The sequence below is a fragment of the Cherax quadricarinatus genome, chromosome 9 (genome assembly GCF_038502225.1).
Source record: "Cherax quadricarinatus isolate ZL_2023a chromosome 9, ASM3850222v1, whole genome shotgun sequence".
Classification (NCBI taxonomy): Eukaryota; Metazoa; Arthropoda; class Malacostraca; order Decapoda; family Parastacidae; genus Cherax; species Cherax quadricarinatus.
The window spans coordinates 1,158,512-1,302,690 of NC_091300.1; positions in this window are offsets into that span (position 1 = coordinate 1,158,512).

A 144,179-nucleotide genomic window follows, 5' to 3' on the forward strand; every position below is an offset into this window, starting at 1 on the left:
ACTTTCACCGCTAGTATACACTCAATCATCCACCTGAACTACTGGGAACTAATCATCCACCTGAACTACTGGGAACTAATCATCCACCTGAACTACTGGGAACTAATCATCCACCTGAACTACTGGGAACTAAGTACCTTTAACTGTATTCCTTGGAATGTGGGCGAGAAATGTACATGATAAGTTACACCTGGAAAATCCTAGAGAGACTGGTACCAAACCTGCACATCGAAATCATTCCGCATGAAAACAAGATACCTGTCAAACGGTGCAATGTGTCTCCAAAAAGATGCAGGGACGCGACGAGTACACTAAGAGAGAACTCGTTTAGTTTCTGAGGTCCCAGATTCTTTAATGCCCTCCCTCTGTGCATAGGGGAAATTACCAAAAAACCTCTGGCTCTCTTCTAAAGAGAACTAAACAAGTTCTTCGAATCAGTGCCTGACCAGCTAAGCGGCGATTCGTACGTTGGTCTCCGTGCGGCCAGCAATAACAGCATGAACATTAAAATGGTATAAAATACCGACAGATTGTTAGGTAAGACACATATGCAACAGTTAGGTATCTTTATTTCGAAACGTTTCGCCTACACAGTAGGCTTCTTCAGTCGAGTACAGAAAAGTTGATAGAAGCAGAAGATACTTGAAGACGATGTAATCAGTCCATCACCCTTAAAGTTTTGAGGTGGTCAGTCCCTCAGTCTGGAGAAGAGCATTGTTCCATGGTATGAAACAATATGGAGATGAAGCGACAGGATGGAGCCTTATATATAGCGCCAAGAGTTGAGACGTAGGTCACTAGGAGAGGTAAGAACTCAGATGTTGGGAGGACAGGTCCCTCTCAAATCCAGCCGTGAGAACGGCTGGACTTAAGGGTGATGGACTGATTACATCGTCTTCAAGTATCTTCTGCTTCTATCAACTTTTCTGTACTCGACTGAAGAAGCCTACTGTGTAGGCGAAACGTTTCGAAATAAAGATACCTAACTGTTGCATATGTGTCTTACCTAACAATAACAGCATGGTTAGTCATACTTTAATCTACTAAAAGGACTGGTGTAGGACCAGTCAGTGGGAGAGTTGATCCCCGGAAGCATCCTTCAGGTATGTTTGTATGTACATCTCACCCTGCGTCCCGACCTGTAGTCAGAGTTGCGTTTATGAAAGTTGAAACGTATACTATACTTTCAGATTATACAATTCCTTATGATATACCAGTCTCTAGTTTGTATCTTTGACACCTTGTCCCTGGTTACTTCCTCTAGACCTCTGCATATATGTCTACCCTGTCGGTGCCTCTCAGGATAGGTCGTGATTATGTCACCCCTTTCTTCTCCATTCACCCCTTTCTTCTCCAGATCATCAAATTTAGTTAAGAGTTTCGCATATCGCATTTTCTCGGTTACGAATCAATTGTTGTTGCAAACCTTTAAACCTTCTTTAAGTCTTGAACGCGCTTTTAAAGGTGGGATTTTCACACTGGGACAACATATTCTAATAGGCATTACATATGCCCTGTACTCGCCTAAATGATTCTTTGAATAGGATCTAGAATACTCTTCTATAATTTGCTGTCCTGCGCATTCTGCCCATGTTTTTGGTGTTATTTACTTATCTGGTGATGTTTTGTCTTGATACTGGCCCAACGCTCCTTTTCTTCCACCGATACACACTGTTTCCTTACCTTTCCCCCCCAACCCTAGATTGTACCCCATTTTAGGTTTACGCTCTCCTCACTCGATCCTCATCTGCTTGCATTTACTCGGATTAAATTCCAAGAGCAGCTTTTCATCCTGTGGCATTCATAACGTTCAGAAAGAAGAACAGATGGGTGTTGAATTTACTGTTATTTAACTAAGGGATGTATGTACCCTCATTATGTTATTTGTGAAGCTGGCTGACACCCGCCCACCTTCACCAGCGCCTCCTCTCACCTCTTCCCTTCCCCATCTTATTTCACACCCTCCAGTGCTTCACTGTCTTCTCGAGCCCTTCTCCATTCACCAATGATAAATTTCGAATTTTAATACTCTACGTCCCGCACGAAGTAATCATACAGAATGTAGCAGCACACTACGGGTGTTTCTACTTCCCACAATATAACTACTATATCATGCAAAGTTCGGTAGCAGCACACTGCGGGTGCCCCACTATGGCAATTATCACTTAAAACATGGCAACAACACAATGGTGATGTCATTAATTTTATTAAATAAGAAACGGGTCAGAGGGTTCACCTCTCGCTTCATACGGCGAGTGTCCGGGTTCGATTCCCGGCGAGGGTGGAAACATTGGTCGTGTTTCCTTACACTGGTTGTCTTTGTTCACCCATCAGTAAAATGGGTACCTGGGTGTTAGGCGACTGGTGTGGGTCGCATCCTGGGACAAAACTTACTTAATTTGCCCGAAATGCTCTGCATGATGACACTCTTCAGGTCACTTGTTCTATCTAGGCTGGAATATTGCTGCACACTATCAGCACCTTTCAAGGCAGGTGAAATTGCTGACCTAGAAAATGTACAGAGAACCTTCACGGTGCGCATAACGGAGATAAAACACCTCAATTACTGGGAGCGCTTGAGGTTCCTGAACCTGTATTCCCTGGAACGCAGGAGGGAGAGATACATGATTATATACACCTGGAAAATCCTAGAGGGACTAGTACCGAACTTGCACACGAAAATCACTCACTACGAAAGCAAAACACTTGGCAGACGATGCAACATCCCCCCAATGAAAAGCAGGGGTGTCACTAGCACGTTAAGAGACCATACAATAAGTGTCAGGGGCCCGAGACTGTTCAACTGCCTCCCAGCATATATAAGGGGGATTACCAACAGACCCCTGGCAGTCTTCAAGCTGGCGCTGGACAAGCACCTAAAGTCGGTTCCTGACCAGCCGGGCTGTGGCTCGTACGTTGTTTTGCGTGCAGCCAGCAGTAACAGCCTGGTTGATCAGGCTCTGATCCACCAGGAGGCCTGGTCACAGACCGGGCCGCGGGGGCGTTGACCCCCGGAACTCTCTCCAGGTAAACTCCAGGTAATACCAAGTTGCTTTCTATATAGTAGTATGTCAGCTAGACCTGTATACCTTGTACATGTACTTGTAGAAATAAAGATATTATTATTATTATTATTATTATTATCATCATTGTTATTATAGGGTTCGGTTCCTAGGTCCAGCGAAAATGCCTGTTTTAGTTTTCCTGTCAGCATAGTTGCTGATCCCTGTATTATATAGCATAGCATATTAGTATCGTCCATGTGCTTTAGATAGGAGATCCCTTGTAGGCCTGTGACTGTGTGACGTCACGGGATGCGCATGTGTAGGCTCGTACCTCTGCCTCCCTCTCACTCGGCGGCAGACCATCCAGACAAGAACACGGCAAGGCTGGGCTCCATTCCTCATCACCTCAGTCTGACAATATATGTTACCATCCAACAAGTGTGTCTACCTTCAACCCTCGATATCTCCATTGAAGAACCCCTACGATATTCCTGCCTTCAAGAGAGAGCTGGACAGGTACCTAAAGTCAGTGCCGGATCAGCCGGGCTGTGGCTCGTACGTTGGACTGCGTGCGACCAGCAGTAACAGCCTAGTTGATCAGGCCCTGATCCATCGTGAGGCCTGGTCATGCACCAGGCCGCGGGGGCGTTGATCCCCGGAATAACCTCCAGGTAACAGCAGCCCGTTGATTGCCTAGTCTACGAGGCTGTTGCTGCTGGCGGTCTGCCTGCCCACATATCCATCACAACCTGGCTGATCTAGTACATGATCATGCTATATTACAATAATAATTAAACAATAAAAAAAGTTATGATTATGTGGTTCTCGCTTTTAAGTTACCTAACCCAACCTACTTCTCAGGTGGTTAATGGTACCCACGTGGGACTGCGTGCAGCAAGCATCAACAGTACTGACAAGTGGATGAGTAAGCCACGTGCAATAGTTTGGCATCTCTCGCCTGCTGAGCAGGCGAAAGATCTCAATAAAAATGATACCAAGCATCAACAGCCTGACTGACCAGGCTATGAAGAAAGAAGCTTACTCTAACATAGTGCCGCGGGGACGATGATTCCAGGAACCAAGACGAGGTAAACAAGAAAAGCTTTGAGGCCAGGCACCGGGCCGGGAAAACTTACACGAGAAGGAAGGTCACTCTCTCACTTCACCTTACATCACACTCAGTAAGCGTTAAAAAATTGAGTTGTTAAACGTGGCACGAGACGAAACGTTTAATTACAAACTCTACATAACTAATACAGCTCTGTAACCGATTAATGTAACTCCAAGTTCTCGGTGGTTCTAAAACCTTCGTAATTACACTTCATTACCAGTGAACCAGTAACCAGCACCACAGTGAACCAACAGTAACCAGCACCACAGTGAACCAACAGTAACCAGCACCACAGTGAACCAGTAACCAGCACCACAGTGAACCAGTAACCAGCACCACAGTGAACCAGTAACCAGCACCACAGTGAACCAACAGTAACCAGCACCACAGTGAACCAGTGACCAGCACCACAGTGAACCAACAGTAACCAGCACCACAGTGAACCAGTAACCAGCACCACAGTGAACCAGTAACCATCACCACAGTGAACCAACAGTAACCAGCACCACAGTGAACCAACAGTAACCAGCACCACAGTGAACCAACAGTAACCAGCACCACAGTGAACCAAACAGTAACCAGCACCACAGTGAACCAAACAGTAACCAGCACCACAGTGAACCAACAGTAACCAGCACCACAGTGAGCCAACAGTAACCAGCACCACAGTGAACCAACAGTAACCAGCACCACAGTGAACCAACAGTAACCAGCACCACAGTGAACCAACAGTAACCAGCACCACAGTGAACCAACAGTAACCAGCACCACAGTGAACCAACAGTAACCAGCACCACAGTGAACCAGTGACCAGCACCACAGTGAACCAACAGTAACCAGCACCACAGTGAACCAACAGTAACCAGCACCACAGTGAACCAAACAGTAACCAGCACCACAGTGAACCAAACAGTAACCAGCACCACAGTGAACCAACAGTAACCAGCACCACAGTGAACCAAACAGTAACCAGCACCACAGTGAACCAAACAGTAACCAGCACCACAGTGAACCAAACAGTAACCAGCACCACAGTGAACCAAACAGTAACCAGCACCACAGTGAACCAACAGTAACCAGCACCACAGTGAACCAGTAACCAGCACCACAGTGAACCAAACAGTAACCAGCACCACAGTGAACCAACAGTAACCAGCACCACAGTGAACCAAACAGTAACCAGCACCACAGTGAACCAACAGTAACCAGCACCACAGTGAACCAAACAGTAACCAGCACAACAGTGAACCAATAACCAGCACCACAGTGAACCAACAGTAACCAGCACCACAGTGAACCAAACAGTAACCAGCACCACAGTGAACCAATAGTAACCAGCACCACAGTGAACCAACAGTAACCAGCACCACAGTGAACCAAACAGTAACCAGCACCACAGTGAACCAACAGTAACCAGCACCACAGTGAACCATCAGTAACCAGCACCACAGTGAACCAACAGTAACCAGCACCACAGTGAACCAACAGTAACCAGCACCACAGTGAACCAACAGTAACCAGCGCCACAGTGAACCAACAGAACACAGTGAACCAACAGTAAAACAGTAACCAGCACCACAGTGAACCAACAGAACAGCACCACAGTGAACCAACAGTAACCAGCACCACAACCAGCACCACAGTGAACCATCAGTAACCAGCACCACAGTGAACCAACAGTAACCAGCACCACAGTGAACCAACAGTAACCAGCACCACAGTGAACCAACAGTAACCAGCGCCACAGTGAACCAGTGACCAGCACCACAGTGAACCAACAGTAACCAGCACCACAGTGAACCAACAGTAATCAGCACCACAGTGAACCAACAGTAAACAGCACCACTGAACCAACAGTAACCAGCACAATGAACCAACAGTAACCAGCATCACAGTGAACCAACAGTAATCAGCACCAATGTACCAACAGTAACCAGCACCACAGTGAACCAACAGTAACCAGCACCACAGTGAACCAACAGTAACCAGCACCACAGTAAACCAACAGTAACCAGCACCACAGTGTAACCAGCACCAACAGTAACCAGCACCACAGTGAACCAACAGTAACCACCACCACACTGAAACAACAGTAACCAGCACCACAGTGAACCAACAGTAACCAGCACCACAGTGAACCAACAGTAACCAGCACCACAGTGAACCAACAGTAACCAGCACCACAGTGAACCAACAGTAACCAGCACCACAGTGAACCAACAGTAACCAGCACCACAGTGAACCAACAGTAACCAGCACCACAGTGAACCAACAGTAACCAATACCACAGTGAACCAACAGTAACCAGCAACAGTGAACCAGTAACCAGCACCACAGTGAACCAGCACCACAGTGAACCAACAGTGAACCAGCACCACAGTGAAGCACCACCAGTGACCAGCACCACAGTGAACCAACAGTAACCAGCACCACAGTGAACCAACAGTAACCAGCACCACAGTGAACCAACAGTAACCAGCACCACAGTGAACCAACAGTAACCAGCACAATGAACCAACAGTAACCAGCATCACAGTGAACCAACAGTAATCAGCACCAATGTACCAACAGTAACCAGCACCACAGTGAACCAACAGTAACCAGCACCACAGTGAACCAACAGTAACCAGCACCACAGTAAACCAACAGTAACCAGCACCACAGTGAACCAGTAACCAGCACCACAGTGAACCAACAGTAACCAGCACCACAGTGAACCAACAGTAACCAGCACCACAGTGAACCAACAGTAACCAGCACCACAGTGAACCAAACAGTAACCAGCACCACAGTGAACCAACAGTAACCAGCACCACAGTGAACCAACAGTAACCAGCACCACAGTGAACCAACAGTAACCAGCACCACAGTGAACCAACAGTAACCAGCACCACAGTGAACCAGTGACCAGCACCACAGTGAACCAACAGTAACCAGCACCACAGTGAACCAACAGTAACCAGCACCACAGTGAACCAAACAGTAACCAGCACCACAGTGAACCAACAGTAACCAGCACCACAGTGAACCAAACAGTAACCAGCACCACAGTGAACCAATAGTAACCAGCACCACAGTGAACCAACAGTAACCAGCACCACAGTGTGTAACCAGCACCACAGTGAACCAACAGTAACCAGCACCACAGTGAACCAACAGTAACCAGCACCACAGTGAACCAACAGTAACCAGCACCACAGTGAACCAGTGACCAGCACCACAGTGAACCAACAGTAACCAGCACCACAGTGAACCAACAGTAACCAGCACCACAGTGAACCAACAGTAATCAGCACCACAGTGAACCAACAGTAACCAGCACAATGAACCAACAGTAACCAGCATCACAGTGAACCAACAGTAACCAGCACCACAGTGAACCAACAGTAACCAGCACCACAGTGAACCAACAGTAACCAATACCACAGTGAACCAACAGTAACCAGCACCACAGTGAACCAACAGTAACCAGCACCACAGTGAACCAACAGTAACCAGCACCACAGTGAACAGTAACCAGCACCACAGTGAACCAGTGACCAGCACCACAGTGAACCGACAGTAACCAGCACCACAGTGAACCAACAGTAACCAGCACCACAGTGAACCAGTGACCAGCACCACAGTGAACCGACAGTAACCAGCACCACAGTGAACCAACAGTAACCAGCACCACAGTGAACCAACAGTAACCAGCACCACAGTGAACCAACAGTAACCAGCACCACAGTGAACCAACAGTAACCAGCACCACAGTGAACCAACAGTAACCAGCACCACAGTGAACCAACAGTAATCAGCACCACAGTGAACCAACAGTAACCAGCACCACAGTGAACCAACAGTAACCAGCACCACAGTAAACCAACAGTAACCAGCACCACAGTGAACCAGTAACCAGCACCACAGTGAACCAACAGTAACCAGCACCACAGTGAACCAACAGTAACCAGCACCACAGTGAACCAACAGTAACCAGCACCACAGTGAACCAACAGTAACCAGCACCACAGTGAACCAACAGTAACCAGCACCACAGTGAACCAACAGTAACCAGCACCACAGTGAACCAACAGTAACCAGCACCACAGTGAACCAACAGTAACTAGCACCACAGTGAACCAGTGACCAGCACCACAGTGAACTAGCAATAACCAGCACCACAGTAAACTAGCAATAACCAGCACCACAGTGAACCAACATTAACCACCACCACAGTGAACCAACAGTAACCAGCACCACAGTGAACCAACAGTAACCAGCACCACAGTGAACCAACAGTAACCAGCACCACAGTAAACTAACAGTAACCAGCACCACAGTGAACTAACAGCAACCAGCACCACAGTGAACCAACAGTAACCAGCACCACAGTGAACCAACAGTAACCAGCACCACAGTGAACCAAACAGTAACCAGCACCACAGTGAACCAGCAGCAACCAGCTGTTTATACTTACTTGTATTTTGAAAACCGTGTAGCCAGACTTGTTTATAAGTTATTAAGTACCAAGTCAAGCAAGTTGTTGCTACCAGGGAGCAGCATAGTTTGCTACCACGTCTCCATATCCTGCCTCACGTGTATCCACACACACACACGCACGCACACACACTTACCTGTAAGGAAGAAAAATAACCATTAACAGTGAGCCAAGTTATGTAATGACAAATGCTTACATACATTACAGGGCACAAAAATTTGGGGAATTTATAACCTATGAACAAAAATATGGTGCGCGCGCGCACACAATGGTACATATATACTACGTACACAATACATTACGATGCTGGCTAGTGGTGTCACACTGCAATAGGCATAGAAGACAAACACTTAAGGATAGCACAAATTATTTTCAAGGGAAGGGGGCGAAGCCCGTAGGAGTTATACATCTGATGTCAAATGAATCTCTTGAGAGTATCATCTTCAGGTATCCTTCAGGTGTTGGAGGTAATTAGGTGTGATCAAGAACCCATTACAAGGCTTCACTGCAGCCTCTTGAAGGCTACCAACTAATGCTTAATTTAATATTTTTTTTTTACCAGGTCTACCTGGAGTTGATTTCGGGGGTGAGCGCCCTGACGGCCCGCTACCTGACCAGGCCTCCCAGTCGCTAGAATCAGCTAGCGACTGGGAGGCCTGGTCATACATGGTTACGTTAGGAAGTGTTTTCCTGTACTCGGTTCCATGATCATTGCCCCCGCACCCCGCTTCTATACCTGTCACTAGTTTTCCAGGGACCCTTTTACCCCTGCAGCCCTCCTAAGGACAGGATTCCCTGCTGACCGCCTAGGAAAAAGAGCTAATGGCTTCATCAACCAAGCTGTTGGTGCTAGCCGCACGAAATCCAACGTCTCTGCCCCAGACTTCCGTTTGGTTGATTTCATGGGCTTATTGGTCTATAGTTCGAAGCTAAGTACCTGTCACCTGCCTTGTAAATAGGTATTACATTTGTCATTTTCCACTTGTCTGGCACCATGCCAGTTTGTAGTGATATGTTGAAAAGATTAGCCAAAGGTTTGCTAAGCTCCTCTTTACATTCCTTTGGAACCCTTGCGTACAGTTCATCAGGGCCTGGGGATTTGTTAGGTTTTAATTTATCTATTTGTCTAGGACCATGTCACTTGTGACCCTAATCGTGTACTTTATTACCGTCCTGTTCTACATAATTTATTTCTGGAATATCGCTAGTATCTTCCTGTGTAAAAACTGAGAGTATGCGTTAAAAATTCTACACATTTCCTTATCACTGTCTGAGCTGACCCGAGTAACTTTTGAGTGGGCCTATCTTGTCCCTGATCTTTCTTCTGTATACCTGAAAGAATCCTTTTGGGTTAGCCTTCGATTCTCTTGCAACTTTAACCTTGGTTAGGCCTCATTTAGATTATGCTGCACAGTTCTGGTCACCATATTACAGAATGGATATAAATGCTCTGGAAAACGTAAAGAGGAGGATGACAAAGTTGATCCCATGTATCAGAAATCTTCCCTATGAGGATAGACTGAGGCCCTGAATCTGCACTCTCTAGAAAGACGTAGAATTAGGGGGGATATGATTGAGGTGTATAAATGGAAAACAGGAATAAATAAAGAGGATGTAAATAGCGTGCTGAAAATATCCAGCCAAGACAGAACTCGCAGCAATGGTTTCAAGTTGGAAGTTCAGATTCGGGAAGGACATAGGAAAGCACTGGTTTGGTAATAGAGTTGTGGATGAGTGGAACAAACTCCCGAGTACCGTCATAGAAGCTAAGACCTTGTGTAGTTTTAAAAATAGCTTGGGTAAATACACGAGTGGGTGTGAGTTGGACCTGACTAGCTTGTGCTACCAGGTCTGGTACCGTGCTCCTTTCTTAAGTGGAAGTGACCTGACTAGGTGGTCATTGTTCTAGGCCGGGGGGTGGCATGGACCTGCTTCGCATGGGTCAGTAGGCCTGATGCAGTGTTCCTTCTTTCCTATGTTCTTATGTATGCACCACAGCCCGGCTGATCAGGAATGGCTTAAGGAATTTATTAAGTTCCCTTTTGAAGACAGTCAAGGGTCAGTCGGTAATTCCACTTGTATATGAAGGGAGGGTGTTGCAAGCCTGGGTCCCTTTGCTTGGGGTGATCTAAATTAGCTTACATGTTTAATAGCAAATATGAAAATTAAAAAAAAATCGGCCGCAATACATCTGGTAAAGAGGTGCTCGAAAATAACTAGAAAACGTTCAAATGTGTACGTATATCATTTGTGGTGCGAGAATGGGCTGAGGTTAGACAGGTTGGATGGGTGAGGCCAGTCTGACTTGTATACCCCCGCCGCTCTCCCCTCCCTCAGTCAAGGCCAACAACAGCCGATGGCCAGGTAACCTTCACCGCCCCCTCCACACTGCCCCTTACCTCGCAAAGACCAGACTATGCTGAGAAATAATTCAAAGCAGACCTGTAGACGATTCCGGGGGGTCACTGTCCCCGCAGCTCAGTCCTAAACCAGGCCTGGTTTTGGTAATTCGCCTATGTATGAAGGGACAATGATGAAAAGCCTTGGTCCCTTTTACACTTAACAAGTTATCATTTAGAGTACTCATTGCAGTCTTGCAATTTTATTAGGGGTTATTTTGCGCTGTTTACCGAGCCTTTTACTTCAGTAGGCTGTGGTTTGTGTGTGAAGATTTAGGACCAATCTCTTCATTATTTTTCCTGTGTAAATTATGATATATCTTTCTCGCCTATGTTCCAGGCGCTGAAGGTATCCCAACAAGTTAACCGCCCAACTGATTTTATATAGGCAGTAAAAGTTCTCTCTACATTCTAGATTTGCTATTTCGCCAACCTTGAAAGATGCTGTCAGTGCTGAGCAACATTACAGTGAAGAGAGGACAAGTGGCTAAACGAGTATCATCACTGGGTTGGCATTCCTTATTTTGAAGGTTCTATCATCTTCGTTGTGGTTACGTAACACTGTTGTGATCACTGAATGTTAGATGATCTCACATTATCACTCTTAAACTCTCTACATTAATCTTCCGGTCCATAACAGAATTACTGAAATTTATCCGTGTAGAAAGTCAATATTTTCTGTGGCCCGATTAATACCAGTTTGGAGATTTGCTGTGTCCTCAATAGATGTCTCATTCATTCCAATTCTAATACTGTCTGCAAAGGATGATGCATTGCTAGTATTTGTCTCCGTCTGTCGGACATGAGAATGAGAAAACATTAGGGGAGTACTATGCCTTGACCGCTTTACGTTGTGACAACCTGATTTTACTTCGCTGACTACTGCTCCTGGGGTAGATTTGTTGCCAACGTAAATATACATCTGCACAATTTTTAAGTTATTTCTTTTGCACACATTTTGGGCGGTATTACACTACAATCACACTTGTCCAAGACTTTTGCAAAGCCTATGCATACGCACATACATCAGCGTTTTGTTCGCCTTCCAGTGCACCTAAGACCATGTCGTAGTGGTCCAGCAATTGGCAGAGGAAGGAGTGATTGCTCTAAACCCGTTTTGTCCCAGGGTGCAATAATTGTGAATCCATGACTTTAGCAATCTTGTTTTTTTTTAAAGTTAAGGACTTTGATAATGTGTAATTTGTCTATAACTCGCAATAACGCGACTGCAAAGAAATCACCGAATGGGTGGACTTCGAACTCAATGGCCTGCAAGTCTTAGTTAGGACTCCGCCTACCAGGGGTTCGATCCCCACCCATTCTGTGACATAATCGGTCTATACTTCTAATCGCTTTTAAGCAATCTTTGTTAGGGGGAGGGGAGGGCTATATCAGTGATTTTTAAAGACTGTGCGATGACTCCTCTCTGTGCAGGCTCCAGTGCCCCAAGTCTTCGAATTCTATTAGCGAAGATTTTTTTGTATAGAGATTTGAAGAAGACTATCAATTTAGACTAATAATGTAACCCCTAATACAATGCAGATCTTTCAGAAACAGTTGAGCAAATACATTCAATTATCAATTTATATCAGTTAGAAATAATGTTAATAATGTTAAGTTGGCCCATAATGTCTAGGCATAATAGAGGCTCTCTTTGCATTGCATCCCGCTATTGTAAATACAAAATCTCAATGTACTGTTTGCGGAGACATAAAATAAATAAATAAAAATAAAGGCAAGCCTACAACCCAATAAAATACAACGTGCAACATTATTTTCCATTTTCTGCTCATCCTACAACCCTGTAAAACAAAAAATACGTTAATATTGAATAGACTGAAATTTCTACTAAACCGCAACCTAATGAACTCGCTACTGCACCCAACATATTAAGATACTTTTTTTTTTTTTTTGCCAGATCAGTATAGCCAAATATAAGAGTAATTATTTTCTGCTAAGCGACTTCTGCTGTACCTTGTACATCCTTGTTATTATCCTGCCTGGGACTGGATATGGAGAGAGTGATCTCAAGAGATTTCGGCAGAGGACACTGGGACCCTCTGCCCAGGATAAGTGGACAGAATTACAAGACTGCCTTAAAGTCCAGATTCCATAGATAGGATCACCTTGAGCGTGAGCTAACACATTATTAAACAGTGGAATTACCAGTACGGTATGTGGCTGCTTCCCAGAATTTCTATAAATACGTATATGGAAGGGCTTGAGGTGTTAGTCCCATGTGTAGCAGGCTAAGCATGTCAAGAGAATATTGATGTAAGGGACTACCTCAATAATTATTTGAATTTTGAAGAAAATAATGGTAATCATTTGAAAGTCATTTTATACACGTGTCTTTCAGTGACCTTAGTATATTATCAATAGGGCATGATATTCCGCTCACTCTCTTACAAGGAAAGACAGCCTGTCTGTGTCGCTACCTTCACCTCGTCGGCCTAGAGAGCAACAAGTAATTTTTTCCTCTTGCAGTTATGACTTCAATATGGGCTCCTTCCCCTTTAAATATTGTAACATACCTGAGGTCGGTTATCAGTTTGTTTACTTCTGAAATCCTACATTCCTGGTGACCGACTGATCAGACAGGCTATTACTACCTCTACCTACCTAATCTAAACGCTCAGTTTTTAAGTAAATATTACTATCTACTATACACCATTCATTTAAGTATTCCTTTCATTGAACAAAGGTATGTGAAGAAACAATAGTTACACACACACACACACACACACACACACACACACACACACACACATACATACAATACATCTATCGAAACAGGGAGATTGCCTGAGGCATAGAAGACAGCAAATGTAGTCCCAATCTTTAAAAAAGGAGACAGACACGAAGCATTAAACTACAGTGTCACTGACATGTATAGTATGCAAAATCATGGAGAAGATTATCAGGAGAAGAGTGGTGGAACACCTAGAAAGGAATGATCTCATCAACAGCAGCCAACATGGTTTCAGGGATGGGAAATCCTGTGTCACAAACCTACTGGAGTTCTATGGTGACAGCAGTAAGACAAGAGAGAGAGGGGTGGGTGGATTGCATTTTCTTGGACTGCAAGAAGGCGTTTGACACAGTTCCACACAAGAGACTGGTGCAAAAACTGGAGGACCAAGCAGGGATAACAGGGAAGGCACTACAATGGATCAGGGAATACTTGACAGGAAGACAGCAGCGAGTCATGGTACGTGGCGAGGTGTCAGAGTGGGCACCTGTGACCAGCGGGGTCCCACAGGGGTCAGTCCTAGGACCAGTGCTGTTTCTGGTATTTGTGAACGACATGACGGAAGGAATAGACTCTGAGGTGTCCCTGTTTGCAGATGACGTGAAGTTGATGAGAAGAATTCACTCGATCGAAGACCAGGCAGAACTACAAAGGGATCTGGACAGGCTGCAGACCTGCTCCAGCAATTGGCTCCTGGAGTTCAATCCCACCAAGTGCAAAGTCATGAAGATTGGGGAAGGGCAAAGAAGACCGCAGACGGAGTACAGTCTAGGGGGCCAGAGACTACAAACCTCACTCAAGTAAAAAGATCTTGGGGTGAGTATAACACCAGGCACATCTCCTGAAGCGCACATCAACCAAATAACTGCTGCAGCATATGGGCGCCTAGCAAACCTCAGAACAGCATTCCGACATCTTAATAAGGAATCATTCAGGACCCTGTACACCGTGTACGTTAGGCCCATATTGGAGTATGCGGCACCAGTTTGGAACCCACACCTAGCCAAGCACGTAAAGAAACTAGAGAAAGTGCAAAGGTTTGCAACAAGACTAGTCCCAGAGCTAAGAGGTATGTCCTACGAGGAGAGGTTAAGGGAAATCAACCTGACGACACTGGAGGACAGGAGAGATAGGGGGGACATGATAACGACATATAAAATACTGAGAGGAATTGACAAGGTGGACAAAGACAGGATGTTCCAGAGACTGGACACAGTAACAAGGGGACACAGTTGGAAGCTGAAGACACAGATGAATCACAGGGATGTTAGGAAGTATTTCTTCAGCCACAGAGTAGTCAGTAAGTGGAATAGTTTGGGAAGTGATGTAGTGGAGGCAGGATCAATACATAGCTTTAAGCAGAGGTATGATAAAGCTCACGGCTCAGGGAGAGTGACCTAGTAGCGATCAGTGAAGAGGCGGGGCCAGGAGCTCGGACTCGACCCCCGCAACCTCAACTAGGTGAGTACACACACCTGTACCAGAAGTAGGCAACAACACTGGCACAGCATCGGCAACAGCAAAATCATTTACAACATATCTTTGACTGCTTTCAATAACTTGGGAGAACCTGGGGAGACACGTATTAAGAGAATGAAGAATCACCACCACCACCACCACTGCAGCTACAAACATTAACTGTCATTATTCTCACTCCCACACTTTACGAACTTCTTCTCACTCATACGCTTGTTCCAAATTATGCAGGAGCTAAATTTATCCCGGTGTAGCATCCAACCCAGTCCTGGCCCAACACTCACCCATAACAACGCCAGTCAAGGAACGTCCGTCTACACACACACACACACACCTCCAAGAATTGACACACACGGAACAAAACACACAATTCGACTAAAATAGAGTGCATAAAAATATCAATGTTATATACACATTGGAATACTCGCGCAAGGGTTTACAAGCCAAGTTAGGTTCACATACATATATTTCAGCACCTTTCTTTTGTAACTATACAATACTGCATTAAGTTTCAAAAGAACAGAGCAATATTACAGATATTTAAGATTGTTTAACTGGATTGAATAAGTATACAACTCAAGAATGATTACACAACATCCAACCATCCATCATTAACACTCTTCAATAAAAGTAACTCGCAAAAAATATTAATATAACCAATGCTCATTAATACACCTAAACAGTGACCACTAACATCACCCACGCTTATTAACACCTTAAAACTTCCCACAAACTAGCAACTCCAACACAACACCCCACAACACACAACCTGAATCATAATTACCTACCTACCTACCCCTCCCTCCCTCCCTGTCCCCCTTCCTCTCTCTCTCACACACACATACACACACACACACTGATTACATTCCAAGATCAAAATAGTTGTTGTATTTCCAGTGTGGTGTCAAAAGTGTAGCAGAGTGAGAGGTGAGTGTCCAGCACGGTGTGCGCACCTGAACCTCGTCTGTCAAAACGACTCTAAACATACCCTAAAACTAGCCGCCGGAAGTCTAAATATAACTGGCAGCTAAAACTTCTGCAGTTTGCCCAAGGTTGATGAGGGACGTCAGGTGATGGAGCCTAGGCCAGCTAGGAGCAAGATAGTGTGAATGGGCTGGTAGCAGGATAGTGTGAATGGGCTGGTATATCAAGGCCGACAGTTGTGTCAAATTACAAGGTAAATGTGTAATTAATTACCCACATGTTCCTGAAGGGCTAAGAACATAATAGTCCTACTGACCCATGTAAGGCACATATTGTGGGGTGTACTCACCTAGTTGTACTCACCTAGCTGAGGTTGCAGGGGTCGAGTCCAAGCTCCTGGCCCCACCTCTTCACTGGTCGCTACTAGGGCACTCTCCCTGAACCGTGAGCTTTATCATACCCCTGCTTAAAGCTATGTATGGATCCTGCCTCCACTACATCGCTTCCCAAACTATTTCACTTCCTGACTACTCTGTGGCTGAAGAAGTACTTCCTAACATCCCTGTGATTCAGCTGTGTCTTCAACTTCCAACTGTGTCCCCTTGTTACTGTGTCCCATCTCTGGAACATCCTGTCTTTGTCCACCTCTCAGTATTTTGTATGTCGTTATCATGTCATCCCTATCTCTCCTGTCCTCCAGTGTCGTCAGGTTGATTTCCCTTAACCTCTCCTCGTAGGACATACCTCTTAGCTCTGGGACTAGTCTTGTTGCAAACCTTTGCACTTTCTCTAGTTTCTTTACGTGCTTGGCTAGGTGTGGGTTCCAAACTGGTGCCGCATACTCCAATATGGGCCTAACGTACACGGTGTACAGGGTCCTGAACGATTCCTTATTAAGATGTCGGAATGCTGTTCTGAGGTTTGCTAGGCGCCCATATGCTGCAGCAGTTATTTGGTTGATGTGCGCTTCAGGAGATGTGCCTGGTGTTATACTCACCCCAAGATCTTTTTCCTTGAGTGAGGTTTGTAGTCTCTGGCCCCCTAGACTGTATTCCGTCTGCAGTCTTCTTTGCCCTTCCCCAATCTTCATTACTTTGCACATGGTGGGGTTGAAATCCAGGAGCCAATTGCTGGACCAGGTCTGCAGCCTGTCCAGATCCCTTTGTAGTTCTACCTGGTCTTCGATCGAACGAATTATTCTCATCAACTTCACGTCATCTGCAAACAGGGACACTTTGGAGTCTATTCCTTCCGTCATGTCGTTCACAAATACCAGAAACAGCACTGGTCCTAGGACTGACCCCTGTGGGACCCCGCTGGTCACAGGTGCCCACTCTGACACCTCGCCACGTACCATGACTCGCTGTTGTCTTCTTGACAAGTATTCCCTGATCCACTGTAGTGCCTTCCCTGTTATCCCTGCTTGGTCCTCCAGTTTTTGCACTAATCTCTTGTGTGCAACTGTGTCAAACGCCTTCTTGCAGTCCAAGAAAATGCAATTCACCCACCCCTCTCTCTCTCTTGTCTTACTGCTGTCACCACGTCATAGAACTCCAGCAGGTTTGTGACACAGGATTTCCCGTCCCTGAAACCATGTTGGCTGCTGTTGATGAGATCATTCCTTTCTGTGTGTGTGTGTGTGTGTGTGTGTGTGTGTGTGTGTGTGTGTGTGTGTGTGTGTGTGTGTGTGTGTGTGTGAGAGAGAGAGAGAGAGAGAGAGAGAGAGAGAGAGAGAAAGCGCCCCCTCCAGGCAGGCTATGGCAGCTACAGGACGAGACCTTTGCTCGTGGCGTTCCCTCTTCATTATTTAATACACAATACATATTTCCTAGTGATTATACCACTTACTACCTTCCATCTTATAACCCACAGCATTTTTCTAATGAAAAAAAAAACTTTAGAGTAAGGTTTCTGCAGCATTCATTTCTCTGTTCATAACTACAATCCCAAAGCTAAAAAATCACATCCACGTTTCATCACAGCAAAGCCTAACTCACCTGGATCAGTAGCCAAGAGATAGACAAACATATTGGTGAATTAAAGTAAAAGCACTTGACAGAGAAAATAACCCACGTGGGGAATAAAACAAGAATAGTTGTGTGTATATATCAACCTCCTGTATATTTCCACCCCAGCTGGACGTCGAAATGTACAGAAAACTATGCCAGATCAACAAGACTGTTATGACTATGTGGATTAGCGGGCAACTAATAGAAAAAAACTATATGCACAATCAACAAGGAAGTCTGGTCTCAGGCAGAAAAACCCTCAAAACTGGCCATAGATAAGTCACAGATACTCTCTGTTTCCACACGACATATTGTTAGATTTGATCTGATTGAGAAAGGACCACTGAGGCTATGACTCTGGGAATGTACCACAAGTAATCCTCAGTTTCAGTAGTTAATACTGATGTTGATCTTCCTCAGTCACGGCACCTGTTAGCTGTTTATACAGAATTTGACCCCCCTAGAGATAATGACCCCCCTAGAGATAATGACCACTCTGCATATGTAAAACTCACCCTAGCAGAGTTGGGGTTAAATGTAAATAATTTGTATGGATTAGTATAGCCCAAGGAGTATTCAACTGTGTGTGTGTGTGTGTGTGTGTGTGTGTGTGTGTGTGTGTGTGTGTGTGTGTGTGTGTGTGTGTGTGTGTGTGTGTGTGTGTGTAGCAATCGTGGAATTTTTTTTAATCACATTCTCTCCAAATTCCGAGATTTAAGAGAAAAAACTCGTGCACACCAAGTTTGCCTTTTCTGTTAAACACTTTCTACTTTCTCAATAAGTTTCCTCACAATCCATAGATCACATGAACAATGATTGATTGATCTCTTTTTTTTGTTAACTGTATTCTCATTAATGCAATGATCCAGCATGATTTGTAATGAATTATGTTCAAATGTTTTATGCTGTTATATACAATGTTTCCTAGCATTGTATAGAATCGGCCCAGAGTCTGCAATGTCTGCCGTCTAGCCTATGCATTAGTTAAGCTATATGTCGGGACACCACACGTTAGCGTCGCCAAGCTGTTAATAGTGTAATAATTGTGTAGTACATATATCAGGACAGAATCATTTATAGTGACTCTCGTTAGCCATGACGTCACATTCCCCTATGAACCAGCAAGTCAGCCCAGAGGCCTCTCCCTCACTACCCGACTAGGCATAGCAAGCGGTAGATAGGCAGACCTGGGTCCTCTTCATTTACATCATAATAGAATGCCTCTATAAGAGTTTCCAGTGTTTACTTCAACCAACACTTCATCCTAGGACCCCAGATAACAACTCAAAGGGTTTAGAAAACCGACAAGTTGAAGAATGCGACACTTGTGCAACATTTCGGAATCTGAGGAAACGTTTTGCCAACCAGTGGCTTCTTCAGTCCAATACAGAGAAGATGGGGGAAGATGAAGTGGAGTTTGAGGCACATAACATGTATGAGTATGTACCAAGATTAGCTGTCGGGTCTACAATAGCTCTCTCCCTGCATGACCCACAAGAATGTAGCACTTCAAAAAGACAAACTCAAGGTGCCTTTCACAGGAGGTAGCAGATATAAGTGCAACTTGTTCTACCGAGGGAGCAGCCAGTTTCACGCTGACTGAACCGACTCTTGTACATTTGTGACCAATTACTCACTGTAGCAGTAAACAAGACGCTTGCCCCTTCTAAGAGGGCTGGGCCCCTCAGGGCTGAAAGGGGCTGAAGGGGGCTGATACCCCCCTCCTGGAGAAAATTTCTCCACACTGGGGGGCGGCGGAGGTTCGCTGCAGGTGAACTATTCATCACTTAACATTAATTTGATTTTCTCACTCGCCACCACTGCTGCTTGTCTTTTCTGAACAGCTTTAGTCTGTGTGGTTTCTGGAGAATCACTAATTTTGTTTTCAACACTGTAATTCTAACGGCACTAGTTTATTTATTGTCCGCTTATTCACTACACCTTTGCTCAAAACATCAACTGTCCTGATGATTCCATTTGCATCAGGATATATGGTCACAATTTTTCCAAGTGGCCATTAGGACCTCGGACCATCATTGTCGATAATCACTATGTCATCCGGTTCGAAGGACCAATATGTTGAGAAATGGCATTACCAGCTAAGTTTAAACAGTGAAAACTTAACTTAAAGACAACTCATCGCCTGCACAGCCGCCCCTGCAGACGAGGTCTAGAAGCTGTCGAAACCATCTCACAACGGGCTGTCAAGAATTATAATTTGTAAGATTATAAATTACCCCTAGGGGGTGTTATGTCAGCATATTTCATTCACTGATGGCTGACAAAATACATACTTGTTTGGACTCAAAAGTCCACACCTTACTGCCGACTATAGGTTGATTACAAACTCCTTGCAACTCAAGTACTGCGCAGTCCCCCGTACTACAAGAAATTCGTAACATACCTTGCTCTTGTAACGTGAGCTATGGTGTTCTTCACACCTTCAACAGGTATCGTGACTTGATAGAAGCTGAAGTGTCCTTGGATGTCCACGTCTTCCATTGTCTAGGAAACGCACACTGGTACACTATGTTCCACAAGATTTGTCTTTATTGTTCACAATGTTATCACTGAAGAAGCTGATCACACTTCTCTTAAGTGTTTATTGTGTTTTATGAGATACTTTGTTCACACTAATGCACAGATCAGTGTTCTTTGTTGGTTATCCTGGCATCAGTGTCACTCTCAGTAGAGTCAAAAGTAATCTGAAGACGCCACAGCACCCCATGCCGTCACTCCCCTAGCACAAAGAAAAAGCTGACCTAGTACTTTTTGCTTCCTTGCCACTTCCTCGATGAAGCAAAGCAGAATGTTTGATTCTTCCTGTCTTAAGCATTGACAACAATGTCCACTATCTTTACTATGGTAATAAAGTGGGAGCAGGATTTTCCTTAATTGTCCTGCTAAAGTAAGAGATGTACTGTCTCTTATTAAAATACACTCTGCAACACTGGACTGCAAGGAGCAACGGTCACTTGACCACGTCGCATACTTGTACGGCATCTGTGATCAATTACTCACTGTAGTTGGAAGCACTTGACTTGTACTCGTTGGAACGCAGGAGGGAGAGATATATCATAATCTACACTTGGAAAATCTTGGAAGGAATGGTCCCAAATCTGCACACAGAAATCACCCCCTACGAAAGTAAAAGACTGGGCAGGCAATGCAAAATGCCGCCAATAAAAAGTAGGGGCGCCATTGGTACACTAAGAGAAAACACCATAAGTGTCCGGGGCCCAAAACTGTTCAACAGCCTCCCATCAAGCATTAGGGGAATTGCCAATAAACCCCTGGCTGCCTTCAAGAGAGAGCTGGACAGATACCTAAAGTCAGTGCCGGATCAGCCGGGCTGTGGCTCGTACGTCGGACTGTGTGCGGCCAGCAGTAACAGCCTAGTTGATCAGGCCCTGATCCATCGGGAGGCCTGGTCATGGACCGGGCCGCGGGGGCGTTGATCCCCGGAATAACCTCCAGGTAACCAGGTAACATCCAGGTAGCAGTAAACAAGATGCTTGCCCCTTCTGAGAGGGCTGGGCCCCTCAGGGCTGAAAGGGGCTGAAGGGGCTGAAGGGGCTGATACCCCCCTCCTGGAGAAAATTTCTCCACAACATTTTTGAAATCTTGAAATATAGAAATTATAAAAAATTATTCTAGGTCAAGTAAAATTAATGAAAACTGACTTATATTCCCATACAATAACCCGAAAATAACGTCTGGCAGCATTTGGGTGTACATCTAAATTTCAAGCATGCCATTTCACACTGCAAGATAACAAATGTGGAGGGTGGGTTGCGAGGCAAGCTTCAGCATGCAGATAAACATGGTAAACCAGGCTCCACCAACTATAACATTACCGCTTGTGAGAGGCACAGTCAACACTGAATCCCATTATTATTATAATCAAAAAGAAGCGCTAAGCCACAAGGGCTATACAGCGTCACACTGAATCCCAACGGCGCTGCCACCACCACCTCGCTGGAGGGAGAGGCAGGCACATGTGTAGCATTCTCCAGTCCACATACTTTATCAAATATAATATTTATCCGTTTTAATGTTTATTACTGCTTTATTTCATAAATTCTTGTGTTGTTTTATTACTGTAAAATATTTATTACAAACCTTGTTTTTTATTAAAAAAATTATATATTAATTGTCCCCATAATGGACCACATTTGTGAAGCTATAAAAATACAAAAATGACAAATAAGTACTTGGGTAGATGTTTTTAGAGAATGCCGAAGCTTATTACAGACGCAGGTCTAAAGTTAAAATGTCTGGATACCGAGGAGAGAAATGTGAATGACAACTGTGGGTATCATAATAGGTGTTGATACCTGGTTGCCTGTAATCAATTCTGGAGGTCACCTTCCCCGCTGCCTGGATCAAACCTCTTGGTTGTTAAACACCACTTTTAGTCATAAACTCTTCTAATCAGTACTTTAAATATCAAGAAGTAAATGATATACAAATATACGAGGAACACTATTAATTCCAGTAATAAAGTTATGGGAACATATAATTACTGGTGAAACATCACTTAGACAAGGTCACTGGAACAGAATTATAATGATTTATTACACAACAAGTATGATAGGAATACCATTTAGACTGATAGTAAATACTTATAAATAGTTAATTCACTTTGGAAGATTCCCTATGAGGACTGTAGTCTTGCCTCTTCTACGTCCAAGAAGGTTAAACCCTGTTTATATGCAGCCAGTTTCAGACGCCCTTGACGTTTCATAATTAATGAGCAACGAAATCTTGCTTTAACCCCTCAAATGGTTTGGTAGGATTGGAGCAACGTCGCATCCCCTCTTCTACAAAAAATAAGAGCTAATTTTCCTAAACTCTTTTGTTCCTTTTATACTTATCTTTTAATCCTACAAATCCCTAGGCATACAGAAACTTCAAGAAATTATTTACAATTTATCTGTTAAAATTACACACGCCATTTTCTTATCATACAAAAAATTAATTTCCCATTTTCTTACCAGCATTAAACAGACCTATTAAAATCAAGCTATACTAGTCCAACACTCAAATCTTTTATCGGGGCTCTTATTATTTACTCTCCCCTGCAGCCAGCAGTAACAGCATGATTGATCAGACCTTAATGCACCCGGAGGCCTGGTATAGGATCGGGCCGCAGAGGGCGCTAATCCTCGAAAGCATCCTTCAAGTATCCAATATTCAATTTCGAGTCAATTTCAGTACTCACCGGAATACTCCTAGCCAACCCACTGTTGCTCCCAACAGAAAGGGCTCAAAAACACAGCCATCTCACAGAATAGCAAATATATCATCATTCAGACCTCCCTGGGTCAACTGTCTCACATAACACACCAGCTTACACATCGCTTACACATCTTCAAAAATAACGTTATTATCCCTCTTACAAACACAGGATATTAAAGTCTTGGTCCCTTATGCTTGCACTCACTGCACCTTTGCTTTTCATAAGGAAATTTTGCACCGCCTGCAGAGACTCTACCTCACATAGAATATTTCATTGTGCAGATCTAGACAGTTCTGAGTACCCTAACAGCAGCTGTGAGTACCCAGCTTTAAAATGAAAGTGCTATCCTAAGAAATGGGGCTATAAAAAAATTCCACTAACTGCAGCACATCCTCAATACTTTCGTACAATGTTGCTCACTTTAGTTACAATGTACTGTATTTAGTGCTAATTCTATACTCATGATCTGCTACATTCTATGATGTAATTCCTTTTCTCTTTCTCTGAGAGAGAGAGAGAGAGAGAGAGAGAGAGAGAGAGAGAGAGAGAGAGAGAGTGAAACCCGCCACAACCAGTGGTGTAGGTGAAGAGAGTGGAGGCAGAAGTGACTTCACGGAGGTTCCAGCACCCTCCAGAAGACGTGACAACCTACAACGATGGTTCCACTTGGCTCGTTGCGATGCCCGCATCCCCACCTGCGGCTACTGCTCACGGAGAGGCCAGGCAAAATGTAAATGAGAGAGGAGTAGAGGAGTTGAAAGGAAAAAAAGAGACGGGGGGGGGGGAGATGAGAGGAAACAGACGGGGTATAAAAGACGGAGGGGATAGAAAGAAATGGAGGAAAAGGGGCGAAAAGAGTGGGGAAAAGGGGAAAATAGGAAAAGAGGAAAAAAAGATGGGAGCAAAAAGGAAAAGAGGAGGAGAGGAGAAAGAGTAATAGAGCTAAGAGAGAAAACCTGACGCCTCAATATACCTGGAGTTTACCTGGAGAGAGTTCCGGGGGTCAACGCCCCCGCGGCCCGGTCTGTGACCAGGCCTCCTGGTGGATTAGAGCCTGATCAACCAGGCTGTTACTGCTGGCTGCATGCAAAACAACGTACGAGCCACAGCCCGGCTGGTCAGGTACCGACTTTAGGTGCTTGTCCAGTGCCAGCTTGAAGACAGCCAGGGGTCTGTTGGTAATCCCCCTTATGTATGCTGGGAGGCAGCTGAACAGTCTCGGGCCCCTGACACTTATTGTATGGTCTCTTAACGTGCTAGTGACACCCCTGCTTTTCATTGGGGGGGGATGTTGCATCGTCTGCCAAGTCTTTTGCTTTCGTAGTGAGTGATTTTAGTGTGCAAGTTCGGTACTAGTCCCTCTAGGATTTTCCAGGTGTATATAATCATGTATCTCTCCAGCCTGCGTTCCAGGGAATACAGGTTCAGGAACCTCAAGCGCTCCCAGTAATTGAGGTGTTTTATCTCCGTTATGAGGGCCGTGAAGGTTCTCTGTACATTTTCTAGGTCAGCAATTTCACCTGCCTTGAAAGGTGCTGTTAGTGTGCAGCAATATTCCAGCCTAGATAGAACAAGTGACCTGAAGTGTCATCATGGGCTTGGCCTCCCTAGTTTTGAAGGTTCTCATTATCCATCCTGTCATTTTTCTAGCAGATGCGATTGATACAATGTTATGGTCCTTGAAGGTGAGATCCTCTGACATGATCACTCCCAGGTCTTTGACGTTGGTGTTTCGCTCTATTTTGTGGCCAGAATTTGTTTTGTATTCTGATGAAGATTTAATTTCCTCCTGTTTACCATATCTGAGTAATTGAAATTTCTCATCGTTGAACTTCATATTGTTTTCTGCAGCCCACTGAAAGATTTGGTTGATGTCCGCCTGGAGCCTTGCAGTGTCTGCAATGGAAGACACTGTCATGCAGATTCGGGTGTCATCTGCAAAGGAAGACACGGTGCTGTGGTTGACATCCTTGTCTATGTCAGATATGAGGATGAGGAACAAGATGGGAGCGAGTACTGTGCCTTGTAGAACAGAGCTTTTCACCGTAGCCGCCTCGGACTTAGACTCTGTTGACTACTACTACTCTGTGTTCTGTTAGTGAGGAAATTATAGATCCATCGACCAACTGTGATATACATTTTACCAATTTAAAGTTTTTCTACCTTCGCAGCCCGGCCCGGGATCAGACTTTTTCTGTTGATTGCATGTTCAACCAGGTTGTTGCTGTTGGCGGCCTCCTGGTTCACATGTCCACTACAGCCTAGTTGACACTTGGAGAAGGTAGTGGTACAGGTTCCTCCTAAAGACTTCAACACTTGTTCCGGCAATATTTCTGACTATTGCTAGATTACCCGGTTTCTCAAGGTACATCACTCGGCCCACTTCTGCTTTTCATTCATTTATCCGACACTGACAAGAGCATCACTGCACCGTAACATCCTTTGTAAATAACACTAGAATCTCTGAGTGGCGACCTTCGAAGACGCAGCAAATCTTTAGGCGGATATAAATCAAGTCATCCAATGGGTCTCAAGCAATATGAAGTTTAACGAGGACAACTTTCAGTTGCTCCGCCATGGAAAAAATGGAGAAAACAAAGACTAAAGGAGTACAGGAGAAACTCAAGTCATTCACTAGAGCAGACTTAGGAGTAGTGATGGAATATCTCACATCCAAGAACTACAACATTGTTGTCATTGCTACTGCAAGGAAAATGGTAGGCTGAATAATTAGAGCATTCAAGACGAGAGATTGTGATTCGATCATGATACTCTAAGTTACTTTTCTACAGGCTGGAAAACCATTGTATACATGAATGAGACTTGCATATGAGAGTGGATAGAGTTATCAGAGCTTATTTCTTAGGTGGCATTGAAAATTGGGTTGGGCAAATGTTTTGTTAGTGGGATGGATTGTAAAGGACCTGCCAAGTATAGGCCAACAGGCCTGCTGCAGTGTTCCTCCTTTCTTATGTTCTTATGTAATGCCTCCTTCAAGGCAGGCAAGACTAATGAGCTGGAAAGCGTATAGTTCCACTAGGAAACCTGGTCTGGAACCTGGCCGCGGGGAAACAGCGGTAGCCTCCTCTGGAAACATCCTTCAGGTAGCAGGCTAAAGTCTTGGACTAGAGACGCAGACACAGTGCTCTCTTATTGTGTCCACGGTGCCCCTGGTTTACACTGGGTCTACTTATATTTCTCTCCAAATCTTTTCACTCCATTGTTATGATAGTGTGTTAATGTGAGTGTAGGCCATAATCCTACTCTGAACACTAAACAAACTTCATCTTTGGCTGCTTGAAAATACATGTATTACATTTACAAATACCCATAATTTAATTACACCAAATCCTGTATATTATATGTTACCAGTCTTTGTTACAACTTGCTTGAACTGTTCATTCATGTGTTTTATTAATTCTATACTTATGAAATCTGCTGCATTACAGTTGCCAAAAAGGGTGTGTCAACTGAGATATACTATACTGTCGTGATGGCTGTTTCCTCACAGCATGAGTGGCCCTGCCGAATTAACTACCCTTTCGTGGCAAAATTAAAAAAAAAATAAAAATGATGGAGTTGCACGCGCGCGCACATACATGGAGTAAGGATAACAGTTTGTCATTATAAGAGCCAGTGGGCGAGTCCTTCACAAGGGCGCGAAGCAACAGTGATATAAGCGTTCCTTCTGTGGCTGGTACGTTCCCACGCACCTCCACGCTAAGCTGACCTCCACACAGGCACCAACACCACCACCACTCCAACCAACCAACCACCGACCCACCGACCCACCCACCCACCCACACACACACACACACACACACACACACACACACACACACACACACAGTACCAGTCTCCGTACGGTGCGCTACGCTCAGGTATCACCAGTTTAAACCAAATATTACACCAAATTATTCTGCCACTGGCCAACTACCTAGAAGTAGGGATTCACACAGGCCTCAAGGGGAGAAATTAAGACACCCGGACTCTCACCACTAAACGCCAGAAATTGGCGAGTAATGTGAAACCGGAGGAGGTAGGATGACTTGGTTTTTCCTGAAAAAAAAAAATTGTGCTAGATTGTTTTGTGGAATGTTTTATCGTTAAATTTGTTCGTCTTATTAATAACTGTTATAGTTTAATTTGTTCAACTTCTTAAAAAATGGAATGGAATATAAAACAAACTCAAAGCACTCGGTAAAGCGGAAGAGGAATGTTTGATAATGTCTTAGCTTACCTTGAAAGATAAGTGTTACTATCACAAACGCAAGAAAATTGAAAGATTGAAAAGACAGCATAATTTCCACCTGGAAAGTTCTGGAAAGTGATTTCAAATTTATGTGCCAAAATTTTTTTTTTTTTTTTTTTTTTTTTTATATTTTATTTAAAACATGACGTTACAAAATATAATATGTAAAACTCATTCAAGTCGATAATTAACACAATCCTCCCTACATCTAATATTACACACCACACTTACAACTCCGTGTGGGTACACCCCCCCCCCTACCTGCTCCCTCATCCTATCACTTAACCCAAACCTGTTGGAGCTACCCAACAGAATTACATGATATGAACAACACTTTTATATACACATCCCTCGAAATGGTACTTAATAATCGACTACAGACCATACAATGCATTGCACTGACCATATTATACAAACATATTACCCCCCCCCCTCCGTGGTTATCCAACCACCCCACTATTTACAACCTAACATACTATAAACAATGAATGTTGCCTAATCGAAAGTCACACAGCAATGACCCAACGTTAATTTATGTAATTGTCCTAATGGTTCAGTTACATAACAATATGTATTACATAACAATGGTGATATAGAAAAGTCACAAAGACATACAAAATTACTACAAAACCATAAGAATAAACTTAGTCTCAAAATCCAACACATGTAAGCCTTTACACATTTAAACATGCAATTCCAGTGTTAAAACAATAACACAGCTTCAACTATGACATTCAAGCTCTATACAGCTTATATGGACATTACATAGTACTATTGACAACAGTACAATACAACATAAAATATAACCATGACATAAGTAACACATAAAGACTGTGCCTAGCACGCACCTAACCACAAAAACCTATAACACCACTGTTGCCCAACTTTATTACACTATCTGACGTGCATTAACCTCTTTACTCTCAAAACAAAACTGAATTGCAGAACACCAGTGACGAACAATTATGCACAGACATTAAAACAAACATATCACATCATATCTCTGGACACCGTGCATGATCACAGCATCAACACTATGCAGTGCAAGGCACCTAGAAAACAAGTTGGAGCAAATACGTGCAATTATTATAGCAAATCTCCAAATTACAATGTCATTACCGTAAATCAATATTACCACACACAATATGTATAATAAGTATAAAGTCCATTTACACAAAAACTGGCCAGCTCCACAGGTGCAAGCACCCGTGGTCCACATATTATTCACTCATGCATCACTCATCCAACACTCTCGCAAAACTTTTGTTATCCATTACCAGGGAGGCAACCCTGTTTTCACCCCTGACTTCCCTACCCCAGCAACACTTTCCAATCATACCCTTCCCTCCCTCGTATATTACAAGTCTAATAAAACCTGTAACGTAAGTTGCCTATATCCCTCTGAAAAATCCTTCACCCACCTCCTCCCATAAATTTCCTTATTTCTACATACCGTTTTATAGAACGTTAACGCTAACACCCTCCTCTTCACCTCAATAACCTGTTTGCCCCGCAATCCCCACACTATATAGATATAATCTGCCATAATGTACCCCACAGCTCTGATTACACTTTCCTCCCAACCCCCCACGTCGAGACTTAATGCTCTCAATACAGAAATTCCTTTACCTCCTATCCTATTTATCACCCTATTTAACCACCCCTTGACACTCCTCAGTCCATCACAAAAATATACTACATGAAAAGCCGACTCCTCCCCACCACATATCCCACACTCCCCCCCCCCCCGTCAACGACTCGTCTATCCCGTAGAACCACACCCGACGGTAAAATGCCATGCAGAAAACGATACATTACATCCCGAACACGAGGTTGCAACCTCATCCTACTCAACCTATTCCATATACTTCCCCATGCATACATGGGGAAAATTCCCTCTACAGGCGCTACAACCCTCCCGGCTAACAATCTACACAACCTACCTATTTTAACCTTTGCTGGCTCTCGATCCCACGCCAGAGCCCTCAACACAGTTTCACACTCATGCAACTCAACTCCTGTATACATCCGTTGCAATCTGTTATGGATCCTGGCCAAACCCCCCCCACCCACACTTTCCCTCATCACCTCCCTTTTAATGAAGACACATTTGACCCTCCGCTTTAAGTCCAGCAATCCCAGCCCCCCCTTACTTACAGGTAACATTACCACATCCCTCTTAATCCAATCACAGCTCGAACCCCACAAGAATTTAAAAACCTTCCTAAGTATGTTCGTTATTGCCGGCCCAGTTAATGGGAACACGGCTGCCACGTGCCATACTTTGCTATACAGTAAGATATTAACAACAATGGCACGCTGCACAAGGGTCAAATGATAAGGTCGCAATGCACCCAAGCGTCCCTGAATCCTTTCTACCATCCTAAGCGAGTTTTCCATGCGTGCCACAGGAAGATCGTCTGCATAAATAAGACCGCAGATTTTTAACGAATGCACCTGCCTCCTCACAACTGCACTACCCCAATCAACCCTACCCGCCCAAGCTCCTAACCCCATGACCATGGATTTATCTGAATTTACCCTCATACCAGTTGCCCCTGCGAACATTTGTACTACCCCGTCTAATGTGTCCATTGACATCCCCTCCCTGATCAGAACAGTTGTATCATCCACATACCCAATTAAAACTGGCCAAACCCTCGCAACCTCACACCCTGGTCCCTCTACGTGACACATACGCTGTTCCATCAATCTATAAAAGGGGTCCTGTACTCACGCAAACAATAATTGTGACATAGGACACCCCTGCCTAAGTCCCCTACCCATTACAATCTTCCCACCCAATCGACCATTAATCTGTACCCTCGCCATTGCACCTCCATACAACGCCTCAACCCAGCCCACTATTTCTTCCCCAAACCCCTGACCCCTGAGGATGGCTTTCAATGCTTTCCGATCCACTCTATCGTATGCCCCTTGCCAATCGAGCGCCACCAAACCTCCCTCCCTCCCCCCCCCTTTTGCCTCCACGAAATCCCTAAGTAACCCATGCCCCTCCACCATAGACCTCCCTGGCAAACCAAACTGAGTTTTTGATACTACCCGCCCTACCACACACTTGACCCGATTTCCCAAAATCTTTGCAAACAATTTATAATCTGCGCATAACAACGAGATCGCCCGGTAATCCCGAAGCGTATGCTGCCCCTTACCCTTCGGTACCAATACAACGACAGCCGTTGCCTGCTTCTCACCCAGCTCACCTCTCTCCTTCATGCAATTTAATAACCTAACCAGAAAATGCCTCAATAATTCCCAATGCTGCTGATAAAACTCTGCCGGGAGTCCATCAATTCCCGGTGCTTTGCCCTTTCGCATTCCACTTAAAGCCCTCCATATTTCCCCCTCAGTTATTTCCCCACCCAGTGCTTCCCTATCACTGTTACGCAACTGACATACCACACTCCCACACACCTGTTCTAAAACCCCATCCTCTACCCCTTCTCGTTGCCAGTACTTCTCATACCACTTGTCAGCAAACGCCCCCATTCCTTCCGTAGCTTGTATGACCTGCCCCTCCCTGTACCCTCCTGTCGATTCATGAACCTCCAACCATGGAATAGTCATTGCCTGCTGTCTTTGTTTCTGCCTACGCAATACGCACGATGAAGGTCTATCGCCCCATAACACCTCTTCCACCCCCGCCTGTACCCTCACCGCTTGGAACCTCTCATCCTGTACCTCACGCAGCCTCCCTTTAATTGCCATAATTTCGTCCATTGGATAAGTGCCCGCCACCGCCCCCCTCGCATAGCAACCCCGTAATCTATCCTCCAAATAGTTAGCAAGCCCATATTTTAAAGAATTGATACGTTTCCCTTCCTTTACGTAATAGTGCTTAATCCGTTCTTTAGCCACACCATCCCACCACATCACCACATCCTCTACCCCTTCTATCTCTGCACGTAATCCCTCCCACAGCGTTGCAAATCCCTCTATCCCCTCCTCATCACCTAACACACTTGTATTTAATTTCCAATATCCCCTAGATATACCTGCTAGTGACTCCCACGCCACCTCTGCTACTACCGCCCGATGATCCGAATAAGCTACTTCTATTGTACGGAAAAATGTCAACCCAACCCCTTGAGATATATACAGCCTATCCAACCTAGCAGCGTAACCCCGTCTTACAAAAGTGTGCTCTACCTCCCACGCCCCTCCTCCAACCGCATCCCGCAACTGAATATCCCTCAAAAGATCTCGCAAGGCCGCCGACACGTGCCCCGCCCCTTTTGGTTCCACGTCAGCCCTCCTAATAACGCAGTTCCAGTCGCCACCAACGACGGCCACTGCAGGTAAACCACGTAAGAAGAAAACTAGTTCTTCACATACAAAATCCCTTTTTACCCTCACATCATTTTCCGCTGGTGCATACACACATACAAAAGATACCCGCTGTCCCATCCACCACCCATCCACGCGCAATACTCTTCCCCCTCCCCCCCCCCTCACTTCTTAGCAACACAAACGGGCTTGCCTCCCTGATCAATATACCCACACCACCTTTCAGACGTGCAGATGGCAGAGTCATGACCTGAAACCCCTCCACCTCGAGCACTCTTCCCTCCTTGAAATTGTGTTCTTGCAGGAACACTACATCCACCCTGTATTTATACAGAAACATTCGAAACCATTCCTTCTTCACACTATTACACAGTCCATTTACGTTCACAGTCATACACCTAAGGCCTCTTTATAGTTTCCAACCCTTCCTCCTCTCTTCATTCATCCCAGGGCCTCCTGCCCCAGAGCCAGCACAAGGCTTCACACCATCAACCCCTCCCCCTTTTTTGCGATGCCTCTTATCGTGACTGCTTCGACGTTGCTCTTCCTTCCTCCCAGACCTCTGCGCCGGCGTCAGGACATCATCTGAGTCTGACGCCGCCGCTCTCTTCCTCGTGACGCCCTCTACATCCATGTTATCTTCTGAGGTTCCCTCACGATGAACCTCAACCTCCACCACGCCCCGTTCCACAGCACACGGCGACAACTCTCTCTTACTAGTTGGCCCGTCAACCCTGCTATGTTTTTTATCCTTACATTCCTCTACAGGCACCGCCGTGTCTCTCACCAGCTCAGGAACAACATCCTCTGCAGGCGGTGTCAATGTCCTTAACACCTCCTGAAGCTCTTCCTCTAGAGCCTGCACCTCCTCCTGCACTTGCACTTCTGTACTTGTCCTTTGTGTAGTAACAGATCCTTTTACATCACAGCTTACCTCACACATGCCATTCTCCTCTTTGGAATCCTCCACCTCTTCACTCCACAAGCGCCCAGGCCCTTGCTTGCGCACTGGGCTCTCAACAGCTATCACGCTGGTAACTGGTGCTTCACCAGTTTGCGCTGGCGCCCTCCTCAGCTTCACGCACTCTGCCGCCATATGGTCGTACGCCCCACATATTCTGCACGTACGTCTCTGTCCGGCATACGATACCATAACTTGCGTCCTGAAGTCCTCCAATACGACGTAAGACGGTATGGGATGTCTCAGAGTCATCTTCAGGGAAAAGGTACCCTCCGGACGTCCCATGTAAGCACCTGCCGTCCACTTGCCCTTTTGTGCCAGATGTACGGTTCCATATGTCTCAAAAACACTCCTTATGTCAGCCTCATCTGCCTCAAATGGGACATTACGTATCTTAACCCACGTAAAGTGGCGAGATACGTCGATCAAACGCACCTTCACAGCTGGAGTAGCGTCAAGACTCACGTCTTGGAACCTCGTCACCAAAGACTCATACACGGACGTGGAATTCAGTTTGACGAAGATTCTATAAGCCCCATTCAGGGCTACACCATACACCTCATCGTCCTGGATTCCATAGGTCTCCCTAATGATTGTCGGGAGTAAGACTTGCACTGAAGAGGGTGAAATCGCCCCACGAAGCAGCTCAATACCAATAGTATTTACGCGCCTCCTCACACTCAGCGCCATGTTGATACAAGGTAGCTCGCCTGAACAGCAGAGGGGTGCAGCGCACAACCTCACTCGACCATGGTCAGGCAGCGAATGTGCCAAAATTACTTGCTAGGAGAGCAATAGGCTCTATAGGCGTGCAAAATACCTTCAATGAAAAGCTTAATTTGGCACTTGGAAGACGCAATGATCCAATTTCCTCTTTAAAATGTCAACACTTGTTATGGCAATACTTCTGATATCTGTTGGTAGTAGGTTGAACAGTCTTGGGCCACGGATGTTGACATTACTATTTTACTGGGCCCATGGTTCTCCAGCAAAAGTTTTCACAATATCTATTTTGCATTTCCTCCCATGTCTCTTACTCCGGCACGTTCTACAAGTGTAGATTTGAGAATAAGTCCTCGTATATCTTCCATATACTGTATATATTATCATGTATCACTCTCGGTTCCATAGAGTACATTCCAAGTACTATAAGGCATTTCCAATACCTTATTTTTTTTTCTCTAATGGGTAGTAAACAATCTCATCTTTACCAGCTGTCTCTGGCTTTGATAAAGTCTGTGTATATTACATCTGCATTTTACTTGTCTTCCAGTGCATCCAAGACTATCATAATGGTCCCATAGTTCCGAGAGGCAGGAGCGACCTGCTCTAAATCCATTATGTCTTGGGTTGTGCAAATTTTGAGAATCCATGTGGTTCGTGATCTTGCTTCTTAAAATTCTTTCAAAGACTTTTATAATATGGGACCTCAGTGCTATCGGTCTATAGTTCTTTACTACTGCTTTGCTGCCATCTTTGTGGAGCGGGGCCATATCCGCTGTCTTTAATGATAGGGATAATTCTCGTATCTAGGTTCCCTCTCCAGAGAATATTTAAGACACACAACAGGAGTTTCTTGCAGTTCTTGATGACCATGTCGTTCCAGGAGTCTAGGTCTGAGCCCGAGTCCATGGGTATGCTCTCAATGACTTTTTCAGTCAAGTGGAGTTAGGGTTATGTCGGAAATTTTGGAGATGTTGACAAAGTTTTGAGTCTCGTTTATGAAGAATTTATACGGATTATTAATTTTTAGTCAGATTAATGGTTCACTGACCGCCGAGTCATATCGAGACTTCAGTGTTTCACTCATTTCTTTGCTGTCTCATGCAAATTCTACTATCGTCTGCAAGGATGAAGTGGTGCTGCTATGTGCTGCCTTGAGCAACAAAGTTTTCACTGTGTCAGAGTGAAAATAACGCTGTGCATGACACGAAAAATCAAAAGGCTAGAAAGAATTAACACCTTACTAGCGCAATAGTCATAACTAAGATACCAGCAACTACACAGAAGGATCACTACGTTCAAGCATACAAGTCTCCAATAATGTCCTTTATATTACGTGTGCTTGTACAAATATCCTTTATATTACGTACAAGCACACACAAAAAAATACAAATTTGGTTTATTACAAATCGAACGCTTCCTTTGAGAAGACAGAGAAAAGCGTATAAAAGAAAAACGGAAACTGAAGAAAAATCTATCCGAATGGAAAGACAAGAAAATAAACAGGAAATAGATGAATGGTTCAGAGAACCGACATGTTGATAAATTAGACACATGTGCAACTCTTGGGTATCTTTATTGAGGAAACGTTTCGCCACACAGTGGCTTCATCAGTCCATACAAAGGAGAATCTTGAAGAAGAGGAGGAGAATGAGGTAATCAGTCCCTCAACCTAGAGTCGATGTTGTCAGTCCATCAATCTATTCAAGATCGATGGACTGACAACATCGACTCAAGGTTGAGGGACTGATTACCTCATTCTCCTCCTGTTCTTCAAGATTCTCCTTTGTATGGACTGATGAAGTCACTGTGTGGCGAAACGTTTCCTCAATAAAGATACCCAAGAGTTGCACATGTGTCTAATTTATCAAACAGGAAATAGAAGGACGAAAGTAATGAGAAAGGAAGGAACAAAGAAAAGACAAGTATAAGATAGAAAAAATGAGAAAGCATGAAAGAAAAAGAGGAAAAGTAGCAGGAACGAAAAATGAGGGAAGAGGAAGATAAGAGGGTTGGGAGAGAGGAAAAGAGAGGAAGCGAGCGCACTCTACAGAGGTTCCCCTTCCAACCATCACATTTATATTGTAACAGAGCGGCACTCCTGGTAAACACTATGTTGCGGCCCCCTGCCAAACTAGCGGTTAAATAGTTAACCTGCCGGCCGGCAGTACCACTGGGTACGTCATCAAACCCAATGTGGGGACTGCTGAGCCGGCCTTAGAGCAGTAAGTTCCTGAGTGCCTCACGGTGCACATCTAAGCAGTAGGTACCTGACCACCTAAGGGTACAGTCTACTGGCTTTAGTAACAGTATGTACCTGAGCGCCTCAGGATACGCACCTAAGCAGTAGGTACCTGAACACCTAAGGGTACACGTCTACTGGCTTCAGCAACATTAAGTACCTGAACTCCTCAGGGTACACATCTACGCAGTAGGTACCTGACCACCTAATCGTACCTATCTACTGGCGTTAGAAGAACCGCTCACCGCAGCTCACTGAGACTGTTGGCCTCAGTTACTTGACGGCCGCATTCAGTGAGCTTGCAGCATGGTGTTCGGCTAGCGGTGTGTCAACCGGCTTTGGAGAGGATTTACTGGACTACCGGTGATGTCTGTGGACTCACCGTCTACGCTGATCAACTGTGGGCTGGAGTCATCAGATGCTGTTTGGTGGGACATTACATGAAGAAAAGGTTGGAGTGTTACACTGAACTGGGCCAGGACCGTAGTGTGACACTTAGGAACGTATGATGGAGTGGAACACTGAGATATGCACAGGACCGTAGTGGAACACTGAGATGAAAAGGGTGTCGTGGGACACTGAAGATGGCCTGGTTGTAGTGTACACTGAATAGTGTCATGTGACTGGCCTCGTGTCGTGAGAAGCAGTTGATTGTAATTTATTATTATACAAATGTTATTTATAATTTATTTTAGTATAGATATATATATATATATATATATATATATATATATATAGTGACACAGTAGTGTCAAGAGTTGTACCCTGTGTAGGGTTATGAATTATTTATTATTTTAGTAATGCTAATTATAATTTATTATAGTAACATGTACATATTATTATTATATCATAGTTCAAATACCTCTAGACCAAAGATAGTTGATTTTTATATATTAAAGATTAATTTATTAATGTGTGTATTTATGTATCCCGAACTCTTTATTACAAAAGAAGTAAATCTTACCATCTCTCCTCTTTTAAAAATTACTTTTTTGTAATACACTAAGGTCTAGTACTGGTGCGTTCATAGTGTTGAGTGAGGGTACTGTGCAGAGTGCTGGCCACGCCACCACTACCACTGACATTCTATGGCTCCTGTGAGGTGTCACACCTCACTCTCAGCCTATATAACCGCCAGTCTTATTGCCTTTGCTCCTTCTATACAAATGATCATAATTTTTAAAGGGGTGGACCGGTAAGCCAGCGGAAGGCCTCGGTCGGATGACCAAAGCTCCAATGGCGGGTCATCATCTGACTAAGACCCGCGTCAGGAAACATTTGTCCTGTTTCCTGACGAACCTTACCTAACCTGCCCTGCCTTTACTCCAGATTCTTCTCCACCACGATGCTGTGAACACTAACACCAAGGCTGAGGGACTGATTACTTCATCTTTTGTATATAGTTCTACTGTCTTCTATTATGTCCTAGAATCTGTATTGATAAAGCCACTGGATGGCGAAACGTCTACAATAAAGATATCCAGATGTTGCACATGTGTCTTAACTTTCATATATATAATGTCTTAACATATGCCCAGGACCGAAACGTTTTCTAATAAATGCCCTAGAGTCTGCTCACGTGTCTTTCTAAACCAACAATAATTCACATCTCAATGATAGCAGAGTTGCTGTCCCTAGCTCTCTGTAAACCTTAGTGACTACTTTCAAGTCCCTCTCTGTATGCAAGATCTTGTCTCTGGCTGTTTACCAGCAAGTCTTTGCCTTACTGTCTGAATGTAATTTTTTGTCGTCTCATCGCTGTTTTCCGTTCACTAAGTGCACCACCTTCCACCTGTTCTCAGTGGTGCACCCCAGACCACCTTCCACTTGTCCTGGTAAGTAGATTCCAAAACAACTGTTCCAACTGTGGACAATTTCCTGGTGTTTTCACCCCGCTGTCCACTCCCACACCAGGTCGCCTCAGTCAACTTTGCACCGAACATTACTAAATTCATCCTAGAAGTTATGCAAGAAAAAATGGTGTAAAAAAGACAGTTGCTGGGAGAGGTCTCACGAATTATTATACATATACATACATATATATATATATATATATATATATATGTGTGTGTGTGTAAACTTTAATCCACTGCAGTGTAGATGCTTTCAATACGTTATACATATCCCCTTTATTTATTCCTGCTTTTCATTTATACACTTTAATCACCTTTCTCTCTCTCTCTCTCTCTCTCTCTCTCTCCATGGGGTTTTACAAGGTTAGGTTTAGAGTTCCTAACTTGATATCCTAAGTACAAAAGCATTACCTTCAAGTCTACCTTCGTAAGAAAGTTTTCTGATACACTGACTCAGTCTCATCCTTCTCTACATATTATCCAGCCTAATCTAAATATATAAATATATACAAACACGAAGTAAACCTTAGGACTTCTATTTATATTTCTTGTTATGAATCAAAAAAATACTATTAGCTGTACTGGCAACACTTATGCACGGGTGTCTTGGGTATAAATTTGTGCCAACCAGAGTTCCTGAATTTTTGTCGCATTCACTCTAAGTTGTACTTTTAGCTTATAGGTGACAATTTTCTTTTCTAAGGGTTAAAACGTTATATTTGTCTGCTTCGAACTGTATCTGCCTCTTCGCCTATTTTAGTGGCATTAGCAACCTTATGTCACTATTTTTTCCCTGGTTTCTATCGTTTATGTAGATTGTGAACAAGAGTCTTAACACAGACTCCTAGGCACACTACTTGTAACGGATCCTCATTCTTATGACTCCCCACTTCTAGATACATACTGTTGCCTGTCGGTCATGGCTTACTACCTTCTCAATGTCACTTTTTTAAGCCTAAATGTGTCGTGTATTATTTAACGGTTCTAGGGATCATCGCCCCCGCGGCAACTAACTGGCGAGTTATTTAATCAGACTGTTGGAGCTTGCGGCAAGTAGTTCGACTGAAAGAACCGCCAGACCAACTCTAATAGAACCCTTGTGGCCAGGCGGGGTCTCTAGGCTTCCACAATTAATTCACAGCCTTCTATCTCAATCACACCGTCTTCCTCTTAACCCCCCTCCCCAACATCCATCCCTTTCCCCACCCACAAGCCATCCATCCACCTGAACCCCCAGTCCTGTTTCACCTGAACCCCCGTCTACCTTCACCTGAATCCCCGTCCACCTTCACCTGAAGCCTTTTCCCTTCAACTGCATCCCTCCCCTTTCACCTGAAACCTTCCACACAGCAGAGTCTTCATGTCAGAGTTACAGCAGTGAGAACGTGCAAACATTGCTTAACACAGCAAGCATTGCTTAACACGGGGGCCAGGAGCTGTGAATCGACCCCCGCAACCACAACCAGGTGAGCACAGTACTTGCTACCTGTCTGACACAAGCACTTCCGGGACTCACCATCTCAGTGGCTCCAAATCTTACCAACATCTCTCTCCAAGGTAGAACTTTATTGGAAGAAATTCAGTTGTGTACTCACCAATATGTGTTCGCAGGAGTCGAGTCCTAGCTCCTGGCCCAAGTAAATAATAAAGAAAACCGCACAGAAAGTCTAGAAAATCCTCTTACGAAGCAGAAAATGATAGGAAAGAACTTTCTCTGAAAAGACGGTAACTGCAAGTAACATAAATCAACAAGAACATAACAGAGAACAGAAAAGAACATAGATCAACAAGCATATATTAGAGAACTCCAGAGATTCTACCACAAGTTCAACGTTGAGCCAGAAGGTAAGGCACGAGACCACAATTGAAAATACATTAAATTTACTCTATACAAATGAGAGAACCACACACACACACACACACACACACACACACACACACACACACACACACACACGACGATCTCACTAAGTGCAGGCAACCGGTCACAAGAAAGCACAAATTATAATGCAGTGATCCAACTACAGACGTACCGACTGACTAGTGGGAAGATAGGGTGCTAGCAAATAAGGGCAATATAAAGAGCAGAACCAGCATTTATTAAGATAATGTGTCGCTCAATGAGAGCGTCATTAAGTTATGACTTCATAAATATAACTTAATAAAACAATCCTTTAGTGTTACATTGTCTTAACAAAGCCTTTCTCTGTTCTGTTTGTATTAGGCAGTGACCGGGACACTGTGAGGAACTACTCAGCACTTCCTGGGAAACCCTCCTCGACAACTTAAACTCAAGCTATTACTTACAACATTTATAGATAGAAGCAAGCAAGCTCGGGGCCGAGCAGTAGGAGAAGCAAAGCTTTTGAAACCCATCAAAGGGTCTATATAAAACATGTACCACTGAGAAAAAGTACCTCAGGACGACCTGAATAAAACCAAACAAAACAGATACACCTGGAGTCTACCTGGAGTGTATTCCGAGGGTTGAAGCCATCGACCAGGTCACAGACCACGCCTCCCGATGGATGACACTGTCAACCAAGTTTTTGGTTTCAGCCACATGTAGTCCAAAGTAAGCACCACAGCCGGGTTGATCAAAAATTTAAAAATTTTGAAATCTCTCTTCCTTGTCTTTAAATTTCTAGTTATAGTGCCTAGCATTCTCCTTGCAGTAGCAGTAACAATATTGTTGTGAACCATGAATGTGAGATCTTCTGGCATCATCAATATCATATCTCACAAACAGAACTTTCGCTCTTCTTAATGCTTCAAGTTTGATTCTATATATGATAGGTTAAGTAGGGCTGGTAAGTATAGGGACATGGTGTGAGATAAGCATAAAAAAGCATAGTACAGATCAGAAGGTAGTTTATCACTATAGGATTGGATAAGACAGCGGCGTATTGCTACCCTACTCTTTATGCTAGTTACACTGTGGGAAAAGTTAGTTATGTTTCCCTGTTATATTCCATTACACAGGATGGATTTCGCACTTCAAGTGATAAAGTCTACCAGGCTGAGTTGAGGAGAGACTTCAGTAGAGCAATAAGGACATCGTCAAGCAATCAAATAAAGATTCAGTAACTACAGTAGCTTTGGTAGATAAGACACATGTTGCCTATGTGTCTTATCTACCAACCTGTCGGTATTGTATACCATTTGATAATTACAGTAGCTTTCATGGGTTTTCTACCAGCATAACTGGAGTTTCTATTACTCAGGACTGGTGATATACCTGTGACCTGTTTCAAGTGTTGTTCTGCTCTCGTAGCGCGGTCTTAGGCCAGGCAGGAGGAGCAGGGGCAAAGTGAAAAAATGGGGTGATGGGAGGGGTGGTATTGTGAGTATTGGGATAGGGAGGACAGGTGGGCTGCGGTCAACATAACGCATGGAACACTGAACAGCGCGAGAAACTGGTGTTAGTGGACAATTATCGCTGACCGCAGAAACCGTTCATACGCCAATGTATTACGCACCATATGGCGAGTAAAAAAAAACTGCAGACCTTTTCCCTTAGGTTCGTTTCCCATCATGGCAAAGCCGACAATTTGCGGTGATATTTGCTGTAAGTTACGAGGCAATTAGCCTGGAAACAAGGTAAATATACGGGGATGGAAGGAGGGCGGGAGGAGACCCGCCTCTTATCACACGACAGGAAAACCTAAACCCGGAAGCTGCGGTTTTGATAATGGCGGCTAATTGTTCTCCCACCGCTACCAACAGCATCAACACCCGAACACCAGCAGCAGCACCAACACCTGCATCACCCCCAATACCAGAACGTCACCATCGTCACCAACACCAGAAAGCCAGCAGATACAGTAGCAACACCTTAAAGCAGTGGTTCCCAAACTTTTTCAGCTTGTTACCCAATTTAACATGCCACATAAAGCATGTTACCCCTTTCACAAAATATTGTTATTATTGATATATATGGCTAAACGAGAACGTATACATCCTCGCATACTCTGCTAATCCTAGCAAAACCATTGAAAACGTAAGAACCACACATACATTATATATAAAATTAATAATAGCTACAAATTCACCTGGAGTTTACCTGGAGTTTACCTGGAGAGAGTTCCGGGGGTCAACGCCCCCGCGGCCCGGTCTGAGACCAGGCCTCCTGGGTAAATACTAACTATATACTGCACAGGGCAGTACACATACATACCAGCTTATGTCTACCTCGGCTGATGCTCACAGATAAACTGACAGTGTGAAATAGAGGCAGCCTCAGGAAGTGAGTGACGCATACGGGACAGGTCGATCTGGGCTACTGAGTGACTTTTGTCCTGGAGCATACTTGTCAAAATACTTTTGGGTTTCCACACACTTAGCTATATATTTCTTCTTTTCTAATACTGTATATTAGTTTTTGATGTTTATTGTTATTTGGTTTAACTTTATTACTTACTTATAATAGGTTTACTTTACAACTTTATATACTAAGACAAAGTTAACAATAATCCTCATACCGGGTACCGCATTGTTTTCTTGATTTTCAGAATTCATAACTTTTTTTCTGTCACCCCTCCATTACCCCCCAAAAATGGTTAAATTACCCCCAGGGGGTAATTTACCCCCAGTTTGGGAACCACTGCCTTAAAGCAATAACAGCCTGGTTAAATCAGGCCTTGATCCACCAGGAGGCCTAATCTAGGACAGGCCTGCAGGGGCATTAACCCTAGAAAACTTCCTTCAGGTATCCTTCAGACTAGAAAATTCCCTTGGCCTTATATTCACAAATAACGAGGAATATATCTTGTATGCGTGTTCCCGCAGTGTCTGTTAATTTCTGGTACAATGCTGAACAGTCTGCGACCACTGAGGTTGATATAGTTTTCCTATTGTGCCCACTGTGCCTCTGTTTTTCAACGGGTATGTGTTACATTTTCCCCATATATCTCACTCCAGTATGTCTATGGAAGTGGAGTGAAAGATATGAGAGAAAATGTAAATTCATGGTCCCAGACTATTTAACATCTTAGCAACATCTCCATCTTTACTTTGTAGACGTTTCGCCATCCAGTGGATTTATCAAAGTAATACATGGACATAAACTGAAGATTGTATCAATATACACAGAATCCAGTCCACTGTCTTCTGTATATATTTCTAAAATCTTCTGAACATGTCCATGTATTGACGAAACCACGGGATGGCGAAACGTCTACAAAATAAAGTGAATTAAAGAAAGAGCTTAGAATTCATCTTACGAAATAGATAAAGCAAATGCAATAGTAATGATGAACATGTTATTAGAACATAAGAAAGAAGGAACACTACAACAGGCCTACTGACCCATGCGAAGCAGGTCCATGCCACCACCCCCTTCCCCGGATTAGAACAATGACCACCTAGTCAGGTCACTTCCACTTAAGGAAGGAGCACGGCACCAGATCTGGTAGCACAAACAAGTCAGGTCCAACTCACACCCACTCATGTATTTATCCAACCTATTTTTAAAAGTGCATCTTAAGATACAACTCATTAAGCGTAAGGGGCCCAAGATTTCTTAGCAACCTCACTTAAATAATGAGGAGGTAACCAAGGAGGCATCGTCGTCAAGGAATGAGGCTTACAGGTAGGTCCTCAGAATGAACATTAAAATGGTATGAAATACCGACAGATTGTTAGGTAAGACACATATGCAACAGTTAGGTATCTTTATTTCGAAACGTTTCGCCTACACAGTAGGCTTCTTCAGTCGAGTACAGAAAGGTTGATAGAAGCAGAAGATACTTGAAGACGATGTAATCAGTCCATCACCCTTAAAGTTTTGAGGTGGTCAGTCCCTCAGTCTGGAGAAGAGCATTGTTCCGTTGTCTGAAACAATATGAAGTTGAAGTGACAGAATGGGGCCTTTATATAGTGCCAGGAGGTGAGACGTAGGTTGCTTTGGGAGGGCAGGTCCTTCTCAAACCCAGCCGTTCTCACTAGTAGAGGTTGTCGAAGTGGTCTGTACCAAGATACCCTTGTGTTGCAGTGTCTGACAGAATGAACATTAAAATGGTATGAAATACCGACAGATTGTTAGGTAAGACACATATGCAACAGTTAGGTATCTTTATTTCGAAACGTTTCGCCTACACAGTAGGCTTCTTCAGTCGAGTACAGAAAGGTTGATAGAAGCAGAAGATACTTGAAGACGATGTAATCAGTCCATCACCCTTAAAGTTTTGAGGTGGTCAGTCCCTCAGTCTGGAGAAGAGCATTGTTCCGTTGTCTGAAACAATATGAAGTTGAAGTGACAGAATGGGGCCTTTATATAGTGAGAACGGCTGGGTTTGAGAAGGACCTGCCCTCCCAAAGCAACCTACGTCTCACCTCCTGGCACTATATAAAGGCCCCATTCTGTCACTTCAACTTCATATTGTTTCAGACAACGGAACAATGCTCTTCTCCAGACTGAGGGACTGACCACCTCAAAACTTTAAGGGTGATGGACTGATTACATCGTCTTCAAGTATCTTCTGCTTCTATCAACCTTTCTGTACTCGACTGAAGAAGCCTACTGTGTAGGCGAAACGTTTCGAAATAAAGATACCTAACTGTTGCATATGTGTCTTACCTAACAACAGGTAGGTCCTCCTGGATATTCCTGATCACGGCTGGACAACGTGTATCTAGCAAGAGTAATTAAGGTGTTAACTTGGCGGCTTGGTCAGTGATCAGGTCAAAGAGACGGTGACCCTTGGAACCAACATGTAATGAACAGGTTGATAGAATAAGAACGAACAACACAACACCAATAAACGGCAACAAGGACACTAACAGAACTACGAAATAAAAGCAGTGATAGGAATAAGAGACTTTCAAGCACAAGTTCTATGAAAAAAAAGAACTAAGCACTAAAATCAGGACAAAATTGTCATCAACTACTAGAGTAAACATAGACACTAACAAGTCCAACAAAGCATACATTACCTATTAGAATAAACAAAGATAATAACAAGCACAACAAGAACAAGACGTGTGAGGTGGTATACACAAGACCTCAGCTGGACCAAGGTCGACAGGGCAGTGCTGCCAACCCTCTCACGCCCTCAACAACACTTCTCAGGACTGCCAACCACGTTATCCTCTTTCCCTTCACTTTATGATTAAAAAGTTTAAAATCGTTGAATTTTCCTTGTTTTTTTTTTTGTTCTAGTACACATTTTCCACAATATACTTATGAAAACTACTGACTGCTTTTGAAATTATTGTAACAAAGTATTTTATCATTATGAGCACACACACACACACACACACACACACACACACACACACACACACACACACACACACACACGGGGCCAGGAGCTCGGACTCGACCCCCGCAACCTCAACTAGGTGAGTACACACACACACACATATAGAGTAGTCAGGCCATGGAATAGCCTAGAAAGGGATGTAGTGGAGGCAGGAACCATACATAGTTTTAAGGCGAGGTATGATAGAGCTCATGGGGCAGGGAGAGAGAGGACCTAGTAGCAATCAGCGAAGAGGCGGGGCCAGGAGCTGTGACTCGACCCCTGCAACCACAAATAGGTGAGTACACACACACACACACAGACACACACACACACACACACACACACTGACTACACTGGAAGATAGGAGAGATGGGGGATATGATAACGATATATAAAATACTGAGAGGAATCGACAAGGTGGACGACAGAATGAACATCAAAATGGTATACAATACCGACAGGTTGTTAGGTAAGACACATATGCAACAGTTAGACAACTTTATTCCGAAACGTTTCGCCTACACAGTAGGCTTCTTCAGTCGAATACAGAAAATAGGCAGGAACAGTAGAGATGTGAAGACGATGTAATCAGTTCATCACCCTTGTAGTCGTAGAATTTGAGGTTGTCAGTCCCTCGGCCTGGAGAAGTTCAGTTCCATAGTCAGGAACTATCTGAAGATCAAGCGACAGTGCGGAGACTTACTACTACTACTACTACTACTCTGCACCTCTCCTTCCGACAGTATTTAAGTCTCCGCACTGTCGCTTGATCTTCAGATAGTTCCTGACTATGGAACTGAACTTCTCCAGGCCGAGGGACTGACAACCTCAAATTCTACGACTACAAGGGTGATGGACTGATTACATCGTCTTCACATCTCTACTGTTCCTGCCTATTTTCTGTATTCGACTGAAGAAGCCTACTGTGTAGGCGAAACGTTTCGGAATAAAGTTGTCTAACTGTTGCATATGTGTCTTACCGGACGACAGAATGTTCCAGAGATGGGACACAGCAACAAGGGGTCACAGTTGGAAGTTGAAGACTCAGATGAATCACAGGGATGTTAGGAAGTATTTCTTCAGTCACAATCTAGTCAGGCAGTGGAATAGTCTGGGTAGTGATGTAGTGGAGGCAGGATCCATACATAGCTTTAACAAGAGGTATGATAAAGCTCATGGAGAGGGAAGAGTGACCGAGTAGCGGCCAGTGAAGAGGAGGGCCAGGAGCTGTGAATCGACCCCTGCAATCACAACTAGGTGAGTACACACACGAGCGAGCGAGCGAGCGAGCGAGAGAGAGAGAGAGAGAGAGAGAGAGTACAAATGTTAACTAACTCGACCCAGTACTTATTTCATTATCAGTTCCATAATGAAGGTACACTAACACCGACTAGCCTAGCATAACCCCCCATCCACCCACTCACACCCTTTTCCTCCTTTACACCCGATACCGATGACCCAACAACCCACCCACCCACCCACCCACCCACACACACACACACACACACACACACACACACACACACACACACACACACACACACACACCTCTCCTCCATAAACCACACTTCCAAATCTGCTTCCTCTTCCCCCACCAGACCCCACTCTCCACACTAATAACCCCTAATAAATCCTATCATTTTCTTTGCACGTGCGATCGTGGCACTGTTGTGATCCTTGAAAGTGAGATCCTCGGACATTACTACTCCCAGGTCCCTTACATTATTTTTCTAGTTATTATCTCCTCCAGTTTTCCATAACGGAGTAGTTGGAATTTGTCCTCATTGAACATCATTTTGTTTACCGTTGCCCACTGGAAAACTTTGTTTATATCTTCTTGGAGGTTAACCGCGTCCTCAGCAGATGACAGCCTCATGCAGATCCTAGTATCATCCGCAAAGGATGATACGGTGCTGTAGTGTATATCTCTGTTTATGTCTGATATGAGGATAAGGAATAAGATGGGGGCGAGTACTGTGCCTTGTGGAACAGAGCTGATCAGGCCCTGATCCATCGGGAGGCCTGGTCATGGACCGGGCCGCGGGGGCGTTGATCCCCGGAATAACCTCCAGGTAACTATGGCAGCCTCCGATTTAACTCTGTTGACCACTATTCTTTGTGTTCGATTTGTTAGGAAGTTGAAGATCCATCTCCCCACTTTCCCAGTTATTCCTTTAGCACGTATTTTATGGGCTATTACGCCATGATCGCATTTGTCAAATGCTTTTGCAAAGTCTGTGTATATTACATCTGCATTCTGATTTTCTTCCAGTGCATCCAAGGCCATGTCATAGTGATACAGTAGTTGTGAGAGGCATGAGCGACCTGCCCTGAACCCATGTTGCCCTGGATTGTGCAGATTTTGGGAATCCAGGTGATTTGCAATCCTGCTTCTTAGCACTCTTTCAAAGATTTTTATGATGTGGGACGTCAGAGCTATTGGTCTATAGTTCTTAGCTAATGCTTTGCTGCCACCTTTATGGAGTGGGGCTATATCCGTTGTTTTAAGTGACTGTGGAATTTCACCCATGTCCAAGCTCCTCCTCCATAGTGTACTTAGGGCACGCGAGAGGGGTTTCTTGCAGTTCTTAATGAAAACAGAGTTCCACGAGTCTGGGCCCGGGGCTGAGTGCATAGGCATGTTGTCAATGGCTTTTTCGAAATCTATCGGAGTTAGGGTAATATCGGAAATCTGGCATACATTTATGGAGTTTTGAGGCTCATTCATGAAGAAATCATTTGGGTCGTCGATACTCAGACCGATTAGTGGTTCACTAAACACAGAGTCGTACTGGGATTTCAATATTTCACTCATCCAGTGGCTTTATCAATACAAATTCCAGAACATAACTTGAAGACAGTAGGACTATATACAGAAGATGAGGTAATCAGTCCCTCAACCTAGGAGTAGGTGCGAAGAGCACCGTAGTCGTGGAGATTCTGAAGCAGAAGCAAGGAGCCTGGCACTTATATACTAACGTCAGGTGTAGCAGACGAGGGCATAGTCACTGGAATTTGTGAACATCAAAATGGTATACAATACCGACAGGTTGTTAGGTAAGACACATATGCAACAGTTAGACAACTTTATTCCGAAACGTTTCTGTATTCGACTGAAGAAGCCTACTGTGTAGGCGAAACGTTTCGGAATAAAGTTGTCTAACTGTTGCATATGTGTCTTACCTAACCACTGGAATTTGTATTGATAAAGCCAGTGGATGGCGAAACGTCTACAACAAAGATACCCAGATGTTGCACATGTCTTAATTTCATCAGTTCCCCCGTCTCCTAATGGGACACGTCAGTTCCCCCGTCTCCTAATGGGGCATGTCAGTTCCCCCGTCTCTTAATGGGGCACGTCAGTTCCCCCTGTCTCCTAATGGGGCACGTCAGTTCCCTCGTCTCCTAATGGGGCACGTCAGTTCCCTCGTCTCCTAATGGGGCACGTCAGTTCCCTCGTCTCCTAATGGGGCACGTCAGTTCCCTCGTCTCCTAATGGGCCACGTCAGTTCCCTCGTCTAATGGGGCACGTCAGTTCCCCCGTCTACTAATGGGGCACGTCAGTTCCCCCGTCTCCTAATGGGGCATGTCAGTTCCCCCGTCTCCTAATGGGGCACGTCAGTTCCCCCGTCTCCTAATGGGGCACGTCAGTTCCCCCGTCTCCTAATGGGGCACGTCAGTTCCCCCGTCTCCTAATGGGGCACGTCAGTTCCCCCGTCTCCTAATGGGGCACGTCAGTTCCCCCGTCTCCTAATGGGGCACGTCAGTTCCCTCGTCTAATGGGGCACGTCAGTTCCCTCGTCTAATGGGGCACGTCAGTTTCCCCGTCTCCTAATGGGGCACGTTAGTTCCCCCGTCTCCTAATGGGACACGTCAGTTCCCCGTCTCCTAATGGGGCACGTCAGTTCCCCCGTCTCCTAATGGGGCACGTCAGTTCCCCCGTCTCCTAATGGGGCACGTCAGTTCCCCCGTCTCCTAATGGGGCACGTCAGTTCCCCGTCTCCTAATGGGGCACGTCAGTTCCCCCGTCTCCTAATGGGGCACGTCAATTCCCCGTCTCCTAATGGGGCACGTCAGTTCCCCCGTCTCCTAATGGGGCACGTCAGTTCCCCCGTCTCCTAATGGGGCACGTCAGTTCCCCCGTCTCCTAATGGGGCACGTCAGTTCCCCCGTCTCCTAATGGGGCACGTCAGTTCCCCCGTCTCCTAATGGGGCACGTCAGTTCCCCCGTCTCCTAATGGGGCACGTCAGTTCCCCCGTCTCCTAATAGGGCACGTCAGTTCCCCCGTCTAATGGGGCATGTCAGTTTCCCCGTCTAATGGGGCACGTCAGTTCCCCCGTCTAATGGGGCACGTCAGTTCCCCCGTCTAATGGGGCACGTCAGTTCCCCCGTCTAATGGGGCACGTCAGTTCCCCCGTCTAATGGGGCACGTCAGTTCCCCCGTCTCCTAATGATATTAGAACATAAGAAAGGAGGAACACTGAAGCAGGCCTGTTGGCCCATACTAGGCAGGTCGTTTACAATTCATCCCACTAACAAACATTTGACCAACCCAATTTTCAATGCCACCCAAGAAACAAGCTCCGATGTGCAAGTCCCTCTCAAATCCAACCCCTCCCACTCATGTACTTATCCAACCTAAATTTGAAACTACCCAAAGTCCTAGCCTCAATAACCCAACTAGGTAGACTGTTCCACTCATCAACTACCCTATTTCCAAACCAATACTTTCCTATGTCCTTTCTAAATCTAAACTTATCTAATTTAAATCCATTACTGCGGGTTCTCTCTTGGAGAGATATCCTCAAGACCTTGTTAATATCCCCTTTATTAATACCTATCTTCCACTTATACACTTCGATCAGGTCTCCCCTCATTCTTCGTCTAAGTGAATGTAACTTAAGAGTCTTCAATCTTTCTTCATAAGGAAGATTTCTAATGCTATGTATTAATTTAGTCATCCTACGCTGAATGTTTTCTAACGAATTTATGTCCATTCTGTAATATGGAGACGAGAACTGAGCTGCATAATCTAGGTGAGGCCTTACTAATGATGTATAAAGCTGCAGTATGACCTCTGGACTTCTGTTGCTTACACTTCTTGATATAAATCCCAGTAATCTATTTGCCTTATTACGTACGCTTAGGCATTGTTGTCTTGGTTTAAGGTTGCTGCTCACCATAACCCCCAAGTCCTTTTCGCAATCTGTATGGCTAAGTTCTACATCATTTAACTTATAAGTACTAGGGTTATGGGTACTCCCAAGCTTCAGAACCTTGCATTTATCTACATTGAACTGCATCTGCCACTTTTCTGACCAAGAATAGAGTTTGTTTAAATCCTCCTGAAGTTCCATAACATCTACGTTTGAATCAATTATCCTACCTATCTTTGTGTCATCGGCGAATTTGCTCATATCACTAGTAATTCCCTCATCAAGATCATTGATATATATTGTAATAAAGTTGGTAGAATTACCGACAATATGTAAAGTAAAAGGACACAAGTGCAACTAATGTGACATTTATTGTGGCAACGTTTCGCTCTCCAGGAGCTTTATCAAGCCATTACAAACAATACATGGACACAGAGGGTATATAAAGGCTCAGAGTGAGGTGAATACTAGTGAGGTACCATTCCGATGTTCACTAGTGGTAGTAGTAGTAGTAGTAGTGGTAGTGACAAAAGCAATTAATTCGTACACGAGTAAAAGGATATAAAAGCTATTACTTGGGTAACATAAAAATAGGTTGGACAAATATAAACTGGAATGAGGCAGGTTGTTTCAGTGTTCACTCTCTGTGCTTTGTGTAGTATAACAGGAGAGACTATGTGATGGCAGGGTTTACTGTTTTCAGGAGGATTCTTGCTAAGACTTCGGAGATGGTGAAGCTGCCGTTGTTTTGTTTAATTGTATTCGAAACAGCGATCAGTGCTGATTCAAGGCATTTGCGTGTGCGGAAATTAGTTTCTTTTATCACTAATTGGGCGTCTCTGAATTTCATAAGATGATTGGTGGAATTTCGGGGTTGTACACAGGCGTTGTTTAAGTTGTCGTTCCTACATGCGTATATGTGTTCATTGAGGCGGGTGTCGAGGTTTCTTGCTGTTTCACCTACGTAGATCTTGTCACAGCCTCCACAGGGTATAGTGTAAACTCCTGCATTGACTGGTTCGTGGTGCTTGGGTTTTGTCCTGGTTAGATCCTTTATTGAAGTGGTAGAAGCGATGGCGACTCTGGTGTTAGCTTGTGAAAGTACTTTTGAGACGTTTAGTGCAACCTGGCTGTTGGGAAGAATTATAACTTTGTTGGGAGCGGTGTTGATGCTACAATTTCCTTCTTTTTTCATCAAAGACTGCAAGAAAAGAGCTCTTCAGATCATCAATTCTCCACGCATCAACACCGCTCCCAACAAAGTTATAATTCTTCCCAACAGCCAGGTTGCACTAAACGTCTCAAAAGTACTTTCACAAGCTAACACCAGAGTCGCCATCGCTTCTACCACTTCAATAAAGGATCTAACCAGGACAAAACCCAAGCACCACGAACCAGTCAATGCAGGAGTTTACACTATACCCTGTGGAGGCTGTGACAAGATCTACGTAGGTGAAACAGCAAGAAACCTCGACACCCGCCTCAATGAACACATATACGCATGTAGGAACGACAACTTAAACAACGCCTGTGTACAACACCGAAATTCCACCAATCATCTTATGAAATTCAGAGACGCCCAATTAGTGATAAAAGAAACTAATTTCCGCACACGCAAATGCCTTGAATCAGCACTGATCGCTGTTTCGAATACAATTAAACAAAACGGCAGCTTCACCATCTCCGAAGTCTTAGCAAGAATCCTCCTGAAAACAGTAAACCCTGCCATCACATAGTCTCTCCTGTTATACTACACAAAGCACAGAGAGTGAACACTGAAACAACCTGCCTCATTCCAGTTTATATTTGTCCAACCTATTTTTATGTTACCCAAGTAATAGCTTTTATATCCTTTTACTCATGTACGAATTAATTGCTTTTGTCACTACCACTACTACTACTACTACTACCACTAGTGAACATCGGAATGGTACCTCACTAGTATTCACCTCACTCTGAGCCTTTATATACCCTCTGTGTCCATGTATTGTTTGTAATGGCTTGATAAAGCTCCTGGAGAGCGAAACGTTGCCACAATAAATGTCACATTAGTTGCACTTGTGTCCTTTTACTTTACACATTGATATATATTATAAACAACAACGGGCCCAAGACTGATTCCTGTGGAACGCCACTTGTTACAGATCCCCACTCGGATTTAACCCCATTTATGGACACTCTCTGCTTCCTGACTGTGAGCCATGACTCGATCCACGAGAGCACTTTTCCCCCAATGCCATGAGCTGCCACTTTCTTTAACAGTCTATGGTGAGGAACTTTATCAAAAGCCTTACTAAAATCTAAGTAAATAATATCAAATTCTTTATCGTGGTCAGCCTCAAAAGCTTTACTGAAGAAAGTTAATAAATTAGTTAGACAAGACCGGCCTCTTGTGAATCCATGCTGAGTATCATTAATCAAGCTATGCTTATCGAGATGGCTTCTTATAATCTCAGCTATAATTGACTCTAGTAATTTGCCTACAATTGAGGTCAGGCTTATTGGGCGGTAATTTGACGGTAACGACTTGTCCCCTGTTTTAAAAATAGGAATTACATTAGCCATCTTCCACATATCAGACACTACACCTGTTTGAAGAGATAAATTAAAAATATTAGTTAATGGTTCACAGAGTTCCATTTTGCATTCCTTAAGAACCCTTGAAAAAACCTCATCAGGACCCGGCGACTTATTTTGCTTCAGTCTGTCTATCTGCTTCACAACCATCTCACTAGTGACTGTGATGTTACATAATTTATCTTCTTCTAGCCCACTATAAAAATGAATTACTGGAATATTGTTAGTGTCTTCCTGTGTAAAAACTGAGGGGCTTATTGGCAATTCCCCTAATGCTTGATGGGAGGCTGTTGAACAGTTTTGGGCCCCGGACACTTATGGTGTTTTCCCTTAGTGTACCAATGGCGCCCCTACTTTTCATTGGGGGCATTTTGCATCGCCTGCCCAGTCTTTTACTTCAATCATATCCCCCCCCCTAATTGTACGCCTTTCTAGATAGTGCAGATTCAGGGCCCCCAGTCTATCCTCATAGGGAAGATTTCTGATACACGGGATGAACTTTGTCATCCTCCTCTGTACGTTTTCCAGTGGATATATAAATCCTCATGATGAAAGAAATGGTTACGGGCCTTTGGTAACGTATCCCTAGCAGGTACTCCAGTTTCTGTTGAGTTTTAAAACTCTTATAGCATTGGCGAGGAGTCCTAGTGAGCTGGCTAACCTTGTTTAACGTTCAGAGGTAGCAAGTTCACTGAGTAGAGCTTAAAATATTTCCCTAAGGCCCAGACAAGGCTGGTCCAGGGCTCTGCTGCGCCAGTAAGAAAAAACTGGAAACCCATCAGAGGTATATATCACGTCAAGTATCGGAAGTGCCCAGCACAAGCTAGCAGGTGTCTTAGCCAAACACCTTTCCAAGTTGCTAGGTACGATTACCAGGCGACCTTCACAACCGTAACAAGGACATTATTGTTAAAAAAAAAGAGTAAGTTGTGAAGTGTCTCCCTTGTTCACCAACATGCCAACCCAGCAAGCTCTCTCACTGCTCTCCTCCAACATTATGCACCACCTGGATATTCCATTACCGGACGATGATTTTACTGAGTTGCGTAATAATATATTTTTTTTTGAATCAGCAGTTCCATGCACAGGCAATGTTGCTGTGGCATGACACTGGTGTATCATGCCACGTGGAACATTGAGAAGCAACACTGACTCCCCCCCCCTCCCCACCACCTGTGTAAATCACGGAATGAAGCATTTCCGGCCTACCTTACCCTCCCTCCCTCCCTCCATACCCCGCCTGAAGCAAAGCAGGGAAGCTCCCCCCCCCCACATACACACCGGGGCAGGAGCTGTGAATCGACCCCTGCAACCACATATAGACGAGTACAAGCACGCCCAGAAGTCAGGGATGCCGAACAATGTAGTCAGGGAGGCTGGGCCAGGAGCTGAGTCTCGACTCCTGAAAACATAACTTACCTTTGATGAGTTTTGAGTTTTCCTACTCCCGGAGCCCGGCCTTGGGCCAGGCTTGTCTGGTGCTTACCTGGTCAACCCGGCTGTCACTGATGGCGGTCCCCTGATCCACATATCCAATACAGCCTGGTTGATCTGACACTTGGAGATACTCGTCCAGTTTTCCCTTGAACTCTTGTACATTTGTGTCATTCACGAACGTTGCTACAATGTTCCCTTATTGTGTCCAAAGCCAGTTTTTCACTACATTTATTTTACACTTCCTCCCATATCTCTCACTCAAGTACTTTCCACGTATATATTATCATCTCTCTCTCTTCCGCTCCATTGAGTACACATTTAGGACTCTCAAGTGTTCCCAGTAATTTAAATGCTTTACTGGCTCTATGGTCAGAGGGCCACAGCAACAGCCTGGTTGACCAGGCAAGCACCAGACGAGCCTGGCCCAAAGCCGGACTCTGGAAGTAGAAAAGACTTCAGAACTCATCAAAGGTATGCGGCCGATAAATGATCTGTTCTCTCTCTCTCTCTCAACACTGAACAATATTCTCAATGAGAAGCACAAATGATTTGAATAGTGTAACCATTTGCACTATTTCTCTCCTTTTAAAAGTTCTCATTATCCACCGTGTCATTTTCCTGACTACAGTGGCATCTGCCTTAAAAAAGCCAACATAATTACTCCCAGATTTTTCGCGTGTTCTTTTCCTGCTATTTAATGATCCTCTTGGGTTCTGTATACAATGTCCCGTTTGAGCTCTTCATTGTTTCAATATCTAATTACCTGGAACTTATCACCAGTGAACGTCATGTTGTCCACTGGAAAACCTTGCTTGTATCTTCCTGCAATTTTCAGTGACTTCTGAAGAGGTTATTTAATACTTGGTGAGAACTTGTGTACGCGTGTTTGTGACTTCACAAAATACATGTATAAACAGAAGTACATTACTCTAAACATACCTACAATTCCACAAATACATTACTGTCGCATGACATTAAAACTCACTCCATTATTTCAACATGTAATTCCAATATGTTTAAGATGTATTAATACAGGATTACAATGTGGGAGCGAGACAACAGAAGAGTACTAGAGGCTCACATGGGCACAGGTCCTACCTTGTATAAGAGAAATTGCTCCTTGCACCCGGGTGCAATAAGGGTCAACACACTCAACCACTACTTCCCCGGTTCTTCTCAACCTTATCACCTCTCTTAAATAACACACACTACGACTCATTTGCCAGTACATAAATGAGAGGGACGATCAGAAGCTCCCTGGTTGCATTAATATTGAATGATAAAACGTTTGTGTGGCGCTACAAGACGGAGGAGCGAGCCTTCACCGTTCATTAAACCGAGTCACACACATGCATGTAGGATTTCACACCAATACTGTTTTTTTTTTTTTTCTGTGATTGATGACAAGCGTGCTGGCTGGTTCTTCACATGTTTCATGACGTCACTACTTGTTGACCGTTCATGAGATATACCTGGAGGTTATTCCGGGGATCAACGCCCCCGCGGCCCGGTCCACGGCCAGGCCCCCCGGTGAATCAGGGCCTGATCACCCAGGCTGTTACTGCTGGCCACACGCAGTCCAACGTACGAGACACAGCCCGGCTGATCCGGCACTGATTTTAGGTATCTGTCCAGCTCTCTCTTGAAGGCAGCCAGGGGTTTATTGATAATTCCATAAATAGTTGCCAGGATCATGGTCCTCGTGGTTCACTCTCACCGTCATCTTAACTTACACAAGAAACATTAACAAAATGAGAATTATTAAAAAACGTAGAAAAGTAAAGCCAAGTGTACGAACACTGAATATAAGAAGTCAACAAGATTTACTTGACATTTTCGTGTTCCTAAAACAGAAATAAAAGGTAGACAATACTTATAACTTACCTGAAATACCTTCCAGAAGTCACCGCCCCTGCAGCCCGGCCCCAGACCTGGCTTCTTGGTTGCTGGCCTGATCGATCAGACTGTTGGTATCCACCGCCCACAGTACGGTTGATCTGGAACTGTTTTCAAAAGTTTTCGCTTGAAAACAGCCAGGAATTTTGTTGGTATTTCCTATAATGCACGGTGGGAAGGCTAAGAGTCGTGGTCCCCTTAAACTTACTCAGTTGTTCTAGCGTACTCGCCGCACTCTCGCTTTTCATGAGATATCGTGCTCTGCCAAGCCTCGCGCTCGTACTTCTCAGTATGATGAATCTTCAGCTTGTATACACTCTCAAAGTTCTCTACAGCTCTCACCTCTACACATGAGGCCATCATACCTAAATCTCTCATTGCTGTCTCCTTGACTACATACGGGCCTCTTACATCTCCATCCCTGTTTCTCGTGGGAAAAGTGTCACCGCGTGCAGTCATAAGGTCGAGGGTTCCATAGCAAAGTAAGTCAGGGATTAACCCTTTTGGCCACAACATATATTGAAAAATATCACACATTATATTCCCCGTGTGATAATGCAAAGAGTAATAGTAAAGTGAGGGTCTGCCAGAGTGAGCTCTCTTCCAAGGCACAGTACTAGCTCCATCTTTTCTCTTGTTGCATCGAACATAAACAGGGACATAAATCACAGCACCGTATCATCTTTTGCAGTCGGTACTAGAATGTACATAAGAGTGGCATCCATGGAGGACACTACAAATCTCCGAGGTGATATAGTAGGCCACAGAAAACAATATGATATTCAGCGAGGACAAATTTCAGTTACTCCGTTATGGAAAAATAAAAAAAAGTAGAAAATTAACGCTAAACACAAGAGAGAACGGACAACTAATGGGAAGGACTTGAGAGTGATAACGTTAGAGGATTTCACGTTCAATGATCGCAAGTGTCGTTATAACACCCGCGAGGAAATTGCTAGGATAGATAACGAGAACCTTCAAAACCAGAGGCCAAGCCATTGATGGTCGTCTTTAAGTCCAAGAACTAGGCCCCATAATGGGCTCAAGCACTGGGTCCCATAATGGGTCCAGAAGCTAGGTCACAACATTTTTCGAGTTGCATAAAGATTTTTGCACATCTCTGGATGAAAATACTACCTACATTCCTGTTTAAAACGACACTTGCCCTTCCTTAGGTTATTCAAACGCGTTCTGGCGCACTGGCACCAGCACATCGACTGGTCGCTAAAAACGCGAGCAGTATGCCAATCTGACTGAACAACGCCAGGATCAGGAAGACAAGGTGAGGAGTGAGGTGTAGGTGAAGAGCCGTGCCAGGCAGGTAGGTAGGTAGAGCCAGGAAGTGAGTGGCAACTGGTGGGTGTGTGAGGCAGCAGGGTTGAGTTACCACCATTCGTCTTCTACAGTCACACCAAGAGTGGAGGTAATACCAACTACTTTACCTGGAAACAAACTATTACCAACTCTAATGACCCGGTCATAAGTGCTGTCGTTATTAGGGTATATAGGGAAGCAGGAGTGCAAACGTAAGGTTCTGAGTGAGAGTGGCAGTGGGGAGAAGCGAAGTTAAGAGGAGGTGGTAGAGGGAAAGAGGGCGGGAATGAGGGGAGAAGGAGAGAGGGAAGGAAGGAGAGGGAAGAGAGGGGAAAATATGAAGAGGTATAGATAGGGAGTTTACCTGTAGTTGGGGGAAGAGGAGACGGAAGTTAGTTAAATGCGGAAGGATGGTAGAGGTGTGGGGGAGGGGAGAAGAGGGGAGAGGAGTAGGGAGGGGTGGGGAGAAGAGTGGAGGGGAGCGGAGTGAAAGGAGGGGGTGGGGAGAGGAGTGAATGGTGGGGGGAGGGGAGAAGAGTGGAGGGGAGAAGAGTGGAGGGGAGAGGAGCGAGGGGAGAGGAGTGAAGGGAGGGGGAAGGGAGAGGAGTGAAGGGAGGGGGAAGGGAAAGGAGTGAAGGGAGGGGGAGGGGAGAGGAGTGAAGGGAGGGGGAAGGGAGAGGAGTGAAGGGAGGGGGGAGGGGAGAGAAGTGAGGGAGGGGGTGAGAGGGGGAGGAGAGACCAAGAGATGTTGGTAGCAACACTACACAACATGTTGAACTGCAACATACAAACACCCACATGTTGAACTGCAACATACAAACACCCACATGTTGAACTGCAACATACAAACACCCACATGTTGAACTGCAACATACAAACACCCACATGTTGAACTGCAACATACAAACACCCACATGTTGAACTGCAACATACAAACACCCACATGTTGAACTGCAACATACAAACACCCACATGTTGAACTGCAACATACAAACACCCACATGTTGAACTGCAACATACAAACACCCACATGTTGAACTGCAACATACAAACACCCACATGTTGAACTGCAACATACAAACACCCACATGTTGAACTGCAACATACAAACACCCACATGTTGAACTGCAACATACAAACACCCACATGTTGAACTGCAACATACAAACACCCACATGTTGAACTGCAACATACAAACACCCACATGTTGAACTGCAACATACAAACACCCACATGTTGAACTGCAACATACAAACACCCACATGTTGAACTGCAACATACAAACACCCACATGCAACACTTACTATACAAACATTATAATACATTCTTTACCAATACTTATTATCAAAATTTACCTTTGCTCTATATCATTATTAAATCTGTCTACTATAATTGTATAATTTCCTATAATAATTAAACATAATCTAAATGTTTAGTATATTATCATTACTACTGTTAGATATGACCACTGAACACCACTAACAACACTTGCAACAGTAACAGTGGTAACAGTAATAAAAATAGCAGCAACAGTAATGGGCAGCAACAGTTAATAGTAGATCGAGGAGTCACCACTCTCACGACCAGGTCCCAGACCACACCACCTTTCTTATACCTTTGATAGGTTCCCCGGGTTTTTCCACTGTGTGAGCCCGGCACTAGGCCAGGCATGTCTGGTAACCAGGCTATTGCTGTTGGCGGCCTGCTGGCCCACACATCCATCACAGCCTGGTTGATATGGCACCTGGTGAAGATACTTTTCCAGTTTCCTCTTGAAGGCTTCTACACTTGTCCCAGCAGCGTTTCTGATATCTTATGGTAAGATGTTGAACAGTCTGGGCCCACGGATGCTGATACAATGTTATCTTATTGTACCCACGGTAACCCTGCTTTTCACTGGGTTTATTTTGCACTTCTTTCTATATCTTTCACTCTAGTATGTTGTTATGGCACTGTGCAGATTTGGGACTAGGCCTGGTTGATGGCCTCATCAACCAGGATATCTTCTTACTTCATGATAACAGAAATACTGACGGAACAAATGTGTAAATCGTCAAGAGTCGACAAGTATCTTCACCAAAAGTTAGATCAACCTGGCTGTGATGGATATGTAGGCCCGTCATTCCCCGTCATGGGAAATATGTATTCAGGAAGAGAGCAATTGGCAGGCAACCAATTCCAGCTCTGAAGGAAGAAAACCTTTAAAGCTGCCATAGATACTGAACCCATATTGGATTGCTGGTACATCATCACCTTATTTTCCAAGTTCAACCACACAAATTTCATTACTTGAGATACTAAACCTACCTTATGATGGGATATACCTGGAAAAAGTACCTAGCTTTTCTCCCCACAGGAATTCCTACAACGTAACCGGGATATACCTGAATGTTACCCGAAAACGATTCCGAGGGATCACCTCTCTTGTGGCCAGGTGTCAGATCAGATCTCCTGGTTAATGCCTTGATCAGCCAGTCTGTTTTTGATAGCCGCACGCAGTAGGCACCATAGCCCTCCTAATCAGGAACTCTGTGAACCTATGAAGTTCACCTTTGAGTACAACTAGAGGTGCGTTGGCAATTATTCATATGTATGAGGGAGGGTACTGAAAAGTCTTAGTACCTTTAAGCTTTTGGGTTGTCTGTGTACCTATTGCACCTATGTTTTGCATAAGGTGGCCGCACACTTCGGCTACGTCAATTTTTTTAATAAAAAAAAAAAATCCAACTTCATAACCCAGCCAGCCAGCCCAAATGACAGGAGGTTTGTGGTTTTGCCACCTCCGGTCAGGGAGGGAGGTTTCACTGCATGAATGATCTTGTGTTTACGCCCATCATTTCTATCCCCCCCCCACACACACACACATCGCAGGGGCTGTGACTCGAACCCTGTAGTACTGGATAGAGAAAGGACAAACAATTCAAAATGAGCACAAAATACAAACTTTGGCAGGTTATTTCGCAGATCGACACTTGTTGGATTATCACAACCTTCAAAAACAAGAGAAGGCGCACCAATGATGATACTCAAATCAGTTGTGGTCGCACTGTACCGTAACACGACTTGTGTAAAGTTCCCTCTTGAAGACAAATAGGGATCTGTTAGTAATTCCTCTAATGTATGAAAGGTGTTGAGAAGTCTTGATCCATTTACACTCCTTGAGTCATCTCTAGTGTACTCATTGTGTCCCTGCTTACCACCACAACAGTTAATGTGCACCGTCTGCAGATCTTTCGTAGGGGGTAAAAAAAAAAAAAAGGGCGATTTTCGAACTATGAGTGAGGGTGATCAATGGCAGCAGCAAGTGTGTTTGTGAGCTCGACTCACGGCACCGAGGCGTGTGGAGGCCAGGGAAGGATGAAAAGAAGGGAAGAGGGGAAGGAAGGAAAAGACAAAGGAACAGAGATGAGAAAAAGAAGGAAGTGATGGAGGGAAGAACAGGGCGAAAGGCAGAGGAAAAATGGAGCAAAAGAATGGGGGGAAAGGGTGGGAAGAAGGAAAAGCCTGTAAAGAATAATGCAACGTGCAAATACGATTACCCAAAGAAACAAAGAAAAATGGGACAAATATTAAAATACATAGGAAAGATTACACGAAGACTACACGACTCAGAATTATTATTATTATTATTATTATTATTATTATTATAAAAAAGAAGCGCTAAGCCACGACACGACTCAGAATCACCGGGAAAACAGAGAAGACATCACAAGCAGGAAGGTAATAAACACGCTCTCAAACGAAAAAATAATAACCAAGGAAGAGTTATATAGGACATGCGACAAGTTAAGTGTACATACCTGTTGATGGTTCCGAGGATCATGGTTCCAGGCCGGTCTCAGACCAGGCCACACTTTCCTTCCTGATATCACAGCCTGGCTGGAGAAACTAGGTTGCTTTTGGAAACTTAATCGCATAATTCTACATTCTCGCCTCACCCTAAGCCAACATGCAAAACCAAGCCAATAAAGCCTGGCTTTTGTTTCACTGCCGTTTGGCTCTTATGATATTTTAAAAATACCTCAAAAATATTTCATCTGGCTTCCAAGGACTACAGTAGGTATAACAAAATATCAGAACATACTTCCAAAATTAAGTACATTAAATGTTTCTATAATCAAAGTGCAGTGATAGTACCAGGTGTTGCTGCTGCTGCCGCCTCCAGACTCGCTAGTACCTTCATACTTACCTGCAACAACAGTACCAGGTGTTGTTGCTGCTGCCGCCTCCAGACTCGCTAGTACCTTCATACTTACTTGCAACAACAGTACCAGGTGTTGTTGCTGCTGCTGCCTCCAGACTCGCTAGTACCTTCATACTTACTTGCAACAACAGTACCAGGTGTTGCTGCTGCTGCCGCCTCCAGACTCGCTAGTACCTCCATACTTACCTGCAACAACAGTACCAGGTGTTGTTGCTGCTGCTGCCGCCTCCAGACTCGCTAGTACCTTCATACTTACCTGCAACAACAGTACCAGGTGTTGTTGCTGCTGCTGCCGCCTCCAGACTCGCTAGTACCTCCATACTTACCTGCAACAACAGTACCAGGTGTTGTTGCTGCTGCCGCCTCCAGACTCGCTAGTACCTTCATACTTACCTGCAACAACAGTACCAGGTGTTGCTGCTGCTGCCGCCTCCAGACTCGCTAGTACCTTCATACTTACCTGCAACAACAGTACCAGGTTGTGTACGAATGGTATATAATACCGACAAGATGAGATTAAGACACATGTGCAACAGCTGGGTATCTTTATTGTAGACGTTTGAGATTAAGACACATGTGCAACATCTGGGTATCTTTATCGTCTACAATAAAGATACCCAGATGTTGCACATGTGTCTTAATCTCATCTTGTCGGTATTATATACCATTCGTACACAACTTGTCAGACACTGCAACATCATGGAATCTTAATTCTGAGGACATGTACATAACCTTCACGGCTACGACAACTACTACTACAACTAACCCATCTCTTTGGGAAGGACCTACTTCCACTGGGGAATCCCGCCTACCAGTGAATATGCCCTCGTCTGCTACGCCTGACGTTACTATATAAGCGCCAGGATCCTTTCTTCTGCTTCAGAATCTCCACGACTATGGTGCTCTTCGCACCTACTCCTAGGTTGAGGGACTGATTACCTCATCTTCTGTACATAGTTCTACTGTCTTCAAGTTATGTCCTAGAATTTGTATTGATAAAGCCACTGGATGGCGAAACGTCTACAATAAAGATACCCAGATTTTGCACATGTGTCTTAATCTCAACAGTACCAGGTGTTGTTGCTGCTGCTGCCGCCTCCAGACTCGCTAGTACCTTCATACTTACCTACAACAACAGTACCAGGTGTTGTTGCTGCTGCTGCCTCCAGACTCGCTAGTACCTTCATACTTACCTGCAAGAAAAGACAAGAAATTAACTTAATGTTTCTTGAAGCCCTACATCTTATTATATTAGAATACAGTGATTATTTTTGTAATGGGGCAGAAACCTCGCAGGCGTAAAGTAGCGGTTGTTTAACCACTCAGAGTTATCATCTCATAAAGATTAGCGTCAAAAGATAATTTTCTGACGAGGTAAAATAGAAACAGTAATAATAGTAGAATTGCCGACATGTTATGGAAATGGACACAGATGCAACTAATGTGACATTTTTATCGCTCCTCGAGAGAGAAACGTTACCACAATAAAATGTTACATTAGTTGCATCTGTGTGCATTTACCTAACAAAAACCACCACCTTTATGCTTTTTCATTCTATCTTGACTCAAGTTCCAGTTCTTTGTCTTTACCTCTGTGTATTTAAGGGCACTGAATCTCAGGTTAATCTATTAAATATTAATCTAACGTTGATGCCTTCCTAACCCCTGTGGTCGACCCATTTCCGGGGATCACTGTCCCTGCAGCCTGGTTCCAGACAAAGATTCTTGGTTGATGGCCTAATCAACAAGACTGTTGGTGCTAGCAGTACCCAGTTCAACGAAGGCCCCACAGCCCGACTGATCAGGAACTAGCTTGTAAAACTTATCCAATTCCCTCTTGATATCATCTAGGGGTTTGTTGATAATTCCTCTTATATTTGAATGGAGGTCCTGGAAAATCCTTGCAAATATTTTGCGAGTGTTCCCTTACTATACCTGCTGTACTCTTCGTTAGCGGTTATTTCACTGTGTTATTCGGAACCAGTATCACCAATCTCTTCCATGTATTAATTACAATGCATCTTTCTAGCAAGCAGGCCACGGAGTAGTTTGAAGGATTCTAGACCTTTAGAATAATTTAGATAGACTCGATAGATGCACGTTACCTGGTGTCGATTCCAAGGGTTCCATACATACATAGTACAATAACAATGTAATGGAGAGAGAGGCATGAGAGGAAATGTAAAAAAGTACCCAGTGACAAGCAAGGGCGCCGTGGACATAGAGAACAATACACCAGCATCCATGGGTTTGGAATCTTTTCATATTGAGCCAGTAAAGCACCTAAATTACTGGGAACGCCTTCAAAGTCTTGAACATGTACTCACTGAAGAGGAGGAGAGATACATGATAATATATACCTGGAAAGTGCTCGAGGGGTTGGTCCCAAATCTGCACACTGCCATAACAACATACTGGAGTGCGAGATACGGGAAGAAGCGTAAAATAAACCCAGTGAGGAGCAGGGGTGCGGTGGGGACAAGGGAACACTATCAACATCCGGGGTCCCAGACTATTCAACATCTTACCAGAAGATATCAGAAACACTACTGGGACAAGTGTAGAAGCCTTCAAGAGGAAACTGGACAAGTATCTTCACCAGGTGCCAGATCAACCAGGCTGTGATGGATATGTGGGGCAGCGGGCCTCCAGCAGCAACAGCCTGGTTGACCAGGCAAGCACCAGACGAGCCTGGCCTGGCTCAGAGAGCAGAGAAACTCCCGCAACTCTTCAAAGGAATATCAAAGGTAGTGTGCATATTTGGAACTAGGCTCTCAAGCACTTCCCACGCATATGAAGTCTCTACTCTGCTCTAGTGAGTACATATTTAGGACGTTGAGGCATTCATAGTAATCGAAATACTTTATTGGCTCTCTGATGGCTGCAAATGATCTCTAACTGTTCTGGCTCTCATGCCCTGAAGAGAGCTGGCAACACTAAACAATGCTATAATCAAGGCAGCACAGGGAATTTAGTGAGGAGTTTTTGCGTTGGTACTTTAAGTGATAAACAGTTAATGTAAAACTGTTTAACTGTTGTAGAAGAACGAGGCTTCTCTCGACTTCTTCTGTGAGAGTATCCTATCATTTGAAGCCACACCAGCTACAGATGGGTGGCCCCTGTTATAGTGTTTTACACCTAGTGTCGTGGCAACATACCAAACTCCAGTATCCACCTGTGACTTGACAATCCAGCTAGGCTTGAATCATTACCGCAGCTTATAAACTGCTCTACCATCAGATTTGAGTGTCGAGGGTTCTCCTACCCTCAGGTTTGTTTTCGAGGGTTCTACCCCAGGCTTGTGTTTTCCAGGGCTAACCTACCCTCACGTTTGTTTTCGAGGGCTCTCCTACCCCCAGATTTGTGTTTTCGAGGGCTCTTCTATCCCCAGATTTGTGTTTTTGAGGGCTCTCCTACCCCCAGATTTGTGTTTTCGAGGGCTAACCTACCATCAGGTTTGTGTTTTCGAGGGCTAACCTACCATCAGGTTTGTGTTTTCGAGGGCTAACCTACCATCAGGTTTGTGATTTCGAGGGCTAACCTACCATCAGGTTTGTGTTTCAAATGATATTCTTGTGTGCCTAGAGGTTGTGTGTACAAGGGACCCTGATTTATGTTTTCGAGGGCTGTCGGAGCCTTCACAGCCTGACCATGTTGGTGGCAAGGATCTGCTTTCGTTTATCTTTATTATATAACTTTTTGGTGCAGCACGTCCCAGGAAAGGAGAGGCAGTGCCAAGGTGGAGGCGAGGATACGCACAAACAAGTGCGAAGAATACAAACATGTTGTAACTAAGACTCGTGACGTTATACACAAATATCCTGAATATTTTGTAAAGACAGTAACACCTGCAAGTCTGCAACCAAAGTCTGAGCTGATATTGCCAGTGACGTAACGCATTGACTGCTGGGGCTGAGTTATAATACTTTATTAACGGTATGTTTACTCACAAGATGAGTGGCAGTGCCCAATTAGATTCGACCCTCGGGGCAAACAAACAGAAAAAAAATCCTGAAAAAAAATTTATATTTTAGTTTTGCCCGACACTTTCTATCTGCTTAGTTAGTATTTTTTTTTCACGGGAGAAAGTTGAAGCTTTGAAGAAATGCTTATTTTCTCTGCCTGTAGGAGAGAGCGTCGTTCCCTTCATAACTTACAGCCTAATTTTTGCCTTAACAGGACTGGTCTTGAGCATGATGCTTGAGTGAGTGCACAGCCTCTCCAGGAACTGGTTTAAATTAATGATACTGTATCGTCCCAGTATATTTAGAAGCAAGGTCATGAAGAATAAGAAGTTACTAAGCCATAAATCACATTTCGCACGAGATAAACGAGGAGCGTACAACAATGTCAGCGTCAAACTAAGCATGGTAATTACAATCATACAGATTACAGTTTTTTTATATTAGTACCAGAAAACAAAATGAGTGGTAAGAAACAAGAAAGTATCATCACTTCAGAGCCGAAGATATTAATGACAGCAAACCCTCCCTCCCCTAGCCTAACAGATACAAGCTCAATGATATACCTATAGCCGGTTTTGAGATTTTTTCTACCCTCGCAACCAGGCCTTGGGCTGGAAGTTAACCAGGTTGTTGCTGTAGGCAGCCAGCTGGCCCACATATCCATTGCAACCTGTTTAATCAGGCAGTTAATTGGGTTTACTTGACTCAGGAAATCGTAATGACACGATTGCTAACAAACCACGGTACGGGCGGGGCTTCAACTGCCGACGAGTCGTAAAACTCCAGGCCAGTGTGTAAGCGCTGGTCTGGAGTTTTACGACTCGCCGGCCGCGAGTTCTATCCTCCCCTGTACCGTGGTTTGGGTTTACTTGACGGTCTCAGGAGTCAGTGCCCCAGCAGTCTGGTCCCAGACCAGACCAGACCTGACGGATGGCTTGATCAACAACACTGTTGGTGTTAGCCTTTATGCTATAACTTTGACGAGTTCCGAGAGTTTTTCTATCAGGCTCGTCTGGTGCTTGCCTGGTCAACTAGGCTGTTGCTGCTGGTGGTCCGCTGACCCACATATCCATCACAGCCTGGTTGATCCGGCACCCGGTGAAAATACTTGCTCAGTTTCATCTTGAAGACTTCTGCACTTTGCCCAAGAGTGTTTCTGATTTATTCTGGTAAGATGTTGAACCATGTGGGGGCACGGACGTTGTGTTCCTGTGTGCCCACCGCGCCCCTGCTTCTCACTGGGTTTATTTTGCACTTACTCCAGTATGTTATTATGGCACTGTACAGATTTGGGACAAGTCCCTCAAGTACTTTCCAGGTATATATTATCACGCATCTATCTCTCCTCCGCTTCAGTGAGTACATATTTAAGACTAAAGCGTTTCGAGTAATTTAAATGCTTTACTGGTTCTATGAGGGACGTAAACGATCTTTGTATTTGTTCCAGCTCTGATACTTCTGCCTTGAACGGGGTTGTTGACACTGAGCAATATTTCAAATGAGAGAGCACAAGCGATTTAAAAAGTTTTCCTTATCCATCCCGTCATCTTCCAGGTTCTCATAAACTTGGTCTTATTGTGTTCTTTGAAAGAAAGGTCAGCTGACAGTTATTCTCAAGTCTTTCACGTGTTCCTTTCGTTGTATATGACGATCATCTTGAGTTTTGCATACAGTGTCCCTTTTGAGTTCTTCATTCTTTCCTTATCTAAGCAGCTGGAACCTATCACCGTTAAACTTCATGTTTTCGCTGCCCACTGAAAAAGCCTGTTTGTATCTTGCACTTTTTCAGGTAGGCAGATTCAATGCATTTCCTGCCTAAGGCTAAGGTATTTCTCAAACGAATGTCTTTTTCTGCCCTTGATTCTTTTCTTTATAAACTCTTAAGTGTGGTAAATTAACTTCCTTGATATACCAAGTCATCCCAACAGCGGTGTTGGTCCTGCAGGCGGGAGTGTGTTTGTGTTAGCACTCAGTGACAACCACCTTCAAGTAACAATCAGCTAGAATAGCTGACCCTTACATCATAGTGCCACACATCTAGTGTCGAGGCACCTTGCCAAACTCCAGTATCTACCTGTTACTTGGCACTCCAGTTAGGCATTAAGCACCACCTCAACTTGTAAGCTGTCGCTTCTCTAGCTTCATCCAGCTGTTACTCGCACATGTCACTCTCCTATATGTCATCACTTCGCCAGGATGTGTTCCCCTCGCTCACTCTCCCATAAAAACACAAGCGGGTCATATTCTCGTTTTGTAGAATTCTAAAACCATTTTTTCTTCGACTGTACATTATTCTCTGTTGTCTTAACAGCTGATCTTTTAGGGTTTCTCTGCGGAACATTTTATAAGGATCCTGTAAGCTTGGGTTCAGTATTTCCTGGTCATGGACCGGGTCACGGGAGCATTGACCTTCGCAACACACTCCAGGTAGACTCCAGGTATGCACTGGTCTGGGTTTACATTATTCATTAAAGTTTCCCAGGAACGTCTGATATTTTTTTTATATATATCTAGCCACAATCAATTCTCTGACTGTTGAATTTAAACGTCCTGTTAATTTATATTATTTTTATATATTTTTTCGTTCTTTTTTATCCTAATGTGACTTTCAGATAAAATTTTATGTGTTTGGTCGATATTTAACTTTTCCAGTGATATATTATAATAAAGGGGACTCCGCTTATTGCTTCTCTCTATATTTTCACTTCTCTCTGTTTAAATTATATACATACTTGGTGTTCTCTCAATCAAGTTAGTTTTTAGTTTATAAATTAGTCTTGTCGAGGACATACCACTTAGCTCTGGGACTAGTCTTGTTGCACACTTTTGCACTTTCTCCAGACTAAGAATATGCACTCAGCCCGATTATCCTTCGCATATTTTCAATCCTTTCATATATACTTCAGTTAGGTTATGCAGGAATTTGCTCGTGTGAATTTATGTTGGACGTATTTGTGTACTGACTTTAGTCGAGTCTGCAGGGGTTAAAACTCCAGGTACCTCGTACATCCGTTCGTGCCTGTACCAGTACCCAAATTCTGCATTACTATATGGTGTACCGACGATAATAATGATAAAAAGACACGATGCAAAACAAGCTTTCATTGTAACGTTTCGCTATAATAAGTTCTTCAGTGAGAGAAACGTTATCCCAACAATGAACTGTTCTGCAACGTGTCTTTTCACAAGGGTGAGACGCAGTTTACCACCAACCAGTCCACCTCAGAGAATTACAATAACAAATTCAATTCTACCACTTGTATACCCTCGTCGCCCACATCTCAAATTAATTCAACCAACAACCGCACCACCCACATCTCACGAAGAACTTTGGGGAATATATTCTCACCCATACACGCCCCACACACCTTCCCGCATCCCAAAACTTCAGACATACCCTCATACACACTCACCTAGCCACCTACCCTCACACTAACACTCACTTACCTACCCACACACACTCACCAACACTCACCTAGTCACCCACACTCACCTAGTCACCCACCCTCACACTTACCAACACTCACCTAGTCACCCACCCTCACACTCACCAACACTCACCTAGTCACCCACCCATACACACTTACCAACACTCACCTAGTCACCCACCCTCACACTCACCAACACTCACCTAGTCACCCACCCTCACACTCACCAACACTCACCTAGTCACCCACCCTCACACTTACCAACACTCACCTAGTCACCCACCCTCACACTCACCAACACTCACCTAGTCACCCACCCTCACACTCACCAACACTCACCTAGTCACCCACCCTCACACTTACCAACACTCACCTAGCCACCCACATAACCTAGCACTGATTTTATTTTTACCAATCACAAGCGTTAGCTCAAAACCGTGAGAAATATATAGTAAACATGGTGAGGTGTGTGTGTGTGTGTGTGTGTGTGTGTGTGTGTGTGTGTGTGTGTGTGTGTGTGTGTGTGTGTGTTAGAAGAGAGAGAGAGAGAGAGAGAGAGAGAGAGAGAGAGAGAGAGAGAGAGAGAGAGAGAAGGGGGGGGGAGCAGCATCACCCACACACTGATCCACCACCTTTCAGCACTTTAGTTTAGACATTTTTTTTTTTATATTTTCTAGTGTCTGTTGCTTGCCTTTGTGATGAAGATGTTTCCATAACTTTCATTTCGTCAGCTCGCCTGTGTATGAGCGCCAGGTCATCCTGAGAGATGGCAATTCTCAAGTAACGGTAATTCCAGTCTGGAACGAAACTTTTAAAGCTTCCGTTGTTACTGAACCCTAAGTGGAATATTTGACAATATCCTCATTGCCCTACTGAAGTCTCCCAGCTCAGGCCTGACAGGTTTCATTACTTATTGTTTAAAATCCATTCTGTGCCTAAGAATATGGCAGGGAAACATTGCTAGCCTTTCTTGGTGCTAAGCAGCAGCACACTGCTACGCTATACTAGGGGAAGGAAGAGTGGGTGGTATCGTGGGGAGGTAGGGGGATGGAAGGAAGACATCTCAGTGACAGTCTTCAAGCTCCTCGGACCAGAGACTCTCATCACTGTTTCCTCACTATACTTCTATACACGAGACAACCCGGTAACGCCATCTATGCCACAGTACCGTTATCTATAGGAGAAATACCTGTTACAGGTTTCAAGGGTTCTACCCTGACAGCCCGGCGTCAGGTCAGACTGCGTAATCAACCAGGCTGTTTGTGCTAGCGGGCTACAGACCTATCACAGCCCGGATGATCAGGAATTTGCAGGGGCGCTATATGATCCACAAGAGTTCAGAAAAAAAATATTTGTTTTTTAATATAATAATAATGAAAGTAAGAAGGGTGAACGTGAGGTAGAATACAGTCTTATGGTTGATGAGGCTAGCCACCACTGCGAGGCCTGGTCTCTGAGCCCGGCCATGGGCCAGGCTCGTCTGGTGCTTGCCTGGTCAACCAGGCTGTTGCTGCTGGAGGCCCGCTGCCCCACATATCCATCACAGCCTGGTTGATCTGGCAGCGGGAAAAGTGACTCCCGAAATCATCCCAAGGTAACGTCTAGTGACAATGTTTAAGGATCAACATCACAACTGGTTTAATACAGAAGATGATCTCGCAGAGGAGAGAAAAGCACTGAAGCAACGAGCTGTGGCTTACCCTTGCCGGACTCTCCACATCCAGTGATAACTCTGAACATTTTGTCTAGTTTCTGTATATGCTTGAACAGGTGCAAGCTTCCGTGCACCCGGTGGACGGGTGAAGGTGGACCAGAGATGTTCTTACTCTCTCCTCACCTCGACTGCCTCAGTCTTTCAAACGGACGCCTGAACAGCCAAGCTGTTGAAGCATGCAGCACACACAGTGCATGGCTGCTATAATCCGCATGATCAAGTGTTTTTTTTTTTTGTAGAGGTGAGGGGGGCTTACTTGCAGTAGTTGCAATGCAATATTACATAGAGTATATAATAACTTGATTTTTTAAGCTAGGCATCCCATCAGCGTTTTAAGTTGAAAAAAGTATCGAACGAAAAATTTAAATTACAACCAGAACCAAAACAAACAAACAAAAAAAAAAGATAACTGTAGAAAGAACAACAAAGAAGCCATTTCTGTACCAGTAATAACAGCAACAGCAGCAGCATCACCGCCGGCCATAGCACAACCAGCAGCTAACATGAATTTGACCTTCAATTAATATGACATAGGGAGAACCTGACCCTAGTGAGCATGGAGACTGAAGGAGAGCTAGAGGAAGAAACAATACAACAAATACGTAAGAGGTGTCTAGGAAGGTATGATTGTTTGATGTATATTGTGTAAGAGAACTGAATGTTGAGGCAACATAAGAAATGGAGGCAGTAGACAGTGTCAAGAAACAAAAAGATTCAGACCACAGTAAAAAGAAATAAGAAAAACAAAGAGCTCATGGTTCAACCAGGAATGCAGATAAGCTAAGGGACAATGCAAGTGAGAGTGGAAGAAATAGGGTACAAAGAACGACAGAAAACGTCCGTACTACAGTCTTGACATAAGAGTATGTAACAGTCCTCTTAAAGTACCTAAGTTCCCCCGTATTCTAACATATTCATTTTTCCACTATAATTAAAGGAAGCTCCTAGACTTCACCTTACGAAACAGACAATTAGATTATAGTGGAAAAATGAACGCGTTATTAGAAGACGGAGGAACTTACGTGCCCCTTAGAGGTTTCGCATTCCACCAGGATTTTTTTTTTTGTCTCGTGTAAACTTAAAGATAATTCTTACAAACCTTTACTTACATCCAGAATACAGTTACATTTAGTCTCTATCTAAAAGCTTTTTATTCCTGTAATATTTCCTTCTGAATTTATAAGGACTGGTGGGAGCCATGGCAGCTGGGGTGATGATCTTGGAAACTATTAACAAACACAGTTAGGAACGAATACACATCAAGATGAAGACATGCCAAGAGTTCAACAGTTATACAACATTAATGGCTACAACAAAACCAAAGTTACTCCACAGCCACATAAATGTGAGTGTACAGGATCACGTGATAAAGCTGAAAGATGTACAGGATCATGTGATTAAAGCTGAAATATGTACAGGATCACGTGATAAAGCTGAAAGATGTACAGGATCACGTGATAAAGCTGAAAGATGTACAGGATCACGTGATAAAGCTGAAAGATGTACAGGATCACGTGATAAAGCTGAAAGATGTACAGGATCACGTGATAAAGCTGAAAGATGTACAGGATCACGTGATAAAGCTGAAAGATGTACAGGATCACGTGATAAAGCTAAAAGATGCACAGGATCACGTGATAAAGCTAAAAGATGCACAGGATCACGTGATAAAGCTGAAAGATGTACAATATCACGTGATAAAGCTGAAAGATGTACAGGATCACGTGATAAAGCTGAAAAATGTACAGGATCACGTGATAAAGCTGAAAGACGTAGAAGATCACGTAATAAAAGCTGAAATACGTAGATCACGTGATAAAAGCTGAAAGATGACACAAGATCAACCAGGGAAAATTTAAGATGTACGTGAAGAACCTTACAAGACTTTACAGAGGTTTTCACAGAAAGCAGGTTCAGAAACTCTATATAATCCAAAAGAATGAAAGGAAACCTGTCCCAGAAGTGAATGTAGTATAAGGAGAGGCCACAACACTACTCCTTTACTAGCCAGATGCAATTATCTGTGTCACTATGAAACACAATTACGAAATACAAAATTTTAAGAATAGGACAGATAAGGATAACTATTTGAATTAAATGAAGCTAGAACAAGAGAACATAACTGGAAGCTAAAGACAAAAATGAGACATATTGACGTTATGAAATACAGTACTGTACTATTACGCTCTCAGAGTGCTAAAAAGGCTGAAGGAATTTAAAGAGAAATCAATGAATGAAAATTCAATAGTATCAACAGGAAGCATAAGCTTATAGGACAAAAACCAGCAATTATTGTCAACATATTTAACAGGGGCAGACTGATCCTAAATCTGCACGCCGAAATCACTCCCAATGAGAGCAAGAGGCTTGGCAGAGTCCAAAATATAACGATAAAAAGCAGCGGTGCAATGAGTACACTATACCTTTATTTTTGACGAGTTTCCAGATTTTTTTATTCCTCAAGGCCTACCTTGGGCCAGGCTCGTCTGTTGCTTGCCTGGTCAGCCAGGCTATTTCTACTGGCGGCCCACTGACCCACATATCCATCACAACCTGGTTGATCTGGTACTTGGTGGATATACGTGTCCAGTTTCCTCTTGATTACTTTTATACTTGTCTCAGCAGTTTCTGATATCTTCTGACAAGATGTTGAAAAGTCTGAGGTTACAGATATTGATATAATGCTCTCATATTGTGCCCAAGGCGTCTATGCTCTTCACTTATATATTATCATGTATCTCTCCTCTGCGCCTGTCAATAGTGTTACTGTGTACTTGTGTGGTACACTTAGATAATCCCAGCTATTTATAGTAAGGGTCCCTTCTAGCTGTGACGTCACGAGACCCTCGCGTGTGAACCGTAGGCCACAGCGTTCATCCTGTTTCCGTCTAGGCATAGCACACACTACCTGGAGGGTATTTCGGGGATCAACGCGCCCGCGGCCCGGTCAATGACCAGGCCTCCCAGTGGATCAGGGCCTGATCAACGAGGCTGTTACTGCTGGCCGCACGCAAACCAACGTACGAACCGCAGCCCGGCTGATCCGGCACCAACTTACCCTTATTAATTATACGCCTCCAAGACACGCAATGAATAAATATTTCGGACTTTGAGGCATTCCCAATAATTTAAATGTTTCACTCGCACTATGTAGGCTGTAAATGACATGTATTTGTTCTAGCTCTGCTACCACTCCTGACCTGAGCCAAACCAATACTCTAAACGAGGGAGTACAACCTATCTAAATAGTGTCACCACTGGCACTATTTCCTTTGTTCTGGAAGCTCTCATTATCCACCTCTATAATTTTTGTGGCTCTCGTGAAATTTGCTATATTGTGGTATTTGAAAAAAAAAATCAGCCGACGTAATTACTCCCCGGTATTTCACGTGTTCCTTTTGATGATCGTTTTGGGTTTTATATATTTATATATTTTTCCGCGTCTTCCAACAGAAATAATTTTCAAGCTTATTTTGATATCGTCCGCAAATATTAAATTGTGCCAAGTGTTTTTATCAGTCTCCTATAAAGCTAAGACACATTAGAGGCGCCAGGATCATGCCTTGGGGTACTGGCATCATCTTCCTCGCTAATGCTGGTTTTTGCTCTGTTTACTACTACTTTTTGCGTTCTATCTATCAAACTTGAAAATCCATCTCTCTACCTTTCCCGTTATGCCTATAGCCCTCATGATCGAATCTGTCAAACGCCTCTGCAAAATCCATGTATACCTTAGCTGCGTTTTGGTTTTCTTCCAAAGCCTCCGTAATTCTCTGTCATAGTGGTGTAGCAGTCGTGACACGCATGGTTCTCCAGTTGTAAAACCGTGCTAGTGTGGTTTACGTAGATTGTGCTGTTCCATAAATTTGTAATTTGGCTTCTCATTCTTTCGAGTACTTTCATGATATATCTTAGGGGTAATGGTCAAATTTTTGGCTACCGTTCTACTGCCTGCTTCATGCAGTAGAGCTATGTCTGCACTCGACTCCTCTTTATACTTAAGCGAAATTACCAACCCCTAGCTGCCTTTAAGAGGAGACCTGATAAGTTCCACAAATTGGTTCCTTATCAACGGACACCAGCTGCCAGATCAATCAGGCCTTTAGCCAGGAGACTTGATATGGACAGGGCCACGGGGACGGTCTTCGGGTAAATTTCATACCCCACCGCAAATGAGCTCACCTACGCCCACACAACTCCACTCACCAACTCACCCACACACTGCCCATGTTGCTCAACATGATACATTAGGTGTGGCCTTGTTTATCACAACGCTCGTACACTGATGCAAGAAGGAAACGACTTCACGAGAACCAAACGTGATAGATAGCGATGGCGGCGGCGATGATGAAGCACTTCTCTGCTGCTGGTGCTGCTGTCACCGCCGCCGCAGCCGCAGACAATGCCGAAGGTGAGTGACTTGACGTATATCAGTGGCCGCTGGCACTCAAGACAGGTCCCTCGATGAAACACCCTGACACAGACGGGTCCTCGATGGAACAGTGTGACACAGATGGGTCCTTGGATAGAAAGCTTAATAAAGACGGGTCCTTTATCTGTTAGGCCGTATTTCACTACCGTTATTAGAGACGTGTCCTCGCACATTACAGTTTGATAAAGACGGATTTTTTCATGGTAGAGCTTGACATAGACGGATCCATCCATACTAAAGCTTGACATAGACGGGTCCATCCACATTAGAGCTTGATACAGAAGAGTCCATCAATAGCAGAGCTTGATATAGACGAGTCCTTGCATAGTAGAGCTTGATACAGACGAGTCCTTGCATTGTAGAGCTTAACACAGGGGTTGTTTCATAGTATAGCTTGACACAGAGACCTGAGAGAGCAGTGTAGAGGGGAGCGACTTGACCGTCACACACTGCTGGGTGGAACTTGGTTCCCACGTTGGTGTGCTGGAGGTGTTTGTAACCTTCCTTTACAAGTGTCTTACCTCACTCTTCCACAACTGTCTAATACTGAAGTATTTTGTTATGATGTATTGCTGAAAGATATTATTGCTTTTATTTTTTTTTATATTTAACTGATCTTGTTAATAATTTTTTTTTTAAATATTTGTGGCTTGAAGATTAGGTGGTGCGGGGATTTGTAAAAGTATTATCCAGAGGGTTGAGATGGGGTTGGAGGTGGAACAAAATAAAAAATGACTTCGAGGGCGCATAAATCTATAATGGAAGGAAGGCGGGGTAGTATTCGTCCTAAGAATGGTTGGAGGGGGGGAACCCCATCATACCTTTGATTTACCTTTGATGAGTGTCGAGAGTCATTCCTCTCGGAACCCGGCCATGGGCCAGGGTTCCGAGAGAAGTGAGACCAGGCTTGTCTGGTACTTGCCTGGTCAACCAGGCTGTTACTGCTTTAGACCCGCTGCCCTACATATCCATCACAGCCTGTTGATCTGACACCTGGTGAAGATACTTGTCCAGTTTTCTCTCGAAGATTTCTACATTTGTTCTAGCCATGTTTTTGATATCTGGTATGATGTTGAATAGTCTGGGGCCACTAATGTTGATACAGTATTCCTCATTGTGTCCACCGAACCCTTATTCCTCACTGGGTTTATTTTGCACTTCCTCCCATCTCTCTCACCCCATATATTATGGCAGTGTGCACATTTGGGACTTGGGCTTCGAGTACGCTCCAGGTATATATTATCATATATTTCTCTCTCCTCCGCTCCAGTGAGTGCATGTTCCAGACGTTAAGGCGTTCCCAGTAACTTAAGTGCTTTACTGGTTCTATGTCAGCCGTAAACGATCTCTCTTTTTTTCCAGCTCTGATATTTATCCTGCCTTGAACGAGGCCGTCAGGACGGAGTACTAGCCATTTGAAGAGTCACCACTAGCGTTATTTCCCTTGTTTTGAAAGTTCTCAATACCCACCCCGTCATCGTCCTGGCTGTGGTGATCTTTGTCTTGTCTTTGTCATCTGCAAACGGTGATACAAAACTGTGACGGGTGTTTTTATTTATGAGGATGAGAAACAGCAGAGGTGCCAGGACATTGGCTTGGGGAACTGAGCTTTTTACCTCGCTGATGCTGAACTTTGCTCTGTTTACTACTACTTTGTGTTCTGTGTGATAAGAACCCGAAAATCTATCTGCCTAGCTTCCCCGTAATGCCTATGGCTCTCATTTTGTGCTCTATCACTCCATGATCGCATCTGTCAAACGCGTTTCGGTCGTCTTCCAACGCTTCTGTAATTCTGTCATAGTGGTTCAGCAGCTGTGACAGGCATAATCATCCTGCTCTAAAACCATGCTGGAATGGGCAATGCCATTTGTGCTGGTCCATGAAATTTGTAATCTGCCGTCTCATCACTCTTTGGAGGTTTTGTATGCGAAGGGCTTGGACTTCCAGCAGGCATGCGTGAGCGTGTTAGATAGGAGCGAGTGGAGACAAATGATTTTTATGACATGTTGGAGTGTGAGCAAGGCAACATTTATGAAGGGACTCAGAGAAACCGGTTAGCCGGACTTGAGTCCTGGAGGTCGGAAGTACAGTGCCTGCACTCTGAAAGGGTATACCTGGTGAGGGTTTCGGGGGTCAACGCCCCCGCGGCCCGTTCCACGACCAGGCCTCCCGATGGATCAGGGCCTGATCAACCAGGCTGTTACTACTGGCCGCAAGTAGTCCAACGTAAGAACCACAGCCCGGCTGATCCGGCACCGACTAATTATCCGTCCAGCTCCCTCTCGAAGACAGCTAGGGGTTTTTACATATGCTGGGAGGAAGTTGAACAGTCTTGGGCCCCTGATACTTATTGTGTTGTCTCTCAGCGTACCTGCTTTCCATGGGAGGAGTGCTGCATCTCCTGCCGAGTCTTTTGCTTTCACAGGGGTGATTTTCGTGTGCAAGTTTGGTACTAATCCCTCTAGTATTTTCCAAGTGTATATTATCATGTATCTCGCCTGCGTTCCAGGAAATACAAATCAAGGGACTTCAACCGTTCCCAGTAATTTAGGTGCTTTATCGTACTTATGTGTGCCGTGAAAGTTCTTTGTACACTCTCCAGGTCAGCAATTTCGCCTGCCTTGACGGGGGCAGTTAGTATACAGCGATTTGAAGAGAATCATCGTGGGCTTGGCGTCCCTAGTTCTGTGCTCTGGGGTGTTGATATGTTACAGTTTTTGTTAACTGTAGTGTCAACACGCCTCTGACAAGACAATGATGGAGTGAATGATAATGAGTGTTTCTTCTTTTTCGGGGTCACACTGCATCAGTGGGAAACTGCCCATGTGTTGATTATATTATATATATATATATATATATATATATATATATATATATATATATATATATATATATATATATATATATATATATATATATATATATATATTGAATCATTAACAGAACTGCGACTGACCAGGATTCGATCCTGCATCGCTATGCCCAGCCCTGTGAGAACAGGACACAGTTCTCACAGAGCTGGGCATAGCGACGCAGGATCGAATCCTGACCAGTCGCAATTCTGTTAATGATATAAATTATTAACACACACACAAAATGTGCAAAAACTAAATACTCGAGCGTCATCATGGGTTTGCACACACATCTTAGAAAGAGCAAGAGAGAAGGATGCTGTTACTACTACATAATTCACGGAAAATCACCCGACACTTTTTTTGCCAACTCGTTCAGAGGCGCCGTAGGCAGTATGGTGGGGGCGGCAAGAGGCAACCACATGCTAGGGTGCTAAAGACGGTGATGTGTAACACATGAGAATCTGGTAGTTGCTGGACTTGTGCTGTGCTATGGCAGAGTGACCGTTAAGTGGGATTCAGTTGTCTGAGTGCCAGAAGGATGTTACCGTTGTCAGTCACAAGTAACTTATACTTAGAAGAGGGATCTTTAAAATAAACATACCACGGGCGGGGACAGTACCCGCGGTCACAGTCTCAAAACTCCAGACCGTCGCGTTAGCCACTGGACCAGCGACGGTCTCGAGTTTTGAGACTCTCTGATCGCGGGTTCTATCCCCGCCCGTGGTATGGTTTGTTTACAATCGTGTCATTACGATTTCGTGATCTTAGTTTATTCGTAAGAGAAAATGACTCTCCCTGCTAAAGGAATAACTGGGAAAGTGGGGAGATGGATCTTCAACTTCCTAACAAATCGAACACAAAGAGTAGTGGTCAACAAAGTTAAATCGGAGGCTGCCATAGTGAAGAGCTCTGTTCCACAAGGCACAGTACTCGCCCCCATCTTATTCCTTATCCTCATATCAGACATAAACAGAGATATACACCACAGCACCGTATCATCCTTTGCGGATGATACTAGGATCTGCATGAGGCTGTCATCTGCTGAGGACGCGGTTAACCTCCAAGAAGATATAAACAAAGTTTTCCAGTGGGCAACGGTAAACAATATGATGTTCAATGAGGACAAATTCCAACTACTCCGTTATGGAAAACTGGAGGAGATAATAACTAGAACAGAGTATACTACTGACTCCGGCCATACAATAGAGCGGAAAAATAATGTAAGGGACCTGGGAGTAGTAATGTCTGAGGATCTCACTTTCAAGGATCACAACAGTGCCACGATCGCACGTGCAAAGAAAATGAAAGGATGGATAGTGAGAACTTTCAAAACGAGAGATGCCAAGCCCATGATGATCCTTTTCAAATCACTTGTTCTCTCTAGGCTGGAATACTGCTGTACATTAACATCTCCATACAAAGAAGGTGAAATCGCAGATCTAGAGAGTGTACAGAGATCCTTTACTGCACGTATAAGTTCTGTCAAGCACCTTAACTACTGGGAACGCTTGGAAGCACTTGACTTGTACTCGTTGGAACGCAGGAGGGAGAGATATATCATAATCTACACTTGGAAAATCTTGGAAGGAATGGTCCCAAATCTGCACACAGAAATCACTCCCTACGAAAGTAAAAGACTGGGCAGGCGATGCAAAATGCCGCCAATAAAAAGTAGGGGCGCCATTGGTACACTAAGAGAAAACACCATAAGTGTCCGGGGCCCAAAACTGTTCAACAGCCTCCCATCAAGCATTAGGGGAATTGCCAATAAACCCCTGGCTGCCTTCAAGAGAGAGCTGGACAGATACCTAAAGTCAGTGCCGGATCAGCCGGGCTGTGGCTCGTACGTCGGACTGCATGCGGCCAGCAGTAACAGCCTAGTTGATCAGGCCCTGATCCATCGGGAGGCCTGGTCATGGACCGGGCCGCGGGGGCGTTGATCCCCGGAATAACCTCCAGGTAACCTCCAGGTACCCGGGTCACACTTATGATGATCCGCTCAATGACTCCTTAAAGAGTTTTTAATTATTTTATTTTAACATTGTGGTAGCGGCTTTACCTTACCATTTATATACTTCTGGTGAGTTTCGAGAGTTTTCCTACGCCCGTAGACCGGCAGTGTCAATGAAGATAATACCAAAGACAGTAGACAGACTCGCGGAACTCATAAATGTAGCTATAAAAGAGTGCCAGACAAATATAAACAGATAGGATACAAAGATGCAAGCATGAGCAACGAGTCTTATTCTTATGAGTTTATGTAACAAACTATATTGTACATTTAAAATTAAATATATAAAAAAATTAAATGAGGTAAAGAATTCACAAAGACTATTAATGTACCTTGCATGAAGAACTAAACTGAAAACTTAAGAAATGAACAGCTAAAATACATCATAATTTAGCTGATCACAAACAAGAGGCAGAAACGTTCCAGGTTCCCACTACCACGATATACTCTGTGTGTGTGTGGGGGGGGGTGTACTCACTCACATGTGGTGGCAGGGGTCGAGCTACAGCTCCTAGCCCCGCCTCTTCGCTGGTCGCTACTAGGTCCTCTCTCTCCTGGCTCTAAGAGCCTTATCGTACTTCTTCTTAAAAATATGTATGGATCTTCCCTTTACCACTTAGATTGTTCCACTGATGAAAAACTTTGTTATATCCTTATGACTCATCTGAGTTTTCAACTACCAGCTGTGGGCCCTTGTTCCTGTATCCCATCTCAAACATTCTGGCCCTGTTCATCTTGCCAATTCCCTTCAGTATTTTATTCGTCGTTATCATGTCCTCCCCTATCTCTCCTGTCCTCCAATTTCGTCACGTTGATTTTCCTTAATCTCTCCTCATAGGACATACCTATTAGCTCCGGGACTAGTCCTGCTGCAAACTTTTGTACTTTCCCTAATTTCTTGACGTGCTTGACCAGGTGTGGGTTCCATTGTGGTGCTGCATACTCCAATATGGGCCTGACGTACACGGTGTACAGTGTCGTGAATGACTCCTTACTTAGATGTTGAAACGCTATTCTTAGCCAGGTGCCCATATGCTGCAGCAGTCATTTGGTTGATGGGCGCCTCACGTGTACTCGTGGTGATACTCACCTCAAGATACTTTTCCTTGAGCGAGGTTTGCAGTCTCTGACCCCCCCCCCCCTAGCCTGCACTCAGTCTGCAGTCTTCTTTGTCCTTCATCGAGCTTCATGGCTTTGCACCTGGTGGGGTTGAACTCGAGGAACCACTGGTCGGACCAGGCTTGCAGCCTGTCCAGATTCCTTTGTAGTCTTTCCTGATTCTCGTCCGCGCGCGCGCGCGTGCCTATGTATGTGTATGTACACACACACACACACACACACACACAATTAGAAGGAATCAGAAAAGATAATTCAATCTGTGGCTCAAGGGAGAGAATTAGAGTTCATCAATGTGCATTCAAGGCAGACAGCAGGGAGCGTCTATCACTGCCATCCAGGTGGAGAGAGGAGGGGCGGAAGGAAGTGTGAATAAGGGAGGGAGAGGGGCAGAGAAGAGGAAGGAGTTTCTATGGAGAGGATGGTGATGAATGAGTGAGGGTAGGGAGTGTGATGTAGCCCAGGGAGGGATCACTGCTGGGGTTTTGAAGTCTTCTGACAACCTCCACTGGAGAGGAGAAAGGAGTTGGGGTGAAGTGGAGACGGTGATGATGGTGGTAAGTGGTGATGGTGGTAAGAGGTGGTAGTGATGGTAATGGATGTAGTATTCGTGCTGATTTATGATGGAGGTGGTAATTGTGATGGAGGTAGTGGTGACGGCGGTGGTGGTGAAGGTCGTGGCGGCGCTGTTGCTGGCGGCGGCGGCCACGGCGGCAGTAGTGGTGATGGTGGGCCTTGTGCAAGGTTCCATTCATAAGAAGCAACTTTCACTGTCTTCGTGGGATGGCCGCCACACACTTGGCATTACCAGAGGCGGCCGCTGCCTTATCACACTCCCGGGAAGCAGGCAAGCAAGCCACCCTCATCACGCACACAATGTACAAGCCACCGTCACCACGCACACAATGTACAAGCCACCCTCACCACGCACACAATGTACAAGCCTCCCTCACCACGCATACAATGTACAAGCCACCCTCACCACGCACACAATGTACAAGCCTCCCTCACCACGCATACAATGTACAAGCCACCCTCCTCACCACGCACACAATGTACAAGCTACCCTCACCACGCACACAATGTACAAGCCACCCTCACCACGCACACAATGTACAAGCCACCCTCACCACGCACACAATGTACAAGCCACCCTCACCACGCATACAATGTACAAGCCACTCTCCTCACCACGCACACAATGTACAAGCCACCCTCCTCACCATGCACACAATGTACAAGTCACTCTCCTCACCACGCACACAATGTACAAGCCACCCTCACCACGCATACAATGTACAAGCCACTCTCCTCACCACGCACACAATGTACAAGCCACCCTCCTCGCCACGCACACAATGTACAAGCCACCCTCCTCACCACGCACACAATGTACAAGCCACCCTCCTCACCACGCACACAATGTACAAGCCACCCTCCTCACCACGCACACAATGTACAAGCCACCCTCCTCACCACGCACACAATGTACAAGCCACCCTCCTCACCACGCACACAATGTACAAGCCACCCTCCTCACCACGCACACAATGTACAAGCCACCCTCACCAAGCACACAATGTACAAGCCACCCTCCTCACCACGCACACAATGTACAAGCCACCCTCACCACGCACACAATGTACAAGCCACCCTCCTCACCACGCACACAATGTACAAGCCACCCTCACCACGCACACAATGTACAAGCCACCCTCCTCACCAAGCACACAATGTACAAGCCACCCTCCTCACCAAGCACACAATGTACAAGTCACCCTCCTCACCACGCATACAATGTACAAGCCACCCTCCTCACCAAGCACACAATGTACAAGCCACCCTCCTCACCACGCATACAATGTACAAGTCACCCTCCTCACCAAGCACACAATGTACAAGCCACCCTCCTCACCAAGCACACAATGTACAAGTCACCCTCCTCACCACGCATACAATGTACAAGCCACCCTCCTCACCAAGCACACAATGTACAAGCCACCCTCCTCACCACGCATACAATGTACAAGTCACCCTCCTCACCAAGCACACAATGTACAAGCCACCCTCCTCACCACGCACACAATGTACAAGCCACCCTCCTCACCAAGCACACAATGTACAAGCCACCCTCCTCACCAAGCACACAATGTACAAGCCACCCTCCTCACCACGCACACAATGTACAAGCCACCCTCCTCACCACGCACACAATGTACAAGCCACCCTCCTCACCAAGCACACAATGTACAAGTGGGGGTTCCCTAAGCATCAATATTTGAACAATACTATTCTTAATACAAGTAAATGACCTTCCAGAGGTAGCTCAGTCATTGTATTATTACTTGGAGACGGCATAAAACTAATGTGAAGAATAAAAAAAGAAGATAAAGGATACAGTTAGACTTGGACAAGCTGCAAGAGTTGTCAAACAAGTGGTTATTGGAGTTCGACCCAAATAAATGGGAATGGGGAGAGAAGACTAGAGACGGAATACAAAAGAGGAAGCTACAAATATTGATCAGGGCGAATGAGGTGATAATAAATCGCACATCTGCAGCCTATGCGAGTTAGCTAATCCCGAAACTGCCTTCAGAAATCTTAATAATCTTTTAAGACTACACGGCATATCAGACATACCATAGAGTATATATACATCACCCGCATATATCTCCTACCTGGCCAGGCATATACTAACATTCTACAAGGCTTGGTTGGCAGCGCTAGCTCGTATACTGAGCCTGTGGGGTGGAAACGTTGGGCATGTTTCCTTACAACTGCTGCTCTTGTTCACCTGGATATCTGGGTCTTAGCCTACTGTTATGGGTCGCACCCGGAGGGTGGTAGTATACCTTACGTTGGGCTGGACTTTGAAATAAGCTGAGATAGGATAACAGCTCTTATCCGGTAAAATTGGTGTAAAAAAAAAACGGGAGGTTTGCAACAAGATTATTCTTGGAGTTGAGGATATTTACTTATGAGAAGAGAATAAAGGAATTGAACTTGACAACTTTAGAAGCGAGGATTAGTGGAAGAAAAATTACCACTTACAAGATATTCGAGAGGATTTAACAGAGCAGATCGGGAGATATTTTTTAAAACGGCGAGCATAGGAGCAGGCAGGGAGCGTGTAAACACAGATGAGCCACAGGGATGTTAGGAAATACTTTTCAGTCTTAGGGTCGCAAAAGAGAAGAATGAGCTACAGAGACAGAAGCAAATGCACCACAATTCCACGAGCAGGGCAAATGTTACCCGAGCCAATAATGCAGGCGAATGTAGTTTCAGAAACTGGGCCAGGGGCCGACCCTCGACAACTGCTCGATTAACACATACAGGAGATATGAATCGATCCCTGCAACCACAAATGAGTACACACACACACACACACACACACACACACACACACACACACACACACACACACACACACACAGGCAGGACTACAAAGAGACCTGGACAGGCTACAAGCCTGGTCCAGCAACTGGCTCCTTGAGTTTAACCCTGCCAAATGCAAAGCCATGAAGATTGGGGAGGGGCAAAGAAGACCGCAGACACAATATAGTTTAGATGGCCAAAGACTGCCAACCTCACTCAAGGAAAAAGATCTGGGAGTGAGTATAACACCGAGCATATCTCCTGAGGCGCACATCAATCAGATAACTGCTGCAGCATACGGACGCCTGGCAAACCTACGGATAGCGTTCCGATACCTCAGTAAGGATTCGTTCAAGACTCTGTATACCATTTACGTCAGGCCCATACTGGAGTATGCAGCACCAGTTTGGAATCCACACCTAGTCAAGCACGTCAAGAAATTAGAGAAAGTGCAAAGGTTTGCAACAAGACTAGTCCCAGAGCTACGGGGATTGTCCTATGAAGAAAGGTTGAGGGAAATCGGCCTGACGACACTGGAGGACAGGAGGGTCAGGGGAGACATGATAACGACATATAAAATACTGCGCAGAATAGACAAGGTGAACAAAGACGGGATGTTCCAGAGAAGGGACACAGACACAAGAGATCACAATTGGAAGTTGAAGACTCAGATGAATCAAAGGGATGTTAGGAAGTATTTCTTCAATCATAGAGTAGTCAGACCGTGGAACAGCCTAGAAAGTGACGTAGTGGAGGCGGGAACCATACATAGTTTTAAGGCGAGGTATGATAAAGCTCATGGGGCAGGGAGAGAGAGGACCTAGTAGCAATCAGCGAAGAGGCGCGGCCAGGAGCTATGAATCGACCCCTGCAACCACAAATAGGTGAGTACAAAGAGGTGAGTACACACACACACACACACACACACACACACACTGGGCAACTACCTGAGGTAAGGAAGACGGCAAATGTAGTTCCCATTTTTAAAAAAGGAGACAGAAAAGAGGCGCTAAACTACAGACCAGTGTCACTGACGTGTATAGTATGCAAAGTCATGGAGAAGATTATCAGGAGGAGAGTGGTGGAGCACCTGGAACGGAACAAAAGTATAAATGATAACCAGCACGGTTTCACGGAAGGCAAATCCTGTGTCACAAACCTTCTGGAGTTTTATGATAAAGTAACAGAAGTAAGAGATGAGAGGGGTGGGTTGATTGTATATTCTTGGACTGCAAGAAGGCCTTCGACACAGTTCCTCACAAGAGATTAGTGCAGAAACTAGAGGATCAGGCGTGTATAACGGAAAGGGCACTGCAATGGATCAGAGAATATGACAGGGAGGCAACGAGTCATGGTACGTGATGGGGTATCACAGTGGGCACCTGTGACGAGCGGGGTCCCACAGGGGTCGGCCCTAGGACTAGTGCTGTTTTTGGTATATGTGAATGACATGATGGAAGGGATAGACTCAGAGGTGTCCCTGTTCGCAGATGATGTGAAGTTAATGAGGAGAATTAAATCAGATGAGGATCAGGCAGGCCTTCAAAGTGACCTGGACAGGCTGGACACCTGGTCTAGCAACTGGCTTCTCGAATTCAATCCTGCCAAATGCAAAGTCATGAAGATCGGAGAAGGGTAAAGAAGACCGCAGACAGAGTATAAGTTTGGTGGCCAACGACTGCAAACTTCGCTCAAGGAGAAAGATCTTGGCGTGAATACAACACCGAACACGTCTCCGGAAGCACACATCAACCAGATAACTGCTGCAGCATATGGGTGCCTGGCAAACCTGAGATTACCATTCCGATACCTAAGTAAGGAATCTTTCAAGACATTACACCGTGTACGTCAGGCCCATACTGGAGTATGCAGCACCTGTTTGGAACCCACACTTGATCAAACACGTCAAGAAATTAGAGAAACTGCAAAGGTTTGCGACAAGGTTAGTTCCAGAGCTAAGGGGGAATGTCCTATGAAGAAAGGTTGAGGGAAATCGCCCTGGCAACACTGGAGGACAGGAGGGATATGGGAGACATGAGAACGACATACAAAATACTGCGTGGAATAGACAGGGTGGACAGAGACAAGATGTTCCAGTGAGGGGACACAGAAACAAGGGGTCACGCTTGGAAGTTGAAGACTCAGTTGAGCCACAGGGATGTTAGGAAGCATTTCTTCAGTCACAGAGTGGTCAGGAAGTTTAACAGTCTGGCGAGCGAAGTAGTGGAGGCAGGAACCATACATAGCTTTAAGACGAGGTATGATAAAGCTCATGGAGCAGGGAGAGAGAGGACCTAGTACCATTCAGTGAAGAGGCGGGGCCAGGAGCTGAGTATCGACTCCTGCAACTACAATTAGGCGAGTACAATTAGGTGAGCACACACACACACACACACACACACACACACACACACACACACACACACACACACACACACACACACTACTTCAACGATCTTAATACGTGTCGATTTATTCGTGTCAGGTTTTTGTTTAATATTAAGGTTGAGTGTGTAGTTGCGTGTACTCACCCTGTTGTATTTGATGGGGTCGAGTTATGTCATGTCTTGTGTGGTACTCTGAGCGTGTGTGCGTGCACATGAGCGTGCGTGTAGCGTGGGCGGGTGGTCAACGTGCAGGAACACACGCTAGTTACATTCATAATAAAGGTGAACCATTCGTTAAGCCATTCAGTTATCTATATCTGTAGCTGCCTGTGGTTAACGTTCAGTGAACCAGGTAGCCATGAAGGTGGTTAACGTTCAGTGAACCAGGCATCCATGAAGGTGGTTAACGTTCAGTGAACCAGACATCCATGGTGGTGGTTAACGTTCAGTGAACCAGGCATCCATGAAGGTGGTTAACGTTCAATGAACCAGGCAGCCATGAAGGTGGTTAACGTTCAGTGAACCAGGCATCCATGAAGGTAGTTAACGTTCAGTGAACCAGGCATCCATGAAGGTAGTTAACGTTCAGTGAACCAGGCATCCATGAAGGTGGTTAACGTTCAGTGAACCAGACAGCCATGAAGGTGGTTAACGTTCAGTGAACCAGACATCCATGAAGGTGGTTAACGTTCAGTGAACCAGACAGCCATGAAGGTGGTTAACGTTCAGTGAATCAGGCATCCATGAAGGTGGTTAACGTTCAGTGAACCAGACATCCATGGTGGTGGTTAACGTTCAGTGAACCAGACATCCATGGTGGTGGTTAACGTTCAGTGAACCAGACATCCATGGTGGTGGTTAACGTTCAGTGAACCAGGCATCCATGAAGGTGGTTAACGTTCAGTGAACCAGACAGCCATGAAGGTGGTTAACGTTCAGTGAACCAGGCATCCATGAAGGTGGTTAACGTTCAGTGAACCAGACATCCATGGTGGTGGTTAACGTTCAGTGAACCAGGCATCCATGAAGGTGGTTAACGTTCAGTGAACCAGACATCCATGGTGGTGGTTAACGTTCAGTGAACCAGACATCCATGGTGGTGGTTAACGTTCAGTGAACCAGGCATCCATGAAGGTGGTTAACGTTCAGTGAACCAGGCATCCATGAAGGTGGTTAACGTTCAGTGAACCAGGCAGCCATGAAGGTGGTTAACGTTCAGTGAACCAGGCATCCATGAAGGTGGTTAACGTTCAGTGAACCAGGCAGCCATGAAGGTGGTTAACGTTTAGTGAACCAGGCAGCCATGAAGGTGGTTAACGTTCAGTGAACCAGGCAGCCATGAAGGTGGTTAACGTTCAGTGAACCAGGCAGCCATGAAGGTGGTTAACGTTCAGTGAACCAGGCAGCCATGAAGGTGGTTAACGTTCAGTGAACCAGGCAGCCATGAAGGTGGTTAACGTTCAGTGAACCAGGCATCCATGAAGGTGGTTAACGTTCAGTGAACCAGGCAGCCATGAAGGTGGTTAACGTTCAGTGAACCAGGCATCCATGAAGGTGGTTAACGTTCAGTGAACCAGGCATCCATGAAGGTGGTTAACGTTCAGTGAACCAGGCATCCATGAAGGTGGTTAACGTTCAGTGAACCAGGCATCCATGAAGGTGGTTAACATTCAGTTAACCAGGCACCCACGATGGTGGTTAACGTTCAGTGAACCCGGCATCCATGAAGGTGGTTAACGTTCAGTGAACCAGGCATCCATGAAGGTGGTTAACGTTCAGTGAACCAGACATCCATGAAGGTGGTTAACGTTCAGTGAACCAGACATCCGTGAAGGTGGTTAACGTTCAGTGAACCAGACATCCGTGAAGGTGGTTAACGTTCAGTGAACCAGACATCCATGAAGGTGGTTAACGTTCAGTGAACAAGACATCCATGAAGGTGGTTAACGTTCAGTGAACCAGGCATCCATGAAGGTGGTTAACGTTCAGTGAACCAGACATCCATGAAGGTGGTTAACGTTCAGTGAACAAGACATCCATGAAGGTGGTTAACGTTCAGTGAACAAGACATCCATGAAGGTGGTTAACGTTCAGTGAACAAGACATCCATGAAGGTGGTTAACGTTCAGTGAACCAGACATCCATGAAGGTGGTTAACGTTCAGTGAACCAGACATCCATGAAGGTGGTTAACGTTCAGTGAACCAGACATCCATGAAGGTGGTTAACGTTCAGTGAACCAGACATCCATGAAGGTGGTTAACGTTCAGTGAACCAGACATCCATGAAGGTGGTTAACGTTCAGTGAACCAGACATCCATGAAGGTGGTTAACGTTCAGTGAACCAGACATCCGTGAAGGTGGTTAACGTTCAGTGAACCAGACATCCGTGAAGGTGGTTAACGTTCAGTGAACCAGACATCCGTGAAGGTGGTTAACGTTCAGTGAACCAGACATCCATGAAGGTGGTTAATGTTCAGTGAACCAGACATCCATGAAGGTGGTTAACGTTCAGTGAACCAGACATCCATGAAGGTGGTTAACGTTCAGTGAACCAGACATCCATGAAGGTGGTTGGTGCCGCATATTCCAAGATTTACCCAACTTACGTTATAATATTAAAATATACTAAGTAATGGTTGGCGAGAGCACTTGTTACGTTAGTCTTGTTTCTGTCGCTGAAGACATAACCTCCGATGTGTTCTTTCGATGATATTCTTGCCGTGATGTTTACTCCCAGTTCTTTCCGGTTATGTATTATCTGCAGTGTCACACCACCTTTGATACACCTACATTGTAGTCTGTATCCGGTCATCCTGCTCTCCTGTTTTCACTACTTTGAACTTTGTGTGCGTACAAGCTTGCCTGTGTGCGTACATACAAGCTTGCCTGTGTGCAGGCGTACAAGCTTGCCTGTGTGCAGGCGTACAAGCTTGCCTGTGTGCAAGCGTACAAGCTTGCCTGTGTGCGTACATACAAGCTTGCCTGTGTGCAGGCGTACAAGCTTGCCTGTGTGCGTACATACAAGCTTGCCTGTGTGCAGGCGTACAAGCTTGCCTGTGTGCGTACATACAAGCTTGCCTGTGTGCAGGCGTACAAGCTTGCCTGTGTGCGTACATACAAGCTTGCCTGTGTGCAGGCGTACAAGCTTGCCTGTGTACAAGCGTACAAGCTTGCCTGTGTGCGTACATACAAGCTTGCCTGTATGCAGGCGTACAAGCTTGCCTGTGTGCAAGCGTACAAGTTTGTGTGCAGGCGTACAAGTTTGTCTGTGCGTGCGTACAAGTTTGCTTGTGTGCGTGCAAGTTTGCTTGTGTGCGTGCGTGCAAGCGTGCAAGCTTGCATGAGAGCGTACTAATGTATTTCTAATTAGACTGTCTTAAGCGTTTATAATTATTTATCAAGTGCTTTTTTTTTACAAAGTGAATAGTATTGTGGAATAATAACTATGATGAGGTGAGAAAGTTCAAGGAAGGAACTTTAATGTGACAACACTGCACTAGAAAAGTTCAAGTGAGACTACCCAGTTCCAACTACATTGTCAGTCTTATAAACTCTGAAAATATCTTGGAGGAATAGATGGGGGAAGAAGAGAGGCGGGGAGATGAGAGAGAGAAAGAGAGAGAGAGAGAGAGAGAGAGAGAGAGAGAGAGAGAGAGAGAGAGAGAGAGAGAGAGAGAGAGAGAGAGAGAGAGAGAGAGACGACCTACTTGCAAGCATTTCTCTAAGTTACAAGTCCCAGACCCAGAAAGTCAACCTCCACGGCAAGCTGCAAGAACTGTGTCAAAGTTTCTGGAAGTAACAATAAAGCAGGAAGAGAGAAGGAACATTTGAAATACCTTAACACAGAAGAAGCTCTGGGCGAACCCAAGACTACCAGCTGCTCACCACGTCTGCCCACCATCACTTCTAACTCCAATATACCAAGGTGCTTTAACAAAAGGTAAACAGTGAAAATGTAGTTGTTATTAGCCAGAGGAAGAGCCGGCTGAAGATAATCAACTACACACCTCTCACTTGTCACAATCACTAGCAAAATCCTTGAGACAATCATCACACAACGAATGATATTTTTATTTTACTATTACTGTGCGGGTTATTTGTGTACTGTGACCGTCAATGTGATTTCACAAATGTCGGATAGTTTCTCCAGTAAGACACCTGAAGGTTGCCCAAAGACGATTTCGGGGGTCATCGTCCACGCACCCCAGTACCAGAGTAATCCTCCCAAGTGAAGACCTGATCAACCAGCACCACAGTCAGGTCAGCACCCGCAACCTGACTGTGCTGACCTGAGGAACTTATCAAGTTCCCTTATGAAGAGATTCTGGCGTCACCAGTTACTGGATGACTAAAATAAGTTGTGTCACTGCATCGCAGGTTCCTCTAACCCGGTGTTACACTGAGACTACAGGCACACCTACAAGTATTTCACAATCTGACTCCCTGACTATATTAAAGGTCAATCTCCCACAGGAGTTCTTAAAAGCACAGTGCAAGTTATTGAATTGCGACAGTGTAGCAATAGAAGTGTACTTGATCTATTGCTATGGAATGTCTGTTTCAACGAATTTCTTCACCTAATCCCCACATCACATTTATACATAATACTTAAATATTTACTTGTACAAGAAAATGTCCATTGCTCTCAGACACATCAATAACAAAGTGGCAGCTGTATCAAAGCCAGACAAAAGATTGCGAGCAACATTAAGAAAAGGCAAATATGATGGTCTACATACGGCATGACGTTGCTACTCGAGAGATAACACAAGAGTAATCACAATAAAATTAATATCCTGAGGTGACAACGGCTATTTAAGAATAATGGTGAATCTTGCGAGGCAGCCAAGGTTACGGGGATAAGACGCACGGTGCTGCTGTGAAGACGGTACTTTTACTTGCTCGACAGCAGAGATTTGAAGACCTAAGTTTCCTTTTACTGAGTATAAATTTGGATTGCTTACATAAGAACATAACATAAGAAAGAAGGAACACTGCAGCAGGCCTACTGGCCCATGCGAAGCAAGTCCAAGTCTCCTACCGGCTTAAGTCAATGCCCCAACCTAGTCAGGTCAGGTCACATTCACTTAAGGAAGGAACACGGCAACTGACCTCGTAGCACAAGCTAATCAGGTCCAACTCACACCCACCCACATCCACTCATGTATTTATTTAACCTATTTTTAAAATTACACAACGTTTTAGCCTCTATAACTGTACTTGGGAGTTTGTTCCACTCATCCACAACTATTACCAAACCAGTGCTTTCCTATATCCTTCCTCAACCTGAATTTTTCCAAATCAAAATCATTGCTACGAGTCCAGTCTAAGCTAGATATTTTCAGCACGCTATTTACATCCCCTTTATTTATTCCTGTCTTCCATTTATACACCTCAATCATATACCCCCTAATTCTACGCCTTTCTAGAGAGTGCAGATTCAGGGACCTCAGTCTATCCTCATAGGGAAGATTTCTGATGGTTTAGAAAGACACGTAAGCAAACACTGACATATTTATTAGAAAACGTTTCGGTCCTGGGACCTTGATCACTTCTAACATACAGAGGTAGAAAGACATTATATATATAGGCGGAGAGTGAGGTGTGACGCACGTGACCTGAGGAATGTCATAAGAACATGAGAATGGAGGAACACTGTAGAAGGTAAGACACATATGCAACAGTTAGGTAAAGATACCTAATTGTTGCATATGTGTCTTACCTAACAATCTGTCGGTATTTTATACCATTTTAATGTTCATTCTGTCAGACACTGCAACACAAGGGTATCTTGGTACAGACCATCAACTTCGATTAAAGATACCTAACTGTTGCATATGTGTCTTACCTAACAATCTGTCGGTATTTTATACCATTTTAATGTTCACACTGTAGAAGGCCTACTGGCCCATGCGAGGCAGGTCCTTATCAAAACAACCTCTGCCTATGATGAGGACGGGTAGACGATGAAATCATGTGACTCCTGTGTTGTTGGGTTGGTGGTGCTTAAGTATCATGTATGCCAATGTTTTTGAAATTTTGTAGTTTCCAGTGTTGCGTTCTATAGTGTCGGTGACGGCGATTAGTGAGGCTTCTAGGCACCGTCGGCGTCTGAGGTCTGGTTCGGTGAGAACGAGTTGTGCCTCATTCCAGTTCATCAAATGTCCCGTGGAGTCTCTGTGGAGGACACAGGCGTACCTTACATCGTCTCTGTTAGAGGCATTTCGATGCTCATTCAGGCGGACTGCAAGATCTCTGCCTGTCTCGCCTACATATTTCTTGGGACAGAACCCACAGGGGATAGTGTAGACGCCTGCTGTAGAAGTTAGAGGTGTGGGGCTGCGTTTCGTAGTGAGGTCTTTGATAGATGATGTGTTTATGGTGGAAACGTTGATGTTACTCATAGCAAGTGCCCGGCGAGTATTCGTGGCAACATCACCACATGGGAGTACTATGAACTGCTTAGGGGGCTGTTCCATGGGCGGTTTGTTGAGAATAGCTTGTGCCTTAAGTCTACAATCTCGGATGAAGAAAGATGGGAACTGAAGACGTGTAAAGGCTTGTGTTATGTAAGTGCATTCTTCTTCTAGAAAACAGAATCAGTGCTACTTCAAAGTACCCAGACTTTTCTTCAAAAGGCTCGTAGCATCTTACGAAAATCAGAACAAGGCAAAAAACTACTTAAACTTTTACCAGGTCAACCGAAACCAGCACGTCTGTATGGCCTTCCTAAGACACACAAACCTGGCATCCCACTACGGCCTATCACTTCGGGCATAGGGAGTGCACCACACAGACTAGCCGGCCACCTTGCCAAATACCTTTCAGCGCTTCTGGGCACCATCAGTCAAGCCCACCTCAAGCACTCAGATGACCTTCTCTCCCGAGTTTCCAACCTGAATGTCAAAAACAAAAGCATGGCTTCCTTCGATGTCACAGCCCTCTTTACCAACGTTCCTACTGACGCTGCAATCAACATTCTGAGACAGAGGCTCACTGAAAACCACGACCTCCCTTTACCTCTTCTAGACTTCATCAATCTAGTGGAACTTTGTGTTAATTTCAACTTCTTCAAGTATCAGGACAACTGTTACAAACAGTGCTTTGGAATGGCAATGGGCAGCCCGCTCAGTGTTGTGCTTGCCAACCTCTTCATGGAAAACCTGGAGACAGAGAAATTCAGCACCCTCATTCCCAACACCGTTACCTGGCTAAGATACGTTGATGATGTATTGGTTTTCTATCCAAGACGTCTCAATATCCAGGCCCTTCTCAACAAGATCAATGCAGTTGAACCATCAATAAAGTTTACACTTGAACGCGAAAATGATGGCAAACTTCCTTTCCTCGACGTTCTATTGTGCAGATCTCCCGACAGTGACAAACTTCTCTTCAAAGTGTATAGAAAACCTACCAACAAGGACGATCTTATACACTTTTATTCACACCAAGACACCCGCACTAAGAGAGGAGTCCTCATTGGCATCTTCTTGAGAGCTCTTCGCATCTCCAGCCCTTGTTTTCTAGAAGAAGAATGCACTTACATAACACAAGCCTTTACACGTCTTCAGTTCCCATCTTTCTTCATCCGAGATTGTAGACTTAAGGCACAAGCTATTCTCAACAAACCGATCATGGAACAGCCCCCTAAGCAGTTCATAGTACTCCCATGTGGTGATGTTGCCACGAATACTCGCCGGGCACTTGCTATGAGTAACATCAACGTTTCCACCATAAACACATCTATCAAAGACCTCACTACGAAACGCAGCCCCACACCTCTAACTTCTACAGCAGGCGTCTACACTATCCCCTGTGGGTTCTGTCCCAAGAAATATGTAGGCGAGACAGGCAGAGATCTTGCAGTCCGCCTGAATGAGCATCGAAATGCCTCTAACAGAGACGATGTAAGGTACGCCTGTGTCCTCCACAGAGACTCCACGGGACATTTGATGAACTGGAATGAGGCACAACTCGTTCTCACCGAACCAGACCTCAGACGCCGACGGTGCCTAGAAGCCTCACTAATCGCCGTCACCGACACTATAGAACGCAACACTGGAAACTACAAAATTTCAAAAACATTGGCATACATGATACTTAAGCACCACCAACCCAACAACACAGGAGTCACATGATTTCATCGTCTACCCGTCCTCATCATAGGCAGAGGTTGTTTTGATAAGGACCTGCCTCGCATGGGCCAGTAGGCCTTCTACAGTGTTCCTCCATTCTTATGTTCTTATGACATTCCTCAGGTCACGTGCGTCACACCTCACTCTCCGCCTATATATATAATGTCTTTCTACCTCTGTATGTTAGAAGTGATCAAGGTCCCAGGACCGAAACGTTTTCTAATAAATATGTCATAGTGTTTGCTTACGTGTCTTTCTAAACCAACTTGTCGGTATTTCTTACCAAGGTTTATACCAAGATTTCTGATACATGGGATCAACTTTGTCATCCTCTTTTGTATGTTTTCCAGAACATTTATATCCATTCTGTAATACGGTGACCAAAACTGTGCAGCATAATCTAAATGAGGCCTAACCAAGGATATAAAGAGTTGAAGAACAACCTGAGGACTCCTATTATTTATGCTTCTTGATATGAAGCCAAGGATTCTGTTAGCTTTATTGCGAACACTTATGCACTGTTGTCTTGGTTTCAGATTACTGCTAACCAGAACTCCTAAATCTTTTTCGCAATCCGTAATATTAAGATCTACATTATATAGTTTATATGTGGCATGGTTATTTTCCTGTCCAACATTTAGAACTTTGCATTTATCTATATTAATCTGAATCTGCCACTTCTCCGACCACTGCATCAGTCTATTCAAATCTTCCTGGAGTGCTCGAATGTCCTCGTCAGAATGAATTCGACGGCCTGTTCTGGTGTCATCGGCAAACTTGCTTATGTCGCTCTTTATGCCCTCATCAATGTCGTTTATGTAGATTGTGAACAACAGGGGCCCCAACACTGACCCCTGTGGAACACCGCTCGTGACACTTCCCCACTCTGATTTCTCCCCATTTATGCAAACTCTCTGTTGACTATTTGTCAACCATGCCTCTATCCAGGAAAAAATTCTCCTATTCCATGTTCTTAATTTTCCTCAATAGTCTCTGATGTGGGACCCTGTCAAAAGCCTTACTGAAGTCCATATACACAATATCATATTCATTACCATGATCTACCTCCTCAAATACCTTAGTGAAAAAAGTTAATAAATTCGTAAGGCAGGAACGCCCCTTTGTAAAACCATGCTGAGATTCGTTGATTAATTTTTGCTTTTCAAGGAGGCTACGAACTGCCTCGGCAATTATTGATTCCATAAATTTCCCCACTGTGGAGATTAGGTTTACTGGTCTATAGTTTGAAGCTAAGGACCTGTCACCTGCTTTGACAATAGGTATCACATTTGCCATTTTCCACTTATCTGGCACCATGCCAGTCTGTAGTGATATGTTGAAAAGATTAGCCACAGGCTTGGGAAGCTCCTCTTTACATTCACTCTCCTTTATCTCAGACTTAAGGTAAGTAGGAGCAGCATGGAAGGCGACTCGCCTCGTCGACCCTGCCTGTTTCACTCTGGAGAAGTGGTATACAATTCCAATACGATGGAAAAAAGGATATGACATAGGATGCTATCTTTGATAAATTAGACACATGTGCAACTCTTGGGTATCTTTATTGAGGAAACGTTTCGCCACACAGTGGCTTCATCAGTCCATACGTAGGAGAAACTTGAAGAACAGGAGGAGAATGAGGTAATCAGTCCCTCAACCTTGAGTCGATGTGTTCAGTCCATCAATCTTGATGATGGATTGATGGACTGAACACCTCGACTCAAGGTTGAGGGACTGATTACTTCATTCTCCTCCTGTTCTTCAAGTTTCTCCTACGTATGGACTGATGAAGCCACTGTGTGGCGAAACGTTTCCTCAATAAAGATACTCAAGAGTTGAACATGTGTCTAATTTATCAACATGTCGGTTCTCTGAACCATTCATCTACAGATGCTATCTTTTATTGACAACGCTTCGCCCACACAGTTGACTTCTGTTAAGTCACAGAGATCTGTGGGGGAAACTGCATTTGCCTCTTTTTTTCCATTCTTCGTAAGATCACTCGGCCAGCGAGTGTTCACACCTGTAATACTGGAGCCTGGAACAGGTTTTCACAACATATGAACATTAAGAGAAATCAGGTCAATTGACCAAATGAAAGCTCTGACCCCACAGTTGGCTCAAAATTAATCTTACACACAATATTTAGATACAAATTTCACACCAATAAATAATGTAACATAATACAAGAGAAAGTTACTGAAATGTGTTCAGGGAGGATAAAAACAACTTAACTTACCTGAAGAATATTTTCTCGGAGTCAGCGCCCCCGCGGCCCGGTCCTAGACCTGTTCAAGCAGGCTGTTCATGCAAGCCGCATGAAGTCCAAAGTACCACAGTCCGCTGGTTAGGAAATTATTGTACGAACTTGCTCAGTTCCCTTTTCAAGACAACCTAAGGTTTGGGGGTAACTCCCTTTATAAACGAAGGAAGTGGCGTTGAAAAGTCAGGGACCTCGAACACTCATCGAGTTCTTTCTCTCATAGTGTACTCGTCGCGTACCTTGCTTTCTTATGGAGTGATTCCAGTCCCCTCTAGGATTTTCCAGGCGTAACTTATGAGTATACCTTTCTCGCCTCGCCATGTAAAATATATTTAGACACTGCGACCCTAACTCTTGTAAATCTCTTAAATGTAAATACAAAGTGAAGAACAAGAGCGAGAGACTGAGGGTCTACCTACCTAGACTATTTGGAATGTATTTAGTGTCAACGCCCCCGCGGCCCGGCCCCAGACCGGGTCTCCCGGTGGATGACCTGATCAATCAGGCTGTTGATGCTAGCTGCACCTTGTCCAGCGAAAGCACCACAGCCCAACTAAAAGGTGAAATATGAAAAGATAAAAATCAAAGTTTAGAAAACAAAGACAGGAAGAGAAGAAGCAGGTAGAGAGGTTACTCAGACATCCACAAGAAGTGCACAATGACTACGTAACTGAGTGAAGGAGGTAGGAGGAGGATGGAGGTATAACTGGGTGAGGGACGGTGGGAAAGTGGATAGGCAGGTAGGGGTGAGGGGTGGAAAAATGTGAGGGAGTACGAGAGGAGAGAATGGAGAGGTTCTGGGTAGGGGTGAGTCAAGTTCCCAGTAGGGACGGTGGTGCTCTCACTCAGCCTGCACTCCAACCCTTCCCCCACGTCGACTCTAGGCTATGGACGGATGTGCGGGCTCACATAGACGGACGGACGTACACACCAGGGAAAAACTGAGTATCAATTAGCAACCCCAGTAGCGCAAAAAAAAAAAAAAATTAAAAGGACATCACAGAGGGACCAGTGAGAGGCTGTTATGAGATACTGTAGAAACACTTATCCAACATAGTCGTGATCTCAACGTGTTTAGTGAACCTTTATAAAAAACTTACCGAGGAAGAGACGGACGCCAACTCCTTGCACAGTTTCCAGAGTAGGTATATGCCTTAAAACTACAACATATAAAATTTTAATCAATTGATCTCTCTCTCTTTCTCACTCGCTAGCTCACACACAAATAGGGTAAAGATATGATTGGAAATTTAATTCAAAGTAGCAAAATATATCTAAAAACATTCTTTTTGCGTAAGAGTGGTAAAGAAATGGAACGACGTGAACATGACAGACAATGGAAGCTGAGCTGTACAGGAATGCAGAAACAAACAGGCATATTTCACGTCAGTGGGTTGGAAGTCAAGAAACAGAGATCAAATTGAGAAATACAACTCGCAAACAAAATGAAAAACCTAGGCAATAACACGACACCTTTCATAAGAAAGACAGGAAAAGGGTACAAAATAAATTCGAATCACTAAATAGAGCGTAAACTAAGGTGAGAGACTTGTATTAGACGATCTCACTTTCCAGGATCACAACATTGTTACTATCACAACCGTAAACAAAATAATAGGTTGAATAACTCGTCTCAAGTCACTTGTTCTCTCTGAGGACGCGGTTAACCTCCAAGAAGATATAAACAAAGTTTTCCAGTGGGCAACGGTAAACAATTATGATGTTCAATGAGGACAAATTCCAACTACTCCGTTATGGAAAACTGGAGGAGATAATAACTAGAACAGAGTATACTACTGACTCCGGCTATACAATAAAGCGGAAAAATAATGTAAGGGACCTGGTAGTAGTAATGTCTGAGGATCTCACTTTCAAGGATCACAACAGTGCCACGATCGCAAGTGCAAAGAAAATGATAGGATGGATAATGAGAACTTTCAAAACGAGATATGCCAAGCCCATGATGATCCTTTTCAAATCACTTGTTCTCTCTAGGCTGGAATACTGCTGTACATTAACATCTCCATTCAAAGCAGGTGAAATCGCAGATCTAGAGAGTGTACAGAGATCCTTTACTGCATGTATAAGTTCTGTCAAGCACCTGAACTACTGGGAACGCTTGGAAGCACTTGACTTGTACTCGTTGGAACGCAGGAGGGAGATATATATCACAATCTACACTTGGAAAATCTTGGAAGGAATGGTCCCAAATCTGCACACAGAAATCACTCCCTACGAAAGTAAAAGACTGGGCAGGCGATGCAAAATGCCCCCAATAAAAAGTAGGGGCGCCATTGGTACACTAAGGGAAAACACCATAAGTGTCCGGGGCCCAAAACTGTTCAACAGCCTATCAAACAATAGGGGAATTGTTAGGTAAGACACATATGCAACAGTTAGGTATCTTTATTTCGAAACGTTTCGCCTACACAGTAGGCTTCTTCAGTCCCAGAAGATACTTGAAGACGATGTAATCAGTCCATCACCCTTAAAGTTTTGAGGTGGTCAGTCCCTCAGTCTGGAGAAGAGCATTGTTCCGTTGTCTGAAACAATATGGGGAATTGCCAATAAACCCCTGGCTGCCTTCAAGAGAGAGCTGGACAGATACCTAAAGTCAGTGCCGGATCAGCCGGGGTGTGGCTCGTACGTTGGACTGCGTGCGGCCAGCAGTAACAGCCTAGTTGATCAGGCCCTGATCCATCGGGAGGCCTGGTCATGGACCGGGCCGCGGGGGCGTTGATCCCCGGAATAACCTCCAGGTAACCTCCAGGTAGGCTGGACTACTGCTATATTCTAACAGCTCTGTTTAAGGCAGGTCATCTACATGTATCTATCTGTAGGGTATTCCGGGGATCAACGCCCCCGCGGCCCGGTCCATGACTAGGCCTGCCGGTGGATCAGGGACTGATCAAACAGGTTATTACTGCTGGCTGCACACAATCCAATGTACAAACCACAGCCCGGCTGGTCGGGCACTGGCTTTAGGTATTTATCTGGTTCCCTCTTGAAGACAGCCAGTGGTCTATTGGTAATTTCGTTTATGTATGATGGGAGGCTGTTGAACAGTCTTGAGTCCCGGACACTTATTATGTTTTCTCTCAGGGTACTGATGTCGCCCCTGCTTTTCACTGGGGGGATGTTGCACCATCTCCCTAGTCTTTTTCTTTCGCAGGGAGTGATTTTTGTGTGTAGATTGGGACCAGTACCTCTAGGATTTTTTAGCTGTAGATTATGATGCATCTTTGTCGCCTGCGTTCCTGGAGGACAGGTCAAGGGACTTCAAACGTTCCTAGTAATTAACATGCTTGACTGAACTAATACCTGCAGTGAAGGCTCTCTGTATTCTCTGGATCTGCAGTTTCACCTGCCTTGAAAGGGGCTGTTAGTGTACGGCAGTATTCCAGCCTAGAGAGAACAAGTGACTTAAAAGAGGATCCTCACTGGCATGGCATCCCTTGTTTTGAAAGTTCTCATTAACCATCCTACCATTTTTTTCACATATGTGATAGTGACACCGTTTTGATCCGCTTGACATTAACACTCCTAAGGGAAAAAGCCGTTAGCAATTGGGGTTAGGGTTGTTCAGACAGCCAGGAACCATTAGCGGGTTACAGCCCGCACTTCCATCTAGCGGGCTGAGGCGAAACAAGTTCCTGATGTCTAATGTGCTTTAATTTCTACTCCTGGTAGTATTAACCTTACCTGGTGTGGGATGAAGTTTGGCGAGTTACTTCACTTCCACTCTTCTCCTGATCAGGTAAGGTGATCTACCAGGAGTATTTCTGGTTGTTTTGTTATGGTTACCAGCAAAGACTAAGACTGTATACCACCCTTTGTCTTTTTCGAATGTTGTACTTGTATAACTTTTGGTAACCAGTTTACTGTCTTTATTATCAGCTCTGCTACTGGCCTGGTCATCCAGGGTAGACCCCAAGATTATTGGAGCAAGATACCTTTCTATTGGACTTAGAGGTGAGTAGTAGTTGTAATGTCCTACTAGCATCATACTTGCGGTGCTTCAACCAAGTAGTAAAAGGAGATTCTAGAACCTCGGATGAATTCCACCGCCCAGGATAACCTACACCATTTCTTCAACATTAAGAAACCATACTGGGCCTTGCACACTCCTGCTGGAACTACAACGGCCAATTTTTATTCTTTATTTAATTTTAATTAAAAACCTTGAAAGCTCATCTTCATTATTAAATCCTGAGTATTTTTCCATTTTTTTTTTTTTGATCAGGCTCTATTGTGTGGTTAGAATTTATATACTCCGTTCTAGGTATTATGTCTAGGTGTTCCATAACGGAGTAACCGAATTTGTCCTCACTGAACATCATCGTATTGTTTTCTGTGGCCACAAAGGAAAGCTTGGTTTATATCCACTTGGAAAATTACAGTGTCCTCAATGGATGGCATTCTCGTGCAGATCCTAGTACCGTCGGTCTTCATTCCTGTCTGTCAGATATGAGTATGAAGAACAGGAGGGGAGGAGTACTGCACCTGTTCAGCATTACTCTTTGTGCTCTATTGGTTAGAAAGTTGAAGATCCATCTGCCCACTCTTCTAGTTATTCCTGTAGCGCGCATTTTGTGCGCTATTACACCATGGTCGCACTTGAAGACTTTGCAAAGTCTCTGTATACTACATTGGTATTGTTTGTCCTCTAGTGCATCCAAGACTGTCATAATGGTCTAGTAGTTGCTAGGTTTGTCTAGTGCTTGCCTGACAAACCAAGCTATTGCTGCTGGCGGCCCGCTGGCCCACTAGCAAATAAAAGAATGGTATTCAGAAACTTAAATAAGGAAACCCTCAGAACAATTTACATAATATATATTCAAGCAATCCCGAGGCCACGCCACCGGCATGGAGCCCAGACTTAATAACACAAAAATGGGAAAGGTACAAATGTTTACAAGACTGGTACTGAAGTTGAGAAAGTAGCGGTAAGATTTACAAAATCCTTCGACCTACTAGACTTTTAAAGCGAGAAAAAAGCTAAATCTTCAAGGGGGAGAGAGAGAGAAAATACGATCGCGACATACAAAATACTCGATGGGAAAAACAAAAACAAGGCTTGACAAAGGCGGTATTTAGAACGGGAGATAACAAAATAAGGTGACAGTATAAACTGAATACTTAAATGACTCTAAAGACGCTAGCAAACACCTATAACGTCAGAGTAGTAGAAAGATGAATAAACCTCACAACAAGGTATGACAGGGATCACGTCGGACAACTTAACATTAAGTTGCGGGCTCAAGAACCCAGTCTCAAAAGATGCCAACTTAACGAAGTAATTACAACCAGATAATTAAAGGCTAAATATGATAATGGCATGCAATACCGACAAGTTGATAAGCAAGCCACATGTGCAACAGTAGATAACTATTCCGAAAAGTTTCGCCTTCACAGAAGGCTGCTTCAGTCGAGTACACAGGAGGCATCAGTAGTAGTAGAGATGTAAGGACTATGTACTCGGTCTATTACCGTTGAAGACGCAGTTTTCAGGTGGTCAGTCCCTCAACCTGGGGAAGGGTTTTGCTCCATACTCTATGGAACAAAACTCTTCTCCAGACTGAGGGACTGACCACCTCAAAACTACGTCTTCAACGGTTGACTGATTACATAGTCTTTACGGCTGCCTTTCTGCTGCCTCTATACTCGACTGAAGAAGCCTTGAGTGTAGGCGAAACGTAATATAGTCAAGTGTTGCACATGTCTTAATTAAAGGCTCTTGCTTGCTTATCCCAGCTTAAATCTTTATAATTTATCAGCACTGTATGCCTATAATAATGGATTTAACGCAAACACTGTAGACAGTTTTAAGTGCTGGGTGCAAAAACAATTTTAAATATATAAATTTAATGTGAATAAAGCTTGCCTTAAACTTTTTCTTTTTCTCTCCAGCTGTCTTACTCGACACACCCGGGGCAGTGAAACACAAGGTGCACCAGTGGTGTTCACAGCAACACAGGCTGCACCAGTGTTCACAACAACACAGGCTGCACCAGTGTTCACAGCAACACAAGCTGCCGCTGTTTTGTTCCTCACGTTGCTCAATTGTCTCCTCACGCGATACTAAGCGTCTACTTATTACTGCTTGTATTACTTACACTGTCATTCTTACCAAGTTACCTACGTACCTAAAAAAAAAAAAAGGCACAATACCGTGACTGGAACGATACACATCTACTACCCTAGAGGACATAATCGCCGGTTCTGATTATTGGGATTTAAAAATGAGGTCGAAGGTTTTGTGGGCTTAGGAGCAATTTATCACTCAAAATAAGCGAGTTTAAAGATGGTTTAAAATGGACACGTCAGCAAACACTAGGACATATTAGAAAACGGTTCGGTCCTGGGACCTTGATCACTTCTAACGTTGTCTAATAAATATGTCCAAGTGTTTGCTCACGTGTGCGGATTTTTAAACCAATTTGTCGGTATCAATTACCAATGTTTATACCACACACAAATAACCCGCACATGGAGGAGGAGCTTACGACGTTTCGGTCCGACTTGGACCATTTACAAAGTCTGACTAAATTGTCGAAGTTCGTAAGCTTCTCTCCTATGTGCGGGTTATTTATGTATTGTTCCAGTCACGGTATTGTGCCTTTTATTCTTTAAGGTTTATACCATTTAAAGATGTGTTAATATGGAATATCAGGATATAACAATGTGTTTATTAACGTGGTAATGTATGATGGGTCACAGTAAAATGCTATAGAGGTCAGAGACGAGCCAATAACCAATATTCAGTGTTAGTACAAAGGTTCAATGTTAGTGTCAAGGTTCAGTGATTTTTTTTTTCTAAATTTTATAGTCACTTTACGGGATCAATTTTAGCGTGAGGACTTAAATTAGAATAACTTGTATCATCATGGCAAGGAACAAAGTGGAGGAAGGAATGGTGAGGGATAGATGAGAAGGATGGTTTGTGTTTGTGTTTATTTACAAAAGGACCATTATGACTCACGAAATCGTAATAACACGATTGCAATAGTTTTATTACGATTTCGCGAGTGATGATGGAGGCGGCTTTGAATGGACTTAGGCTAGAGCACGCTACAGCCATGATGGTGTGGGGTTCGTTTGTAAAAAGTTGCATTTGTGGTCACAGTGGTGGCCCATGCTAACCTCCTTATGGTGTACAGCATTGTACCTAGTTGGATGAATCTTCTTAAAGTCGGCTGGCCGAGTGGTTAACACACTGGCCTGTGAGTTTTAGAACTCATTTACCATGGGTTCAAGTCCCACCCGTTCCGTGATTTTTCTTACAAGTACGACAATCGCTTGGTTCTTCAACACTCTAAACATGCTCAATCTAATAATCAAATTTACACTTATCGTTGTATACTTGCTACACTAGCGAAAAATTCACTCGCATATTACAGAATTCATAATCACAAAGCGGATAAAACTATGCGACTTCAAGGGACACGTCAGTTCCCATCTTTTCTAGTATGTGATTTCTCCCCTATAATCTAACTTGTCCATAATTACTATTACATTTGCGTTGTCTGCTTTCATAAGATGAAATCTAGGATCTTTCCTTAATTTATGGTATAACTTGAATTAAGGAAAGATCCTAGACTTTACCTTACGAAAGACAGAGCAAATGCGATAGTAAATATGGACAACGTAAATTATAGGGGAAAAATACACATGATGTTTGGAGACAGGGAAAATCACGACTCTTAATTCTTCAACACTACATAATCCACATCCATAATTCGTTCTGTCACCGGCAATGTGTCGGCAAATTTAGACGAATGTGAGGAAACACCCCCAACTATTTATACCGAAAAAAGATGCTGGGCAAATAGGCAAGCACCGTGTGGGGTGAGTGGCACCCACCCCCCACTGCGTTAAGGTGACCCAGCCTTTGGGGAGGGGGGCGATAGAGGGGAGATGGAAGAGGTATAGGTGCCAAATGTGTGTGCCAAAATCAGAGGTATCATTACGTCATAATCCTTGTGTCCACATGTGAGAGAACTCTGAGTCAGACTCACTACACAACATCAGAAAAGGTCCACCTCCCCCCTCCCTCACGAGCCCAGATCTGAAGCAAACCATTATGACCAAAAACGAGCCCTCCACAACCAGAAACGAACCCTCCACGACCAGAAACGAACCCTCCACGACTATATACAGCGACATGACCCACCAGAAACAAGTTCGCAATAAGAACCAGATCCCGCCGGTTTTAACAGCCAGCAAAATTAAATAAGGAAAAAAAATAACATTTGCTTAGTTTCTTGGGTAATAAGGGCAGTAATTGCTCGGCGCTGCGAGGCTGCGCAGAAATGAGCGATTAAGCGTTGATAATGAAATTACGAAATAAGGAATGGAGGGGTTGAGTGGGAGAGAGGCAGCGCTCAAGCGGGTACGAGGCGGCGGCCTCTGCGTTGTAAGGGACCAGCCGCGCCAGAATGAATGGGATGTATGAATGAGAAAGGGGATGGCCCTGGATGCGTGCCGTTTTTCCAACTGTTTTCTCTAGAAGGCGTTCATTTACTACTATAAATCCTTGTCAGCTTTCCTGTCTTTGCGGAATATTGTCTTTTTCGTCCATTAATGAGCTCGCTACATTTTGACTACGTACGCAAGTGTGATAACGTTGTAATTTAAAGAGATGAGAGAGGGCAGGCGAGGATGAAAGTGGTATGTGGCATCTAGTGTAGTATGGCGAGTAATTTGTGTAAGACGGACTGGGCGGAAGAGCTCCATTGTAGCCTCCACACATCTACTCTGCTATCTCTACAACTGCTCCTTTACTACTTACTGCCTCTGCTGCTTTACCCATGTTAAGCATCAGCTCCCTTACTGCTCTAAGTTAGTGAGGCTACTCTTCAACCACTGATGCTTCTCTTGCTGGTGACTACGATGGGCTTCAGGCAACCAGTACCAATAGCCTCCCTGATCATTATATATATATGCAATAAGATCACAGTAAACGGGTAATATCACAATATGCAAAACCACCATTGTGAAAAAATAGTGAAATGCAAAGTGCTTTCGTGATTTTTCACATTATCAAGAAATAAAAATAATACGACAGCATAAGACTTGTAAGGCTGAGATATCACCTCACATATGACCCAACAAGATGAGTGTGGGAGTGTAGTGAAGATTTGCTCATTATATATAACTATATAAATAGGACAATAACTATCTTGCAGCTTCCTTCGAACACCCACGCCTGGTAGTTGTGCAGCAGCAGCAGCAACTCTTCAATTTTCCTCTATACTTATGCAAATTTCAAACTAAGAACTACCTGCAGAATTGGATCTTTAATAGGAAATTCATATACTGACAACGAAGTGGAAATGAGCGAAATTCTGAAAGTTCAATAGGAGTCGATGTTCACAACCCACTAAATGAAAAAGATGGAGAATGCAGAAACTGTCTTCATTCCATATGAAGGTCTAGCAGACCAACTGACAATACAAATCCCATATAATTCGAAAAAAATTTGAAAACATGTCCCTCTCTCAAAACTTACACGAGGAATTCCGTGAATCTGGTTTATTATATATATATATATATATATATATATATATATATATATATATTATATATATATATTATATATATCTCAATAACAACACTGCGCTAGCCAAGGATTTGAACCCATGTTGTACTGGCCCGCCATTGTGAGCCAAACAGGGATAAGAATGAAATTAGCTTGGGAGCACCCACACCTCAGTGTCCGCGGACCAAGAGCAACACACCTAGCTTGGCTGGGTGCTTGGTTCTTGTAGGATTGGGTGGTCCTGTGGGTTAAGGCGTCGTGTGGTTCTCGCTCACAGTGGTGGGCAAGTACAACATGGGTTCGAATCCTTGGCTAGCGCAGTGTTGTTATTGATCAATATCACTCGTTCGTGGTTATAATAATAATTAATAAATAAATATATATATATATATATATATATATATATATATATATATATATATATGTGTGTGTGTGTGTGAAAAATACCACTGGCACAAGCCCTCAATATTCTCTGGAGAAAGAGTTAGACCTAAGTGAAATACCAGACCTTAAAGAGGGAAGACACAGCTTCTTGGCGTAAGAGGCAGTAGAACACTAGCCAAAAATTACAGACCAGTACTTCCAAACATCCCACATCAAAAAATCTTCGAAAGAGTGATGCCAAATTACAAACTTTATACAAAAGCACAATCTGCATGACCCTCCAGCACGGTTTTAGAGCATAAATATCACGTTTCTCAACTGATAAACCACTGACTGAATTACTGAGGTGTTGGAAGACAACCAAAAGGCAATGTGATATACACAGATTTTGCAACGGCGTTTGACAAATGCGATCACGGGGTGATTACACACAAAATGAGGGTCACGGGCATAGCGGGGAAGGTAGGCAGATGGATTTTCAGGTTTCTAAGACAGAACGCAAAAAGTAGTAAACAGCGAGGTAAAAAAGCTCAATACCCCCAAGGAACTATCCTGGCACCTCTTTGTTTGTTTTTTCTTTATCCTGATAAGACGCAGATAAAATCATCCATTACAGTTTTATATCATTTGCAGATGACACTAAAAGTATGAAAGCCACCTCGGTTGAAACACTGACTTACTGCTGGAGGATATAAACAGGGTTTTCCTTGGGCAGTAGAGAACACAATGACGTTCACAATATTTCTAGGTGGTAATGGTAGAGGGGACTGGTGGTAGTGCGGAGTACGTGGCAGTGGAAAGTAGGTGGTATTAGGGGAGGTGGTTGTAGATGGGGGTGGATGGTGGTAGATAGGGGGTAGATGGGGTGGGTGGTGGTAGATTGGGGGGGGGTAGATGGGGGTGGTGGTGGTAGAAGGGGGTATATGGTGAATATGGGTATGTGGTAGTAGCGAATGGCAGTGGTGGTGATGGTTTTAGCGAGGTTAGATGGGGTTGAGGGGTTTTCATGAGAGTATTCTGCACCACCTGCAAAGCTTCACGTTTTCGTAGTTATTAGAGTGTATAAGTATAGAACAATTCACTTCAGTATTCTCCAGCTGAAAAGTATGACGCATTTTTTTTCGCCTGCGTTCCAGGGAGTATAGTTTGGGCGTTCATAATAATTTAAGCCTTTTGAGATTATTATGGCAAAGAAGACTTTTTATACATTAAACAGCTCTGCAGTTTCCCTTACCTTAAAATGGTCTGTGTTAACACTCTTCCAGTTTAGAGAGTACAAGGGACTTCAATACCATCTTTTCCTTAGTTATCTTTTACTATGAATATTGTGATGTAAAGGGTTTAGAAAACCAGCAAATTGAAGAATGAGACACTTGTGCAACATTTTGGAATCTTTATTTAGGAAAAGTTTCGCCAGTGGCCTCTTCAGTTCAACACAAAGAAAAACGGGGGAAGATCAGTAGTTTGAGGTAATCAGTCCCTCAGCCTGGAGTCGATGTGTTCAGTCCATCAATCTTGAGAAAAGTAAAGCATATGCTGTTGCACATCTGTCTCATTCTTCAATTTTGAATACTGTTGTTATAAAGCCTACCATTTCACTTGAAGTTTCCTTGCGCTTTTGGACTTGGGTTATCCAAGGTGCTTTCACATATATGTATGACCTCCACATCCATGTGCCCTCCTAACCATTCTAAAGAGTAACGTCTGTAAAATCAATTGCTGATTAGCTTGGATAAAACGAACACTACTGTGATCTTATAGGCACACTTGTGGCCCTAACAATCTTCTCCTGCTCAGTAAAGCAGGAGAAGAATGTTATACGGTTTCGGAATTAATTTATTAAAATTTACCTGGTGGCCTAACTAAAATTTGTCCTGTTTAAGCAGATTTTGTGGTGCACCAGATACTTGTATTACACAGTGTTGGAAGTTACTGTTCTCTTGATGCATGTTACTCCTACGCAAACTCTGGTATCGTCTGAGAAAGATGGCACTGCTATTTGCATGTACCTATGTCAGATGCGAAAATAAGAAAGGAGGAACACTGCAGTAAGCCTGTTAGCCCATACTAGGCAGGTCCTTCACAAATCCAATCCATAGTTGAGAAAGATAATTGGGTAAGTACAAAAACTTTTACAGAAAATGCCTCTCATTACACTTCACTGACAATTACTCTTAGATAGTAATGTATTAATAAGTTTAGTGACAGTGATGCGAGTGATGGCAGCCGTGTCGGAGGTGATGGCAGTGCCGGAGGTGATGGCAGTGGTGTCGGAGGTGATGGCAGCCGTGTCGGAGGTGATGGCAGTGCCGGAGGTGATGGCAGTGGTGTCGGAGGTGATGGCAGTGGTGTCAATGGTTATGGCAGTGCTGTCGGGGGTGATTGCAGTGGTGTCGGGGGGTGATGGCAGTGGTGTCGGAGGTGATGGCAGTGGTGTCGATGGTTATGGCAGTGCTGTCGAAGGTAATGACAGTGGTGTCGGGGGGTGATGGCAGTGGTGTCGGGGTGACTGCAGTGGTGTCGAGGGTGATGGCAGTGGTACCAGAGGTAATGACAGTGGTGTCGGAGGTAATGGCACTGGTGTCGAGGGTGATGGCACTGGTGTCGGGGGTGATGCCACTAGTGTCGAGGGTGATGGCAGTGGTGTCGGAGGTGATGGCAGTGGTGTCGGAGGTGATGGCAGTGGTGTCGGAGGTGATGGCAGTGGTGTCGGAGGTGATGGCAGTGGTGTCAGAGGCGGTGAAGCTTGACTTGCCTAACACTACTAGTGTGGCTTATGAGTCACCGTCAGTGTTTCATTACGCTACACCTCCCTCACTAACCCTCCATCTCCTGCCACTGTTCCTCCCTCCCTAACCCTCCATCTCCTGCCACTGTTCCTCCCTCCCTAACCTTCCATCTCCTGCCACTGTTCTTCCCTCCCTAACCCTCCATCTCCTGCCACTGTTCTTCCCTCCCTAACCCTCCATCTCCTGCTACTGTTCTTCCCTCCCTTCTTCATGAATGAGCCTCAAAACCCCATAAATGTATGCCAGATTTCCGACATTACCCTAACTCCGATAGATTTCGAAAAAGCCATTGACAACATGCCTATGCACTCAGCCCCGGGCCCAGACTCGTGGAACTGTTTTCATTAAGAACTGCAAGAAACCCCTCTCGCGTGCCCTAAGTACACTATGGAGGAGGAGCTTGGACATGGGTGAAATTCCACAGTCACTTAAAACAACAGATATAGCCCCACTCCATAAAGGTGGCAGCAAAGCATTAGCTAAGAACTATAGACCAATAGCTCTGACGTCCCACATCATAAAAATCTTTGAAAGAGTGCTAAGAAGCAGGATTGCAAATCACCTGGATTCCCAAAATCTGCACAATCCAGGGCAACATGGGTTCAGGGCAGGTCGCTCCTGCCTCTCACAACTACTGGATAACTATGACATGGCCTTGAATGCACTGGAAGAAAATCAGAATGCAGATGTAATATACACAGACTTTGCAAAAGCATTTGACAAATGCGATCATGGCGTAATAGCCCATAAAATACGTGCTAAAGGAATAACTGGGAAAGTGGGGAGATGGATCTTCAACTTCCTAACAAATCGAACACAAAGAGTAGTGGTCAACAGAGTTAAATCGGAGGCTGCCATAGTGAAGAGCTCTGTTCCACAAGGCACAGTACTCGCCCCCATCTTATTCCTTGTCCTCATATCAGACATAAACAGAGATATACACCACAGCACCGTATCATCCTTTGCGGATGATACTAGGATCTGCATGAGGCTGTCATCTGCTGAGGACGCGGTTAACCTCCAAGAAGATATAAACAAAGTTTTCCAGTGGGCAACGGTAAACAATATGATGTTCAATGAGGACAAATTCCAACTACTCCGTTATGGAAAACTGGAGGAGATAATAACTAGAACAGAGTATACTACTGACTCCGGCCATACAATAGAGCGGAAAAATAATGTAAGGGACCTGGGAGTAGTAATGTCTGAGGATCTCATTTTCAAGGATCACAACAGTGCCACGATCGCACGTGCAAAGAAAATGATAGGATGGATAATGAGAACTTTCAAAACGAGAGATGTCAAGCCCATGATGATCCTTTTCAAATCACTTGTTCTCTCTAGGCTGGAATACTGCTGTACATTAACATCTCCATTCAAAGCAGGTGAAATCGCAGATCTAGAGAGCGTACAGAGATCCTTTACTGCACGTATAAGTTCTGTCAAGCACCTTAACTACTGGGAACGCTTGGAAGCACTTGACTTGTACTCGTTGGAACGCAGGAGGGAGAGATACATCATAATCTACACTTGGAAAATCTTGGAAGGAATGGTCCCAAATCTGCACACAGAAATCACTCCCTACGAAAGTAAAAGACTGGGCAGGCGATGCAAAATGCCCCCAATAAAAAGTAGGGGCGCCATTGGTACACTAAGGGAAAACACGTAAGTGTCCGGGGCCCAAAACTGTCCAACAGCCTCCCATCAAGCATTAGGGGAATTGCCAATAAACCCCTGGCTGCCTTCAAGAGAGAGCTGGACAGATACCTAAAGTCAATGCCGGATCAGCCGGGCTGTGGCTCGTACGTTGGACTGCGTGCGGCCAGCAGTAACAGCCTAGTTGATCAGGCCCTGATCCATCGGGAGGCCTGGTCATGGACCGGGCCGCGGGGGCGTTGATCCCCGGAATAACCTCCAGGTAACCTCCCTAACCCTCCATCTCCTGCCACTGTTCTTCCCTCCCTAACCCTCCATCTCCTGCCACTGTTCTTCCCTCCCTAACCCTCCATCTCCTGCCACTGTTCTTCCCTCCCTAACCCTCCATCTCCTGCCACTGTTCTTCCCTCCCTAACCCTCCATCTCCTGCCACTGTTCCTCCCTCCCTAACCCTCCATCTCCTGCCACTGTTCTTCCCTCCCTAACCCTCCATCTGCCACTATTCTTCCCTCCCTAACCCTCCATCTCCTGCCACTGTTCCTCCCTCCCTAACCCTCCATCTCCTGCCACTGTTCTTTCTTCCCTAACCCTCCATCTCCTGCTACTGTTCCTCCCTAACCCTCCATCTCCTGCCACTGTTCCTCCCTCCCTAACCCTCCATCTCCTGCTGCTGTTCTTCCCTCCCTAACCTTCCATCTCCTGTCACTCTTCTTCCCTCCCTAACCCTCCATCTCCTGCCACTGTTCCTCCCTCCCTAACCCTCCATCTCCTGCCACTGTTCTTTCTTCCCTAACCCTCCATCTCCTGTTCCTCCCTAACCCTCCATCTCCTGCCACTCTTCTTCCCTCCCTAACCCTCCATCTCCTGCTGTCCCTCCCCCCTAACAGTCCATCTCCTCCTACTGTTCTTCCCTCCCCCCTAACCCTCCATCTCCTGCTACTGTTCCTCCCTCCCTAACCCTCCATCTCCTGCCACTGTTCTTCCCTCCCTAACCCTACATCTCCTGCCACTGTTCCTCCCTCCCTAACCCTCCATCTTCTGTCATTATTCCTCCCTCCCTAACCCTCCATCTCCTGTCATTGTTCTTCCCTCCGTAACCCTCCATCTCCTGCTACTGTTCTTCCCTCCCTAACCCTCCATCTCCTGCCACTGTTCTTCCCTCCCTAACCCTCCATCTCCTGTCACTGTTCTTCCCTTCCTAACCCTCCATCTCCTGCTACTGTTCCTCCCTAACCCTCCATCTCCTGCCACTCTTCTTCCCTCCCTAACCCTCCATCTCCTGCTGTCCCTCCCCCCTAACAGTCCATCTGCTACTGTTCTTCCCTCCCCCCTAACCCTCCATCTCCTGCTACTGTTCCTCCCTCCCTAACCCTCATCTCCTGCCACTGTTCCTCCCTCCCTAACCCTCCATCTCCTGCCACTGTTCTTCCTCTCTAACCCTCCATCTGCCACTGTTCTTCCCTCCCTAACCCTCCATCTGCCACTGTTCTTCCCTCCCTAACCCTCCATCTCCTGCCACTGTTCTTCCCTCCCTAACCCTCCATCTCCTGCCACTGTTCCTCCCTCCCTAACCCTCCATCTCCTGCCACTGTTCTTTCCTCCCTATCCCTCCATCTCCTGTCACTGTAGTTCCCTCCCTAACCCTCCATCTCCTGCCACTGTTCCTCCCTCCCTAACCCTCCATCTCCTGCCACTGTTCTTTCTTCCCTAACCCTCCATCTCCTGCTACTGTTCCTCCCTAACCCTCCATCTCCTGCCACTGTTCTTCCCTCTCTAACCCTCCATCTCCTGCTACTGTTCTTCCCTCCCTAACCCTCCATCTCCTGCCACTGTTCCTCCCTCCCTAACCCTCCATCTCCTGTCATTATTCCTCCCTCCCTAACCCTCCATCTCCTGTAATTGTTCTTCCCTCCCTAACCCTCCATCTCCTGCAACTGTTCTTCCCTCCCTAACCCTCCATCTCCTGCCACTGTTCTTCCCTCCCTAACCCTCCATCTCCTGCCACTGTTCTTCCCTCCCTAACCCTCCATCTCCTGTCACTGTTCTTCCCTCCCTAACCCTCCATCTCCTGCTGTCCCTCCCCCCTAACAGTCCATCTCCTGCTACTGTTCTTCCCTCCCCCCTAACCCTCCATCTCCTGCTACTGTTCCTCCCTCCCTAACCCTCCATCTCCTGCCACTGTTCTTCACTCCCTAACCCTCGATCTCCTATCACTGTTCTTCCCTCCCTAACCCTCCATCTCCTGCCACTGTTCTTCCCTCCCTAACCCTCCATCTCCTGCCACTGTTCTTCCCTCCGTAACCCTCCATCTCCTGCTACTGTTCCTCCCTCCCTAACCCTCCATCTCCTGCTACTGTTCTTCCCTCCCTAACCTTCCATCTCCTGCCACTGTTCTTCCCTCCCTAACCCTCCATCTCCTGCTACTGTTCTTCCCTCCCTAACCCTCCATCTCCTGCTACTGTTCTTCCGTCCCTAACCCTCCATCTCCTGCCACTGTTCTTCCCTCCGTAACCCTCCATCTCCTGCTACTGTTCCTCCCTCCCTAACCCTCCATCTCCTGCTACTGTTCTTCCCTCCCTAACCTTCCATCTCCTGAAACTGTTCTTCCCTACCTAACCCTCCATCTCCTGCTACTGTTCTTCCGTCCCTAACCCTCCATCTCCTGCCACTGTTCCTCCCTAACCCTCCGTCTCCTACTGTTCTTCCCTCCCTAACCCTCCATCTCCTGTTCTTCCCTCCCTAACCCTCCATCTCCTGCTACTGTTCCTCCCTAACCCTCCATCGCCTGTCACTGTTCTTCCCTCCTTAACCCTCCATCTCCTTCTACTGTTCTTCCCACCCTAACCCTCCATCTCCTGCTACTGTTCTTCCCTCCCTAACCCTCCATCTCCTGCCACTGTTCCCCCCTAACCCTCCATCTCCTGCTACTGTTCCTCCCTAACCCTCCATCTCCTGCTACTGTTCCTCCCTAACCCTCCATCTCCTGCTACTGTTCTTCCCTCCCTAACCCTCCATCTCCTGGCACTGTTCCCCCCTAACCCTCCATCTCCTGCTACTGTTCCTCCTTAACCCTCCATCTCCTGCTACTGTTCCTCCCTAACCCTTCATCTCCTGCTACTGTTCCTCCCTCCCTAACCCTCCGTCTCCTGCTACTGTTCTTCCCTACCTAACCCTCCATCCCCTGTTCTTCTCTCCCTGACCCTCCATCTCCTGCTATTGTTCTTCCCTCCCCAACCCTCCATCTCCTGCTACTGTTCCTCCCTACCTAACCCTCCATCTACTGCAACTGCTCTTCCCTCCCTAACCCTCCATCTCCTGCCACTGGTCGTCCCTCCCTAACCCTCCATCTCCTGCCACTGCTCTTCCCTCCCTAACCCTCCATCTCCTGCTACTGTTCTTCCCTCCCTAACCCGCCATCTCCTGCCACTGTTCCTCCCTCCCTAACCCTCTATCTCCTGCCACTGTTCCTCCATCCCTAACCCTCTATCTCCTGTCACTTTTCTTCCCTCCCTAACCCTCCATCTCCTGCCACTGTTCTTCCCTCCCTAACCCTCCATCTCCTGCTACTGTTCTTCCCTTCCTAACCCTCCATCTCCTGCCACTGTTCATCCCTCCCTAACCCTCCATCTCCTGCCACTGTTCCTCCCTCCCTAACCCTCTATCTCCTGTCACTTTTCTTCCCTCCCTAACCCTCCATCTCCTACCACTGTTCCTCCCTCCCTAACCCTCCATCTGATGCTACTGTTCTTCCCTCCCTAACCCTCCATCTCACGCTACTGTTCTTCCCTCCCTAACCCTCCATCTCCTGGTACTGTTCTTCCCTCCCTAACCCTCCATCTCCTGCCACTGTTCCTCCCTCCCTAACCCTCCATCTCCTGGTACTGTTCTTCCCTCCCTAACCCTCCATCTCCTGCCACTGTTCCTCCCTCCCTAACCCTTGATCTCCTGCTACTGTTCCTCCCTCCGTAACCCTCCATCTCCTTCCACTGTTCTTCCCTCCCTAACCCTCCATCTGCTGCTACTGTTCTTCCCTCCCTAACCCTCCATCTCCTGCCACTGTTCCTCTCTAACCCTCCATCTTCTGCCATTGTTCTTCCCTCCCTAACCCTCCATCTCCTGCTACTGTTCTTCCTTCCCTAACCCTCCATCTCCTGTTCTTCCCTCCCTACCCCTCCATCTCCTGCCACTGTTCCCCCTAACCCTCCATCTAGTACTACTGTTCCTCCCTATCCCTCCATCTCCTGTCACTGTTCTTCCCTCCCTAACCCTCCATCTCCTGCTACTGTTCTTCCCTCCCTAACCCTCCATCTCCTGCAAGTGTTCCTCCCTCCCTAACCCTCCATCTCCTGCTACTGTTCTTCCCTCCCTAACCCTCCATCTCCTGCTACTGTTCTTCCCTACCTAACCCTCCATCTCCTGCCACTGTTCTTCCCTCCCTATCCCTCCATCTCCTGCTGCTGTTCTTCCCTCCCTAACCCTCCATCTCCTGCTACTGTTCTTCCCTCCCTAACCCTCCATCTGCCACTGTTCCTCCCTAACCCTCCATCTCCTGCCATTGTTCTTCCCTCCCTAACCCTCAATCTCCTGCTACTGTTCCTCCCTAACCCTCCATCGCCTGTCACTGTTCTTCCCTCCCTAACCCTCCATCTAATTCTACTGTTCTTCCCACCCTAACCCTCCATCTCCTGCTACTGTTCTTCCCTCCCTAACCCTCCATCTCCTGTTCTTCCCTCCCTAACCCTCCATCTCCTGCCACTGTTCCCCCCTAACCCTCCATCTCCTGCTACTGTTCCACCCTAACCCTCCATCTCCTGCTACTGTTCCTCCCTAACCCTCCATCTCCTGCTACTGTTCCTCCCTAACCCTCCATCTCCTGCTACTATTCTTCCCTCCCTAACCCTCCATCTCCTCTTCTTCCCTCCCTAACCCTCCATCTCCTGCCACTGTTCCCCCCTAACCCTCCATCTCCTGCCACTGTTCCCCCCTAACCCTCCATCTCCTGCTACTGTTCCTCCTTAACCCTCCATCTCCTGCTACTGTTCCTCCCTAACCCTTCATCTCCTGCTACTGTTCCTCCCTAACCCTCCATCTACTGTTCCTCCCTCCCTAACCCTCCGTCTCCTGCTACTGTTCTTCCCTACCTAACCCTCCATCTCCTGTTCTTCCCTCCCTGACCCTCCATCTCCTGCTATTGTTCTTCCCTCCCCAACCCTCCATCTCCTGCTACTGTTCCTCCCTACCTAACCCTCCATCTACTGCAACTGCTCTTCCCTCCCTAACCCTCCATCTCCTGCCACTGTTCGTCCCTCCCTAACCCTCCATCTCCTGCCACTGTTCTTCCCTCCCTAACCCTCCATCTCCTGCTACTGTTCTTCCCTCCCTAACCCTCCATCTCCTGCCACTGTTCCTCCCCCCCTAACCCTCTATCTCCTGTCAATTTTCTTCCCTCCCTAACCCTCCATCTCCTGCCACTGTTCTTCCCTCCCTAACCCTCCATCTCCTGCTACTGTTCTTCCCTCCCTAACTCTCCATCTCCTGTTCTCCCCTCCCTGACCCTCCATATCCTGCTACTGTTCTTCCCTCCCTAACCCTCCATCTCCTGCTATTGTTCTTCCCTCCCTAACCCTCCATCTCCAGCTACTGTTCCTCCCTCCCTAACCCTCCATCTCCTGCCACTGTTCCTCCCTCCCTAACCCTCCATCTCCTGCTATTGTTCTTCCCTCCCTAACCCTCCATCTCATGCTACAGTTCCTCCCTCCCTAACCCTCCATCTCCTGCCACTGTTCTTCCCTCCCTAACCCTCCATCTCCTGCTACTGTTCTTCCCTCCCTAACCCTCCATCTCCTGCCACTGTTCTTCCCTCCCTAACCCTCCATCTCCTGCTACTGTTCTTCCCTCCCTAACCCTCCATCTCCTTCCACTGTTCTTCCCTCCCTAACCCTCCATCTCCTGCCACTGTTCCTCCCTCCCTAGCCCTCCATCTCCTGCCACTGTTCTTCCCTCCCTGACCCTCCATCTCCTGCTACTGTTCTTCCCTCCCTAGCCCTCCATCTCCTGCCACTGTTCTTCCCTCCCTAACCCTCCATCTCCTGCCACTGTTCTTCCCTCCCTACCCCTCCATCTCCTGCTACTGTTCCTCCCTAACTCTCCATCTCCTGCTACTGTTCTTCCCTCCCTAACCCTCCATCTCCTGCTACTGTTCATCCCTAACCCTCCATCTCCTGCTACTGTTCTTCCCTCCCTAACCCTCCATCCCTAACCCTCCATCTCCTGCCACTGTTCTTCCCTCCCTACCCCTCCATCTCCTGCTACTGTTCCTCCCTAACTCTCCAGCTCCAGCTACTGTTCTTCCCTCCCTTCCCTCCCTATTGTTCCTCCCTAACCCTCCATCTCCTGCTACTGTTCATCCCTAACCCTCCATCTCCTGCCACTGTTCTTCCCTCCCTAACCCTCCATCTCCTGCTACTGTTCCTCCCTAACTCTCCATCTCCTGCTACTGTTCTTCCCTCCCTAACCCTCCATCTCCTGCTACTGTTCCTCCCTAACCCTCCATCTAGTGCTACTCGTCTTCCCTCCCTAACCCTCCATCTCCTGCTACTGTTCTTCCCTCCCTAACCCTCCATCTCCTGCCACTGTTCCTCCCTCCCTAACCCTCCATCTCCTGCTACTGTTCTTCTCTACCTAACCCTCCATCTCCTGCTACTGTTCCTCCTTAACCCTCCATCTCCTGCTACTGTTCTTCCCTCCCTAACCCTCCATCTCCTGCCACTGTTCCCCCCTAACCCTCCATCTCCTGCGACTGTTCCTCCCTAACCCTCCATCTCCTGCTACTGTTCCTCCCTAACCCTCCATCTCCTGCGACTGTTCCTCCCTAACCCTCCATCTCCTGCTACTGTTCCTCCCTAACCCTCCATCTCCTGCTACTGTTCTTTCCTCCCTAACCCTCCATCTCCTGCTACTGTTCCTCCTTAACCCTCCATCTCCTGCTACTGTTCCTCCCTAACCCTTCATCTCCTGCTACTGTTCCTCCCTCCCTAACCCTCCATCTCCTGCTACTGTTCCTCCTTAACCCTCCGTCTCCTGCTACTGTTCTTCCCTACCTAACCCTCCATCTCCTGTTCTTCCCTCCCTGACCCTCCATCTCCTGCTATTGTTCTTCCCTCCCTAACCCTCCATCTCCTGCTACTGTTCCTCCCTACCTAACCCTCCATCTGCTATTCTTCCCTCCCTATCCCTCCATCTCCTGCCACTGTTCGTCCCTCCCTAACCCTCCATCTCCTGCCACTGTTCTTCCATCCCTAACCCTCCATCTCCTGCTACTGTTATTCCCTCCCTAACCCTCCATCTCCTGCCACTGTTCCTCCCTCCCTAACCCTCTATCTCCTGTCACTTTTCTTCCCTCCCTAACCCTCCATCTCCTGCTACTGTTCTTCCCTCCCTAACCCTCCATCTCCTGTCACTGTTCTTCCCTCCCTAACCCTCCATCTCCTGCCACTGTTCCTCCCTCCCTAACCCTCCATCTCCTGCTACTGTTCTTCCCTCCGTAACCCTCCATCTCCTGCCACTGTTCTTCCCTCCCTAACCCTCCATCTGCTGCTACTGTTCTTCCCTCCCTAACCCTCCATCTCCTGCCACTGTTCCTCTCTAACCCTCCATCTTCTGCCATTGTTCTTCCCTCCCTAACCCTCCATCTCCTGCTATTGTTCTTCCTTCCCTAACCCTCCATCTCCTGTTCTTCCCTCCCTACCCCTCCATCTCCTGCCACTGTTCCCCCCTAACCCTCCATCTAGTACTACTGTTCCTCCATATCCCTCCATCTCCTGTCACTGTTCTTCCCTCCCTAACCCTCCATCTCCTGCTACTGTTCTTCCCTCCCTAACCCTCCATCTCCTGCTACTGTTCTTCCCTCCCTAACCCTCCATCTCCTGCTGCTGTTCTTCCCTCCCTAACCCTCCATCTCCTGCTACTGTTCTTCCCTCCCTAACCCTCCATCTGCCACTGTTCCTCCATATCCCTCCATCTCCTGTCATTGTTCTTCCCTCCCTAACCCTCCATCTCCTGCCACTGTTCTTCCCTCCCTAACCCTCCATCTCCTGCCACTGTTCCCCCCTAACCCTCCATCTCCTGCTACTGTTCCTCCCTAACCCTCCATCTCCTGCTACTGTTCCTCCCTAACCCTCCATCTCCTGCTACTGTTCTTCCCTCCCTAACCCTCCATCTCCTGTTCTTCCCTCCCTGACCCTCCATATCCTGCTACTGTTCTTCCCTCCCTAACCCTCCATCTCCTGCTATTGTTCTTCCCTCCATAACTCTCCATCTCCTGCCACTGTTCCTCCCTCCATAACCCTCCATCTCCTGCTATTGTTCTTCCCTCCCTAACCCTCCATCTCTTGCCACTGTTCTTCCCTCCCAAACCCTCCATCTCCTGCCACTGTTCCTCCCTCCCTAACCCTGCTACTGTTCTTCCCTCCGTAACCCTCCATCTCCTGCCACTGTTCTTCCCTCCCTAACCCTCCATCAGCTGCTACTGTTCTTCCCTCCCTAACCCTCCATCTCCTGCCACTGTTCCTCTCTAACCCTCCATCTTCTGCCATTGTTCTTCCCTCCCTAACCCTCCATCTCCTGCTATTGTTCTTCCTTCCCTAACCCTCCATCTCCTGTTCTTCCCTCCCTACCCCTCCATCTCCTGCCACTGTTCCCCCCTAACCCTCCATCTAGTACTACTGTTCCTCCCTATCCCTCCATCTCCTGCTACTGTTCTTCCCTCCCTAACCCTCCATCTCCTGCTACTGTTCTTCCCTCCCTAACCCTCCATCTCCTGCTACTGTTCTTCCCTCCCTAACCCTCCATCTCCTGCTGCTGTTCTTTCCTCCCTAACCCTCCATCTCCTGCTACTGTTCTTCCCTCCCTAACCCTCCATCTGCCACTGTTCCTCCCTAACCCTTCATCTCCTGTCATTGTTCTTCCCTCCCTAACCCTCCATCTCCTGCCACTGTTCTTCCCTCCCTAACCCTCCATCTCCTGCCACTGTTCCCCCCTAACCCTCCATCTCCTGCTACTGTTCCTCCCTAACCCTCCATCTCCTGCTACTGTTCTTCCCTCCCTAACCCTCCATCTCCTGTTCTTCCCTCCCTGACCCTCCATATCCTGCTACTGTTCTTCCCTCCCTAACCCTCCATCTCCTGCTATTGTTCTTCCCTCCCTAACCCTCCATCTCCTGCTACTGTTCTTCCCTCCCTAACTCTCCATCTCCTGCCACTGTTCCTCCCTCCATAACCCTCCATCTCCTGCTATTGTTCTTCCCTCCCTAACCCTCCATCTCATGCTACAGTTCCTCCCTCCCTAACCCTCCATCTCCTGCTACTGCTCTTCCCTCCCTAACCCTCCATCTCCTGCCACTGTTCTTCCCTCACTAACACTCCATCTCCTGCTACTGTTCTTCTCTCCCTAACCCTCCATCTCCTGCCACTGTTCTTCCCTCCCTAACCCTCCATCTCCTTCCACTGTTCTTCCCTCCCTAACCCTCCATCTCCTGCCACTGTTCCTCCCTCCCTAGCCCTCCATCTCCTGCCACTGTTCTTCCCTCCCTAACCCTCCATCTCCTGCTACTGTTCTTCCCTCCCTAGCCCTCCATCTCCTGCCACTGTTCTTCGCTCCCTAACCCTCCATCTCCTGCCACTGTTCTTCCCTCCCTACCCCTCCATCTCCTGCTACTGTTCCTCCCTAACCCTCCATCTCCTGCTACTGTTCTTCCCTCCCTAACCCTCCATCTCCTGCTATTGTTCCTCCCTAACCCTCCATCTCCTGCCACTGTTATTCCCTCCCTAACCCTCCATCTCCTGCTACTGTTCTTCCCTCCCTAACCCTCCATCTCCTGCTACTGTTCCTGCCTAACCTCCATCTCCTGCTACTGTTCTTCCCTCCCTAGCCCTCCATCTCCTGCCACTGTTCTTCCCTCCCTAACCCTCCATCTCCTGCCACTGTTCTTCCCTCCCTACCCCTCCATCTCCTGCTACTGTTCCTCCCTAACCCTCCATCTCCTGCTACTGTTTTTCCCTCCCTAACCCTCCATCTCCTGCTATTGTTCCTCCCTAACCCTCCATCTCCTGCCACTGTTATTCCCTCCCTAACCCTCCATCTCCTGCTACTGTTCTTCCCTCCCTAACCCTCCATCTCCTGCTACTGTTCCTGCCTAACCTCCACCCCCTGCTACTGTTCTTCCCTCCTTAACCCTCCATCTCCTGCTACTGTTCCTCCCTAACCCTCCATCTAGTGCTACTCGTCTTCCCTCCCTAACCCTCCATCTACTGCTACTGTTCTTCCCACCCTAACCCTCCATCTCCTGCTACTGTTCTTTCCTCCCTAAACCTCCATCTCCTGCTACCGTTCCTCCCTAACCCTCCATCTCCTGCTACTGTTTTTCCCTCCCTAACCCTCCATCTCCTGCTACTGTTCCTCCCTAACCCTCCATCTAGTGCTACTCGTCTTCCCTCCCTAACCCTCCATCTACTGCTACTGTTCTTCCCTCCCTAACCCTCCATCTCCTGCCACTGTTCCTCCCTCCCTAACCCTCCATCTCCTGCTACTGTTTTTCCCTCCCTAACCCTCCATCTCCTGCTACTGTTCCTCCCTAACCCTCCATCTAGTGCTACTCGTCTTCCCTCCCTAACCCTCCATCTACTGCTACTGTTCTTCCCTCCCTAACCCTCCATCTCCTGCCACTGTTCCTCCCTCCCTAACCCTCCATCTCCTGCTACTGTTCTTTCCTCCCTAAACCTCCATCTCCTGCTACCGTTCCTCCCTAACCCTCCATCTCCTGCTACTGTTCTTCCCTCCCTAACCCTCCATCCCCTACTACTGTTCTTCCCTCCCTAACCCTCCATCTCCTGCTACTGTTCTTCCCTCCCTAACCCTCCATCTCCTGCTACTGTTCTTCCCTCCCTAACCCTCCTTCTCCTGCTACTGTTCTTCCCTCCCTAACCCTCCATCTCCTGCTACTGTTCTTCCCTAACCCTCCATCTCCTGCTACTCTTCTTCCCTCCCTAACCCTCCATTTCCAGCTACTGTTCCTCCCTAACCCTCCATCTCCTGCCGCTATTCCTCCCTCCCTAACCCTCCATCTCCTGCTACTGTTCTTCCCTTCCTAACCATCTGCTACTGTTCTTCCCTCCCTAACCCTCCATCTCCTGCTACTGTTCCTCCCTAACCCTCCATCTCCTGCTACTCTTCTTCCCTCCCTAACCCTCCATCTCCTGCTACTGTTCCTCCCTAACCCTCCATCTCCTGCCGCTGTTCCTCCCTCCCTAACCCTCCATCTCCTGCTACTGTTCTTCCCTCCCTAACCCTCCATCTCCTGCTACTGTTCTTCCCTCCCTAACCCTCCATCTCCTGCTACTGTTCTTCCCTCCCTAACCCTCCATCTCCTGCTACTGTTCCTCCCTAACCCTCCATCTCCTGCTACTGTTCTTCCCTCCCTAACCCTCCATCCCCTGCTACTGTTCTTCCCTCCCTAACCTTCCATCTCCTGCTACTGTTCTTCCCTCCCTAACCCTCCATCCCCTGCTACTGTTCTTCCCTCCCTAACCCTCCATCTCCTGCTACTGTTCTTCCCTCCCTAACCCTCCATCTCCTGCTACTGTTCTTCCCTCCCTAACCCTTCTTCTCCTGCTACTGTTCTTCCCTCCCTAACCCTCCATCTCCTGCTACTGTTCCTCCCTAACCCTCCATCTCCTGCTACTCTTCTTCCCTCCCTAACCCTCCATTTCCTGCTACTGTTCCTCCCTAACCGTCCATCTCCTGCCGCTGTTCCTCCCTCCCTAACCCTCCATCTCCTGCTACTGTTCTTCCCTCCCTAACCCTTCTTCTCCTGCTACTGTTCTTTCCTCCCTAACCCTCCATCTCCTGCTACTGTTCCTCCCTAACCCTCCATCTCCTGCTACTCTTCTTCCCTCCCTAACCCTCCATCTCCTGCTACTATTCCTCCCTAACCCTCCATCTCCTGCTACTATTCCTCCCTAACCCTCCATCTCCTGCCGCTGTTCCTCCCTCCCTAACCCTCCATCTCCTGCCGCTGTTCCTCCCTCCCTAACCCTCCATCTCCTGCTACTGTTCTTCCCTCCCTAACCCTCCATCTCCTGCTACTGTTCTTCCCTCCCTAACCCTCCATCTCCTGCTACTGTTCCTCCCTAACCCTCCATCTCCTGCTACTGTTCCTCCCTAACCCTCCATCTCCTGCCACTGTTCCTCCCTCCCTAACCCTCCATCTCCTGCTGTCCCTCCCTCTCCCCCTAACCCTCCATCCCCTGCTACTGTTCTTCCCTCCCTAACCCTCCATCTCCTGCTACTGTTTCTCCCTAACCCTCCATCTCCTGCCACTGTTCTTCCCTCCCTAACCCTCCATCTCCTGCCACTGTTCTTTCCTCCCTAACCCTCCATCTCCTGCTACTGTTCTTCCCTCAATAAACCCTCCATCTCCTGCTGTTGTACCCTCCCTAACCCTCCATCTCCTGCCACTGTTCTTCCCTCCCTAACCCTCCATCTCCTGCTACTGTTCTTCCCTCCCTAACCCTCCATCTCCTGCTGTTCTTCCCTCCCTAACCCTCCATCTCCTGCCACTGTTCTTCTCTCCCTAACCCTCCATCTCCTGCTACTGTTCCTCCCTCCCTAACCCTCCATCCCATGCTACTGTTCTTCCCTCCCTAACCCTCCATCTCCTGCTACTGTTCCTCCCTAACCCTCCATCTCCTGCCACTGTTCTCCCCTCCCTAACCCTACATCTCCTGCCACTTTTTTCCTCCCTAACCTTCCATCTCCTGCCACTGTTTTTTCCTCCCTAACCTTCCATCTCCTGCTACTGTTCTTCCCTCCCTAACCCTCCATCTCCTGCTACTGTTCCTCCCTAACCCTCCATCTCCTGCTACTGTTCTTCCCTCCCTAACCCTCCATCTCCTGCCGCTGTTCTTCCCTCCCTAACCCTCCATCTCCTGCTACTGTTCTTTCCTCCCTAACCCTCCATCTCCTGCCACTGTTCTTCCGTCACTAACCCTCCATCTCCTGCCACTGTTCTTCCCTCCCTAACCCTCCATCTCCTGCTACTGTTCTTCCCTCCCTAACCCTCCATCCCCTGCTACTGTTCTTCCCTCCCTAACCCTCCATCTCCTGCTACTGTTCCTCCCTAACCCTCCATCTCCTGCCACTTTTTTTCCTCCCTAACCTTCCATCTCCTGCCACTGTTTTTTCCTCCCTAACCTTCCATCTCCTGCCGCTGTTCTTCCCTCCCTAACCCTCCATCTCCTGCTACTGTTCTTTCCTCCCTAACCCTCCATCTCCTGCCACTGTTCTTCCCTCCCTAACCCTCTATCTCCTGCTACTGTTCTTCCCTCCCTAACCCTCCATCTCCTGCTACTGTTCTTCCCTCCCTAACCCTCCATCTCCTGCCACTGTTCTTCCCTCCCTAACCCTCCATCTCCTGCCACTGTTCTTTCCTCCCTAACCCTCCATCTCCTGCTACTGTTCTTCCCTCCCTAACCCTCCATCTCTCGTTACTTTTCTTCACTTTGTTGCCTCTATATCATACTTATCGTTACTGAATTCTCCCTTATTATAAAGGAACAAAAGACAAGCTAAAACAGTGAAATGTCTAACAATAATGGGAGAAAGAGAGAGAGTCCTAGAGCACTTGCTTTATTAGGGGCCTCCCCCGTACTGAGGCTGAGGCTCCTGAATGCTCCTTTGGATTCAATGTCTAGGCTCCTGAGTGCTCCTTTTAATTCAGTGTCTAGGCTCCTAAGTGCTCCTTTGGATTCAGTGTCTAGGCTCCTGAATTCTTTTCTGAGATTTGCTAGTCCATCTTCATTTGTATACCAGACTTGCAATTGTCTGCTCCTTTCAGTCCCCGCGGGGACACCGCCACGTTCACTTGCCTTGTTGTGTGTACCTTCTTGAGTAGATTCTCTACTTCTTTCTTCATTGTGTTGACAGTTTGTGTCAGTGTTGGGGACTGTCCCTCACTGGCCTCGGGTGTGTCTGTTTTCTACTGTGAGTACAATCTGTTCCAGTCTCCAATGTTCTTAGAACAAAAAATATATACAGAAAACTGTTTCCCCACTTTTACTACAATTACCCTTGATATAGCTTTGATGAGTTTCGAGAGTTTTAAGGAGATAGAGCTTAGATTTTGAAGAGATCCCAGAGACCCTAAAAACGAAGGACATGACACAACCTAACAAGGAAAGCAGGAGAGTGATGAAAACAAAAACATGAACCGTGGCAATAATGACCTCAGAAGGTAACTAGGAAGAACTCAGCACACAAGGACGCCTGCTGGTGGTAGTACCAGTCGAACTTGACAATGCTTACCTGATATATAGTGCCCTAACTTTGATCCTTGCAATGGTTTACCCGATACACGGCGCCCCACAATAGTTTATAACGAGAGGCACTTGTCAGTTTTCAGTCCGTATCACAAATAATTTAGGTGTTCCGGTAAAATACTTGAGTATCTACTCTTATTACCAACCCAATTTTGTGTGTCTGTATAACACACACACACACACACACACACACACACACACACACACACACACACACACACACACACACACACACACACACACGCACGCACGCACGCACTTAAAATTAAGTCCTTTGTAAAATTTTCTCTTATACGTCTATAGATAATTTTTTTTCATTTATATTAATGTAAAAAATAATTTTGTACCAAAACAACCTTAGAAATCTTGCCTAACCTTATTATAACAAGCGCAATTTAATTTAGGCTAATCCAACTAAATATGTTTTAGCTAAGTTTACAATAATTTAATACTAAACAAACACAATGAAATGCATTGTTTTCGTTAGGTTCAAAATGATTTTTGTCAAATTATTGAATACACAAATTTTCGCCTGCCTAATTCGGCAAGACGAGCGTTGCTATTTAAGCCAAAATCACCAGTTTTACCTATTCGGCACAACACACACACACACACACACACACACACACACACACACACACACACACACACACACACACACACACAAAAAAAAAAAAAAAAAAAAAAAAAAAAAAAAAAAAAAAAAGCCACGTGGGGATGGAAATCTTTCGCAGTGTCGTTCATCAGGAGCTAAACAATGTTGCAAGACCTGCAACCTATACGTTGAGAGGAAAATTCTCTCAGAGGCAAGGCAGTAGTATGCCAGCATCGGTCCATACCGTAGTCGCAGTATGCTCTTTGCTCTACAACCACTTGTTTCTGTGGATGCATTAATCTGTGTACTGCTGGTGAGAATGCTATCCAAACTGGAGGCGAATGAAATTAGTCCCTAGTCTTACCATTCCCCGAATGTGCCTGCCGTTAATTGGAACTATCTCTAGTGTTCTCATTGGACACCTAACGTCTTGGCGTAGTGATCTAGGGCGTCGAGAGTTAGCTTCTCGGAAGGCTGCACAGATGACTCGGGTTCAAATCCCTGCCAATCCCAGTATGTTCTTTGCTTTAAAACCGCATGTGTCCGTGGATGCATTGACTGAATATAATAATAATAATAATAATAATAATAATAATACCTTCGATGAGTTTCGAGAGTCTCACTACTCTCGGAGCCCGGCCATATTCCAGGCTCCGAGGTATCAAAGCTCAGCTCTGAGGCACTCAACTCGCATGGCCCCTATCGATTTTACCACTTTTGATATACCTTTGACGGTTTCGAGAGTTTCCCTACTCTTGCAGCCTGGCCCTCGACCAGGCTTATCTTGTGCCTGCCTAATCAACCAGGCTATTAATGGGGCCACATAACCATCACAGCCTATTTGATATGGCACTTGGCGGAGGAATGTGTGCAATTTTCTGTTTATTTAAAACTTCTAAACTAGTTTCAGCAATGATTCTGATATATTATGGTTCAACAGCCTGGGTCGACGGATGTTGATACAATGTTCTCTTGCTAGAGCGAGTATGCTTTTTCTAATCCTCATTTATTACAGGAAAAGTGACTCTTTTATCCAGTTTAAGATATCTGTCAAATAATGCCTCCATATTCGTTATAATTTTCTCGTGGAAAACAGTATCTTGCTGAGGTCGTGTATGCGAAGGAAAAGTGAAGCTACTACACTAAGAGATAACTTACTAAGTATATAGGAGCAAGACTTTTCAACACCCTCTCCTTATACATAAGGGGGAACTACTAACAGATCCCTGGCTGTCTTCGAGAGGGAACTTAGCAAGTTCCTGAATTCAGTTGCTGATTAACCGGGCTGTCGTGCGCACACTGAAATGCATGCGGCTAGCAGGCAATTCAGTCCCAGAGGCAGCAGGGGGCGGAGTCCCCCCAAAATCGTCTTCAGGTAACCCTGAAACAGGAAGGACGCTCCAGGAAGCTTTAATTAAATAACTATATTGGCACTAGGGGAAAACGGTGTGCATTGGAAAGTTAAGGAAGGAGTTTGAGGGAGATGGTGTCAGGCAGAGGTGTGAGAGGAGATGTGAGGGGGAAGGGAAGGGATAAGTGAGAAATGATGTACAGAGGGTATTAGCTAGAAGGTCAGAGTACAAGGAAATGACTCAGCTTGACCACCCGCCACAGGCGCCACCGTCACCATCACCGCCCACGCGCCCTTCATCTCCCTCAATCCCCCTTCATCTCCCCAGCATCCTCACATACTTGTACCTTCCTTCGCTTTGCTTCCTCCTTCCACTCACCTCACCTCTTTTTATAACTACTTACCTTGCCGGTATTCACCACTACCACAGCCCAGTCCCTTACTAGGCTCTCCTAGATGACAGCCTGATTGATTACTTACTTGCCCCTAAATGACAGCCTAATTCCTTACCAGTCCCGAGATAACCTGATCTCTTATCAGCCCCTAGATGAGAGCCTGATCACGCAAACTTTTGGTTCTAATAGCCTGCAGTCTGGCGTAGGCACAAAATTTTGGCTGATGAGAGATGATTTGCAGGAATTTGTCAAGTTCCTGCCTCTTACCTGAAGGTTACCTGAAGACGATTCCGCGGGCCACCGCCCCTGTAGCCTGGTTCAGAAAAGGCTTCCCAACTGATAGTCTGTGGTGCTAGCAGCACACAGTCGGTCCACTGTAGGCACCACAGCCTGGCTGATAAGGAACTGACCTGAGGAACTTACCAAGTTCCCTCTTGAAAACAGCTAAGAGACTTTTGGTAATTCCCTTAAACATTAATGGAGTGTATTTACAAATTTGTTTCTTTACACTTTCATTACACACAATGTACTTCAGTACAGATGGAGAGCCTTTAAGCTCTCTCAATAATTTAGGTTCTCGACTGAAATTACAGGAGCAACAAAGGTTCTCTGTATATTCGGTAGATATGCAATTTCGCCTTTAAAAAGGGCAATTAGTGTACAGCATAGCAATGTTCTAGTCTTGAGAGCACCGTAACTCTGTCGTAATGGTTTAGCAGTTGTGACAGGAATGATCGCTCTAAAATCGTGCTGGTTTGGGTTATGCAGATTGTGCTGTTCCATAAAGCTTCCAATTTGCCACCTCATCATTCTTTCGAAGACTTTAATGATGTTGGGCAACTGGTTTAATTTTTTGGCTAGCGCACAACCTCCCTTATGCCAAAGAACTATGTCCGCACTCATAAAGGTATCTGATATTTCACCTACATCTATGCTCTTTATCCAAAGGCTACTGAGTGTTCGCGATAGAGGCACTTTGTACTTTATAAATATGGAATTTAATGAATCAGGTCCAGGTACTGAATGAACGGGCAGGTTTTCTGTTTATTTTTAGAATTTTATGGGTCTATTGCTTATGTCAGCTATATGATCTGCGTGGCCTTCATTTAAACTGGAAAAAAAAACTATCTTGCCCTTGCATTTCTTTAGTGGGTTCCTGAATATAGTCTCATATTGGTCTTTAGTGGGTTCCTGAATATAGTCTCATATTGGTCTTTAGTGGGTTCCTGAATATAGTCTCATATTGGTCTTTAGTGGGTTCCTGAATATAGTCTCATATTGGTCTTTAGTGGGTTCCTGAATATAGTCTCATATTGGTCTTTAGTGGGTTCCTGAATATAGTCTCATATTGGTCTTTAGTGGGTTCCTGAATATAGTCTCATATTGGTCTTTTAGAAATTCGTTCCTGTTCACTGTCATGTATGAACCTCATGTGATTAATGGTCAAATTCTACACGAAGTTCTTAACCTGAATTTTATACACACACACACACACACACACACACACACACACACACACTATATATATATATATATATATATATATATATATATATATATATATATATATATTACATTATATTTTGCAATATGTTGGATGACTTTTTCTCTTAGTACTTTTGTACATTTACGTTCTCTCTGTATTTGATCTTCTAGGTTTTCTCAATGGTACATATTTAACACAGGTGTGTATGCTTCTGTGTTGTGATTCTTGAATAAGAGAGGTTACATTATCACCCTTAAGTTCCTCACCAAGCAACGCTCTTTACACCCAGACCTCAGCACATATCCTTGTATGTGCTGATGTATTTACATCCATCAGATTCTGGAAGATATAAACAATCAAAAGTTAAATATTTATTTCAGGGTACGTTAATTATTAATATTAAATATATTCTCTCAAATGAATCACCAGTTATAAGTCAAAAAGAAAACAGTTTTTTTTTTAACAAGCTTGGATAGACCTGCAGTGTGACTACCCAATTCTATATAAGTTACAGGTTAGAAGCAAAAGCTTACTAACATTTTCCTGCAATGTCTGACAGCGGTGGATACACTGCAGCTTCTGAATTCGCTGTCAATAATAAGCTCTATGTAGAGTGTGAGGATGAGCTGCTTTCCAGGGTGACAACACACCGTCATCATGGCTGCTGTAGCTTTCGCTCTACAGCAGTGTGCACCCAGTGCGCCACTGGGCATGTTATCAGGGATAAGGAGCTACACAGCTATGCATGGCCATACCTCCAATGACTCCTAAGGTCTACTGCACCCAGTCTACGTATCTTGACTGGTACGTTCTTAGTTCTCTTCAAGGCTTTACCTAAAATAACACAGGACCAGAGTTCGTTGCAGTAGGTCTAGTAGCCAAGGATAGGCAGCTCTTACACACGACCCATTCTCGTCTATGTATTTATCTAACATTTATAATACTACCTGAAGTGCTCGCTTCAATAACATTGCGTGGGAGTTCCAATCATCCACAACTATTGCCACTTCTTTCTTATATCCTTCCAAAATCAAAATTTATAAAAACTGAAATATATTCAAAATAATGAAAGTAGTAATCACTGACAAAAATGTCATGAGAACTGAACCAAAGTAAACTTGAAGCACAACTCACTGAGTATCCAGGTATCCAGGAGTTATAAGACTGGAGGTAGAGGCTCAAATGAATCTTTTTCTATATTCACTGTTATGGTTTTTAACCAAATGACTTACATTTCAATTTGTACACTATAATCAGAGTCCCCTGGTTTGGGACCAGACAGCGGGGGGCGCTGACCTCCGAAAACATCCTTCAGTATCTACGTCGTTGCAGAAGGGAGGCTCAGTGATTCTCACTGATCTTCGTAAGAAAGATTATTACCAATTGTTAACACTGTCACCTATGCCCTCCAAGACAGTAAGAGTACAGTTAGGTAACGTATCTGCATCCCGATTAACTAACGAAGAATCGAGTCTTAACCAGTCCTTGCGCTGAATGAACCCATACGATATACCTATGATAGTTTTCCAAGGAGTTCCTACTCCGGAGTTCGACCTTGGGCCAAGGCTTCTCTTGCTTGCCTGGTCAACCGGACTGTTGCTGTTGGTGGCACGCCCAGAGGCATCTGTGTACATCTGTATTATGGAGCCAGGAGATGAGCCCCATTCATGACTACACGATTTTCTTCATCGCCCTCCCCCCCCAACCTCGATCCAGGCGATAAATACTTCTCCAATACGGTGTGCCGCTAAATTCTTCAGCAGTCTCCTGTGTGGAACTCTCCACAAGGCCTTCCTGAAGTTCATGTATACTATGTCTTACTCTACTACACCAATATGTATGATATGTAGGTCAGTGGTCTTCACCAGGTCTGAGTTGGTCTGTATGACCAGGTCTGCAGTAGTGGTTGATCCACCTCTCTCTCAGAAATGCCACAGTAAAATATCAAAAATAATTTTGTGAATAATTTTTCACGGAGGCAGTTCACACCACCTCTATACACACTCACAGTGGCTGAAGCAACAACAACACAGGCAAGAGTATGGGGCTAAGTCTCAACCCCTGCAAACACAATTCGGTGAGCACACACTAACTCCTAACCCCCCCACATACACAATGTCCCCGTTACACCACCATTCCCACCACTTAAACCACGTCACACCGCCACCCTAGCAACACCCCCATTTCTACCACCACTGATAGCAAAGGAGACGCTGGCAGCGACCCTTAATGACAGAGGGAAGATTGGCAGCGCCACCCACTGACAAGAGGGTAGTTGGGCAGCGCCACCCACTGACAAGAGGGTAGTTGGGCAGCGCCACCCACTGACAACAGAGCTGGTAGGGTAACCCCCCCCAAGCAGCAACACCCCAAGGGTGTTAAAACCAACCACCCACAACAGAAGGGTGGCAAGCAACGCCACCCACCACGCAGTCAGCAGCCGCCCAGTTTAACTGGGTGATCAGAGGTGGGCGCCAGGCAGGCTGAGCGTGGGCGGCGGTGGAGGCGACGGGGCGGTGGTGGTGGGAGGCTTCTTGTTGTTATTGCACCACACAACACCTCCCTTCCTCTCACTCCATCTCAACCTTCCCTCGCCTCACACAACACGTTGTTATACTCGCTAGATGAGACTAAAATGTCCACATTCAACACCCTTCTTAATATAGTTTGGTAAAGTGTTAACAGAGTTGAAAATAGACCGAGAGTACAAATCTGTAACAGAAGCAGGAGAGTATAAAGACTCTCTCAATCTTTGAAAGACTCGACACTCCTAGAGTGGATTTAGCTACTATGCGGGTCCCGCTTTGCTCAACTACGGTTCCCAATCATTCCGACATAACGTTACAACCAAGACAACGGACAAGGATGAGCTGACTGAATGCTCCTAGACTTGGTGAAAGCATCAGACATATCACATAAAAGGTTTATATACAAACAGCAAGAACAGGAAAGACACTCAAGAACAGAATAGGTAAGAAAAGGGGCACAACAAGAGTAGAAGTGGTGACGAGGAGTCTTAATCAATGCTTGGACCCTTGCTGTATCTAATATGCATAAATGACCTGCCAGAAGAAATTGAATCTACTGTCATTGTTTGCAGATGTGAATCTTATGAGGAAGATGACAGCGGAGAGGGAACAGAGACTATGATGGCTAACTGGCTGCCAACGTGGTCAAGAAAGTGGCTACCTACCTACCTGGAGGTACCTACCTACCTCCAGGTAGGTAGGTACATTCAATCACAATAAGTGCAACAGAGGGAAAAAGAGGACGAAGTGAAACGACCAGGAAGGAAACAGAACACACCGAGCGTCTCACACACGCACAGTCTCCCACAGGCTGTTTAGGATGCGAGTAGGGCGGTTCAGCATGTAAATATGACACAGGGACGTCAGAAATAGTTTTTCACCCTGAGCTGCAAGTGGAGCGCTAGACGAAAACGTGGCTATATGAACTGGTTTTCATCGTCTCCGCGGCCCGGTCCCAGATCAGACCTTCCTACCGACAGTTTAGTAGTTGTGCTCGCTTCACGAGTTCAATCTCTGTGCACTATTTCACTCAGCTCTTTTTTTATCACTATTTTATATTCTACCATAATTCCCGCACTCGTAAGGATTAAAATTAGTGTGCAGATATAGAAGCAATTCCTCAGCATTTTATTTACTATGTGTAAATTTTAATACATATTTGTTTTGGGGCTTTCCTGGGAGTAAAATATGAAAGGTTTTAAACGATCCAGTAATTTAGGTATTTAAATTTAAAATTTCGTACATTCTCCAGATCGCCATGTCGCCTGTATTTCACAATGAAATAGCCAATAATAATAATAATAAAAATAATAATAATAATAATAATAATAATAATAATAATAATAATAATAATAATAATAATAATAATAAGGCTGGAACGATACACAGATAATCCGCACATAGAAGAGAGGAGCTTACGATCACGTTTCGGTCCGACTTGGACCATTTACAAAGTCACACTAACGAAAAGGAGAGCAGGAAGGTTATATACAGGCAGGAGGTGGTAGTAGTAGTAGTAGAGGTAGTAGTATCTAACTGGCCCATCCTACTCTTACTACCTCCCCACTACTACTACCACCCCCTGCCTATATATACCCATCCTGCTCTCCTTTTCGCTAGTGTGACTTTATAAATGGTCCAAGTCGGACCGAAACGTCGGCGTAACCTCCTCTCTATGTGCGGATTATTTGTGCATAGCCAAAACAATTTTGTTGATTATCATACTTTCTGTGGGGCCAAGCCTTTTCAACACTCTTCATACTGAAAAGAATCACAGACCCTTTCCTGCCTTCATCAGTGAACTTGACAAGTTCATAAAGATACTAGTTCTCGATCAGTCGGGCTAGGATGCATACGCTAGACTCCGAGCGCTCAGCACCAACAGCACGACTGATCAGGTTATCAACCAAGAAGCCGGAAAAATGACCCTCGGAATCGGCAATATATAATCTAGAGAGGACCCCACTAGAAAATCTGCTTTACGTCAGGTTGCAGCCCAAGACCTAAATATGTACTAGCTGAAAAGGAGGCGCGAGATATTATAACATGGAAGAAATCACAATAAAACGCTTGATTTCAAATATGTAAAAATACAAGTGAAAATAGGAAATAAAACCTGAGCGTTTTTATGTGCCTACACACATCTTCAGAGGAATGAAGATGTCTAAGTACATGAAAGTGCTCAGGTTTATGTGCCTACACACATCTTCAGAGGAATGAAGATGTCTAAGTACATGAAAGTGATCAGGTTTTATTTCCTATTTTCATTGTGGTATTTTTACACATTACAAAATATATGTGGAAGGGGACTCGACTACCTGGTCCCACATCTGAACACTACCATAGAATGGTATGGGAGATCTGGGAGAAAGTATAAAACAAATCCAGTGGAAGGCAGAACCGCCCTTCATACAATAAATGAACACTGTATCAACGTCCGTCGTCCAAGATTTTTTAAGATCGTACCAGAAGATATCAGAAACGCTGCCGGAACAAGTGTGTAGAAGTCTGTAAGAGGAAACTCGGCGATTTCCTCCATCAAGTGCCGGATCAACCAGGTTGTGATGGATATGTGGGCCAGTAGACCAGCAGCAGCCTGGTTGACAAGGCATGCAGAGAAACCTGATCCAGGACCAGGCTGCGCACCTACCTGGAGGGTATTCCGGGGATCAACACCCCCGCGGCCTGGTCCACGACCAGGCCTCCCGGTGGATCAGGGCCTGACCAGCAGGCTGTTACTTCTGGCCGCACGTAATCCAACGTACGAACCACAGCCCGGCTGATCCGGCACTAAGTATCTGCCCAGTTCCCTCTTGAGGGCAGCCAGGGGCCTATTGGTAATTCCCCTTATGCATGGTGGGAGGCTGTTGAACAGTCTTGGGCCCCGGACACTTACGGTGTTTTCTCTTAGTGTACCAATGGCGCCCCTACTTATCATCAGGGGTATTTTGCACCACCTAGAAAAACTCGAAACTCATCAAAGATACAGCATCTTATCGCTTCATCGAGTACATTCCCGGTACTTTGAGGCATTTCCGGTAATTTATTTTTTTTTTCTGGTTCTATGTGATGTTTATCTGTGTCAGCTTTAATATCTCTCTTCCCTTGAACCAAGCCGCCAATAATGGACGATATTATAAACAAGAGTACAAGTAATTGAAATGTCAACATTGGCAATTTTTCTCATTTTCAAAGTTCTCATTTGCAGCTGCAGACTTGCTGCAGGCTTGGTGCAGGCTTGCTGCAGGCTTGCTGGAGGCTTGCTGCAGGCTTGCTGGAGGCTTGCTGCAGGCTTGCTGGAGGCTTGCTGCAGGCTTGCTGCAGGCTTGCTGCAGGCTTGCTGGAGGCTTGCTGGAGGCTTGCTGCAGGCTTGCTGCAGGCGATGCAACATACCCCCAGGCATGCCACTTGTACACTAAGAGAAAACAATAAGTGTCCGGGCCCCAAGACTTCAACAGTCTCCCACCAGCCAAAAGGGGCATTACCAATAGACCCCTGGTTGTCTTCAAGAGGGAGCTGGACAGATACCTAAAGTCAGTGCCGGATCAGCCGGGCTGTCATTCGTACGTTGGACTGCGTACGGCCAGCTGTAACAGCCTCGTTGATCAGGCCCTGATCCACTGGGAGGCCTAGTTGTGGACCGAGCACCGAGGGCACGGATCCCCGGAATACCCTCCAGGTAGGTAGATGTCCCTGGTGAACGTTAATCTGAAACATTCCATATCATCTACGAAGGACGATAACTAAGGTGTGGCTCTCATGTATGAAATGGAGAATTATGGAAAACGAAAACAGTGAGAAGAGCGAGAGGGAGAAATTGGAGAGGACTTTGTTTACAAAGCAGTAGAACCATTTGGTACTTTAAATAAAAAGCGTTCCTAACAAAAGTTAGTATTAACAGCTTGCTACTGTTGTGACAAACTCAATATCCAGAGAACCAACCATATACTTTATTAATATCGTGTTATTGGCCACGAGTATTAGTATATTTCGAGTAAAGGGAAAATATCCATACCATTTATGCAGAAAAGATCCTGGGTTCTTATCCAAGCAAGATCCCTGTGGGAAAAGTGGCACCCGTCCCGGAGAACAGACCCCCTATCCCCAGGTACAAGCCGTTCAAACTTCAACACCGCGTAGTGGTGGACAAAGGAGCAGTGTTGGAAGGTGGAAAATTAAACAAGCTTGGTTTTCATAAGATGACAAGAGGGTAGCACCTGCGCGGATGACTTGTGAGGTTATTTCGTAGTCGGTGGGACTCAGCTCCTGGGCACAATACTTAACTTTCCAGTAACTATAATGGTTGTGGGAGTGATGTGCAGGTGATTGTTGTATGGGTGATGACGTGGGGGAAAGGGAGTGATGTGGAAGATGTGAGTAGTGGAGAAAGAGGAGTGAATGTGAGCAAACAAGGTGGGAAGCAGTCAAGCAACGAGGGGCAGGTGGGGTGTGGGAGGGAGGGAAGGAGGGGGGTGACAGATGGGGAAGAGGGGGAGGGAGATGGCATGTGGGGAGGCAGTAGGTGCAAAGGAAGGAGGGGAGGGGCAGAAGGGAGAGGAGAGAGGGGCAGGAGGCGGGAAGCCCCAGAATAACAACCCCCTCCCCCCTGACCTGTACCTACCAAACTCACCTGCACGTCTGCAAAATACCTTTGCCAAGGTTATGCACCCTGGCACTGCCCCCCCCCTTTCCCTCCCTACCCAACACTCCCATTCACAATTCCTTAACTTTTTTTTGTTCTTAGACTGGGCCCCGAGGGGCAAGTTTCTTGGGCAGTCATTCATCCTGAGAACATAACACCATAACAACGGGACATGGACAATACATTTCAGCCCAATAATTGACACACCGATGGTGATATCACTACGTCTTTAGTATTAAAATTGAGGTATCACGACCTTTGCAAATTTCTATTATCTATACTTTTGTAACATACACTACCAAAGTTACTTACAAGCTGTTTACATTAGGCATACACATTTTTAGTATTAATTTCAAAGTTTTGTAAAAAAAAGGGTAACTAATTACATACGTGCATTATTTGTTTGGCTGACAAGAGCATGACCATCAATATTATTCTGTGACTTCAAGCGCATTACACCAGAGTTCCTTTCACATTATTATAATAAAAAAGAAACGCTAAACCCACTAGGGCCATACTGCATTGATAGTTCCTTTCACAGTACTAGTCTTCACTTGATTAATCTGGTAAGAAAAGAAATGAAAGATATTGACAGCAGGCTGCTATATCAGCATTATACTCAGGACAGAACAGAGCCGAGACACACAGTTGGCAGATACTCATAGATTACCTAACATTACAAGACGAATACACAGCAAACAATAATAAACTACCGAGGAGCGACTGCCCAGTACACAAGTTATTACACGCATAAAGGCATGGCCACAGTGACAGTTCCTTACGAATTACAGGTATCAAAAGTCATGTCGGGAGTGTGCCCAGGGCTCACTCATCACAAAAGCTGAACATCTCTGGCGAGGAGTCCCGCAGGCAATACTGAAGCCTAGACAGCAATTTCTAAGTGTACGTAATAAGGCAAACAGATTACTGGGATTTAATTAAAAAGTATAAGTAACGGGAGTCCCGAGGTTATACTACAGCTCTACACATCATTAGTAAGCTTCACTTAAATTATGCAGCCCGTTTCTGGTTTAAATATTATAGAATGGGCATAAATTCATTGAAGAACAGAGAAGAATGACAAAAATTAATCCACTGCATAAGAAATTTTTCATACGAAGATAAGACTGGGAGCCCTTAACTTATATTCTCATGTATTAGGAGACATAACTGAGGTGTGTAACTGGAAGATGGACATAAACAAGGTTCTGGGGATATCCCTTCCAGAGTTTTCCCTACACTCACAGCCCGGCCCTGAGTCAGGGCAAGGGCCAAGTACTGATTACTAAATTCGTACAGACAATGTTCTACGTGCATTCCCCCATTTTCCATTTTTTTCCTGTCGTAAATGGGTCTGTTCAGAGCACAGCGATATCTTTGTATCTTTGATGAGTTTTGGGAGTCTCACTACTCCCGGAGCCAGGCCATAGGCCAGGCTCGTCTGGTGCTAGCCTGGTTGATCTGGCACCTGGTGAGGATACTTGTCCAGTATCCTCTTGAAGACTTCTACACTTGTTCCAGCAATGTTTCCAATATTTTATAGTAAGACGTTGACTTGTCTGGGACCACGGATGTTGATACAATGTTCCCTTATTGTGCCCACCATAGCCTTGCATTTCACTAGGTTTATTTTGCACTCCCATATCTCTGGCTTCAGTATATGGCATTTAGGACCAGGTCCTCGAGTACTCTCCAGGTATATATTATCATGTCTCCTCCGCTCCAGTGAGAATATATTTAAGACTTTAAAGCGTTCCCGGTAATTTAAATGTTTTACTGGCTCTATGTGGGCCGTAAACGATCTCTGTATTTATTCCAGCTCTGATATTTCTCCTGCCTTGAATGGGGCCGTCAACACTGAACAATATTCCAAATGAGGGAGCACTAGCGATTTGAAACGAGTCACCACTGGTATTATTTCTCTTGTTTTGAATGTTCTCATTACCCACCCCGTCATCCTCCTGGCGGTCGTGATCTTTGTCTTATTGTGTTCTTTGAAAGAAAGGTAGCTGACATTATTCCCAAGTCTTTCACGGGTTCCTTTCGTTCTATTTGACGATCCTCTTGATGTTCCTTTTGAGTTCATCAGTCTTTCCTTACCTAAGCAGTCGGAATGTATCACCATTGAGCCTCATATTGTTCTCCACTTCCTATATATAAGAGTGTACAAGTGTCCTAAAGATCATAATTGGCTTGGAATCTCTTGTAGTGAAGGTTCTTGTTATCCAGCGAATCATTTTCTCAGCAGCTGTAATAGCAACGCTATTTTGATCCTTGAGTTTAAGATCTTCCGACGGATTGGCAGAATTAAAAGCCTAGAGGTCACATAATAAAACTAACTAGCAGATGTTTTGGTTGATTTGGTTAATATTGAGAGATGATTTTTTTTAGCAAAGTCCTAAATTTATAAGTTGTCAGAAGACCCTTGACCTGTTCCGGTAGCGAGTTCCAGATCTTCGGGCCATTTATGTGCATAGTGTTCTTGCATAGTGAGAGTGACTCCAGGGATGCTGAAAAGTGCCTTATGTTTTGTACCGTGACTGTGCATTCTGTTATAAATGTCAAGTTGTTTTAGGGAAGGGTTTACAGTGGAGTTTAATGTTTTATATATGTAATAGGCACAATAATAAGAGTGTATGTCTTGTATGTTTAGCAAGTTGAGTCTTTTAAAAAGTGGTGGTGTGTGTTGTCTAGCACAGGAGCTGGTTATCACCCGCACAGCAGCTTTTTGTTGGGTTATTAAGGGTCCAAGGTGGTTGGTTGTGGTTGAGCCCCAGGCACAAATACCATAGGTGAGGTAAGGATATATTAGAGAGTGGTACAGGGTAAGGAGAGTCGTTTGTGGTACGGAGTAGCGTATCTTGGAAAGGATTCCTACTGATTTGGAAATTTTCTTGGCTATGTGATGGGTGTGGGACTGAAATTTAAGATTACAGTCAAGGAGGAGACCTAGAAATTTGCCCTCCGTGTGTCTTGATATAGGGAAACCATTTATCACTATATTAAGTTGCATATTTAAGGCTCTTGCCAAACAGCATGAAGTATGTTTTGTTTATGTCGAGAGTTGGTTGGTCATCATCCAAGTACATATCTTTAGCAGTTCATTGTTTACAGTGTTTCTAAGTACAGCTGGGTCTGAATGGGAGTATGTTGCAGTTCTCATCTATCTAGAATATCCCATAATCCCCATTAAGAATAAGCGTTTCGACTATCCGGGTGATCGATGACGGATATCAGGAAAAGAATGGATCTCATAACAGACCCTGGAAACGTTCACAAACTATTTAACTTCTCACCATGACTTTCAGTATTTCTATTATTCTTTTATCCATTTATTTTACATTTTCCTTGATACTAGCTATTTTTTTAAAATTGGCCTTTTGTATGGTACTGTGTCGGAGGCCGTGTTGCTGTCTGAGAGGTCGGTATGCTGACGATCAAGCCCCCCTTTTTTTTTCTTCCTAGTCTAAGTCTATCGAATGTATCATATTTGTGAAAGAACATTTAGAAGTCTGTTAAACCGTGATATTGTTCAAAGATAAAAATCCTTTATTTATAATGCTCTATTTGTGTTTTCCTTATTATTTTGAAATTATTATTGATCAAAGATAAATCCTGTTCTTTCTCGGTGTTATTAGCCTTTTCATTATAGTTTCCAATTTGAAGAGGATATTATTCTTGTGATATAATACATGTATACTCTCTTGCTTAAATACTGCGATTGAATTTGCTATTTCCCAGGTGTTCAGTAGTTGCCTGTTTCTATTGATTTGTATATTTGCGCAGTGCAGCGGCTCCTCTTAGTATCCACGGCGATATGTCTGGGCCCCTTTGCCTGTGCTGGCTCTAGATCAGTTGGCAATCTCCCTCTCTCTTAGCTACTGTTTCTAAGCTAACTGGTTTTGCGGTTGTTTTGCACTTTCTCGTTAGTGTATTGGGCTATGTTACCTTTACCTTATACCTTTGAAGATTTTCGAGTTTCACTACTCTCTATTGTGTAAAAGCATTGGAAACTCCTGCTTTCTCGTGTACTTCCTTTGTTACTCTCCCTGAGACAGTTACCTTACCTCCTCGGTCTCATTACTAGGCACCAGGAAACTGGAGAAGTGTCTTCACCAAGTGCCAGATCAACTAGGCTGTGATGGACATGTGGGGGAGCGGGCCTCCAGCAGCAACATCCTGGCTGACCAGGCTAGCACCAGACGAGCCTGGCCCAATGGCCGGGCTCTGGGAACAGAAAGACTCGAAACTTAGCAAAGGCATATATCAAAGGGCGAAAAAGCAAAAGAACCCTCGATACCAGTCAAAGGTATGTCACTCTTAAAACTGTATATGTTGTCTCCTCCACTTCCCTACTTCCTCGAGACTAAAAGCATATTTCCTAAAATGTGATTCTTCTGTCTTTTTAGTTTCCGTCGTTTTCTCCCTGTTCCTGATCCTCCCATTTAGATTATAAAAAAGTGAATGTTGCAACTCGTGAGAGTGCCCAACCCAATTTTTTTTTTGCACCGAAACAAAGGTTTCAAAATATTTTGGGTTGCAAATTCTCTGTTAGCAATAATAGGTTAAAGTGCTGGTAGTACTATCATTGTCAATTCACAAGAAGCGTACCGGCGGTCTTGCCCACAATTCTTGGTTACCCTTACCAGAAGATAACAGAAACACTGCTGGAACAAGTATTGAAGCCTTCAAGAGGAAACTAGACAAGTATCTTCACCAGGTGCCAGATCAACCAGGCTGTGATGGATATGTGGGGCAGCGGGCTTCCAGCAGCAACAGCCTGGTTGACCAGGCGAGCACCAGACGAGCCTGGCCCATGGCCGGGCTCAGAGAGTAGATATACTCTCGAAATTCTTCAAAGGTATATCAAAGGTAAAGGTACCCTTAGCAGCATCCTTAGAAACCGCCGCCGCCGCCACAGATGCCCGCCACGTACACACACTTTTCAAACTCGAAGTTTAATTCACTTTACATTTTTTTTTATTTAGGTTAGCCATGTACAGAAATAATTACGGTACCTAGAACAAATTAGAATCCGGACACTTGAATAATTACATATCGTACAGATATACAAGAGAGAGCTTCAGTGTTTTCACTATACCAAGGTTCGAATGGCCAACCTTATTTAGTCACAGTAACAATGAATGACCCAGTGGGTTTATACCGCGGCTGAGATTTACCTATTTTGTAATAACTGGAGGGCTAAAAAATGAAAAGCAACTCAAAACAAATTTACGAGTTATATAGGGATGCTGGCCTGGTTTACTTACTATGGATAAAGCCTATCTATCGACCATACGGAAGTTATTAAGGCTTTATATATGACACCTGTTCACCTCCACTCAAGAATGATTTAACCCCTAAACTAGGGATGAAAGTATTCTCAATGTATATGCACTTAGAAATGTATACATCTGTGTATATACACTGATTGGGGGGCTAAGGCCAGGTGAGGCGCCAACGGCCGTTACTAGATGCACGTGTCCGATAGTCCCTTCCAGCACCCCTCTTATCAGCCTTAGTCACATTTCACCACATGTCAACTTCTACAAGTAATCTCTTACAGTTTTGCACACTACAATATTAAAGGTACACCAATAATCTAAATTTCCCTAAAGTAAATAAAATATGGTGTTGGGGAAGCCAAGGCTGGATGGATTAGGATGCTTCCTGGCCAAGTTCTGGGAAGGGCCCCAACACGAATCCTAAAAAGTCTTCAACTTACAATGAATTTCCCTCGCTCCGTCTCGCCCTCCCCTTTGGCTAATCAATTTTTACAATACTGTTCAGATGCTCCACGTGTGGTAATTTTGATTCTTAATACCCTACCTGGTTGTCCCATGCAAAAGTGCGTCACATTTAGATTTAGAAATGATATCACGAAATATGGGTTTGGCAACAGAGTTGTAGATGGCTGTGAACAATAACAACTTCTGAATAATTAGTAACAACGATAATTTATCCAGTGTAAGTAGTAAGTACAACTTGTCCTGTGTAACTAGTAACAACTTAAATAACTAGTAATAAAAACTTGTGTAATTAGTAGCGAAAACTTATCTTGTGTAAATGCAACAACTTATCCTGTGTAACTAGTAATTACAACAACTTATCCTGTGTAACTAGTAATTACAACAACTTATCCTGCATAACTGTTAGCTACAACTTACCTCGTGTAACTAGTAACATACTTGTGTGACCACTATACAAAACTCAAGAGCATTATCAAATAGAATCAAAGAAACACGTAAAAGATCTGGGAGTAATTATGTCAGCTGACCTTTCTTTCAAAGAACCCAATTAGGCAAATGTCACCACAATCAGAAAGATGGAGGAGTCTACCTGGAGTGTTCTGGGGGTTAACGCCCCCATGACCCTAAGTCTCACGGTGGATCAGGGCCTGTTCAACCAGGCTGCTACTGCTGGCCACATGCAATCCAACGTACCAACTACAATACGGCTGGTCAGGCACTGATTTTAGTTATCTGTCCAGTTCCCTCTTGAAGACAGCCAGGGGTCAATTGGTAATCCCAGTTATGTATGATGGGAGGCTGTTGAACAGACTTGGGCCTTGACACTTACTGTATTTTCACTTAGTGTATTCATGGCACCCTTGCTTTTCATTGGGAGTACGTCGCACCGTCTGCCAAGTCTTTTGCTTTCATAGGGTGCAATTTGGGACCAGTCCCTCTAGGATTTCCCCAGGTGTAAATTATGATGCATCTTTCTCGTCTGCGCTCCAAGGAGTATAGATCAAGGGACTTTAAACAGTCTTAGTAATTGAGGCGCTTTACTAACTTGTATGTGAAGTGAATATCCTCTGTACATTCTTCAGAACTGCAATATCGCCCGACTTGAAAGGGACTATTGGTACAAAGCAGTAATCCAACCTAGACAGAACAAGTGACTTAAAGGATCATCACTGACTTAGCATCCGTTGTTTTGAAGTTTTACATTATCCATCCTATCATTTTCCTCGCAGTTGTGATGACACTCTTGTGGCATTTGAAGGTGGGATCCTGACATTATCACTCCCAAATCCTCTATAAGTTTCTCGCTCTATCGTGTGGTCAGAATTTGTTATATACTCCGTTCTAGCTTTACGTTCTTCAAGTTTTCCGTAAGGTAATAGCTGGAATTTTCCCCTCATTGAACATTATACCGTCTCCTGCGGCCCATTAGAAGACTTTTTTA